Source organism: Salvelinus sp. IW2-2015, linkage group LG3 (genome assembly GCF_002910315.2).
Source record: "Salvelinus sp. IW2-2015 linkage group LG3, ASM291031v2, whole genome shotgun sequence".
NCBI classification, from domain to species: domain Eukaryota; kingdom Metazoa; phylum Chordata; class Actinopteri; order Salmoniformes; family Salmonidae; genus Salvelinus; species Salvelinus sp. IW2-2015.
Window position 1 is genome coordinate 25237086 of NC_036840.1, and position 139159 is coordinate 25376244.

At 42.5% G+C, this 139159-nt stretch overlaps 8 protein-coding genes, 2 long non-coding RNA genes and 1 pseudogene across 15 annotated transcripts in view; 6 read left to right on the forward strand and 5 right to left on the reverse strand.

The window, feature by feature from the left end:
- The window catches only part of LOC111953474 (cornifelin homolog B), a 14839-nt gene extending 7350 nt beyond the window's left edge, over nt 1-7489 (forward strand). The window contains exons 2-4 of the mRNA XM_023972779.2: nt 5036-5152; nt 5823-5977; nt 6709-7489. Of these exons, the coding sequence (XP_023828547.1) occupies nt 5047-5152; nt 5823-5977; nt 6709-6831 (384 nt within the window). The 5' untranslated portion in view covers nt 5036-5046 and the 3' untranslated portion in view covers nt 6832-7489. The remainder of the gene's footprint in view (nt 1-5035; nt 5153-5822; nt 5978-6708) is intronic.
- Nucleotides 7490-28592: 21103 nt separating this feature from the next.
- On the forward strand, nt 28593-31121 carry LOC111953490 (probable G-protein coupled receptor 132). Its single transcript, XM_023972797.2, has 3 exons — nt 28593-28841; nt 29033-29991; nt 30326-31121. Exons 2-3 carry the CDS (start codon nt 29405-29407, stop codon nt 30720-30722), a joined length of 984 nt encoding a protein of 327 aa, XP_023828565.1. The 5' UTR covers nt 28593-28841; nt 29033-29404; the 3' UTR covers nt 30723-31121.
- Nucleotides 31122-31400: 279 nt separating this feature from the next.
- Nucleotides 31401-36332, reverse strand: LOC111953481 (prostaglandin D2 receptor 2). The gene is made up of 2 exons (XM_023972785.2): nt 36160-36332; nt 31401-32979 (listed from the first exon to the last, which is right to left on the reverse strand). Exon 2 carries the CDS (start codon nt 32930-32932, stop codon nt 31874-31876), a length of 1059 nt encoding a protein of 352 aa, XP_023828553.1. The 5' UTR covers nt 32933-32979; nt 36160-36332; the 3' UTR covers nt 31401-31873.
- A 3726-nt stretch (nt 36333-40058) lies between these two features.
- LOC139023165 (uncharacterized) lies at nt 40059-53949 on the forward strand. Its single transcript, XR_011474316.1, has 3 exons — nt 40059-41488; nt 53267-53376; nt 53464-53949. It is a non-coding gene; the product is annotated as an uncharacterized lncRNA (long non-coding RNA).
- On the reverse strand, nt 43964-71564 carry LOC111953496 (FMR1 autosomal homolog 1). Of its 5 annotated transcripts, XM_023972819.1 has the most exons (18): nt 71326-71564; nt 70906-71099; nt 68221-68273; nt 65374-65467; nt 64313-64399; nt 61529-61677; nt 61136-61229; nt 60767-60883; nt 60471-60641; nt 60260-60338; nt 59871-60028; nt 59171-59257; nt 48534-48762; nt 47624-47803; nt 47122-47322; nt 46903-47007; nt 46632-46717; nt 43964-46543 (listed from the first exon to the last, which is right to left on the reverse strand). In XM_023972819.1, exons 2-18 carry the CDS (start codon nt 70954-70956, stop codon nt 46436-46438), a joined length of 2049 nt encoding a protein of 682 aa, XP_023828587.1. In that variant the 5' UTR covers nt 70957-71099; nt 71326-71564; the 3' UTR covers nt 43964-46435. The 5 variants fall into 5 exon arrangements, with proteins under 5 accessions (XP_023828587.1, XP_070291736.1, XP_023828596.1 ...); XM_070435635.1 differs by having other exon boundaries at nt 59919-60028; nt 64328-64399; nt 70906-71564; XM_023972828.1 differs by having other exon boundaries at nt 64328-64399; nt 70906-71564.
- An 8910-nt stretch (nt 71565-80474) lies between these two features.
- Nucleotides 80475-82934, forward strand: ponzr6 (plac8 onzin related protein 6). Its single transcript, XM_024012568.2, has 4 exons — nt 80475-80628; nt 81682-81810; nt 81902-82059; nt 82356-82934. Exons 2-4 carry the CDS (start codon nt 81684-81686, stop codon nt 82569-82571), a joined length of 501 nt encoding a protein of 166 aa, XP_023868336.1. The 5' UTR covers nt 80475-80628; nt 81682-81683; the 3' UTR covers nt 82572-82934.
- A 438-nt stretch (nt 82935-83372) lies between these two features.
- On the forward strand, nt 83373-88663 carry LOC111953508 (RNA-binding protein 4.1). Of its 2 annotated transcripts, XR_011474317.1 has the most exons (6): nt 83373-83482; nt 83983-84410; nt 84521-85176; nt 86705-86801; nt 87566-87971; nt 88517-88663. XR_011474317.1 is itself a non-coding variant. In XM_023972842.2 (4 exons), the coding sequence occupies exons 1-3, from the start codon at nt 83388-83390 to the stop codon at nt 85150-85152; spliced, it is 1155 nt and encodes a 384-aa protein (XP_023828610.1). In that variant the 5' UTR covers nt 83373-83387; the 3' UTR covers nt 85153-85176; nt 85499-86043. The 2 variants fall into 2 exon arrangements, 1 of the variants encoding a protein (XP_023828610.1); XM_023972842.2 differs by lacking the exons at nt 86705-86801; nt 87566-87971; nt 88517-88663 and adding an exon at nt 85499-86043.
- Nucleotides 88664-92586: 3923 nt separating this feature from the next.
- On the reverse strand, nt 92587-96141 carry LOC111953521 (TRAF-interacting protein with FHA domain-containing protein A). The gene is made up of 3 exons (XM_023972865.2): nt 95883-96141; nt 94911-94965; nt 92587-93817 (listed from the first exon to the last, which is right to left on the reverse strand). The coding sequence occupies exon 3, from the start codon at nt 93756-93758 to the stop codon at nt 93162-93164; it is 597 nt and encodes a 198-aa protein (XP_023828633.1). The 5' UTR covers nt 93759-93817; nt 94911-94965; nt 95883-96141; the 3' UTR covers nt 92587-93161.
- A 9833-nt stretch (nt 96142-105974) lies between these two features.
- On the reverse strand, nt 105975-108728 carry LOC111981349 (uncharacterized). Its single transcript, XM_024012579.2, has 5 exons — nt 108656-108728; nt 108127-108471; nt 107620-107805; nt 107400-107434; nt 105975-107285 (listed from the first exon to the last, which is right to left on the reverse strand). The coding sequence occupies exons 1-5, from the start codon at nt 108696-108698 to the stop codon at nt 107151-107153; spliced, it is 744 nt and encodes a 247-aa protein (XP_023868347.1). The 5' UTR covers nt 108699-108728; the 3' UTR covers nt 105975-107150.
- Nucleotides 108729-110029: 1301 nt separating this feature from the next.
- Nucleotides 110030-111430, forward strand: LOC111980604 (uncharacterized; annotated as a pseudogene).
- A 15796-nt stretch (nt 111431-127226) lies between these two features.
- On the reverse strand, nt 127227-128394 carry LOC111980608 (uncharacterized). Its single transcript, XR_011474319.1, has 3 exons — nt 128236-128394; nt 128102-128136; nt 127227-127979 (listed from the first exon to the last, which is right to left on the reverse strand). It is a non-coding gene; the product is annotated as an uncharacterized lncRNA (long non-coding RNA).
- Between the last annotated feature and the right edge of the window lie 10765 nt (nt 128395-139159).

Genomic DNA, 139159 nt, shown 5'->3' on the forward strand with positions numbered 1-139159 from the left:
CCAAAAGGAGAGAGGATTTTAATTTGGGTTTTGCATTGAAGTAGTATTTTGCTTTTGAACTGTACCTTTTGTAAGGCTTTTTTGTTCTGTAAATGATATGTCGTAGTAGACTTCAGGCCAGTGGGCACATTAATACTATACTAAATGTATCAGAAAAAAGAAGTTAAAACGGTCAATCAATACGGAGACCAACTCTTTATGTTCTCAATGGAGCACTCTTAGATGAGATCACACCATGTTCATTTGTATTCTATGAAAATGCACCCACAGTTACAAGTCACGCATTGCTATCTACTGGCCCTTCTTGATATTCTAGTTGGAAGTACGAACCTGCATACATACGGACTGGTAAGGAGCACTGCTATATAATTTTTAGTAGTAGTATCTTATATGATTTAAACATTAACAAGTTGGTTAAACCCTTCAGTTAACACTGTACCTATCAATTCAATTGGCAATTATGTGGGCTCAATATACATTTAACATATTACAACGTTAGCTAATGTGTTACACGCACTACTTTGGGTGGTCCCCCGCTCAGGAATTGCTCTTGAGGAAAATGTAACATGTCCGCCTCAGGTTGAAGTATCAGCATTTTCGCCGCTGGGTACCGGTACCGTTTAGTCAGTGGTGCAGGTCGCACAGGTTAGTTGAGGTAATTTGCACATGTAGGTAGGGGTAAAGTGACTATGCATAGATAATAAACAGCGAGTAGCAGCACAGTACAAAAAAATATAGAGGGGAAGGGGGGGGGGGGGGGGTAATGTAAATAGTCCGGTGGCCATTTTATTAATTGTTCAGGAGTCAGTCTTATGGCTTGGGGGTAGAAGCTGTTAAGGAGCCTTTTGGTCCTAGACCTGGTGTTCCTGTACCGCTTGTCGTGCGGTCGCAGAGGAAACAGTCTATGACTTTGGKGACTGGAGTCTGACAATTTAATGGGCTTTCCTCTGACACCACCTGTTATATAGGTACTGGATGGMAGGAAGCTTGGCCCCAGTGATGTACTGGGTCGTACGCACTACCCTCTGTAACGCCTTACGGTCAGATGCCGAGCAGTTGCCATACCACGCGGTGACGCAACCGGGCAGGATTCTCTCGATGGTGCAGCTGTAGAACTTTGAGGATCTAGGGACCCATGCCAAATCTTTGTCTCCTGAGGGGTAATAGGTTTTGTCGTGTCCTCTTCACGACTCTCTTGGTGTGTTCGGACCATAATAGTTCGTCGGTGATGTGGACACCAAGGCACTTGAAACTCTCAACTCGCTCAACTACAGCACCGTCAATGTTAATGGGGGCCTGTTCGACCCACCATTTCCTGTAGACCACGATCAACTCCTTTGTCTTGCTCACGTTGAGGGAAAAGTTGCCCTGGCGCCACACTGCCAGTTCTCTGACCTCCCTATAGGCTCTCATATCATTGCCAGTGATCCAGTCTTTACTCATAGACTTAAGTGGTTGAACACATTTCAGGTTTTCATTTGTAAACATTTAGAAAAACATAATTCCACTTTGACATTATGGGGTATTATGTATAAGCCAATGAGAAATATAAATTTAATTCAGCCTGTAAAAAAACATTGAAAAAAGTCAAGGGGTATGAATACTTTCTGAAGGCAATGTATAGCAATTGTGAAGATCGTAACAAACATGCAACCTATGCATGCCATCTTGAACATGCACGCTTTTTATGATTACGTAAGACATTTATTGTTAAGGTAAGTTAATGTTACATATGCCTCTTGGAGGGGAAACGCCCTGCTATTTACACCCTGCTACAACTCAACGTGGAGTGAAAAAAGTATGTGGCCGTAGGTGCGGAGGAAGGACGACAGAGGCAGAGAAAATTACCGTTTACAGGGAATTTATTATTCCTAACACGGTATTGTGGGAAAGGAGCTGGACGGACCCAAAGCAAAGAAAGTTAGAGTACCCTCTCCTACCTTACCTGCCTACCCACCTAATCTTTCAGCACCTCCTGGCATGCTAACCAAAATACAGGTGGTGGTCCACCCAGATCTTACCTAGTGTGCGTAGACAGTAAATAATACAGGTTACGTATGCCCGCAGGCCTCTAGCCTAAACACTCCCAATGCAATCCCCTTCACCCCCAGGAACAAATAAAACAGAATAATTACTAACTTAAAGTGAACAATTTCAATAATCAAAAACTCTAAGTCCTATTGGCATACACATACCTCAGAAAGCAGCAACAAAATACTTTTAACAAAACTTTCACAGCCTTACAACCAACACCAAACATCAAATAAGCTCTCTCCTCCTACCAAAGGAACACTGGCTTTTATCCAGCTGGAGATGGAGTTGGTAATTGAAGACAGCTGTTTCTCCTGACTAGAGGGAGGGTTCAGAGCTCTAATCATCGATTGGGCCGACCAATCAGCTCCTTGAGGAATCCAGGATTCCGTTTCCTGAAATGCACACACACATACAAACCCACAACAACACAGAAACTGGGGAACGTAACAGCTAACCTCAAAATGTGGCCATGGATGTGTTACTTTGATGGAACTATCCAAGCAGAAGATCTCCTTAAAATGTTGATATTTGGTTGCATTGACAACCAAACACAATTTAAAAGTGAATCCAACATATTAAAACCTCTTAAGGCTGCAAGCCCGAGGTCGGTACACTTATGACAACATCCAGCTCAAGTGCAGGGCGCGAAATTCAAAATATATATTTTTAAAATATTTAACTTTCACACATTAACAAGTCCAATACAGCATTTGAAAGATAAACATCTTGTGAATCCAGCCAACATGTCCGATTTTTTAAATGTTTTACAGCGAAAACACCACGTATATTTATGTTAGCTCACCACCAAATACAAAAGAGGACAGACATTTTTCACAGCACAGGTAGCATGCAGGTAGCATGCACAAAGCCAACCTAACTAACCTAGAACCAACCAAACTAACCGAGAAACAACTTCCTCAGATGACAGTCCTATAACATGTTACACAATAAATCTATGTTTTGTTCGAAAAATGTGCATRTTTGAGCTATAAATCAGTTTTACATTACTGCTGCCATCATAGCTACAGTCAGAAATAGCACGGGAGTAGCCAGAGTAAATACAGACACCAACGTCAACTACCTAATTACTCATCATAAAACATTTCAGAAAAATATATGGTGTATAGCAAATGAAAGACAAAGATCTTGTGAATACAGCCAATATTTCCGATTTTTTAAGTGTTTTACAGCGAAAACACAATATAGCGTTATATTAGCTTACTGCAATAGCTAACACACAACAGCATTGATTCCAGGTAATCGGTAGCGATAGCACAGTTCGACAGATATATGAAATAGCATCCCAAATTGGGTCCTACCTTTGTTGATCTTCCATCAGAATGTTGTACAAGGGGTCCTTTGTCCAGAACCGTCTTTGTTTGGATCCAGAACGAACTATTTCCCTCTTGAATTAGCAAGCACACTGGCCATGCGGCGCTAACCTCTCCTTCGTGAACAAATTCATACAACGCATCACGCCTAAAGTCCCGAATAAATTTCAATAATATAATAAAACTATATTGAAAAAACATACTTTAGGATGATATTGTGACATGTATCAAATAAAATCTAAGCCGGAGGTTGTATTCGCCCATAACGACGGCTTTCCAGAAGGCAATTCCAGGTCCTACTTCGCGCTTTCGAAAAAAAAAAGAAAATGGCGGACCTCTCATTCCAAGATGATGTATTCAATCTCTGAACAAGATAATCAACTCATTTCTGCTCTCACTTCCGCTTGACACCCAGGGGAAGGTGTATGACGTGTATCTATAGTCCTAAGTGACATGCCCATTTATAGACAAGCTCTTGAACAGAGACCTCGCTTTCGGAAATCTCACTTCCGGATAGGAAATGGGCTGCAGAAGGAGTTCTGTTTCACTTAGAGAAATAATTCAAACGGTTTTAGAAACTAGAGAGTGTTTTCTATCCAATAGTAATAATAATATGCATATTGTACGAGCAAGAATTGAGTACGAGGCCGTTTGAAATGGGCACCTCTTTCCAGGTTACTCAATACTGCCCCTTCAGCCATAAGAAGTTATTAATGATTAACTTGAAGATTACATTTAAAATCAACCCAAGCTTGAAACCCTAGGCCTATATATATTGTAAATTTTTTGTTGAACCCTGGATGGAATAAAAACAATGGCTGTTGATGACTTTGCATATGCWATRTAGGCCTAAATAGTCKCATTGATGATATATGTCTTATAAAGTATGGTTACATTTCATTTGCTCTGTTAAACCTACMTTTTGGAATGATTTTGATAGCAATAGTGAATATAGTTATTAAGAGATCTCTCAACAATCATTCAGCAATCATTCTTGAGATAGCACATAGGTAGTAGTCAGTGACAAATATCAAAGCTAAGCAGAGCTGGGTTGAGTTGAGTTAAAACCCAGGATGGGAGACCCAATAAATATCTGTAGATAGATCACCTCTCCAGTAGGAGGTGCTGCCTAGCCAATTGTCTTTTTCTGATACTGGATATAACGTTGAAGAACTGATGTTGTTTCAAAGGTACAAATTCAACATATTTTATACGCTGAAAATTAATTACAATCATGACATAATCCTGTGGTTGAAATTCCACCATCAAAACAACAGTTTACGTCGATTACTTTTTTCCAATCMAATGTATTTTCCACGTCACAATACGTTGACAAATTACGTTGAAATGTTGACTAAACCAGTTTGTGCCCAGTGGGATATTACGGTATGTAATCGTAATTTACAGTTTACCTCAGACTATGATTGCTGCCATATTCAAAGAAACAGTTATGGAACAAAGATTAGTCTGGGGACAACTATACAGTAAGCACTTAGCACTGGACTTTTGTGTGCAACATACAGCATTATGAAGAATTTCAACTCAGTTTGACTTCACAAACTATCTTGAAAACTATATAGGACCATTATTGTGGAGTGTTAAACATCTCCTTATATTGGTTTGCTGGTGGTGTGACTTCTGTCATAACATATTTTTTTAAATACCCACAGACACCTCCACCATGTCAAATAAGATGGTAATTCAGCAGCCCAATCACTTTGTTCAGGCCGTCACATCAAACCAATGGAGCTCCGAAATCTGTGACTGCACCCAGGATATGTCTTCGTGTAAGTGTGTGTGTGTGTGTGTGTGTCTGTATGTGGACATGTTTAACTATTCTTGTGGGGACCAGAAGTCCCTACAAGAATAGTAAACAAAGTAAAAATTGACCAGCTGGGGACATTTTGTTAGTCCCCACAAGGTCAAATGCTATTTCTAGGGGGTTTAGGGTTAAGGTTAGAATTAGTGTTAGGGTTAGAATTAAGTTAAATATTAAGGAGCTAGGGTAGTTGTAGGGTTAGGGTTAGGAGCTAGGGTTAGGTTTAGGGTTAGGATAAAGTTTAGGTTTTTGGTTAGGGTTAGGGTAAGAGTACGGGTTAGGATTAGGTTTAGGGTTAGGGTTAGGGAAAATAGGATTTTGAATGGGACTGATTGTATGTCCCACAAGGTTAGCTGTACAAGACTGTGTGTGTGTGTGTGTGTGTGTGTGTGTGTGTGTGTGTGTGTGTGTGTGTGTGTGTGTGTGTGTGTGTGTGTGTGTGTGTGTGTGTGTGTGTGTGTGTGTGTGTGTGTGTGTGTGTGTGTGTGTGTGGTTTTGGTGTGTGTGTGTGTGTGTGTGTGTGTGTGTGTGCGTCTGTTACCACTCAATTCCATTCAATCGATAAACTATGCTTGTATCAATCAACAAAGAGAACATCCTGTTCACTGTGATTTCTTGTCCTCTATATCCTTCTATAGGTTGCTTTGCGTTCTGGTGCTTCCCCTGTTTTTCATGTGTAACAGCGAGAGAGGCTGGGGAGTGTCTGTGTCTGCCTCTGCTAGACGGTTTCGGCGCCATCCCCCCAGCCACCATGTCCATGAGGGTGGGCATGCGCCAGCGCTACGGCATCGAGGTAGGGACACACAGAACCTCATGCACTATGCTCATGTCTATGCTCTGAAGCTTAGATGTTTGCTTTAGATTTTTTTTACTGACTCAGCTTGGCATGTCTTATGACTAGGGCCCTGAGTTGTTCCTGATCACATGATCTGACCAGGAAACACTCTGGGCCTTATAGTTATAGGCAATATGTACAGGTATGACTATTGGTGAAGATGTTGTATTATTGAAAAATGTTGTGTCCATAGAAATTAGGTATATTTCCCARTTCTTTTGATACTGTTCGTGTGAACGTGTGTAATGTCTCGTACAACTACAACTATCAGTCCCTCCATCTCTCCAGTAATTCATGATGTTCCCCTCACCTTAGCCACCTTCTAATCTGATCTCAGAACTGTCCTAACCAGTTTTCCGTACCTTCATGCACAGGGAGTGGCCTGGGTACCAGTCTGTCTGCACTAACTTTCCACTCCTTGCCACTCCTAGTCATGCCAAACAAGGAGTTGGAATGATAGCACAAACTGATTGGGGACCAGGCTAGTCGGGGAGTAATACATAATGTTCTGATGATGTCATAGTGCTGAACTCCGATCAGATATTCTACCCCCTCTTTGTAATTGATTGACAAATGTAGCCCGTATTAACAGATCCTAGATCAGGTGTAATGTGGAGTGTCTCTGTCTTTCCACTAATCTTAGATCAGTTATAATGTGTAATGATGTATCTCTGTCTCCTCCCTAACAGGGCACCATGTGTAATGACTGTGTCTATTCCTTCTTCTGCGGGCCCTGCACCTGGTGTCAAATGTCACGAGAGATGAAGAACCGCCTCCAACCCATCACTCTCATCAATGCACACACAAGATAAGGAAAGACCTCGCTCTTTCTCATACTCCTCATCACTGTCGCGTAGAGTAGGCCAGAAGGCAAACTGAAAAACCTCACCTCTATCAAAACAAAGGATGATGGAGCTGCTAAAGTACTTCTGTGCAAGGGTGTTTATTTACATAATGAATATGGAAGAAAAACAACAGTACTGCCATCAAAAGTATAAGACAGCTTAAAAATATATAATTACATTTTAAATTATTTAATTGATAATAAATATATTGGTGCCCCATCAACAGCTCAATCCAATGTGCCCCCCCTTAAACTGAAAGAGAGGCAGCTTTTGTAGGGGAAGCCCCTCACATCAGAACCTACCAAACACGAAGTAATTAAGCAATTACCATCATCAAAGCCTACATTTTCCACTCAGCGAAACATCATGAATTATATACATTGCACATTTGCAATCCGTTTCTCATGATACAATATAACACATTTACAAAATCACATTACTACTGACATGGTGTCTTCCATTCGGAACAGGCACTACGAAGCCAGTCCTATTGCCATAGCTCCGGTCCTTATCCCAGCATACCCGGAAGCTACAGAGACGGAGAGAGAGGAATAGAACCAAACAAAGAGCGCGCTCATTCATAACATTGATAAGTACAATAAACGTTGTTTAACTTAAACATGAACGCGTGTCTGTATATTATTTATACCATAACAAACTGTTATTGACGGGAGGTAAGGATAAAGTGTGTAATAAAGTGTGTAATGTAGGTACTAAGATGGCGAAGTTAACTTGTGTGTCGAACCACATTGCTAACGTTGCTGATAGCGGAGCAGGTGATGAGTGTGTGTGTTCCAAACGCTGCTCGCGGCCAGTGGCATGTATGTGTATATATCAGTGGTGGGCCGTCAGGGCCAGCAAGGCCTTCTCTGCTGGCCTAAACATCATCAGAATATATATATTTTTAAAATATATTTTCCCACAAATATGTATTAAATTATTCCCCAGAGTAAGAGTTATACTCTTCATTTCATAGCTTTCCTCTTGGTTGCACTGCTTCCAGCCCCAGGTTGAGATTTGGAGGGCTGGTCTTTATGTTAGATCTTTTATCCAATCATATTCAGCCATCATGTGTTGCCAGGGGTCTAAAATCTGCCCTCAGGCCTTCAGAATCAACAGTGCGGGCGCTTGTAGCTTAAAGCGAATGGAAATGAAAATTTAGTGTCAACCAATCAGCTTTAGAGTTGGCTATTGTACGCCTGCTGGCTGGCTCCAGTGTTACACAGGAGCCAGCTAGCAGGCGTAGTGCGTGCACGTCTTTTGTATTGGATTACCAATATTGAGAGGCGGGTCATATGGGCAGGTCTATGCAGAACCTCAGAACTAGGAAACTGAATTTGATAAACGAATTAATTACGCATACTACTAAGCTGTTTTTTCAACCCACAATGGCGGATGGAGGAGAATATATCGATTTGGTCGAGGAAATAATTATAACGCCATTCTCAAGACGAACTTTTCAAGAAAAGTTAGACATTGTAAGGAGAGGTCGCCCGACGCCGACGCTACAAAGCCTGTCACAGGCGGGAAAGGGGTTCGTTCGCCAMTTTCAAAGTTCCAACTACGAGCGCTATCAATGGCTCACAGGCTCCGAGAAGCACTGCAAACTGTACTGCTGGGAATGCCTATTATTTGCAAGTGATCGATTCTGGATAAAGTTGTGGCACAGTGTTTTGATGGCGCAGCAGTCATGGCATCTGGACTCAATGGGGKGCAGGCTAAAGTTAAGGAGAGGGCACCGATGGCCTTATTCATTCACTGCTATGCACATCGACTAAATKTAGTACTGACTCAAGGAGCCTCAAAGCTTAAAGAATGCAAGGTCTTCTTTGCCAACCTCAATGGCCTTGCAGCATTTTTMTCACGATCCCCTAAGCGCACGCAACTGCTGGATGACATCTGCAAGCGTCGTCTTCCTAAGGTTGCACCAACGAGGTGGCAATATATATCTAGATTGGTCAATGCAGTCTTTGAAAAGAGAGTTGCCCTAAAGGAGCTGTTTAACCACTTACTGGAACATCATGATGGCCATGACGGGGATACTGTGCTTATGGCTGATGGATTTAATGCACGTTTGGATGATTTTGAGTTTTGTTTTTTGCTTAAAACATTCAATGGAATTTTTTATTATTCGGATGTGCTTTTTGGAATTCTACAGAAACAAACTTTGGATGTACAATTCTGCCTGACAAGGGTGAACGAGTTTTGTGACACAATTGAGCGAGAGAGGCGCAGGTTCAGTCAAATCTACGATGACACAGCGYGCATCTCAAGTTCACCCAGCGCACGCAGAGGCCCAGCACAAGGAGACCCTCGCACATACTACCAACAACTCCACAGCAATATTCTGGCCAAAATTCTTTGCAAATACGAAACAGGTTTCAAGTCCACGAAAAATTCATGTTTCTCTCCCTCCTGGACCCCCAGCACTTTCAGACCTACCAGAAAAAATTCACGCAAACAGCCTTCTCCAGCTTAACAGAGAGTCACGGAACACTGTTCGACCTATCCAAGCAAAAAACAGAACTGACTGTAATATATGCTATGACTGATTTTGAAGGGAAAAGTCCCTCTGATCTCCTTGATTTCCTTAAGCAGAAAAATCTGAATGAGGACATGGGGCAACTTTACACATTGGCATGTGTGACAGTGACTATCCCTGTGTCCACGGCTTCTGTCGAGCGGTCATTCTCGGCCTTAAAGCGAATCAAAACGTATTCCAGAAATGCTACTGGACAGACTCGGCTTTCAGCATTAGCCTCCATGTCGATAGAAAAGGACTTATTGGTGGAACTAAAATGCACAGATAGACTGTACAACAGAGTCATTGAAGTCTTCTTGAGGAAAGAAAGGAGGAAGGATTTTGTGTTCAAATAATCAGTCTTTGGTGAGTAGGCATASAATGCATTTTATTTTTTATTAAATGTGTATGTATGTTTCGCATTTTATTTCGTTAATATTAAATAGCCTATMTATTAACAAAATAAAATGGCAAATAGCCTATGTTGCAAATTATTWGTTTTCTTTCTTTTATTTTCAGTGAATAGTTATGTGTCTTTATCATCACGGTGAAACTGCTTTGGGTGCGACAATGCGCTGTTTAGTGAACACACTGTATTTTTTGGGGGGGGACTTAAAGCTCAAAGTTTGTGGACCAGAAATGGATAGAAGAAGAATATTAATATAACTCTGTTGCACTCGACTATGTTCTTGCCTATTAGTTGAACTGTACTGTATTGTACTCTTCCCCTGCAATTCTCTGAATAAAAATGTCAATTTCAAGGTGACGCAACGCCTGGTTATACTGCGTTTCTGTCTAAATGTATAGTGTCTAGAGCCATGGCATCATAATGATGGTAATAAGAGGTGGATTCATTCGGGTGGGACTGTGTAGGACCTCACTGAAGCCCCAGGCCCACGGCACGGCACGCCACACATACACATACAGTGCCTAAGGAAAGTATTCAGACTCCTTGACTTTTTCCACATTGTGTTACGTTACAGCCTTATTCTAAAAAGTATTAAAAATCTATTTATTTTTTCTATATCAATCTACTCACAATACCCCATAATGACAAAGTTAAAACAGGTTTTTATGTTTGATAGTTTATCAAATTTAAAACAAATACCTTATTTACATAAGTATTCAGACCCTTTGCTATGAGACTCAAAATTGAGCTCAGGTGCATCCTGTTTCCATTGATCATCCTTGAGATATTTCTACAACTTGATTGGAGTCCACCTGTGGTAAATTCGATTGATTGGACATGATTTGGAAAGGCACACACCTGTCTATATAAGGTTCCACAGTTGACAGTTTATGTCAGAGCCAAAACCAAGCAATGAGGTCAAAGGAATTGTCCGTAGAGCGCCGAGACAGGATTGTGTCGAGGCACAGATCTGGGGAAGGGTACCAAAAAATGTCTGCAGCATAAAGGTCCCCAAGAACACAGTGGCCTCCATTATTAAATGGAAGAAGTTTGAGCTGTCCGCCCGGCCAAACTGTGCAACTGGGAGAGAAGGATCATGGTCAGGGAGGTGACCAAGAACCCGATGGTCACTCGATGACAGATCTCTAGAGTTCCTCTATGGAGATGGGAGAACTTTCCAGAAGGACAACCATCTCTGCAGCACTCCACCAATCAGGCCTTTATGGTAGAGTGGCCAGACTGAAGCCACTCCTCAGTAAAAGGCATATGACAGCCCACTCGTAGTTTGCCAAAAGGCACATATARGACTCAGATCCTGAGATACAAGATTCTCTGGTCTGATGAATCCAAGATTGAACTATTTGGCCTGAATGCCAAGCATCATGTTTGGACAAAACCTGCCACCATCCCTATGGTGAAGCATGGTGGTGGCAGCATCATGCTGTGGGGATGTTTTTCAGCGGCAGGGACTGGGAGACTAGTCAGCATYGAGTCAAAGTACAGAGAGATCCTTGATGAAAACCTGCTGCAGAGCGCTTAGGGGGTGAAGGTTCACCWTCCAACAGGACAACGAACCTAAGTACACAGCCATGACAATGCAGGAGTGGCTTCGGGACAAGTCTCTGAATGTCCTTGAGTGGCCCAGCCAGAGCCCGGACTTGAACCCGATCGAACATCTCTGGAGAGACCTGAAAATAGCCGCGCAGCAACCCTCCTCCATCTAACCTGACAGAGCTTGAGWGGATCTGCAGAGAAGAATGGGAGAAACTCCCCAAATACAGGTGTGCCAGGCTTGTAGCGTCTCCCAAGAGTCGATGCTGTAATTGCTGCCAAAGGTGCTTCAACAAAGTACTGAGTTAAGGGTCTGAATACTTATGTAAATGTCATATTCCCATTCCAGGTGATGCTGGTTGAGAGAATGCCAAGAGTGCAAAGCTGTCATCAGGGCAAAAGGTGGCTAGTTTGAGGACTCTCAAATATAAAATAYATTTTGATTTGTTTAACACTTTTTTGGTTACTACATGATTCCATATGTGTTATTTCGTAGTTTTGATGTCTTCACTATTATTCTACAATGTAGAAAACATTAAAAATAAAGAAATATCCTGGAATGAGTAGGTGCATCCAAACGTTTGACTGGTACTGTATATATCTATCATGGCAGCCTAATATTCTGGTAGTAGATAATGTTCATTCTAATGATAGATATCTATCTTATACTTGTTTACAGTATAAATGCATGTGTCTTTAATGGTAAATAAAATATTAAAAGAAGAGTGTCTGTCTGGCCTTTCTCAATGACGTAAATACATTGGATACKGTATATCACAGACCCTCAGGATTTTGAATCCTATACAAACCAAACACATGCAAATAGTCAGTCTCCATAATTGTGTTTGTAATCTGGAGGTAGGGATCACAAACCTGGATACAGCCAGGCAGAGTTGACCATTTCAGGTGAGTGTATTTTTTTTTAAGAGTCAGAATTAAAGAAAATGGGACTTGAATATTACCCACTACTAGAATTATAGGATGCCATGATTTGTGGTTGATGGGTAGATTTATACAATTTAACATCAGGTCAATGGTGAATATCATGATAATGCACAGTATAGCTTATTGTTTAGAAAAATATAGTTCCAAACACTGAGGTTTTGCCGTTTAAAGAGTGCACAGAGTAGCATATTGGCTGCAAAGAGATGACTGAAAGATTTAAGTGTTTGTAAGATGTGAATGAGAAATATTATTCAATAGGGGCCCAATTCTGATTTAGGAAATTATGCCTTTCTTAGACACGCCTTTCCTACACAATTGTGGGTAGTTCGTATTCAGACTTACCTTACCTTAATCGCTGCCAAAGTTGCTTCAACAAATTACTGAGTAAAGGTCTGAATACTTATGTGAATGTGATATTTATATTTTTTCCTTCTAAAAACCTGTTTTTGCTTTGTCATTATGGGGTATTGTGTGTAGATTCATGAGGGAAAAAATACAATACAATACAATTTAATACATTTTAGAATAAGGCTGCAACTTAACAAAATATGGAAAAAGTCAAGGGGTCTGAATACTTTCCGAAGGCACTGTACCAACTGAAGGGAACTAACAGTAAATTGGCAGTTGAATATATGTTGCTATTAGGCCTATTGACGGTTGATACTGCTAGTGGCTAATATTTAACATGACACAAATAGGAAACAGAGAAAGTTGGTATAGCCTATCAAACATTCGAGAGTGCCCACCCCTGCAAGTTAAAAGGCCGTACAATTTAAATTCTGCATAATGGTACAGCATTTCATAAACTTTACTGTGGAAAAGTTGATATGTTGATATGTTATGGGGATTTTATGAATAATGACTAAATGATGTATACATTTAACATAGAATTATAACTAACAGAATTATATCCTGTCTGATGAATCATGTTTGTCCATAAGAAAGAGGCACTGTTGGTAGGCAAGGAACTGTGGCAGACAACTTGTGACCACTGTGAAACTGATAACAGGGATGGAAGTCTCCCCACCCAGGGAGGGGAGAGACCTTAGGCTTGTAGTAGATTGTATAACAGGTGGCGGACAATGTATGAGAAGAAGACTTGTGAACTATGTTGCCATTGTATCTGAGAGGAGGAGGAACGTTTATGACGAAATGTGAGGTATATAAACCAATGTACCGGAAATGATAGGCAGAACGTTCCCGTAAATAAACATTTGACTTTTGTAGACTGGGCCTCTGTCTGTTTTTATTTCTATCAGTATCCTACAAATCCTGATATAGCAGACTGAGTAATTTAATTTAATTGGTTAAAGAATATGAGAACTTAATTCTCCTAACATGATATGCTTCAGTTTGCGTCCATATTACATTTGTCTCCAGCGACTATAAGGTAAAATATATCTAAAACAAATGTCATTTATATTACAATTCCCTTATCCAAACAAATTGCTCATTTACCTAGCTCTTATCAATTACAGTGCATGGAGAATGGTGTTTTTTCCATCTGAAATAATAAAGTAGATGCTTTTCCTACTTCGAACCGGTTGGTTCGGGAGACCCTATTCATGGTTTCCTCGTGCATAAAGGTGGTGGAATTATTAGGAAATTAAGTCAAGGTCAGACACACCTCCGCCACAWCTTCATTTATTCGATCTCCCCCAAAACGAATAGCAGGTGAATAGCACGCTATTCTCATGCTTAAGTTTAATGTCAGAATATGYATAGAGAGAAAAGTGCATAAAAAGGGACTTTTCTTTATGCGCGCTTAAAACTCGGGACCCTAGAACAATAGAAGGAATTGCAGAGCCATTAAAAAGCAAGTTGCAGCCAAGTAAAACGGATTTCATATTTGACACAAGTTGGCATTGAGTTGCAGATAGAGCCAAAAGTTAGGAAAAAGTAACAGTCCATTGTTGTTGCTTGTTGTTCATGTTCTTCCTCCTCAGTCGAGCGGCTGGCCAGTCACCATGGCAACAAACGTGATAATCAACAACAACCAACAGTCTCAGCCTCCTCAGCCCTAGACACCAGCTCTAATAGCCACCCACTCTAACCACTGGCATCTGTGGCTGCTTTGACGACTTACAAGTCTGTGAGTCTGTCGGTCTATTTATTCAGCAAAAAGTAGAATCTGTATTTCAGAATGTCTTAATAAAATATGGCATATTTTGAGACATCAACCTTTTGATACAACCATACTCTTTATATTCCATGCATACAAAATAACTTCAGAAAAACACAGTGCTACACGCTACAGATCACGGTGAGTTAGATACGTCTCCTATCAGTGCTAACAGATCTTTTCTCTGCCCTGTGCTCTCACCCCATCCTCAGGCTGTTTTGCCTACTGGCGCTTCCCCTGTTTTGCCTGCACCACCACCTCAGAATTCGGAGAGTGTTTCTGTCTCCCCCTGCTGGACGTCTTAATGGGATTCACCCAGCTGGTAGGGGTGTCTTCCTGTACCCCTCCTGTGTCCATGTCCATGAGGGTGGCGGTGTGCAACCGATATGCCATTCATGTAGGTTAACAAATTGAGAGCTGTACTATCAGTCTGATCGCCTGAATGAAGATACTGAAGCGAGACTATCAGACTAAGCTTATGGACTTTGTGTAAGCGTGAGGCAGTGCATACACCACAGCACATGAGGGCTTATGTGGGCTTGTGCCTAATAATACAAATAATAATCATTTATTCAACTTATATAGCACTTTTCAAAGAATCTCAAAGCGCTCCAAAGCACAGAAAAAGACAAGTAATTAAAAAAAAAAAACATCATGAGATGGACAGTCATTCGAAAGTTAATGGTTTGACTGGTCATCTGAGGTAGGTGGTCAAGTGGGAGAGAAAGTCCGGAGGCAGGCAGAAAGCATGGTCTCATCAAGGTGTCTCGCTGTCTCTGGCTTTTCCATAGAAGAACTCAGTCACATGAAGTTTGAGCTTAGTTTTAGCAGTCAATGTAATCATGCAGTATTCCAGGTTTGGTACCCTTGCTGATACCTTATTGCAACTGTTTGTGACTAGAAACACTATAGAGTACTTCTAAACATGACGCCTACAAGATCAAACGATAATGACTGTTTGAGATTATAGTATTTAAGTCATATGTCACGTCTCTCTAAAGGGTGACATAATGGCGGACTGTGTGTAYTCCACCTTCTGCAACATCTGCCCCTGGTGCCAGATGCCTCGGGAGATCAAGAGACGCAGACAGACCTTCACAGTCATCACCGCCCAGTCCGCGATGCTGCCCGGTCAGAACACGGTGATGGCCTCCCAGCCTGGGGTCAACACATCTCAGCCCACGGGTCATATCCTCTCAGCCTATGATCAACTCCACCCCTCAGGCAGTCTTGGCCACTAGGTTCATGTAGCCTTTGACTTTTGACCCTGCAAACACACCTCACTGGGTCAGCCACACCCTCTGGTGGTGATGCCGAGGTACCTACTCTTTCAACTCCTTTAAAAATTATGCTCCCAATATACACTGCTCAAAAAAATAAAGGGAACACTTAAACAACACAATGTAACTCCAAGTCAATCACACTTCTGTGAAATCAAACTGTCCACTTAGGAAGCAACACTGATTGACAATAAATTTCACATGCTGTTGTGCAAATGGAATAGACAAAAGGTGGAAATTATAGGCAATTAGCCAGACACCCCCAATAAAGGAGTGATTCTGCAGGTGGTGACCACAGACCACTTCTCATTTCCTATGCTTCCTGGCTGATGTTTTGGTCACTTTTGAATGCTGGCGGTGCTCTCACTCTAGTGGTAGCATCAGACGGAGTCTACAACCCACACAAGTGGCTCAGGTAGTGCAGCTCATCCAGGATGGCACATCAATGCGAGCTGTGGCAAGAAGGTTTGCTGTGTCTGTCAGCGTAGTGTCCAGAGCATGGAGGCGCTACCAGGAGACAGGCCAGTACATCAGGAGACGTGGAGGAGGCCGTAGGAGGGCAACAACCCAGCAGCAGGACCGCTACCTCCGCCTTTGAGCAGGAGGAGCACTGCCAGAGCCCTGCAAAATGACCTCCAGCAGGCCACAAATGTGCATGTGTCAGCATATGGTCTCACAAGGGCTCTGAGGATCTCATCTCGGTACCTAATGGCAGTCAGGCTACCTCTGGCGAGCACATGGAGGGCTGTGCGGCCCCACAAAGAAAAGCATTCAAAAGTGACCAAAACATCAGCCAGGAAGCATAGGCTCCAAAACATCAGCCAGGAAGCATAGGAAAAGAGCCAGGCAGTTGTTCATGTCTGTGGATAAGGCCAGCAGAGCAAGTTAGACTGGGAGGCTGTAGCCCTCTGATACGACTGTGGTAACAGTCACAGTGACTCGTGCTGTGATTGTAATCATCGTTAAAGCTCACGTTTCTTTTCCTTCTGCTGTGTCCTCCCTTCCTCCCTCTCCGTCCCTCCCTCCCCTCCCTCATTTTACATTTTAGTCAGATTTACAATTAGCGCATTCATCTTAACATAGGGAGACAACCACATATCACAGTCGTAGCAAGTACATTATCCGTCAATAAAGTACTGTAGTTATCAGCAAAATCCGTGCTAGTAGGAAAAGGAGGGTGGGTGGCCCTGTGGGATTTATTTCAGAAACTCATTAAAGAGATTGGGTTTTAGACATTTTTGGAAGATGGGTAGGGACTCCGCTGTCCTGACGATAGGGGGAAGTTTGTTCCACCATTGGTGTGTCAGGACTGAGAAGAGTTTTGACTGGGCTGAGCAGGAGCTGACCCCCTGTAGGGGTAGGATGGCCAAGAGACCAGAAGTGGCAGAATGGAGTGCACGGGTTGGGGTATAGGGTTTGAGCATAGTTCCTCTCTCTCTCTCGTGTGCGCTCTGTCTCGCTCGCTCTTAATTCAATTATCTCTCTCTGTCTCTCACCCTCCCTCCCTCTCTCCCTCCTCCCTCTGACATTCTAAAACATTGAAGGACATTGCTGTACATTAGTGAAGGGAGGAGTCCATCTAATGTCAAATGGATTTATTGTCAAATACATTTTTATCAAAACATTATCTATACCAAAGACCATCATGTGTTAATGTGAAAAAGAAAATGTTACTTTGCCTGCAACGTGTATATTTGTTGTTAAACAACTCTAAACTATTATTCTCCTGACTGTTTCTGAAAATTTGACAATACAAAAAAATGTAAGAGAGCCTATAACCAGAGATACTGGAACATAATGTCCTAGCTATCTGGTATAATTTGGCCAACGACGCTATATAACATTCTTGCTGGTTATGTAGGTAGCTATCTTTTGATAAAGTGAGGCAGGCTAGCTAACGTTAACTAGCGAGGGAGGCTAGCTAATGTTTTGGCTACCATTAACGTAGTTAGTTAGATAACTAACTAGCTACCTCATGACAACTTAGTTCGTTGCTCATACAAGTTTGCGTATTGTCTAGATACTGCTGGTTATCATTTGATAACGCTAGCAAGGCAGGCTAGCTAACTAACGTTACCCTACTACAAGTCGGATTTGCAAGTCAGTTTGTAGCTCATACAAGTGTATTCTGTATTGTTTAGGGCAAAATGAAATAATGGATGCAGCTATGATGGTAGCTAACGTATGTCTAAGTCTGACTAATACAGTGAACAAGGAACAACAAACCGTCACCGGCCTGAATCTAATCCAATCTGGAGCTACAGTCAGTCAACATCTGTAAAGCATAGAATTAACTTGACCAGAGTTACTGCCCTGATGACACAGACAGCTTTATCAACAATGTAATGTGTGTTGTGTGAAAAGTTGTAATACCCAGGTTTGATAAACTAGTAGGTTAAGGTTAATTACCCAGCTAAGCAGATACAAGTAGTAAGTCATGTTGGTTGTGAAGTGCATTATCAAAAAGCTTTGTCCTTTCCTTATAATAATTGACCACTTGGCTGTCCCTTGTATTACCGGCGCTCCCAGTCAGCATCACCTCATAAGATGAGGAAGTACATTTTGTTTATGAGAAATGTCCAGTTTGCAGCCGAACATGCAACATAGAGAAGACCAGCAAACGGACCCTCAGCATCATGCAGACATGCCCTCGCTGTGAGCATTCCTGTCAAAGGTCAAAACCGTTTAGAGTTCTGTCCCTATTCACCTTCATAACTTAGCCTGGTGGAACCAGCCTGATCGTTTGATGGGGAGACCATAATTGGGTTGTTTTGATCTGACCTGTTCAAACCTCAATATAGTATCTGTTAGGTTATATCTGAGAAACAATCTTAACTTCCGTTGGTAATATAACAGTGACTGTGTGTATGTGTTCACAGAAACATGTATGGAGCCAGCACATGGAGACTTTCAAGATGAAGTCCAGACTGATAGACAGGCTTGATACTGATGTCTGAATGGAGAGAGACTTGGCATTACAATTTTACTAGACACAAATTTTACATGTATTTTTTTATTATTGAATTTAATGGTGTCAGTCAATATGGGGTGGAACAAACCCTGTGTGTTCTGCCCCAGGATCATGGAAATCCTTTTGTATACGGGACACCACACAGGAAGGTATGACCCCTCTGACATGTTTGCCAAGGTAGCCCCAATTCCACTAGACAAAATGCCGATAATCATATTGGCTGGGAATGACAATGAAAAGTGCACATTGTTATATTAGCAGAACACTGCTTCTATGGTATTATGTAAAGGGCTGTTTATTTTGCTGTTTATTTTACATGGACCTGTTAATTCATTTCAAAGTTATCAAAACATTAGTTTAGAATATCTACATAAATTCAGCAATTGCATTATTCTCATATTACTCTGTAGGCTACTGATCTATTCAAAGGTGGCAGGTAGCCTAGTGGTTAGAGCATTGGACTAGTAACCGAAAGGTTGCAAGATTGAATCCCTGAGCTGACAAGGTACTTATCTGTCATTATGCCCCTGAACAATGCAGTTAACCCACTGTTCCTAGGCCATCATTGAAAATAAGAATTTATTCTGAACTGACTTGCCTAGTTTAAAAAAGCTTCCTCTGCCATCTCACTGTACATCTGCCTGTAGTTATTGAACTCAACCTGCAGGGGGTTTGTTTGTTGTGGGCAAGGTTGTGATGTGACTATCATTAATGTGATGACTGTTATTTATCAAATAATTACCTACTCTGTTTAATGATATCATTAACTCATTAGGAATTATGGGCAGTAGTTCGATGTAAGTCTCTGGTTGTCCACCAGAGGTCACAATGTCCTTAGTTTTAGGCATCTTTGTCTTGGAGTGTTCTTAGAATGAATACCTCCAGGTGTACCACACTGTGGTGAGAGGGATCTGTTCTTCCCTCCCTTCTTTTGTCAATTGTCCTAGACTACTTTACATACCCAGCTGCARACTGTGAATGTTTGGCCTAGTCTTCACCTTCACTCGTCAAGAGTTTCAGCGGGTCTTACCATTTTCTGGTCTTGTAGTTTTAACCATTTCAACATGTCCACACGTTCTTTGGTATAATGTAAATTTAGTTACAAAGGGTTTTATACTCGGATAGAAAGGGGGCGGTCCATCGCACCAACACAATGTCTGTGCTCACTTGGGTGTGACCACTGACTGAGCATAGGTTTGCATGGRAAACAATCTCATTTTAGAAGGCTGGAATCACATTATCCTCACAAAAGTATTCTTATACTTAATCATTTATTTTATACAACATTTAGATGCAAACCTGATAACTAGGATGTGTACACGTTCAGAGTTACCGTTATCTTGTTATACCATCCTTAATGACATCACTATTGTTTGGATCCCCAACAACCATTCCAAACGTTTGGATTTCAAAACCATGTCCAATCTTTTGACGTTAAGAGTTCTCTACACACAGCACATTCCTTTGTTGGATAYTGAGAGGCAGAAAGTTAGAAACCATTTATGACCGGTTGTTAAGTCATAAAACTGGGCCAACTCCCTCAGGAGACGGGGTTCTGGCTATCTTCAAACCTTTGCCTAGCCGGCACCTTTGATCCTCAGCAAGGAGAGAGAGTCATAACAGTTCTGACAGATGGGTGTGTCCTGGTGGTGGCGCTCGAGAAACACCCACATCAAACCACACCCCCCAAGCCAACTAGTGTTTGGCTTCTGTCATGGCTGCCAGCATTTTTTGAGGAGCAAGCCAATGAATGAGTCCAACTCAGCGGGTGCAGTTGCCTTTTAAGGCAATTTAGAAGTCTTACAAGGCATTACATTGTTAGACAATCAAAATCTACGGAGTATTTCATCATCTGGGAAAGAAGTAGCACATGTCCACGTCTCTCACCCCAGCCTGATCTTCCCCCAGAAGCACCTGCAGCACAGCCTGCTGCAGACAGAGACTGAGGCCTAGAAAGAGACCCCGCTGAGGGCCAGGAGCAGCGCCGCCACATCCAGCCTGTGGTAGGAGTACCATGGCAGGCTGTAGACCTCGGTCCACCATTCCTCATCACGTACTCAATTTATTAGTTGCCACTGGTGAGCGGGGATGGGTGTGTCGCGGTGTATACGGCAGAGCTGCATGCTGTGGCGGTAGAAGGGATTCTCCAGCACGTCCCTTAGGGCCTCCAGGAAGTCCTCTGTGGTAAGAGTGGCAGCCTCAAGCACCCGCACTGCCTCGCGCACCTGCAGCCGCAGGACGTTGTCAAACTGGTCGAAGAGGAGCAGCAGGCCCAGCACAGGGACCCCGTGGTAGATGGCCTCATACAGGCCTTTGGTGCCTGCTTGAGCCACGAAGGCGCGGGTCTTCGGGTGGCCCCGGAGGTCGTTCTGGGGGTGCCGCAGCAGGGTTAAGCTAACGTAGGCTAATGTGAGGTTGTAAGTAACATGAACATTTCCCAGGACATAGACATATCTGAGATGGGCAGAAAACTTTTATTATTGTTAATCTAACTGCACTGTCCCATTTACAGTAGCTATTACAGTGAAAGAATACCATGCTATTGTTTGAGGAGAGTGCACAATTATGAACTTGAAAATGTATTAATAAAACTATTAGGCACATTTGGGCAGTCTTGATACAATATTTTGAACAGCTATACAATGGTTCATTGGATCAGTCCAAAACTTTACCCATACACTGCTGCCATCTAGTGGMCAAAATCTAAATTGCACCTGGGCTGGAATAATACATTATGGCCTTTCGCTTGCATTTCAAAGATGATGGTACAAATTATTTGTTTTTAAACTCATGTTTTTCTTCTTTATATTACCTTTTACTAGATCTAATGTGTTATATTCTCCTAGATTAATTTCACATTTCCACAAACTTCAAAGTGTTTCCTTTCAAATGGTATCAAGGTTATGGTATCAAGGGTATGTCATTTTAGGCGAAAACTGAACAAAAGGGGCAGATCCTTAAGAGGGTTTACGTAAAAAAAGAAAAWGAAAATAAAGGTAACAAATAATTAAACAGCAGCATTAAAATAACAATAGCGAGGCTATATACATGGGGTACCGGTACAGAGTCAATGTGTGGGGGCCACCGGTTAGTCGAGGTAATTGAGGTAATATGTACATGTAGGTAGAGTTAAAGTGACCAGTCATAAATAATAAACAGAGTGTAGCAGCAGCGTAAAAGAGGGGTCTGRGTAGCTCTTTGATGAGCTGTTCAGGAGTCTTATGGCTTGGGGGTAGAAGCTGTTAAGAAGCCTTTTGGACCTAGAAGGGCAGTGATTGGTAGATGGGTAACAATAACAAATCAGACATTGAATATCTCTTTAAGCATGGTCAAGAAAATAATTATACTGTGAAGGATGAATTAAACCACCCAGACACATCAAAGATACGGTCATCCGTCTAAACTGAGCTGCAGGACAGGAAGGAAACTGCTTAGGAGTTCAATGGCTGTGATCAACAAAATTGTAACAACTGGGCACAGACCACGTCATTTCAACATGGATAATTGGGTAATATTTGGTTGAGACGTTGATCAATGAGATTTCAACCTATTTTCACCCACTCAAAAAGACAGCCAACAGTTTCCGATGTGTTATCACTATGCCTTCAACCATCTAAAACCGCATCCAAATTCCAATGGAAAAACAATGTCAGATTTTAGGTTTAGTTGTCACTCAAATGTCTATCACAGCGCTTGCAACTTTTTGAAAGCACAGCAAAGGGCTGGGAATACAATGTTACAATGTTAGATATTTTGTTTATTTAATACGTCAAATTAATGTATTATCACTGTGCTTCATCTAATAGCAGAACCATATGACCTGGATTTCAGTTGAAATTACATTAAAAGTACATGGTGCAAGTGATCAAGGCTGTTCAAGATTCTGACAGATTATTATAGCAAATGTGAAGATCTTCACAGACGTGCGACCTTTGCCTGCTATCTTGAACATGCACACTTTATATAATAACATAAGAAGAAATGTATAGTTACAGTAACCTCAAAATGTGTCCTTGGTTGTGTTACTCATTTTGAGGTTGAATGTTACATTTGTTTGTCAGATAGCCTTAACTTTAGGCTATTTACTGTATTTCAAAGGTAATACAGCATTGTGTTTGGTTGGCAACGCAACCAAATATCAACATTTAAAGGAGATGTACAGTGTCTACTGCTTGGATAGTAACATCTAAGTCACTGGCTTAATCCCATTCTTTAACTTTTATTTTTGGTTGAGTTGGAGATGTGAATCCAGTTTCATTGTCAATGCAACCAAATATCAACATTTGAAGGAGATGTATCTTCTGCTTGGATAGTTCCATCTGTGCCTCTGACTAAGTCTGTCTAATAATTAACGTCTCCACCTCAACCAAAAATATAAGTTAAAGAATAAGACTAAATCAAATCAAACTTTAAATGCACTTTCAATAACGTTTTATTGCGTTGACAACCAAACACAATTCAAAATAATTACATTTGAAATCAACCAGAGCTTGTAACCCTAGGCCTATTGTATTGTCCCCCCCCCAAAATATTTTAATTTAAACAACAGCTGTTGACTACAAATGTTATATAGGCCTAAATACTATCATTGATATGAGWGATAAAGTATTGTCGCATTTCATTTGCTCTGTTAAACCTACGCTTTGGAATGACTTCAATAGCAACAGTGAATCTATATCGTTTTTAAATGGAGAACTCTCAACACTCACTCTCACAATTGCACATTGGCAATAGTAGTTACAAATATCAAAGCTGGGCTTAGTTAAAAACCTGTATGAGAGACCAAAGGGTTGCTGTAGATAGATCAACTCTCCTGTAGGAGGTGCTGCCCAGCCTATAGTTATTTTTTCTGATAGTGGATATAACGTTGAAGATCTGACGTTGTTTCTAAGGTACAAATTCTACATATTTTATACAAGGTTTTTTCAATGTTGAAAATTGGTTACCATGATGACATAATCCTGTGGTTGACATTTCACTCTCAAAACAACGGTATGACTTTTTTCAAATCCAATGTATTTACCAYGTAGATTCCACGTCACAATACGTTGACAAATTAAGTTGAAACAACTAGTTTGTCCCCAGTGGGTAGTAACCGATGTTCCCTCTTTGATGTTCCCTCTTTGTTTTCCACACTGAGCAAATTTCAGGTCTTCAACTTCAACTTTGTGAAGATTCTGTGCAACTTCCAGCGCGTGTTTACTGTGAACACTGAGGCTGTCCCCGCTTTAAGTAACAGTTGTAACAGTGGCCAAGTAGGCTTCTGTGGGTATTTGATCATAATGTAGGCCTACCAGAGTGGCCTACGATCAAAAACAATGGAGAAAATGCATCACATGACATGGAAATAGCTGTTCTATGATTCAGCCTACAGTAGCAGCCAATGTGTGGTGTTCAATGTAGGCCTACATTCCATGAGACTTTTAAAGAAAACATGCAGGGCTTGACATTAATAACCTGTTTATCCACTTGTCCTTCAGACAAGGARGTGACTGAAAATGTTGTGTTGTTTGATGGAAGAAACCACTTACTATTATTTCCATACCATTATTACAGAGAATCTGACAAATTATGCTACCCTCTGCCTATTGGCTATTTAGCTTATTCAAACCTCTCAAAATAAAACACTGCCCTTTTAAGGCCAAAAGAAAGCTCTTTACCTGACTCACTTTTCAAAGATGTCTAGAAATGCACACGTTTTATGCTCTTGTAGGAACCAATTACTCCCCTATTGCTGACTACAAATTATCTAGAACTGGGCTAATAACTCACTAACTAGCAAAGGATATGAAGAAAATGTACACCGGTGGCTACATTCAGCTCTTGCTTTAATCTCAAAACAAGTGCATCTACTCATGACCACTGCTGTAAACACAGTCCAGTTCAAAGTAAATGGCACAGATCCATATACGGCAATGGTCTATTTGCATATAGGCCTACTGCAGCTTTGATTGATTATGCCACACCTGTCTGTGTAGAGTATGGGCTGAGCCATGTGCAATAGAATCCTACTCTGATGCATCCTGTCTACAACAACATTTATTTCATAGTTTGTTTTGTTTCGACATGTTGCATTGAAAGTGGCTAATATTGCGTTGATTCGATCACAATTGCCACAGTAAAGGGAAACGTTGATAGTGTTAACTAACAGGGAAAACTCTAGAAGGTTGAGTGAAGTTCAACAGTACTTCTCTCCGTGGGCTACTGCGCGCCGGCACACAGTTTAGAGTGAACATTGGAAGTGACTCCACAATAATTACCTAAATGACAGAGTGACAAGAAGAATACAAATATACAAAATATTCCAAAACATGCGTCTTGTTTGCAACAAGGCACTAAAGTAATACTGCAAGAAAATATGGCAAAGTAATACACTTTTTGGTGGATGGTGCTAAGCACATGCAAATCCTAGAGGAAAACCTGCTTCAGTCTGCTTTACACCGGACACTGGGAGAGGAATTCACCTTTCAGCAGGACAATGTACAACACAAAGCCAAATCTACACTGGAGTTGCTTACCAAGAAGACAGTGCATGTTTCTGAGGAGCCAAGTTACAGTTTTGACTTAAATCTGCTTGAAAACCTATGGCAAGACTTTGGCAACATTTGGCAACATTGCTGTCTAGCCATGATCCCCAACACCCTGATAGAGTTTGAATAATTTTGAAAAGAATAATAGGCAAATATTGCACAATCCAGGTGTGTAAAGCTTTAGAGAATTACCCAAGAAGAATCACAGCTGTAATAGCTGCCAAAGGGGGGGGGGGGGTCAATATCTAATCAAGATACACAGTGCATTCGGAAAGTATTCAGACCCCTTCAGACCCACTGCACAGGTTTTCATAAAGGATCTCTCTGTACTTTACTCCGTTCATCCTTCCCTCGTTACTGACTAGTCTCCCAGTCCCTGCCGCTGATGCCAGGTTTCCTCCAGACGTAATGCTTGGCATTCAAGCCAAAGAGTTCAGTCTTGGTTTCATCAGACCAGGGAATCTTATTTCTCACGGTCTGAGAGTCCTTTAGGTGCCTTTTGGMAAACTCCAAGCGGGCTGTCGTAACTTTTACTGAGGAGTGGCTTCGGTCTGGCCACTCTWCCATAAAGGCCTGATTTGTGGAGTGCTGCAGAGATAGGTGTTCTTCTGGAAGTTTCTCCCATCTCCACTGAGGAAYTCTGGAGCTCTGTCAGAGTGACCATCGGGTTCTTGGTCACCTCCCTGACCAAGGCCCTTCTTCCCAGATTGGTCAGTTTGGCCGGGTGGACAGCTCTAGGAAGAGTCTTTGTGGTTCCTACCTTCTTCCATTCAAGAATGATGGAGGCCACTGTGTTCTTGGGGATCTTCAATGCTACAGAAATGTTTTGGAACCCTTCCCTAATTCCTTAGACCTCATGGCTTGATTTTTTTCTCTGACATGCACCGTCAACTGTGGGACCTTATATAGTCAGGTGTGTGCCTTTCCAAATCATGTCCAATCAAGTGAATTTACCACAGTTGGACTCCAATCAAGTTGTAGAAACATCTCAAGGATGATCAATGGAAACAAAATGTACCTGAGCTCAATTTCTCATAGCAAAAGGTCTGAATACTTATGTAAATAAGGTATTTCTGTTTCTAAAAACCTGTTTTCGCTTTGTAATTATGGGGTATTGTGTGTAGATTGATGATAAAAAATTTTCAATCCATTTTAGAATAAGGCGGTAATGTAACAAAATGTGGAAAAAAGTCAAGGAGTCTGAATACTTTCCAAATATATTGTATTAGTGTTTTATTTTTCATTCATCTTTAAAAAGTTAGCTTATACGAGTATTGAGTATAGATCGTTGACAAAAAAAAAAGAAATTAAGCCAATTGTAATCCCACTTTGTAACACAATAACATTTTAGAAATCCAAGGGGGTTGAATATTAATGATATCCACTGTACATGATTCAATAAAAATTTATGAAAAGCTCTTTCTATTCAAACTGCCCTTAGGGAAATGGTATCTTGGAACTGTCAGCACCTATTGGATTTCAGTCTGGTGACATACAGTATTTGAAGGAAAATACAAGATGAGAAAGATTACATTGATATCATGTGTTAAAAATACAGCCTAGCCACCATTGTCTCACACTCCCATTCTCCTCAAACAATTTCAATTGTGCAGTCGGTGGCTTTTTTCCTGTGCCTAAGCTACAAAGTTAATTTAGGGTGGGGGGGGGTGTCAATGTAAATTGTCCGGTGGCGATTTTTATGAATTGTTCAGCAGTCTAATGGCTTGGGGTAGAAGCTGTTAAGGAGCCTTTTGGTCCTAGACTTGGCGCTCCGGTACCGCTTGCCATGTGGTTGCAGAGAGAATAGTCTATAACTTGGGTGACTGGAGTCTTTGACAATTTTATGGCTTCTCTGACACAGCCTAGTATAGAGGTACTGGATGGCAGGAAGCTTGGCCCCAGTGATGTATTGGGCCGTACGCTCTACCCATCAAAGCAAAGGGTGGCTACTTTAAGAATCTCAAATTATTTTGATTTGTTTGGTTACTACATGTTCCATATGTGTTGTTTTATAGTTTTGATATCTTCACTATTATTCTACATTGTAGAAATTAGTGAAAGTAAAGAAAACCCCTGGAATGAGTAGGTGTGTCCAAACCTTTGACTGGTACTGTATATATATATATTTAAAAGTACATTTTATTTTCCACCTAAAGGCTATAAGAGAATGTTTAGTAAAGATGACTGTCATCTGAAAGGAGTCATTAACTTGTGTTGAACTGTTGAGATTACACTGCCTCTTTGGTCCATAGACTAGCGTTGAATGTTGAGATTACACTGCCTCTTGGTCCATAGACTAGTGTTGAATGTTGAGATTACACTGCCTCTTTGGTCCATAGACTAGTGTTGAATGTTGAGATTACACTGCCTCTTTGGTCCATAGACTAGTTGAATGTTGAGATTACACTGCCTCTTTGTCCATAGACTAGCGTTGAATGTTGAGATTACACTCCTCTTTGGTCCATAGACTAGGTTGATTTGAGATTACACTGCCTCTTTGGTCCATAGACTAGTGTTGAATGTTGAGATTACACTGCCTCTTTGTCCATAGACTAGTGTTGAATGTTGAGATTACACTGCCTCTTTGGTCCATAGACTAGCGTTGAATGTTGAGATTACACTGCCTCTTTTGGTCCATAGACTAGTGTTGAATGTTGAGATTACACTGCCTCTTTGGTCCATAGACTGCGTTGAATGTTGAGATTACACTGCCTCTTTGGTCCATAGACTAGCGTTGAATGTTGAGATTACACTGCCTCTTTGGTCCATAGACTAGTGTTGAATGTTGAGATTACACTGCCTCTTTGGTCCATAGACTAGCGTTGAAATGTTGAGATTACACTGCCTCTTTGGTCCATAGACTAGTGTTGAATGTTGAGATTACCTGCTCTTTGGTCCATAGACTAGTGTTGAATGTTGAGTGTTGAGTGTATATTGGTCTCTTTGTTAAGCTCTTATCTCAGCCTGTCAATCACTTCCACCTCTTCCGATGCAGGGGCTGATCCTCTCATCACAGAGCCTCTGTGGCATGTTATCTCTGACCTGCTTTCTGACACGGAAATACACCTCATGCACGCACACACCTCTGAGGAATGCATTGTTTTAGAGAAGACAAAAGGGAAATATGTTATAGAATCTAAACAAAAGATCTCAGTTGTTTCTCCAACCAACAACAAACTCACAGATTGTTAGAAGAAGAGAATCCATAACAGTTCATCAGATTACTGATTTCAGTTACACCTTTATTATGTAAGGACAAAGGGGGCCTGAGAACTACCCAATGACACATCACCCAAATGACCACCCTTGGTCCCCATAGACCTAATTTCTTAATTTCCTTTCCTACACTCATAACACCCCTCTCCTTCTCACTCACTTTCTCCTCCTCTAACGGTCAGAGAACGAGGGAAGAGGGAGGAGAGGAGTGAGTGTTTTTGTTCAGGAGGAGAAAGGCGTTCTCCTGTGTTCTCAGGATGTTGCTGTTAAAGCCTGGAGAAGTGGGCTTCCTGTCTAGGGAAACGATCAGAGAACAGACAAGGCCCTGGGGTTAAGACGCTGTGTTCCCTCAGAGGACGCAGACACTTTGTGCTGCACAGATCACCAAGCAGATTGAGGGAAGAAGGGGTTCTGTGGAACGGTATGGGAGAGGTGAGTGAAAAGACTCTCAAAATGTTTCCTTGTGCTAAATCTCTTTTTCATGCTTTAGTTGAGTGCGTTTTCCTTTGAATACCATGCACCATTGCACCTGTTGACATGGTTGTATTGTACATGCATGCGTAATGTTCTGATTGAATGTTGTAAAATGATCCTTTTATCATCTTCATCATCATTCTCCTCAGGTTTTCCACAAGGACTAGAGACACCCAATCAATAGATCCTAAGCAGAGCAAGATATTGGTGCTGGACACCTGACTCTGGGAGCTAATAGAAACAATATGGACAGATCACAAGCATATGAATTTATGGATGACTTCGATTAGAGACAACTTCCTCGGTCAAACACATCTATTTTCACCCTTTCTACCATTCTACCATTGCATTTGTGAATKAATTTAATGGATGTAAAATGCAGAGACTCTCACACCACCGTCTCTCTCTGGGAATATAGATCYGTATCAGAGGGTGATATAAGCACCTGTGTACTGTAGCACCTGGTTTCTTGTAGAAGGACTTTGAGGGTTCCGGCCCTCACCCAGAGACTGTCAGAGACCATGTCCAACAACAGTGACAGCTGCAACCTCCCCCTGAACACTGACACACTTGGTCTCACCTACATCTACAGCCTGGCCTTCTCACTGGGTCTCCCTTGCAACCTGCTGTCCCTCTGGGGACTGTACCAACTGGGCCGSTCCGGTGGGGGTGGCTGCCAGCTGGTCTACATCCTCAACCTGCTGCTTTCTGACCTCCTCCAGCTGCTCACCCTCCCCCTATGGATCCTCTACCTCCAGGGGGCTCACCGCTGGCCCTACGGCCGCCCCGCCTGCGAGTTTGTGGGCTACGTCTTCTACGTCAACGTCTACGCTAGCGTGGTGTTCCTCTGTTTGATAGCGTTGGACCGTTGCCTGGCGATAGTACACCCGTTGAGTAGTCGTGGCGTGCGGACGGTGCGGGTGGCGGCAGTGTCTGGAGTGGCGGTCTGGACGCTGACCTTCCTGTTCTGTTTAGGGGGGTTGCTTCCATCAGTGTTCGACGCAGAGAGGCTGCTGTGTCTGGAGCAGTACCCCGTCAGCCTCAGATATGCCCACTTTAAGATTGCTACAGTTATCTTGGGGTTCCTGCTGCCCTGTGGTATACTGGGGTGAGTGGGAAACTGAGTATGAGGAATGATTGGCTGTCTGAATGTATGATTTCATGAGGAAAAGGAGGAATGTTGCCTGTACTCCTCAAAATGTATGTCCCTTTAATGTTTTTCAATAACAATTTGTCTATATTTGTTGATATTAGACACCCAACATTAAGTTGCTTTTATATACATGTAGTAACTATAGATACTAGAAACCACCATAATAACATTTTCTTGCATGGAAAAGTATGTATGGCTATCAGAAGAGTCTTGTCAAATTGTCACATCTAACATATTTATCTGATACGCACATGACCCTTGACCTTTGTATTTTTCTCACTTTCTTCAGTTACACCTCCGCCCGCATTGGGGTGACCCTCCAACAGTCGCCCTCCGTCTCCAACCAGGACCGTCACAAAATCACTGGCATCCTTGTCGTCATCACCGTCATCTTCATTGTCGTCTTCGGACCCTACCATCTGGTTGGGGGGTACCGTTTTGTCTCCCTCCTCCTCATAGACAACCCCTGCGAGTTGGAACGGTCCATTTTCCTGTGCTACCGGCTGTGCTACGGTCTGACCAGCCTCAACACTCTGCTGGACCCTCTGTTCTACATCTTCCTGTGTCACAACGCCCGTCTGGAGCTCCGCAGGTCCCTAACGCCCTGTCTGGGACGGGGGCACACAGCTCCCAAACAGGTCAGACTCAGTCTCAGAGGGAATCCTGRTCCGAGTGACAATGTGTAAAAACACTCGATTGAACAAACTGTTTTTGAATGAAGAAATAACCTGGATAATCTGTATTTTGTTTCTTGTTTCCTGTTCCTTGATGAGTTTGAATTCAGCAGGAGGACACATTGTGTAGCGAGACTGGACATACAGACAGTCTATTACTGTGTTTTGTTGGACTTGCTCAAGGAACTGACTCCACTGGTTTGACTGCTGAGCATTAGTGATGGGAMAAAAAGCAGCAGTTGTGCCACCCAGTGGCAAGAGCATGTATGTTGCTGGCTGAAATTGGAAATAGCGTTCCATCTCCTTCACTTTTCTGCTGTGCCCGTCCTCTCTACCTGTTGATGCACTGCCATAGCTGCCTCAGTTACTACTGTCATATGAATGCACTATAATAATAATGTCTTGACTGTTTGCTTGTCATGATTTTATACTTTCATTTGCTTATCGCAGTAAATGACGTCGATTGAAATACATGATTTATTCATCACAGATATATCTTTAAAAAGTATACCATCCTCAGCTGCTGAAATATATACCAACACACATGTACAGAATCAAACCATTCCTCGCAGCTGTTCTCTCTTAATCAGTACAGTAAAAGGTTGTCCAGCTTCAGAGCAGAGGTTTGAATAACGGGATGCCAGTGCATTCTCAGTTCACTGGTAGAGCTGAAATCAAGTGACCGTCATGCAGTTTTGTGGAAAATTTTAATGTTCATGATTGTCTGTCAAGGCTGAACGACAAGACCATCGKAAATATACCAGATGTATTTAGCCTATTCGGAATGAGTACCGTAAAAAAAATCTACAAGCAAATATAAAACCATACTAGCGTACAGCTGAGCCTATAYGTTACAGTTCACATTGATCTACATATCAGTAGATTAAACACGCTATGAGAAGCGTTGTAAAAACACAAAAAATATGTCCCTCAGTACTTCTGGGTGTATGTTGTACATGATACTGATTCAAAATTCCATGACATATCAATCGATCATTATGTATCCCACAGTTGCAGAACCTGGACCGGAACCAAATTTGACAGACTTCTCAGTCAGCAGGGTGTGGCTTCTCCTACTCCGGCTCCAGCTCCTCCTCCGCCCTGGAGTCTTCTCCTCTCAGGCTGGGGGCGTTGTTGTGGGACCTCATCCCCCTCAGCAGCAGCTATAAAGCACCGATAGAGGAGTGTTGGGTGCTGCGTCGCCGTGAGAACTCCCCTAGGTCTTCCGCCAGCACGCTCTCAAGCACCGCTCCCAGAGACTGTCTGATCTTACCACACAAATCCGGGCAGCTGAACACATAGAGGATGGGGTTTAGCACACTGTTGAGGAAGGCTAGACTGGCGGCGGGGGGCAGGCAGTGGGACACGAGGCCCCGGAGGGAGGGTTGGTAATGGGCTACAGCCTCCAGTACGCTGAAGATGTGGTACGGAGCCCAGCAGACCACAAAACTCACTACCACCGCTACCACTAGCCGCACAAAGCGGAAAGAGCGCCTTCTGAGGCCACGCCGCGTGATACCAATGTTAACCAACACGTAGCTCCCCACAATGACCACCAGGGGGAGTATGAAGGCCAGGAGGAGCTTAGAGAAGGCCAGGGCATCCTGGCGAGCCTCACATAGCTCTCTTAGGTCGAACTCCCTAACAAGGTGGTACTGGACGAAGTTATAGTAACACATGACCCGCCCGTCATGTCGGCGAATAGTATCCCGGAACAGATAGTACGGTAGCGTACAGAGTATTGCCATGGCCCAGATGACCCCACACACTCTTCCGACCAGGCGTACATTCCTCCGGTTCTGGGCCCAGACGGGCTTCAGCACCACCAGACAGCGGTCCAGGGAGATGGCTGCCAGCAGGAAGGCGCTGACGAACATGTTGAGGAAGAAGACGGAGGAGTGGAGCTTGCAGAAGGTGGTACCTAGGGTCCAGGTGCCTCCACGGGCCAGGAAGATGGTGAAGAAGGGGAGGGAGGCTGTGGAAAGGAGGTCCGAGGCAGCCAGGTTGAGGATCCAAACACTGATGACTGTGCGGCGGATGCGGAAGCCCACCACCCCCAGGATGAGGAGGTTCTCCAGGATACCGAAGGAGGAGACCAGGCCGTGGAGACACACCGTAACCAGGCTCAAAGCCCCCACCCTGGCCGAGGAGTTGGATGGCACGCTTACGTTCACCATGGCCTGGATGAGAGGGCAGTAGACAGGGCTGCTGGAAGTGGTCATCTTTCAGATTCTGGTTCTGACACTTTGTCCACTTTGGCTCGGAATTCCTGTGGYCAACATTGCAAAGAAAACACAAAGAGGCATTCAGGATTGTAATGTTGTTAGTAGTCATGATGATCACGAACTTGACAGGTGATACTGTTGTGCAACTGTTGAACACATTATTAGTCATTGTGGTTTCTGTACAAAAAGTTAGCTTGAAAACATTTCCCTGCCATCTCAAACTAATAAGAAAGAGAGATGTGGTTTATCTCTCCATCTCACTCTCTCCACATCCTCTGTTCTCATTGTAAACACTTTTTTAGGCTGGCTTTGCCTGTGAAGGTGAAAGCCATCGCTCAAAATCACATTCTACCTTTCATGTGTTGATGAAAATGTAGTCTATAGTAGACCTTTTCCAAATCTTTAATATCAAATTGAGAGCTTTTGTGTAAGCCTACATTTCAAGTTAAATACACTTAAGATCCAGATCCAAAAATGAGTCTTTATTCTGGAATTCAGCTACACTGAACATAAATATACAGTGGGACAAAAAAGTATTTAGTCASCCACCAATTGTGCAAGTTCTCCCACTTAAAAATATGAGAGAGGCCTGTAATTTTCATCATAGGTACACTTCAACTATTCCAGACAAAATGAGAAAAAAAAATCCAGAAAATCACATTGTAGGATTTTTTATGAATTTATTTGAAAATTATGGTGGAAAATAAGTATTTGGTCACCTACAAATAAGCAAGATTTCTGGCTCTCACAGACCTGTAACTTCTTCTTAAGAGGCTCCTCTGTCCTCCACTCGTTACCTGTATTAATGGCACCTGTTTGAACTTGTTATCAGTATAAAAGACACCTGTCCACAACCTCAAACAGTCACACTCCAAACTCCACTATGGCCAAGACCAAAGAGCTGTCAAAGGACACCAGAAACAAAATTGTAGMCCTGCACCAGGCTGGGAAGACTGAACCTGCAATAGGTAAGCAGCTTGGTTTGAAGAAATCAACTGTGGGAGCAATTATTAGGAAATGGAAGACATACAAGACCACTGATAATCTCCCTCGATCTGGGGCTCCACGCAAGATCTCACCCCATGGGGTCAAAATGATCACAAGAACGGTGAGCAAAAATCCCAGAACCACACGGGGGGACCTAGTGAATGGCCTGCAGAGAGCTGGGACCAAAGTAACAAAGCCTACCATCAGTAACACACTACGCCGCCAGGGACTCAAATCCTGCAGTGCCAGACGTGTCCCCCTGCTTAAGCCAGTACATGTCCAGGCCTGTCTGAAGTTTGCTAGAGAGCATTTGGATGATCCAGAAGAAGATTGGGAGAATGTCATATGGTCAGATGAAACCAAAACTTTTTGGTAAAAACTCAACTCGTCGTGTTTGGAGGACAAAGAATGCTGAGTTGCATCCAAAGAACACCATACCTACTGTGAAGCATGGGGGTGGAAACATCMTGCTTTGGGGCTGTTTTTCTGCAAGGGACCAGGACGACTGATCCGTGTAAAGGAAAGAATGAATGGGGCCATGTATCGTGAGATTTTGAGTGAAAACCTCCTTCCATCAGCAAGGGCATTGAAGATGAAACGTGGCTGGGTCTTTCAGCATGACAATGATCCCAAACACACCACCCGGGCAATGAAGGAGTGGCTTCGTAAGAAGCATTTCAAGGTCCTGGAGTGGCCTAGCCAGTCTCCAGATCTCAACCCCATAGAAAATCTTTGGAGGGAGTTGAAAGTCCGTGTTGCCCAGCAACAGCCCCAAAACATCACTGCTCTAGAGGAGATCTGCATGGAGGAATGGGCCAAAATACCAGCAACAGTATGTGAAAACCTTGTGAAGACTTACAGAAAACGTTTGACCTCTGTCATTGCCAACAAAGGGTATATAACAAAGTATTGAGATAAACTTTTGTTATTGACCAAATACTTATTTTTCACCATAATTTGCAAATAAATTCATTAAAAATCCTACAATGTGATTTTCTGGATTTTTATTTCTCATTTTGTCTGTCATAGTTGAAGTGTACCTGTGATGAAAATTACAGGCCTCTCATCTTGTTAAGTCGGAGAACTTGCACAATTGGTGGCTGACTAAATACTTTTTTGCCCCACTGTAAATGCAACATGTTTTTATAAGATTTTACTGAGTTACAGTTCATATAAGGAAACCAGTCAATTGAAATACATGAATTAGGTCCTAATCTATAGATTTCACATGACTGGGAATAGATATCCATCTGTTGGTCACAGATACCTTTAAAAGGGTAAAAGGGCGAGGTTAGGAAACCAGTCAGTATCTGGTGTGACCATCATTTGCCTCATGCAGCGTGACACATCTACTTCACATAGAGTTGATCAGGCTGTTAATTGTGGCCCGTGGTATGTTGTCCCACACCTCTTCAATGGCTGTGCGAAGTTGATGGATATTGGCGGGAACTGGAACACGCTGTCCTACACGTTGATCCAGAGCATCCCAAACGTACTCAATGGGTGAGTATGCAGGTCATGGAAGAACTTGCGACATGGGGTCGTGCATTATCACGCTGGATGAATGGCCATCTCACAGTATCTCTGTGCATTCAAATTGCCATCGATAAAATGAAATTATGTTTATTGTCTGTAGCTTATGCCTGGCCATACCATAACCCCACCGCCACCATGGGGCACTCTGTTCACAATGTTGACATCAGCAAACCGCTCGCCCACACGATGCCATAAATACTTTCTGCCATCTTCCCGGTACAGTTGAAACCGGGATTCATCCATGAAGATTACACTTCTCCATCATGCCAGTGGCCATCGAAGGCGAGCATTTGCCCACTGAATTTGGTTACGACGTCGAACTGCAGTCAGGTCAAGACCCTGCTAAGGACGATGTGCATGCCAATTGCACGTTCCCTCAAAGCTTGAGACATCTGTGGCATTGTGTTGTGTGACAAAACTGCACATTTTAGAGTGGCCTTTTATTGTCCCCAGTATAAACTTCTTGATATACCACACCTGACAGGTGGATGGATTAACTTGGCAACGGAGAAATGCTCACCATCAGGGATGTAAAACAAATTTGTGCACATTTGAGAGAAATATTTTTGTGCGTATCTAACATTTCTGGGATCTTTTATTTCAGCTCATAAAACACTTTACATGTTGCGTTTAATATTGTTTTCAGTACATTTGAATTAAACATTTAAAATGAATGGATTACAAATAAAAGCACACGTTACCTGAGATTTTTTGTCTCCGCTGTGAGATGCAACAGTGTTTCTTGTGCAGAGTTCACGTTGTGAGACTTGTTGCGCTGGTTGTGATGAGTGTAGTTATGATGGGTGTGTATTCAAACGCACTGACGCACCTACATTCACACCTACTAGTCAGTTGAACAAGGGGAAGATAAGCTTTTGACAGATTGAAAAAAATCTTAATTTCCTCATTCCTCACTGTAACCTTGTCGTTTTGATACGCTCTATGAATCTTTTGATGCATTCAGTCTCTGTTTTTTCTCTCTCTCGCTCGCTCTCTCTCTCTCACACACACACACAAATAGACACTTTCTTGGAAATGTTGATGAAGAGATTGCTGAAGACCACAGCAAGACACTACTGCAATAATCGTGTTTTTCTGCTGGCTTCGTTGGTCGCAATGATTGGTGTGGAAACTTTAAATGCCTTTCAGCAACGCTCCAAACCCAACAATCCAGTAATCAAAATCAGTGTAGCACTAAAAATAACATAAGATAGAACAACAAAAAAAACACAAGATATTAAAATAAGAAGAACACAAGAAAATAAGAAGCTATATACAGGGTCAGTTCCAATACCATATTTACATTGTGCAGGGACACTGGAATGATAGAGGTAGATATCTATAGTGGTAAGGCGAGTAAGCATCAGGATATATGATAAACAGAGTAGCAGCAGCTTATATGATGATTATATGTGCATGTGTGTAGAGTCAGAATAAATGTGTGTGCGTGTTTTGTGTGTGTTGGAGTGTCAGTGTCGSGTGTGCATAAAATACAAAGGTCAGCTGAGATTGTCYGTGTAGCCATTCTGTTAGCTATTTTGTTGTCTTGTGGCCTGGGGATAGAAGCTGTTCTACGCGCCGCGTTCATGCAAGTACAAAAACATGTTGACTCACCCTACTTGTAGAGAAACACCAATGCCGTCTCTTTCATGTTGACGAAACAGTCTATCACTCTGTCATACAGTACACGCTTTTATTTTTAGTTGTTTTTGTTGCTGAGGCACGGCGGCATAAAACATGTAATTTCAAATGACATCTCAAATGACAGTCTTGATCATTGGCTGTGAGAAATATTGATTGATAGGAGCCTGAGTCCAAGCCTCTTTATACTATCATGCCAACTGACTGGCAGTCATTGTCAAGTTTGGCTTGACAATGACAGCAATGGAGCACGCAAGAGCACAAACAGATCTGAGACCAGGCTAATAGGAGCCTAGTAAGAATCCTACTGCATATGGGTGTTGCTAGTGGTTGTAGAACCCTGGTTTCATGCTAAGCTAAACAGAAGTGGTAAAACAGAGGTTAGAGGCATTCTCTAATGTGCGTCACAAATGGCACCCTATTCCCTACATCGTGCACTACTTTTGACTAGACTCCTATGGACCCTGGTTAATGGTAGTGCACTATATAGAGCAGGACTATCCAACCCTGTTCCTGGAGAGCAACCGTCCTGTTGGTTTTCACTCCAACCCTAATCTAGCGCACCTGATTCTAACAATTAGCTGGTTGATAAACAAAACTGGGTTAGTTACAACTGGGGTTGGATTGAAAACCTACAGGAGGGTAGCTCTCCAGGAACAGGGTTGGAGAGCCCTGATATAGAGAATCGGGTGCCATTTGGTATGTAGCCCCACAGTGCACACTGTGATCTGAGGGTTGCACCCATGTTCTTCTTCAAATAATCCTGCCAATCAGACCCAGTGCCACCCATTTGTAGCACAAATATGTGTATACTCTGTTTTGTTATACAATTTATACATGTAAAGGATAATTAAAGGACAACTACTATCAAAAACGGCAAATCCTATCCAAGCAGTCAATGTGTTGTTTTTGGCAATCTTGGACGTATAGGAGTTGCAAAATGTATGTTCTGGCACATATACATAAATAATATGTGTATGAACATAACAAGATTCAACAACTGAGACATAAACTGAACAAGTTCCACAGACATGTGACTAACAGAAATGGAATAATGTGTCCCTGAACAAAGGGGGGAGGGTCAAAATCAGAAGTAACAGTCAGTATCTGGTGTCTCCTTATCTCAGTGGGAAGTGTGCAAAGCTGTCATCAAGGCAAAGGGTGGCTACTTTGAAGAATCTCAAATATAAAATATATTTTGATTTGTTTAACACTTTTTTGGTTTCTATATGATTCCATGTGTTATTTCATACTTTTGATGTCTTCACTATTAATCTACAATGTAGAAAATAGTAAAAATAAAGAAAAACCGTGGAATGAGTAGGCGTGTCCAAACTTTTAACTGGTAATGTGTATATTTTTGTTGTTGTTGCTTGTTTTGCATATTATTTTGGCATTAATATATGTCACATATCAGTTTTCAAACAATGTAAAAAATATCATCATTGAGTTAATAAAGCTGCATACAAACTTGTTCTCTTTTTTGTTTTCTTGAGTAAGGCAGCTCCAAAATGCAGGTGTTTCAGCCTAGCTCAGTGCTTTCTGTGGTGGTGCGTTTGGTAATGTTCTCTAGTTGCACCGTGATTGGCTCAGTGTTCTGTCACTCATAGAGCTTGAAAATTCAAACCCTTGGGTGCTGCCATAGAGGTACATTAGAAGTGCTCATCCAAGGAGCCTCAAGGTCATTGGCCACAGATAAAATTATGTCAAATCACAATATATATCTACAGTAGTTTTGATTGGACTGATCATGTCAACATCATACTTTCAAAATCTTAGCTAGCAAGCTAGCAGTCATCATCATGAATCAAGTCGACAATCTACTGGCAAATCCTTTTCAATACTTGTCATATGAAGAGAAATTATAGATAAAACATATCGGTGTTCATTGGTGCTCATTGGACACATTACACAACAAGTTGCAAATTCAACAATGAGTAGTTTGGAAGGAATCAGTGGCTAACTGCAAGCATTGCAAAGCAATCACTAGCCTGCTATTCAGTGAAGTGGGTGTGTGGTCCAAGTCTGGGTTTAAGGGTCTCTTTTCCAAGCTTAAAAGGATAAACATTCAACATTGGCCATGCTGTCAATCCAGCATGACTTATGCCGAGCTCAGCCTTGCTGAAAACACATGGAAACTCAGAACTGGGAAATCTCAGACATCAGTGAGTTCAAGAAAACTGGGAACTCTGAAAAAAACGAGCTCCGACTGGGAAAATACATTTTTGCAAGTCAGGAACTCAGGCCTCTTTTTAGAGCCCCAACCTGAAGATTACTGACGTCATCATGATTCAACTTAGTTTTTTTTCCCAAGTTCCAAGTTGTCTTGAAACCACCAGAAATCCAGGGAATGCCAGACTTTGATGACAAAATTTGCCAACAAAGGTCCACCGCGCCACCTTCCTGTTCAAGTGAGCACAACAAGGTGAGACCAAAAATGTATTTTGTGCTGCTGCATAAATTGTGTAATATGCCAGGGAGATATGTATACTGTAGCCAAGAAAGTAATACTAAGTGTATGTTGTGTAGTAAGCTGTTAGTAGCCCATGTGCCTCACCCTAATAATTTGGTCAATTTTCCCCTCATAATTTAGCCTACTGTTCTGACTTGGTGGTGCACATGTAGCCTATAGCCTGTTTTAGAGAAATGTAATCATTGAATATTGTAAGAGCATTAATTGTCTGCTTATGGGCTCCCTTTTCTTATCCTACGGTTCTGACTTGGTGTACAGGGAGAATAATGTAAGAACGGGCCATGTTCTGAATTCTATTGCTGTACATTTCAAAAGTGCTGAATAAATAGTTAGATTGACTAGGTCCGTCCTAGCTCGCTCATTAATGTCTTAATCGAAATTACAGATTGCCTCTCCTCTGCTCGTCGTCCCCTTATGCCATATGTTGTACATCTCAATTGTCAGTAGAAACCACATTTGTTTAAGCAAGTTAGCTATATCAGCTATGTTTTTTTTAAAGGCAGTAAATGAAGCTGAATGAACTGTTTCGAAGCCAGACAAGGCTCCGCTGATAGCCAGGTGTAGAAGTGGTAAGGTGTTGGGTCTGCTGTTGGGACTCTGCTGTTGGGACAGCTTTATGTTGGCCCTAACAGTTTGTGGGCACAGTTTATCACCGTTATAKTGCAATTAATGTATTGTTTCGTGTTGTGTTATGTAGTGACGTTTCTGGCATGCATCCCGTAAAAAATGTGGGTTAGTTTGCCCCACCAAGATTTACATGAAAAAAAATCGCTACTGGGCATAAACCATGGCAAAATACATAGAATTGCTGGAAATGAGCTTTAAAATAGTAACATTCTCCAAGTTCCCCTTCTAGGGATTGTGCAAGGAGACAATGAAATTCACATAGCAAATCTCACTCCAAGTTTCTTCAAAAGTTGGCAGCCCTGCTGAATGTATGTACCTTAGAAATTGTTTTCACACACACATTTTATAGGTCCGAACTCAAAAATAGCTCGTTTTTTTCCCGAGATCCCAGTTGTCTAGAACTCACTGAAGTCTGAGATTTCCCAGTTTCCAGTTGTTTTGAATGGGCAGAAGTCATGCTGGATTGACAGCATGGCCAATGTATTTAACCTTTTCTGGCCCATGGTGTTGCATGTGAATGTTTATCCTTCTAAGCTTGGAAAAGAGACCCTTAAACTCAGACTTGGAATAATTTTTTAAAATTGTAGTCATTTATTAGACGTTCTTATCCAGAGCGACTTACAGTAGTGATGCATACATTTTCATACTATTAGTTTGTTTTGTTTTTTTTGTACAGCCCAATCAAAGCTATGGTAGATATAACGTGTTTTGACGTCATTTTATCTATGGCCAATGACCTTGAGCCTTCTTGGATGGGAACTTCTAATGTAAATCTATGCTGCGCCAATCACACCGCATCTAGAGAACATTACCAACCCCTACGCTCTGTATTTTCCGCTGGCTGCCCCACCACAGGAAGCACTGAGCTAGGCTGAAACACCTGCATTTTGGCACTTACTCAAAAAAAGAAGCAAAAAAGAGACCATGTTTGAATGCGGCTTTATTAACTCAATTATTATTTTTTATTGTTTGCAAACTGATATGTGACACGTATTAATGCCAAAATAACATGCAAAACAGGCAAAAAATTATCTAGAGCACCACCTGCCCCGAATGATAGGTCGCCACTGTGTAAGTGTGACTCCCAATTGTTGACAATACATGCTCTAATTGCATATTATGTGCCCCCTGTGACACGCTCGACGCAGCTGCAAGAGGCTACATCCAACACTACCACACAGCCGGGCCAGTGCAGAGCGAGGGACAGCCGGTGACCTGCCATTGACAACCGGACCAGCCCTTGACTAACGACCCCTGCTCGGGAGGAAGAGCCAAACGAACACTGCTCCGTGAGTGTTTATTTGCCCCAGACAGTGCAAATAGTTAGCCTATAGCCGTAAAAGCTGAATTTATAATAAAGAACCTTTGATTGAAATGTTGGCCTCCCTGTGTGGCTGTTTTCCGTGGTATCTTAGAACTCTGTCACATTCATTAGTCGGATTACATTTCAAAACGTCTTTTGCAAAACGTTTTGCAACAGAAACCGTTTACTCCAAACGCTCTTCAACGTGACGCAAAAGCGGTTAGGTTCTTAAATGGAAGTTGTAGTTTCCACACGTTGGCATTCCAATCCGAATAGTCTGCAATGTGTTTGGGACAAGCTCAGCTGCACATCTATACATTATCGATTCTTCCACGCTCTAAAGTGGAGTGAAGTCCACAGGGTTCCTTCCAACTTCTTCCAGCCGTTTTATTTTTTGGAAGACTCAATTGAACTACAATTTCAGTTTAAGAACATTCGTTTCTGTTGCCAAACGTCTTGCAACAGAATCTGACTAATGAATACACCACCGATTCCCTCTTGGGCAGGTGTACACTGCTGCCCCTTGTTGGACTAATTAGGATCTGCCACCTAACTACTGTAGAGGCAGCCTACACAACTTACTTTACTCAAATCTGAGACATGATCAACCTTGGGGAGCGACTATCGCTGGGTTTATTTTTTCCACTACTTGGTATTGACATCAGATCTTTTTCAGAGCTGATCTGATTGGCCAAAAGACCAATTAGTGGAAAAAATATAAATTGGGCTGCCTGTCTAAACGGAGCCTGTACTGGTTTCATAGTCACCTGGCCATTTATAAAGTTCATCCTTCCCATTGCTGGCAGTCTTCCCCAGTCTCCTGGCTACAGCATCACATCCCTCCTGGGTTCCTTCATCCACAGAACAGGCTGCTTAGACAGACTCTGCATCCTTAATGGAACACTTTTCCCTATATAAACACTGAACAAAATATAAATGCGACTTGTAGTGTTTGTTTCATGAGCTGAAATAAAACATCCCAGAAATGTTCAATACGCACAAAGCTTATTTCTCTCATTTTGCACACACATTTGTTTACATCCCTGTTATTGAGCATTTCTCCTTTGCCAAGATAATCCATCCACCTGACAGGTGTGGCATAGCAAGAAGCTGATTAAACAGCATGTTTACACTGGTGCACCTTGTGCTGGGGACAAGGCAACTAAAATGTGCAGTTTTGCACACAACCCAATGTCACAGTTTTGAGGGAGCGTGCACTTGGCATGCTGACTGCAGGAATGTCCACCAGAGTTGTTGCCAGAGAATTTAATGTTAATTATCTATCATAAGCCACCTGCATTGATTTAGAGAATTTGGCAGTATGTCCAACCGGCCTCACAACCACGGCGTTGTGTGGGTGAGCTGTTTGACGTCAAAATTGTTAGGAGTGCCCTGTGGTGGTGGGATTATGGTATGGGCAGGCATAAACTACGAACAAAATTGCATTTTATCGATGGCAATTTGAATGCAGAGGTACCTGACAAGCTCCTGAGGCCCATTGTCGTGCCATTCATCCGCCCCCATCACCTCATGTTTCAGCATGATAATGCACATCCCTATGTCGCAAGGATCTGTACACAATTCCTGGAAGCTGAAAATGTCCCAGTTCCTCCATGGCCTGCATACTCACCAGACACATCCCCCATTGAGCATGTTTGGGATGCTCTGGATCGATGTGTGCTCCAGTTCCCTTCAATATCCAGCAACTTCACACAGCCATTGAGAATTGGAACAAGATTCCAGACCACAAATTAACAGCCTAATCAACTCTGAAGATGTTGCACTGCATGAGGCAAAATGTGGTCACACCAGATACCGACTGGTGTTCTGATCCACGCCCCCTACCTTAAAAAAAAAGTGATCTGATCAACAGATGTATATCTGTATTCCCAGTCAGATGAAATCCATAGATTAGGACTTACATTTATTTCAATTGATATTTCCTTAACTCAGAAATTGTTGCATGCTGCGCTTATTTTTGTTAAGTATATATATATATATATATATATATATATATATATAATGCCATGAGACTAACAAGATCCAGGGTGACGTGCTGCCTCAGCCATAATGGACCAGATCTAAATGCTCAGCGACTGCTTTTTTTTCTTATTAACATAAAGCCCCTTTCTGTATGTAGATATTATCAATGTAAGCTGCTGTACAACAGGGCTTCCTAGGGCCCCCCGGGAGCACATTTTGATTTTTTCTCCTAACACGACACAACTGACTCAAAACCAACTCAAACTTTGAATATTTTCAATCAGCTGTGTAGTGCTAGGGCGAAAACCAACCCAGGACAGAGTTTAGGGGAATTCTGCTGAAGGCTATCAATGTAAAGGTTGGCATTAGACTAACCTATTCAATTGACATGTCATCAGGTGAGTGATAACGGGGATTTCAGTTATCAGTCCAAGGTTTGTGTGTCAAATGTTCTTGATTTAGCCAAAGGGACAAATGCTTATCAAACAATGAAGTCCTTTATTGCCATCAGAACATGTGTGAAGACCAGCCTACCTGACACTGAGGAGTTAACAGTACCTGAACAGTACTACTAGCATACACACACAGAAAGGGTCAACATTCTCTCCACCCAGAAAGACCTGGGGAAAGTGAGCCACAAGCGGCAGATAGTATTAAAGACAACGGAGTGAGGTATACATTTCACACTATAACAAGACAAAATCCATTTTTCTCAATCCTACATGCAAGCATGCACAAATGAACCAAAGATAGAAATAATCAACGCACCGCTGACGCATTAACACGCAGACGGTTGAAACGAAAGGGGTTAATCAATCTGGGTGACTTTAATTCAGTAAACACAATCACTAACTAGCCTCAATACTTGTGTGAACATCTATCATGCTCAATGTTACACTGAGTATTACAATAAGTATTTAATGAGGGTAAGAAACCATTACACTAAGGAGATGGGGGTTTATTTTATTCTTAGTCATCCTTGTAAAAAGGCAGCCATACTGTGGGTGAATTTGAGTGGTGGAAAGGTATTCCGAAACCACAACAGTACTTAAGTGTCTACGGTATGGATTCTAAAACACATTCAAGGTGGACATTAGCAGCAGTTCTAGTAGCGGATAAAATAATGGTGAAACTGAAACGTGAACCCTCTCCCTCGTGCAAAGCTACTGCTGAATGATCATGCAGTTGGTTTGTTGATTGTTTTAGAAAAATAGTGCAAACTCAGACAGAAGAAATCAATCAGTTCATCTCAAAAGATAGTTGATTTCATTTCCATTTTATTTCATATTTCCTATGTGGAAAGAACAAAACGCAGTTGAGAGAGGTAACCAAGACAGTAACATGAGCCACCAAGGGTTTCTGAGTCACTCCCCCCCCCCCCCCCCCCCCCCCCCCCACCTTTAGGAACCGGACAACCATCTCGCTTATAGTTCATCTCAAAACACTGTCATTTCTCCTTTGACCGCAACGCACAGTCGACAACACTGACTGAACCCCTCCGCCCGTGACTGAATTGCAACAGTGTCGTGGTGCGGTCGTGCATCTGTGTAAGCCCGTGTGTATATGGCTCTACTCATCCCTTTTGAAGCTGTGCGCATCACAGTCAGTCTGCCTGTCTCCTCCCCCAGCCACGACCACAGGGAACATTCTAGAAGGGTGAAACAACGTGGCTCGCCTTCAACCGTCTACCTCCCTTCCCTCGTGGCGTGTGCGTTCAGACCGCCATTCTGCAGTTCACCCAGGCATTAGTAAGTGAGGCTGGAAGCTAGAGCGCCGTGCTACCCTACCTCTCTATTCCACACTGCTAGTGGGCCATGAGAAAAAGAGGCACTAAAATCCTCATTTGTTTAAAGTCTAAATCGATCCATATATCATCAAGTCCTTAACCTCTCATTGTCTGTCTGTCAGGATGTATAGGGACAGCCCTGGACACTAGCTTCGAGCATGGGAGACGGGAAGTGATGCAACACTTCCTCCTACCCGCCCGGCCAAAAGAGCGGCCTCGCCTGCCTTTGTGACCTCACCACCGACCCAGGGCTATGTTCCAAGAATCCAGTGTTCTCCCCCCGATTTTAATCCTGTGGTTGCCAGCTCTCTCAACTGTGCACACGTACGTACAAACACAATCTCTCACACACACACACCCACCCACACAGCCCAAACGCTGTCCAGTCCACTCTCACTGAGGACAAGCCCCTTGAATTTTTTGTTTGGCACCAGACTTTCTGGCCAGTCACTCGTTCCCTTGTTTTCTGTCCTACCACAGTTAACACCTCTGCACTCGTTTAACTCCCATTCCCTCACTACTGGTCTGTTCTCTTTGAGCAAAAATAAAATAAAAACCTCTTTCCTGTGACACAAAACTCAACAATGAACTTTTTCAAATTCAAGGCACAATGTCGATCAATAATCACATCCGTCTGTCCGTCATCACCAACCGACATTTAGGCCAGGGTACGTAGAACTCCTGACACTTGTTCTTCACCGCTTGGACTCATCCGCCTATTCCTCCCTTTCTCCAGCTGGCATCTATCCTCCTCAACTTTTAGAGATGCTTCTGTTTGAATGGGAGAGCGACCACAAGTCCAAACCAGTGATAACATTAACAAACAAAAAAAATAATAATAATAATTGTCTCGTCCTGTTTGAGATTCAGTTCTCTTTTAAAATCAAGTCATATCCACCAGCCCTTTTGGCAAGCTAGTTGTTTTTTAAAATAAGCACTAAGTACTGATAGATAGGATAACATACACCGTTACGTGTGTTTAAGTAAGATGCGACTGTCGTTTTTTTGTACTTTTTCTCTCCCCCCTCTCACTCAAAGTATGAATCAGGTATTTTGTTGTYTTTCACTCATCTGTTTTAAGGTTTAAGTAAATGCAAGCAGGGACAGAGTTTGCCATGAAGTCTTGCTCTCGACCTGGGTTTTTAGGGGGCGGAACCTAGTCCTCTACGAGACGCCGTTGACCAGGGTCTCGCTGGGCATGGCCATGCCGTTGCTAGGGGAACGCTTGGAGGGCGCCGTGAGCTCCTCCTTCTTGGTGCTGCTCCCGTTCTCCTGGGGGAACAGCAGAGGGGAAACTGTCAGTTTAACAAGTTGCTATAAGCTGGTATCTTCTACGGTGTGTGTGTGTGTGTGTGTGTACCTTAGGCTCGGAAGCAGCAAGTGTCTCCAGGGGAAGGCTCTGTCGGCTCTGCGACTCGGCGCGGGATATGTAGTCTGCCACGGTCACTACAGACAAGAACCCAGAGAACAGTGATTTAAACAGGATATACTGTTTAATGACAAATCCAGCACAACACAGTGAGGAATGAGACTAAGGAAGGATACGGTAGACTCGATCAGACTACCATTTTCCTCTAAGGTCCAGACTGACAACAGGGAGGGAGGTTTGGGACGTCTGACACACTGCTCACCCTCGGCTGGCTGTCTGTCACGGCTGAGGGATCCTCCCTCGGGGTGGTTGCCGCGGTTACGGCGGCGGCGGCTCCTGTTGCGGCGCTGGGGTCGGCCCTCCTCATCTGATAAAGGTGAGAGAAAAAAGAGGAAGTATGAGAGACGTAACTTTAACTTCAAACTAGTCAGCATAACTAACTGGTACTCGACAAAATGTCCGYCCTCTCCAGACTTCCTACCCAGTCCGTTCTCGTTGGGTCCGGCCTGGCTGTCTGACTCTGTGGCGGCGGCGTCCATCACGCTCGGCTCCTGGTCGTTACGGCGACGGCGGGAGCGTCTCCTGCGGTCTACTCCTCCCACTCCCTCGCTGGTGTCCGTGTCGCCCTGCTCACTCTCACCCTCCAGCAGGGAGAACGGGTTGCTGTCCGGGTCCCTCAGCACTGACCAGGAGAGAGGAGAGAAAGAGAGGCCTAGCATRTCAAACTGTACCACCTTCCAGTCGTAATGAAGGAAAACTTGACCATTAGGTTTGACCTGAAACATCCCAGTATYACCAAGGACCAATTTGATTCATTACAGCACACCGGAACAAAACATTGTTACAGAATACTCAAAAGAGCATTTCTCATTGGACAAGGTCACGAAGTCCCTCCCAATTTCAGTTTGTTTCCTTCTATTTGGTGCACAATGAATAGAACCCTGTACCCCATTTGGACTATTAATTAGCCTGCTGTACTGCACCTGAGCTGATCGAGTTGGTAGTCCTTGAGGCCGGTCCTCCGCGACCCCGTCCGGTGTTGGCTCCACGGCCCCTGCCACCCCGACGGGAACCCCTCTCATCTCCGCCCACGCCTCGGGGCCGCTGGTCGCGCTCGTTAAGGTCCTCTGACTCCGAAGCGTTGGACTGCTCAGAGTTAGTACCTGGAAAACAGAGTAAGGGGCAGCTAGAGACTAAACTTCAACTGACAACAGTATAGATTAGTATAGTAAGTTAGCAGCTGTTTTGTTCTGACAGAGAGATGGAGTGAAATGAACAGATGGCGAGAGGGAAGGTGAAGGCAGGAATGAAGGAATGTGGAGTGTTTTGTACAAAACTGTAGTTTTTAGTCCCAAGTGTGTGTGGTGTACCAGTTGTCTCAGCAGAAAACCCATGAGAGAGAACACCAACTAGTCTGACTATTTGGTATTCACTGCAGCAAAGCACTTTACCAGATCGTCATGTCGACTGACGGAGTGTAGCCTGCAAACACTAAGTTCACACAGAACCAAACTATCCACTTGTAGTCAAAATAATAATTTGCCGTTTTAGATGGATGACTGTTTTATATCTTTACATTCTATTAATATGAATAGATAAGCCTCTCCTGACTGATATGAAGTAGGGTGATATGTATGACGCAGCACGGAGAAATCCTGGGTGATGGAGAACTTCATATTTGTGGAAGGGAGGGGGCGAGAGTTCAGGGTACACGCAGACACTATTAAAATGTATGTACTCAGCTGTACACCTTCGCTGAGTAAACATTTGAAACGTCACTCAGAGTTCAGCCTCTTGTATGATAAATATGTTTGTAGATTGAGATATTGGTCTTATCAGATGATAGAATGCAGTTAGCAGTGAGGGATCATGGGAGTTGTAGTCTAGTCTCACCATATCCAGAGTACTGGCTGTTGGAGGGCCTGCGTCCTCGTCCGCGGCCTCCGTAGGTGCGCGAGGTGTGGAGGTTGGTGGAGTTGCTGCTCTCGTCTGTCAGGTAGCCCTTCTCCCTGTCCCCGGGGCCGGCGCCCCCGACCCGACTAGGGGGGGCACGGTACCCCACCCCGATCTGACGGAGCTGCTCGTCAATCTGCAGCCGCTCCAGACGCAGCTGCTCCACTTCCTGTTAGAGACGGACATGTTAGGGCATATATCATTGGGTAGATTCCTATAGGGCAGAGAGACAGAGGTACATGTTAGGACATAGTGACTATAAAAAGTCTACACCCCCTTAAACTTTTCACATTTTGTTGCGTTATGAAGTGGGATTGAAATARWTTWAAWYTATGTCAGTCGCTAGGCTTCCATCCAATTTGGCAGATTTTCATGCGAATATTCTCAAATTGGCGTAAAACAATGCACATTATCCCACCAKTTTTTGCGGATAAAAGGCTGTGCGTGATGACAGTGCACACAAATAACTTTTGCCATTAAATTCCCATGTACCGAATGAAAAACACAGGTTAAAATGGRTTTCCATCACCTTTTCAACTCTGCCGGTTGCATTGCCAATGTGCCAACTCTGGTCTTGGCACATGAACTCTAGCCAACAGCTTGCAGAAACAGTGCGGGWAGGCTAACTACATTGAGATTGTTATGGCGATATTATTTGCATTTGTCAAACAGCAGCCAAGCATCGATCATCATGTCGCTAGAATAAGACCCTCGATATTTATTGGAAAGGAGGATCAAGCTCATCACCGTGCACATTCACTGCCCTGTGAAGTTCATCACTTATTTCATATGTAGCCCAGTAAACTGCGTGGTTTCACCGAGTCGTAGTGGGAGGACCACACAACAATGCGTTACTCCACGTTTACGTCGATATGGTTATTATATCAATATTTGCACATTAAGTCACTTCTGCCATTTCTCACAATTAATTTTACACATAAAGATCCCACCATGTCAAACAAACTAATTCTGTCTGAATTTATAAAATTGTACTGGCATCTCATGTTTCCATCAGACCGGTCGTGACTTTTTTCATGCGTCAGGTAAATTCAACTGCATGAAATGGTTGGATGGAAATGTGGTTACTGATCTACACAAAATACAAATAAAAAGTAATAACTAAAATAGTCATAGCATAAGTATTCACCCCTTCTTTAGGCAAGCCAGAATTAGTTCAGAAGTAAAATGTGTGAAATAGGGGTTATGAATTTTTATCATGTCCCCCATACAAATAGCTGTACGGTCTGTCAGTAAAGTATGGAATTTCAAGCACAGATTCAACTACAAAGACCAGGGAGCTTTTCTTAAAGCCTCAGAAGGGGAGTGATCAGTAGATGGGTAACAATAACATCCAACATTGAATAGATCTTGAAGCATGGTCAAGTTAATAATTGTGATTTATTAAACCACCCAGGACACATTAAAGACGCAGTCATCCATCTGAACTGAGCTGCAGGACGGGAAGGAAACTGCTTAGGGATGTCACCATGAGGCCATTGGTGATTTTAAAGTAGCTAGAGTTCAATGACTGTGATTGTAGAAAACAGAGGATGGATCAACAACCTTGTAGTGAAGTCACAATAATGACCTAAATGACAGCTTGAGAAAAATAAAAATTATACAGAATATTTCAAAACATCAAATGTTATTTGTCACATGAACCGAATACACACACACACGTTCAAAAGTTTGGGGTCACTTAGATATGTCCTTGTTTTTTTTTAAAGAAAAGCACATTTTTTGTCCATTAAATATCAAATTGATCAGGAATACAGTGTAGACATTGTTAATGTTGTAAATTACTATTGTAGCTGGAAACAGCAGATTTATGGAATATCTACATAGGCGTACAGAGGCCCATTATCAGCAACCATCACTCCTGTGTTCCAATGGCACGTTGTGTTAGCTAATCCAAGTTTATCATTTTAAAAGGCTAATTGATAATGGGCCTTGGTACGCCTATGTAGATATTCCATAAGAAAATCTGCCGTTTCCAGCTACAGTAGTCATTTACAACATTAACACTGTCTACACTGTATTTCGGATCAATTTGATGCTATTTAAAAATGGACAAAAAAAATAATAATTATTTTATTTTAAAAACAAGGACATTTAAGTGACCCCAAACTTCTGAACAGTGTGAGTGAGTGAGATATATCACACACACACAGTGAAATGCTTATGAGCCCATAACCAACAATGCAGTAATTAAGAAATTTGCTAAATATTCTAAAAGGAAAAAGAGTAACAATAACCAGGCTATATACAAGGGGTACAGGTAGAGTCAATATGCAGGGGCACAGGTTAGACACGGTAATTAAGGTAATATGTAGGTAGGGGTAAAGTGGCTATGCATAGACAATAAAGAGGGTAGCAGCAGCGTATGTGAAGAGTCTGAAGGAATGAGAATGTATGAGTGTGTGGCGTCAATATGCGTGTGTTGGAGTGTCAGTGCATTTTGTGCGAGTGTGTGGTTAGAGTTCAGTGAGTGTACATCGAGCCTGTGCMAGAGTGTCAGTGCAAAAAATAAGGGGCTCAAGGCAAATAGTCCAGGTTGCCATTTGATTAACTGTTCAGTAGTCTTATGGCTTGGGGGTTATAAGCTGTTCAGGGGCCTTTTTGTCCCAGACTTGGCRGTCTGGTACCGCTTGCCGTGTGGAAACAGAGCAGTTTGACTTCAGTGGCTGGAGTCTGAMTATTTTTAGGGCCTTCCTCTGACACCGCCTGGTAGAGGTCCTGAATGGCAGGAAACTCTGCCCAAGGRCAGTGTGGAGTGTAGTAGAGATGGCATCATCTGTAGATCTGTTGGGGTGGTATGCAAATTGGAGTAGGTCCAGGATTTCTGGGATGCTGGTGTTGATGTGAGCCATGACCAGCCTTTCAAAGCATTTCATGGCTACAGATGTGAGCGCTACAGGGTGGTAGTCATTTAGGCAGATTACCTTGGCGTTCCTGGGCACAGGGACAATGGTGGTCTGCTTGAAACAAGTAGGCATTACAGATGGTAAGGGAGAGGTGGAAAATGTCAGTTGGTCAGCGCATGCTCTGAGTAAGCATCCTGGTAATCCGTCTGGCCCTACAGCTCTTGTGAATGTTAACCTGTTTAAAAAAGGTCTTAAAGTGGTTGCTCCACTAAAAAAAGTTTTGCGAYTATGCTGCGGTACTTAGAGGTAATTTAGTACAGTACCCTGCGTCACCACTTCATTGCTCCAGACCAGCGCAAGGGGGAGTTAGAGCACTGATTATGCTTTTGGGTCCCAAGCTACTGTGTCTCTGTAGTACTGTAGCCTACTCCTGACCAGTCACTTTGTACAGCGCCTTAGTGGCGCAGCGGTCTAAGACATCGAATYGCAATGCAAGCTGTGTTGCTACAGATGCTGGTTCAATACCTGTGCTGGCCTCGACTGGGAGACCCATGAGATGACTGCAGGTTTTTGGTTTCTCGCCCTCTAAAAGAAACACAATTCTAAATAAAAGCTAGCTTTATTTACAAATTAGTAACAATGTCTCACCCCATGTTCAAGAAATAAACAGTGATTATTATTATTATTCATTTTGAATGATATAAAAGCCCCTTGGATATTCTCACAGATCTATTATTAACCCTGTTATTAGCAGGACAATATATATATATATAAAATATTGGTAATGGCACCCAAGTGGCGCAAAATGGGATTGCTTTGCAGTTCTCCAGCTGTATCCACTGAAATAGCAGTGGGCGCGCGAGGTTCAAGGCACGAGGGCAGGGGATGGGCCGCAGAGCCACGCACAGAAGACAAACCTAGCCCATGGGGAAGGGAGGAGGAAGGTGGAGGGGGGGGTGGACCCCCACTCGGTAGCACAGAGCAACGCTTAAGGGGCATTGCGCTAATAATGGCGCTGACTAGGGAAACGTTCCCGCTGTTCTTAGTGCCAGTCTGCACGTTCAAACTAAAACAATGTAACTAATAATGGCGCGAAAAATGCCCCTTAGATATTAATTCGGAGGGCAGATATGGTTAAATATTAAAAGCATTAGACCTCTCACTAAAGGCATAAAACAAAAGTTTATTTTTATTTTTTAAATGACATGAAATGCACACATTTGTAAATCCCAAAATCTGAAAGTAATTGAAAACGTAGATACAAATGATTTGTGACATTGTGGTTACAATAAAGGCAAACAAAATGTAAACAAGACGCTGTGTTTTATTTACATTAGCGAGGGACAGCTGGTGGCATTTTGAAAACAGGTTTTCAAACACTTGTAGCCAGATTAGCAGGACACTACTCTTTATAGCCCGGCTACTGTAGGTGTGAAAGTCACCTTTCCAGTGCTCTTCACCCCGGCCCAAACTCCACCCATAACACAGTTACCATTCAAAAACGAGCTGTTTACCCCCTCCGCCCCCCAAAAAAGGACATTGCGACCAAAGAGAACAGACATCGTTTTCATTAAGCCAGCTTCTTTCTATGGTGCTACCCGTTCCAGGGTTAGGATTTTCAAGAGGACTTGAAAATGAGCCGGAGCTGAGATGATCACCAAAACTTTTTTAAAGTATTTTGGTTTCAGAGCATTTTCTATAAAAAAAAATGGATATTGCCTATCAATGTGTAGGCATACTGTGTACTAAAATCAATTAAATAAAGGTTAAATAAAATAGTGTACTAAAAACGTGAATGTGTTTTTGCAGAGAATAGAACCATGCCGACAACCATGCTGACAACCATCCGTGGAGATCAGTGGACAAAGAGATGGACAACACGCTGTACCGAGAAAAAACACACGGTTGCCAAGAAAGCGGTTCGTTTTGCTAGATTCTTAAAATGTGTATGCAGCATTAGTGTTGGAGTCAATTCATTCTTAATTGATCTACTGTTTCTATCATAGGCCACTGTAAATCGATGGGGGCTCAGGGGTGGTACCATTCTGCTCATCTGATGAAGGTGCACATGGATCAGATTCAAACTTTGAAGACCGAGATCGAGTCATTGAAGGCAGACCAGCAGAAAGAGAAACATTATCTGAGGGCAGAGATACGGGCGACAGCTGATGCATTGGTCCAGAGCGAGGCAGCATTGGTGGAGAATGACGCGTTGAAGAGGGCGAGGAACGAGATAGTTACAATCCATGCCAGGCACACCTGTGAGCTCTGGAACTCCACCTCCGACAGGCAGAGTCAACATACCTGGCGGGTTCATCAGGTCACCCTGACATTTCCATTCCTCTTCTGACAACAGAACTTGACCAACTGCTCACCGGGCAGAGCAAGGGCCACCCGGACCATTATGCTGTTCTGCTATGATATAAGCCACCTGCATTTGTTTAAATGCTTTATTATCCAAATGTAAAAGCATATACTGTACAATACTGTATTTCTTCATCAGCATCTTTATACTTTCGTTAATAAAATAATGATGAAAATACTCTTTCAAAATGTAGATGTTAATTTAGTTATGAATCCATAAAATTACTGCGGGAATAAATATCACAGAACAGAAATATTGGAACAAAGTTGTCTAATGAAGGTAAACTAATTTTAGCTTACTGGAAAATACTCTTTCAAACACACACACGGTCACGTTGTACAGCGCCATTATGGCTATTAGCAGGTAGCTGGACAATAGACTTGCCTAGGAGGGTAGGGGGAGAATTCTATCTTCAAATGTATTTCGAAGTTAGGTTGGCTGTATTACAACCAGCCGTGATTGGTTTAAACTGAAATTGCAACCACCAGAAAAGATAAAACAAAGTATTATGCATCACATCTGACCGTGATTGGGAGTTCCATAATGCGGTGCACAACTGGCCCAGCGTTTCTCTCCTTCTAAAAACAGAAATAAATGTTTTGGCCTTTATTCAGATTACAATTACTCGCTTTCATTTCCCCCCCCCAAACAAAATAACCTCCAAAGTATTGTTATATATTATCAAGATGATGGCAGTCCTATAGCCCAGCACCTACATAAAGCTGAGTGACTCACTCATTCATGGCTTTGGATCAAAATAAGTACCAACATTCTTTCTGATAGTCTTTAATAAGAAATGTTTTGGTTATCCTGACCTGGACACCATGTACAGTATTATAATAGCCCATTATGGGCTATTAGCAGGACAATATACCTTTACCAACACCTCTCTGTATTTTGATACTTTGTGGATGGGGCCTCTCGAGTGGCGCAGTGCAAAATGCGTTGCTACAGATGCAGGTCCGATACCCGTGCCGGCCGCCACCGGGAGGGAGACCCATGAGGCGGTTTTTAATTTAGAATCCTCACGCAATATTTTCCAATATAAGGTAGGCCTACCGTAGGCGACATGAGTCTCACTAGTGTTGAGTAGTGTGCTGTTAAAAGTGGTGTAGGTCTTGTTTATTTAAAGAGCATATTGAAGTTAGAAGCAATAGGATTTGAAGCAATAGCCTACAACTATTTTAGCACCGTTTCACACTGCTCTGAGAGAAGCATGGGCACTGGTCTTGATAAATCAATGAGATATTTATTTTCACTGAATCTCCGTTTGGGTATTGGTTAGACCAATTATGGTGTAGAAATATTATGCTCTTAGTGTAACCTTTATTTAACTAGGCAAGTCAGTTAAGAACAAATTCTTATTTACAAGGACAGCCTAGTTGGGGAATTGAACCGCGGTCTCCCGCACGACACAGAATTCTTTAGCTAAATAGCCCAGTACTGTAGCCTACTCCCTACGCTGCAACTTTTAAAAGAACGAACCACTGTACATCAGCTACGGAGAGTGTGATCACACAGTCGTCCTGGACAGCTGGTGCTCTGATGCAAGGTTCAGTGTTGCTTGCCTTGGTTATTGTCATGAGAGCATAGAAAGAATTAAGCCTGTCTGGTTGGCTCACATCACTGGACAGCTCGCAGCTGGGTTTCCCTTTGTAATCCACCGTAATCCGTTGAAGTTTGCAAGCCCTGCACATACGATGAACGTCTCAGCCGGTGTAGTAGGATTCAACATTAGTCCCGTATTGACGCTTTGCCTGTGATGGTTCGTCTGAGACGTTTTACATTTTTTTGTAATTTAGCAGACGCTCTTATCCAGAGCGACTTATAGTAGTGAGTGCATACATCTTTGTACTTTCACGTATTGGTCCCCCATGGAAATCGAACCCACAACCCTGGTGTTGCAAATGCAATGCTCTACCAACTGAGCCACATGCGAGACAGGCATATGTATTTAACAACGCATTATTGTTGTCTGCGAAACACGGCAAAGGCCTACACCTTTTGGCCTAAATGCAAAGTCTTATGTTTGGGGCAAATCCAACACGTCACTGAGTAAATGCTTCCTTATTTTCCAGCACGGTGGTGGCTGCATCATGGTATGGGTATGCCTGACATCAGCAAAGACGGAATAGTTTCTCAGGAAGAAAATAAGCGGGATGAAGCTAAGAACAGGCAAGATTCTAGAGGAAAACCTGCTTCAGTCTGCTTTACACCAGACACTGGGAGAGGAATTCACCTTTCAGCAGGACAATAACCTACAACAAAGCCAAATCTACACTGCAATTGCTTACCAAGACAATGAATGTTCCTGAGTGGTCAAGTTACAGTTTTGAACTAAATCAGACTGTAAATCTATTTCAAGACTTAAATGTCTTTCTAGCCATGATCCAACAACTTCACAGAGCTTGAAGAATTTCACAAAAAAATCAACAAAAAAAATGCAATACAGGTGTGCAAAACTCAGACTTACCCCAAAAAACTCACGTCAAATCGCTGCCAACTGTGTTAACACATGCATTGACTCCGGGGTGAATATTTATCTAATAAAGGTGTATTAGTTTTATTTTTCATTAATCCTTTAACACATTTGGAATTGTATTCCACTTGACATTAAAGAGTATTGTGAAGATCGTTGACAAAATTACAATGAAATCCATTTCAATCCCACTTTGTAACAATAAAATGTGAATAAATCCAGGGGGTGGGAGGTGTAGACTTTCTATAGGCATTGTATGTAAGATTCCTATAGGGCAGAGACCGAGGTACATGTTAAGTCAAGAAGCATATGTGTAGCTAGAATTGGAGTCGGAAGTTTACATACACTGAGGTTGGAATCATTAAAAAACAATTTTTTTCAACCACTACACAAATTTCTTGTTAACAAACTATAGTTTTGGCAAGTCGGTTAGGACATCTACTTTGTGCATGACACAAGTTATTTTTCCAACAATTGTTTACAGACAGATTGAAAGAAATAAACGTAATGCCTCTTTGCTTGACATCATGGGAAAATCAAAAGAAATCAGCCAAGACCTCAGAAAAACAATTGTAGACCTCAAAAAGTCAAATTCATCCTTGGGAGCAATTTCAAAACGCCTGAAGGTACCACGTTCATCTGTACAAACAATAGTACGCAAGTATAAACACCATGGGACCACGCAGCCGTCATACCGCTCGGGAAAGAGACGAGTTCTGTCTCAGAGATGAACGTACTTTGGAGCGAAAAGTGCAAATCAATCCCAGAACAGCAAAGGACCTTGTGAAGATGCTGGGGGAAACAGGTACAAAAGTATCTATATCCACAGTAAAACGAGTCCTACATCGACAACCTGAAAGGCCGCTCAGCAAGGAAGAAGCCACTGCTCCAAAACCTCCATAAAAAAAGCCAGACTACAGTTTGGAACTGCACATGGGGACAAAGATTGTACTTTTTGGAGAAATGTCCTCTGGTCTGATGAAACAAAAACAGAACCGTTTGGCCATAATGACCATCGTTATGTTTGGAGGAAAAAGGGGGAGGCTTGCAAGCCGAAGAACACCATCCCAACCGTGAAGCACGGGTGTGGAAGCATCATGTTGTGGGGGTGCTTTGCTGCAGGAGGGACTGGTGCACTTCACAAAATAGATGGCATCATTAGGGAGGGAAATTGTGGATATATTGAAGCAACATCAAGACATCAGTCAGAAAATTAAAGCTTGGTCGCAAATGGGTCTTCCAAATGGACAATGACCCCAAGCATACTTCCAAAGTTGTGGCAAAATGGCTTAAGGACAACAAAGTCAAGGTATTGGAGTGACCATCACAAAGCCCTGACCTCAGCCTATAGAAAATCTGTGGGCAGAACTGAAAAAGCATGTGCGAGGAAGGAGGCCTACAAATCTGACTCAGTTACACCAGCTCTGTCAGGAGGAATGGGCCAAAATTCACCCAACTTATTGTGGGAAGCTTGTGGAAGGCTACTCGAAACATTTGACCCAAGTTAAACAATTTAAAGGCAATGCTTCCAAATACTAATTGAGTGTATGTAAACTTCTGACCCACTGTGAATGTGATGAAAGAAATAAAAGCTGAAATAAATCACTCCATTATTCTGACATTTCACATTCTTAAAAATTAAGTGGTGATCCTAACTGACCTAAAACAGGGAATTTTCACTAGGATTAATTGTCCGGAATTGTGAAAAACTGAGTTTAAATGTATTTGGCTAAGGTGTATGTAAACTTGTGACTTCGACTGTATGTGGACTGGCAAACATTTATATGATTTGATTATTTATTTATTTAGCAACATACAGGGACCCACCCATACTTATGGGCCCTGCTCAAAAGTAGTACACTACAAAAGGGAATAGGGTGCCATTTGGGATGCACATTTAGTAGGGAAAACCCCATCACTGCAGAGTTGACACAGCCTTATGTCATGTGACTTTACCATGTACAGCAGTTTGATGTGATTTCCCAGTGGTTTTGTGAAATAAGCCATGCAAGAGCCAAACTCTAAATTCTGCAGTGTATACAAGGGGGTGGTCAGTTTAGGTGTTTTAGGGATTAGGCGTCTAAGGGATTGGGCTCAAGTGCAGACAGCAGTTTACTGGGAACTTTTGGTTAGGTGAGGTGGAAGGGTTGGAGGGTGTCACTTCAGAATGCGACAGCTGCTGCCACTGAGCCTTGTGTGAGGTGGCTGACGATGGGTGAGGGGGTGCAAGGATGAGTAGAGGGTGCGTTATTTTTGGAGGCTAGGGTCCAGATATCCTGTAATCTACACCCCTACCCCTCGTCCCAACGCTGAGTAGGGGGCTATTTTTAAAAGCACAGGGTAAGGGCAAAATGGAGTCGCTCTCAGCAGCTTTCACATGAGGTAGGTAGAGGAGGGTGGGACAGGTGACCGATCTGGAATGATCCGACACCTCCACCTTCTACAGACTGCATCTACTCCCCTCTCCCCATACAGAAGTGGTGGTGTGTGGAGTACACAGAAGAACACCAACCAGTGTAAGACAACGTCTTCCATGAGTGTCCACACAAGAGTAGGTAGACTAGAACTTGCCCCGGATTCAGGGTCAGATATTTTTTCCATTCCCTTTAACGGTTAAGATTAGGGGGGGTTGGGTAATCTGATCCTAAATCTGTGGGTAATGGGAACTCCTACCATACGTGTATATTCTGGCCATTGGCCCAAAGTATGTATGTATGTATGTATAAAGAATACACCAGGCATATAGGGTCAATATACATCTTAACGTGTCGTAACAGAGAGGGGTCCGGTGTTTAATTGACATGAGCAGAGGTCAGGCCTGAGAGCGGCGGTGATCTCTCCCCTCTGTGTGTGCGCGCGTGCGTCTCACCTGTAGGTAGGCCACGTGGTACTCCAGTAGGGCCTGGGCGTTGCTGATGTTCTCTTTAGTTCCCACAAAGACGAAGGGGACCATGCCCTGGAGAGAAGGATAGTGTAAGAGAGTGGACTGGTAGACTGTTGCGCTTCATTTTACATTTGGAGGTGGGCGAGTCCTGATGTTTAGTCATGGAGATTTGGAAACATTTGTGCATTTCCATAAGGGGCAAAGAACTGGTGTCTTTAAATTGATGTAGAAATACATAGAGGTTTCTCTTTGAAGGGACTTTTTTTTTTTTTTTAATAAAGTGGGTAAAAGCACACAGAACAACAGTGATATACACCAAACGATGGAGCGGGCCCAGGCAATCCCCCCTAGAATAGGTAATGTACAGTACAGACATGCAGAAAAAAACTGAAATGGGACAACTGACAGCGTCGACAGACCGAGCCTATCGATTGCAAAATTCTGGTTACTTTCCCAAAATTCCATAAATCCCGGGTTGAAGGATTCCTAGATTTCCTGTTTATTCTTTCCGGAATCCGTGAATATTCCTACTTGGAAGTCTGGAAAACCTGGGACTTTTAGGAACGTTACCGGTATTGTGCAACCTTGCAACAGACAGAGTTGGAAACAGAAGCGGTAGCTAGCACCCTGGTAAGGTTACAGTTGTTTGGTACGGTTGTTTGGGCGGCCGCAGCAATCCATTCACCTCTTGTTTAGGGGCAGTGTCTTCTCTGCCAGCCCCCTGCCTGCCTACCTCCTCACGGGGAAGCTTTTTGTCATTGTCCCCCTCGATCCGGACCCGCACCACCCCCGACTTGTCCACAATCTCCTGGATGACTTTGCCGTTCTTGCCGATCACTTTTCCTGGGAGAGAAGAGTGAGAGAGGAAGAAGAGGGAGCATTTGGAGACCAAGGATTAGCTGGATGAATCCGTAAACATGGGCACCCTCATAGATATCATCCTGACCGACTTGCCCTCTAGTTTATATCAAATTATAAAAGATGCCACAATTCAGACAATCATTGTTTCTCAGGACATGTGTGTGAAGGAACTTTCCTGATTGACTAAATCATGGGGGTGAGGCGTCAACTCACCTACGAGGTTCCTGGGCACCTGGAAGTAGTCTTCTTTGAACTCCAGGAAAACCCTGGCCAGCTTCACCGCTTCTGGGTTCTGCAACGCAAACACAAAATCAATTCAACATGCCATTAAACACATACAGAGAGAGATAGAGGCTGACAGCCTACCACACACACACGCTGACACACACCAAGACCCCGCTCTCACCCCAACATACCCACCCACCTCTCCGTAGATCCTGAAGGTGCAGCTCTCCTCCTCCAGTTCGATGGCGGTGACACCAGGCACCTTCCTGGCCTGCTGGATGTTGGCACCGTGGGAGCCAATGGCCAGACCCATCAGGTCTTCCCTTACCTTCACCTCCTCCTGGTACGCGGATGCCAGCTGCTTACTTGTCTGGGGGACAAGGACAATAGTGTGTCAACATGTTGATGGCCAGTCTCCAAGTTACATTCTCAAGCGTGTTTGATTCTAACTGAATGAACATGAGGGGAGAAGTGTGTGTGTGTGTGTGTGTATACCTCAAGGTGTTTAGTGGCTTCTTCGTTGCGGGACATGAGCATGAGCTTGGTACGGATGCTGCGGAAGTGCATGTCGCTTAGGAGAGCAGCACGCTTCACTGTTGTCTCATTTGTTGACTAGAGAAAGCGGAAGTGTTAGTCTGAGAAAGCTGGTTAAAGAAGGGGAAAAAAGGGACATTACTAAAAAGGCTAGCCTTGTAGCACAGCTCTCAGAGTAGGAGAGCTGATCTAGGATCAGGTCCCCCCAGTCCATATAATTTACTAATAATGAACTAAAAAAAAAAGGCAAACTGATCCTAGACCACTAAGCTTCTCAGAGTAGGAGTGCTGAATACAGGCCCTGAAAGCAGTAGTGGCTGTGATACTGACCAGCACGATGAGCTCGTGTGAGGCTGCACTGTARAAGATGCAGTTGGCTCCAATGGCTTTCCTGAAGTCTTTATGGATGTTGTCGTTCGCACAGCTGTTGGTTAAAAAAAGAAAGAAAAAGAACTTGGGTCAAACCACAGTTATTCACAACAACAGCGCACTATGTAGCTACTGTGAGAGGCTGATGGCCTGCACAAAAGACAGCTCAAAGACAAAGCTCCGATGACAACATTTCAATAAATAGGGAGCCATTTCCGGTGCAGCCAATGTACTCCAATGACTAGTGGAGTAACATGTTGCCTCTGGTCGTTCATTCTGAGTACAGTGCTACAGCGCCGCCCCAGTGGTGAGGCTGGTGTAGTGCACTGCCGGGGTAAGAGGTCAAACACTCACATGTTCCGTAGGTCTTCTGGGATGGCGATGGGGACCTTGTGGAAGGAGTTTCGGGAGGAAGGGCTGTTGGGGTTGACGGGCCGGATGCGTTCGTGCGTGACGATCTCGTTGTATGTGGCGTCGCACGCTGCGTACTCGATAACGTAGAACTAAAGGGTTCAAATAGAGAGACAAAAGGTTCTCAGAGATGGCGAAATTGCAAGAGAAAGAAAATAATTAATGAATAGAAATAGACCCAGATTAATAAAAATATGGGTTAAATAAAAATTAAATTTTTTTTTTTTTTTTAATTAAAAAAATACCAAAAAATGACAGAGCGAGGGCAAGAGAGAGATAGATGGAACTCCACACACCATGCTCGAAGGCCAGTATAAGAAAACAGCACTCAACAAAGCTGACATTCCAAACCTTTATCACTGATCAAAATAGTGGTCAAATCCAGCATCAAGCCTCACTAAAGGCGTCCGCATGCTCCCCATCCGAAACAGTTKGTGCATATATTATGACRACAATGTGACGTTTCTGTTCGTTTTGGCCTTCGGCAAGGTTTTTTGGGGGAACTGCTAATAATACTAGGTACATTTCATATTCACAAATGCAAATAGTCTAATTCAAAACCAAACTTTTTTCACTTTATAAATGAACTTAAACAATATGGCACTACTTTAACTAAAATGAAAAACAAAAAAGGCAATTAAAACTTGTATTATTAATGAATATGATTTGTTTGTTTACGATTCCTGGCAATGTAAATAGTTTGTATGTATGCTTGTTTGCATGTGACTATTCCTCTTTTGTTTGTTGATATTTGTTAATAATAAAAAAATTAAAAATAACGTTTTGGGGGGGGGGGCCGTTCACACACAATTTTTCTCGAGCCAAGCAGAAGTTCAGAGCCGAAGTCCACGCTCCGTTGGTCATTGGTAGGGATTCTTCAATTAAGTGTTTGTTGTCATTCAACGATACTCTTTTTCATGCACATTGAGAAATAGGCTACAGCACCAAACATCTTACACGGAACCCGAACCGGCTGCGCACGTGCGCCATCGTGCGCTAGCGTGCATCATTTATTTTGCCCCCCACACYAAACGCGATCACGACACGCAGRTTAAAATATCAAAACAAACTCTGAACCAATGACATTAATTTGGGGACAGGTCGAAAAGCATTAAACATGTATGGCAATTTAGCTAGTTATCTTGCACTTGCTAGCTAACGTTAATTTGTCCTATTTAGCTAGCTTGCTGTTGCTAGCTAATTTGTCCTGGGATATAAACATTGAGTTGTTATTTTACCTGAAATGCACAAGGACCTCTACTCCGACAATTAATCCACACATAAAAGGGCCAACCGAATCGTTTCTAGTCATCTCTCCTCCTTCCAGGCTTTTTCATCATTTAACTTATATGGTGATCGCATCTAAACTTTCATAGTATTACCACGACAACCRCAACAAAGTTCGTCTTTCAATCACCCACGTGGGTATAACCATTGAGGATGGCACGTGGGTACCTGCTTCTATAAACCAATGAGGAGATGGGAGAGGCAGGACTTGCAGCGCGATCTGCGTCAGAAATAGGAATGAGGTCTAATTTAGCCCTTGGCGTCGCAGACGCTCGTTGGCACGCGCGAGCAGTGTGGGTGCAATCATTTAATAACATGGATTTCTAAATGTATTTTGCGATGCTCGCGCACACGATGTGTTCGGTCTGGTCAGCATGTTAGACATAAAATTGCACGACTTAGATCTCCTCTGCAAAATCATAAAAATGTACAGATGATTTCTTAAATCTTAGATTAATTCTGACTACTTTGAGGAAGCATAGACTGGCTTCTTAAGATGAACAAACAGTTCCATTGCCGCTTTCTCTTTTTCCAAGAAAAGTTTTTTTTTTTTTTTTTTAAGTATGCGAATACACTCGTTCTGTTGGTACAGCGCCAGCCAAACTGAAGCATGCGGAAGGAAGCCTTAACACCTCCTCAGTCACATTCTACTGACCCAGGGTCAGTCTGCCTGTCTGGAAGACAAAGTGGTTGCGTCCCAATAGTGCACTACTTTTGAGAAAAGCCCATAGGGCTCTGGTTAACTGTGACTATTAAATAAATAAAAAATAAAACATTTGGGASTCAGTGTGTCAGACAGGGAAGTGTTTAATGTTAGTCGCTAAATTCCAGAATCAAACCTCGGCCCCTACTCAACAGCCAATCCAGAGGATCTGAGAGGATTGGATAGGTATATATAAAAAATATTTTTTTTAAAAGGTAGTTGCTTCAGCTTTCCTTCTCAAAGACTAGGTGGGATCTACAGAAGTGCTAGGGGTCAATATGGAATGTAGAATCTGTGTGTAGTCTAAGTGACTCTACAGTATGTGCCTGCCTGCTTTAAACAAGCCATGTGCTTCCTGCTGCATTAGTTATCCCAATTAGCCTACATTAGACTGCTGTGTGTGGGTCTAAACAAGGGATGACTGAGGGGTATCCCCCATAGTGGACGGAGCGGGTGTGTAAAACGCTGATGCATCACACAACATGCACATGACATTGCACAAATGACTACTTGGACTGACCAAGAACATTAAAAAGGGGACTATTTAGCAACAATACACCAAAGTCTTGGTTGAGATACAGGGATGTTCATCACCTCTTCACACAAGAGTGAGACCCGACCATGTTGCATGCAAGCACACAGAATAAACATTTTTTTTTTTTTTTAATCACACACACACAGTCCCCCCCTCTACCGACCCCATGCCGGCCCCAGCGTGCACCCRACCCCTAACTCACCAGTCCCTGACTCACCTCTCCCTTCATCATTCTCACCCGGGCCAGCCACCAGCCACATGGCTCCTGCTCGTTGGCCCTCGAGTACACCTGTTGAAGGGGTAGACAGGAGAAGATTATACCTGGACATACAGGTGTTTATACCTGCTCGGGTTGCAACATTCCAGTAACTCAGAGGTTTTACAGAAATTCTGGATTTCCTGATTATTTCATCCTGCTTAGGGATGCAGACAGGAAGGATGATGCCAGAGMAATGATACCAGAACAATTACAAGAAGAGGGAAAACTTTCTGAAATCTACCATGTAACATTAACCAAAAAGGTCAGGCAAAATATTTAGTAAAGTGATTATGTAATGATTATGTAATGATATGATAAACAGTGAGATGGAGTGTCTCTCCATGGCGATGATGATTAGAGTGCTGCTGTGCTGAAGAATGGAATCCTAGCTGGCTAATCATGTCTAAATTGGACTGTGGTTAATCCGTCTCCACATTGCTCTGCCGTAGTGAACAGGACTCTGGGTAATCTCTCGACTGGCTGAGACCCGGGCTCATGGGTAGTAATCTCCAGCTATGAATGGAATCACAACGGAGGAAGCAAACTAAACCACTGATAGTGATATGGATTAATGTGTGGTATGGTATGCTTTATGACATCACATGTGGGTGTGTGGGTAGGGTCAGTGCTATCCGGGATCCTTGAGACATCCCTACCCTTACCTAAACTTAACCATTTTAAGAATGTCAACTTTAATGGGGGTAGGGACTCCCAAGTATCCGAATAGCACGGACCATGTGGGCAGTGGACTAAACAGGAGGTAGAAACCAACCAAGGAAGGAGTTTCTACTGTCTTCCTGGTCAGGTCACACAGTGAGGAAAAACTCCTGGYCCTCAGAAAATAATGAGGGGAATTAGGTTGCAAAATTCCAGAAACATTCCCAAAATTCCCAGGTTTTCCCAGAAGGAAGACTGCTGAAATGTTTCTGGAATCTGTTTTGCAACCCTAGCGGGAGATAGCGGGATCTGGAGAATTTGGGGACATAACGATCGGGCAGAAGTACCTCCACCTCCTCTCCCTCGCCGATGTCCTTGTGGTAGTCGGCTGGGGGCGGCAGCCGAACGTCACTGAAGGGCAGCTGTCTCTCTGGTTGCCAGCTTTTTGGGGGGGGACAGAGAGAGAGAGGGGGAGATTGCAGCGAGGTGGAGAAGGCGAGAGAGACAGATGGGGAGAGGGGAAACAAACACCTTTCAGTCACAACAGTAGGAGAAACATCAGCTTCCTGTCATGTGATTTATGAAAGTTCACCTCCTGTCCAACACTTTATATTATATTACATTGACAGACATCGCCACACCAGTTAGGTCCAGAATAAAGTCTGGGTGGGTGGTAAAGCAGGCTGATGGAGGAGCTATAGGAGGACGTGCTCATCGTAATGGCTGGAATGATACCAAACAAACACATGGAAACAATGCGTTTGTTMCATTGATTCCATTCCAGCCATTACAATGAGCAAGTCCTCCTATAGCTCCTTCCACCAGCCGCCTCTGGTGTGTAGCAGAAACTTGTGTAGCAGAAACTTCCGGAACACAGACCCTAAAGAAAGTACGAGAAAGGAACAGGAGCGAGATCCAAAAGCATGTCAAACCCTAACATAACTAAAGCTTAAGTGTCATTCTGCCTGAAGCAGTGTTCTCTAGCTGAAAGACAAATCACTTGGTGACAGTTAGTCAGTGGGGGCCAGGAAGTGAGACTAATGCGCGTTTACAAGAAGGGGAAAGCCATAAACCTAATAGAGTTACTGAATTACATATGGTAATGATCCTAAGACACCTATAATGTACATTAGATCATTTATCTACAGGAAGACTGTGTGGATGAGAATCAAGAATCATATAAAACTAGGATATCCGGTAGGTAGTAGCGTGTCCTTTTACATAAAACACTCGAAACGAGAGCTCAGTCTAAAAACAGCCCACTGGACTGCGGCTGAGTTCAACCTACTGGCTTCAAATTCACAGAAAGACATTTATGTAAAATGTGAGGGGGGTTCATCATAGTTGTATTCAGGGATGAAACGGTTACCATTTTCACGATAAAACTCCTGACGGTTAGTATTACTGTTTCAAATTTTAATAATTAAAACCATGTTTGATTACTGAGGTTTGAGAAACTCGCGGTAAATACTGTCCAGCATCAACCAAAATCAGCAACAGTCTGACGCAGGCGCAGCATGCAAGGTGGGTTTTGTTTTGTGTGGAAACATGGCGGAAGGCAGTGACAGGACAAAATCTGAAGTGTGGTCGTATTGTGGGTTTTACTAGAGTGCTGAGAGAGCTGAGGGAAACTTAATTGAAGACGGTTCCCTGTCTGCAGAACATGCGAAAAATAATAATTAAAATMAAATAAAATAGCTGCGAAAGGGGGCAACACTTCAAATCTCTTGAGTCATTTTCATGACCACCACCCACTACTTTACAGCGAATGCAAGGTAATTTAACTTTTAGCTCAATGCATGATGTGGGGACTTTGGAAAGGGGGAAAATGTCATGGTTTATCTAACTTGCTAATAGCTTGTCAATAATGTCAATAATGTAATTTATCAGTGTTACCTACTCTTGTAAAAACACTACACGTTGTTCTGCTGTATGCGTCGTGTGTATGCAGACTATTTGCCAATTGTAACATATTTTGTTCATTTCAAAATCGGCAGTCGACGACTTTTCTCCAACAGGAGAAACACTATAGACTCCTATACAAGACTCCTGTATCTATGTCAATTGTTGGGCTCATTGCAATTTGTGTTGTTATTTTAAAATGTCAACACCTGCACATTGGATTTGTTTACATACCTATTGTTCTTACATGCACATTGCTTTACTTGTGTTGTTTTTATATGCACATTTGATTTGCTTACTTTTAAAATGTTATTTTACTAGGTAAGAACAAATTCTTATTTTCAATGGCGGAACAGTGGGTTAACTGCCTTGTTCAGGGGCAGAACGACATTTGTACCATGTCAGCTCGGGGATTCGATCTTGCAACCTTCCGGTTACTAGTCCAACGCTCTAACCACTAGGCTACGCTGCCACCCCAACTTAAGGTTGTGTTCATTAAAACCTAGGGAAACTTAACTCTCATGGCCACATGGTGCCATCTTTAATGTTATTATTTTAATGTTTATGCACACACAAAGTGCATAGTGATGCTAATTGATTTTTGGTGACTATAATCGTGATATGAAATTTAAACACYGTTTCATCTCTAGTTGTATTATAGTCTAGCTAGCCGATATAGTGTAAAGGTCAACCCTATTTTGAAGTCAGTGGTTCAAATATGAACGAGAATGGTGTCAAGGAGCAGTAGCCAGCATTCTCATAGAAAGCATGGCTTGTCATTCATTCACGTAGTATCTCACAACCAGCTACTCCTACACTTCCACAAGGCAAGAGGACAGGAGGGAGGGAGGTTGTTGGAACGGCAGAGCCATCCCAAGAATGGCAGGGGCCACTGTCCAGCCCCCCTGCCTGCATACCATAGGGAACTATATTTAGCAGGGGACTATATTTATTTACAGAGTCAACTAGAGAAAGAGGAACAGGGGGTAGGAGGAGGGTGGCTAGCAAGATGGGATGGAACAGGACAGGGGGATATGAGTTCCAGAAAGAAGGGGGGGGGGGGACGACTATAAAGGTTTTGTGGACAGCTGTGTCCGGGACCACAGGTGGTTCTGAAACGGGGATTTCAGGACAGTAAAACTAGGCCAAAGGACTGGGGGAGAGTGACGCCTTGAGTAGCGTGGCTAGACTGGTGATAGTGCGCAACTCGGACAGATCTTCTATGAGTCAGTAACCACACAAGCAGAGGGTCAACTCTACACGTTATGTCACGAGAGAGAATGAAAACTTACTTGTTTTCGAATACTATTGTGAGTGAGTCTTCGTGGACATCTTTGATGAACCCCTGAAAAAGAAGAGAAAAACCCCAAACGTTATTAGGCAAAAGTCTACGCCACTGACTGATGGGAGGGCAGAGGGACTAATGGGTAGACTCATAACCCATGAAAGGACTATGACTGTTACTGAAAAGACAGTGTAGCCATCTTGGGGACAGAGAAATATAACTGTGCTGGACATCCACATTTATTACAATAAAATGAGAGCTTTGTGTGTCGTCAGAGGGTAAAAACAGGTCTGACTACATGGGTATCAAAAGCACACACGACCGTCCCCACTGGAGAAAGTAATGCGATACCGTATCCTTGATCAACAGCCATTACGAGACCCCCTCCTCCAAATCTGTTCCTCATCCATCACAGTCAGCCATCCACAGATCTATCACAGTGCCATAAACTCTCCATCAGGGGGGGAGTAGAGCGGAGACATGGGGGGGGGGGGGGGGTTGCCACGGTGCTCAGTGTTACACTGCCTTATATGGGGCCGATGTCGCTGGCAGTGGCACTAGGGCCTGAGAGGGAGTGTCAGAGCCGAGGTGAGGGAGTTTCACCTGCTGGAAATGAAAGGGCCGGCACTTCCCAGGAAAACCTGCTTAGATTTCAGGAGGCAGTCTGAACGAGCATTAGGCTATGTATGAAAGCCCTTAGCATTAGATTCCCTCATATTACACAATCTCACAGTAACTTTACAGCTCTGCTGCCACTTTCTCAGGCCCCAGAGAGAGATGGCCGAAGAGCCAGATGGAAGCCAGATTGAACTGCAATGTCACAACACAAACAGCCACCTTTTGTGTCGCTGTCACTCAAAACTGCAAGCATGGGCACAGAGACTGGATAGGTAGTAKCTACCACAGGGGGGAAAACACTGTCCTGATAGCTGCTGTGATGGAAGAAAGGAGGTAGGCCTAATAGCTATATTCCATTACAGGGCCTACTGAATTAGCCACATGTGTTGTGTGATGTAATGAACAGTGTTCCATTCTACTACCAGGTCAAGGGTCAGGCAAGCCATTTGGCATGGCAGTCATGGTCACATGACCCCAGGAGAGCACAGAGGTTAGAGTGGTCATTCACGGCAGTACAGTGATGTCACTCCTTCTCCGGCCATGTGCTGTTCCAGGAGGACTAGAACTCCCCACATGCCCAAAGAGGGTCTCCTCTGGGAGTGCCAGGTCTACATAGAGTGGGGGTGCCAGGTCTACACCCCTGACATTACTGGTATAGCAGGATATTCCTTTTGGCATCTGTGTATGGGTTACTGTAACTGTGCAGAAAGGGCAGCGCTGAAGAGGATTGTAGTTTGTGTGTTACGCATGTGCAAGACATGAGGCATGTTGTCTTCACCTAAATTATCCAACCAATCTGGTTCCTCTGGAAATCATAATCACACATTTAGAATACACAGGGAGAACTTGTTCTCAACTAGCTTACCTGGTTAAATAAAGGTGAAATATAAATAAATAAATAAAATCTGAACAAGAGTGAGGAGAGAAATAAGCGTGAATGGATCATGTACCTTCAGGCCAGAGTGCTAAACTGTCAGCCAGTAAACAGAACAGGTGAGAGGGAGAGGAGTGTAAAAATAGTCTAAACCACGAGTCAATGAGAGGGGAGAGTGGAGCTAGAGAAGAAAGGAAAGAGTGAGGAAACAAATCAGACAGGGGGCTAAACGAAAGAGGTAGAGAATGACAGAATGGAAAGATGAGGAAAAGAGGGATAGGAAGAGAGCATGGAAAGGGGGAGGACTATGGTGTTGACTGACTGGCGGAGTGTTGAGATTAGGATAATCTGTTCTACCAACACCTGATTCAGTCCCTCAGTCATGGTCAGCCCTGGGCCATTCAACCCATAGCAAATCACTAGGGCCTATTCAACTGTCTGCCAGTACACACACTCTTACACTACAGCAACCATTTGGCACAGACATTGAATGAAGTCATTTGAATCAATTTAAGTAACTAAATAAAATGACTGAAATCGTTGACTTCCCCTTGTTGTGTCACGTATGGTTATTAAGCCATTGTGGTGTGATGATTTTTTGGAAACAGTCATGTGACTGACTGACTGACAAAGTAAGTCATTTGATTCACTGAAATAATGAAGGCTGACTCAGCCCGCTCCTTGGAAAGACAATGGGGGGGGTATTGCTCGGGATAAACCGGGAGAGTAAACAAACAGATCGATATTTCATTAGGTATCACCATTTCAGATGTGGCATCCTTCTACAACCCCTATTCTCGAAAATTTGAGAGGTTAACTAGCAACTCCAACCTAAGAAAGGAGTGCCCGGGAAGATGTTAGGTGATGCCAGACTAGGTAGCTAACTGGCTAACGTTAGCTAACTGAACAGCCCAAACATAAAACATAGTTAAGACACTTGGAATTTAGCTAACAAAAACAGGCCACGACAAGCGTTCACCACAATGGCAAACCCTGACGAAGTAGAAATCTATGAATAGCGACCTTATCATTTGATGTTGGGCCTACTCAATGAATGAGAATCGGCCAGCTAACAACGACGATATACTCACTACCTAGCTAGCTACTGTAGTTAAAACAAAACAATGTCGACTGTTTCATATTTGTAGTTGTTTAACGTTAACGCATGACTAACTTAGTTACACCGGTCATTTCCTTTACCTTGTAGAAGGCCCCGTTCGAGCCGCGAACCTCCACCGCCAGCCCGTCCATAGTAGTCGGTAGGTCCCCACGACTGGTCTTTTCTGAAGCCGCTACGACTCCGTGCGGTTCCGGTACCACCCCCAGCTTCCCTGCCGCTGGCCCGTCGCCGCTCTCCAACCGCTTGTGGATTTCCAGTGTTTCGGGTGAAGGGGCTGGGGAGTTGGGTGTTGATGGGATCAACAGATACCGTTAGGTAGATACCGTCTCCAGCGGTCAACTTGACGTTTGCTCACACTAGTTAGCAAACTATCGATAGCTTTGTTAGCTGGCGTGCAACCGCACAATTAAGGTGCTGTCCTGCGTTGAGACGGGGACCGCGGCGGTCAAATTGCAATGTGCTTCAAAGCTAGTAAACTAATGTTAGCTATCGCTAATTACCTAAGTTAGCTATCACCAACACCCTGATTCCGTCACTTGCGGGGATGTTAAAACAGGCGTATAAATGCAGCAGTCGATGTAAAGTTTTTATAGAAAGTCGTCACAGGGATTCCTTTATTTTATCTTGAAGTACAATTTTGCTAGGAAGACTCCTCCCGATAAAAACGTATGTGGTGCACTATCGCCCGGCAACTCCTTTTACTCCAACCGCCCGTCTCCTCAAACGCACGCCGAGGTACGGAATGACCTCGAAAATCCCACCCCTCACTCTTGAAAGATCCACCCAAAATGACATCCTGAATGATCATTGGTCAAAAATAATCGTCAATCAACTCTAGATTTGTTTTATTGGTTCAATAGTTAGAGGTTGGTCAGTGTATTATCCAATAAATGAACCAAATATACATTTTAGTAATATCTATTGGAGATGATTCCTATCAACTATGTTGGCCAAATTAACATGCTCTTATGCTGGTTCGTAACCAAGTGGGAATTTACCACATGAACTGAGAACTCCACTTGAACTGCCCTCCAACTCATAACTCCCAGTAGGAAACTAATTTATCATCCTGAGTTCCCACTTCTCCAACATTCTGTCCTCTGACGTCACCTACTAAGGAAATGACCACGATAACAGAATTTTCGGCAGTTAAATGCAACAACAAAACATTATTTATAAAAAGCAATCTATTAATATGTTTTTTGAACACTATAATTTGTTTCCTAGCATGATAGCTGTACTTTTAGTGAATGGTTGACACAGTTTATTTGCTATTAGCCAATCAGTGTTTCTCAATGAGTTCAAAGCACGTAAATGCAACTAACTGGGGGCGCAGGTAGCCTAGTGGTTAGAGCGTTGGGCCAGTAACCGAAAGGTTGCTGGATTGAATCCACAAACGGACAAGGTAAAAATCTGTCCTTCTGCCCCTGAACAAGGCCGTTAACCCACTGTTCCCCAGTAGGTTGTCATTGTAAATACAAATTTGTTCTTAACTGATTTTCCTAGTTAAATAAAGGTAAAAAAAACAAAAAACAGTTTTACTACTTCACAACTGGAAATTACCACCTACCCACTTGGTTATGAACATAGCATTATGGCTAGCCAATTTTGTGGACCACTACATGCCACCATTAGTCTATGGGTGGTCTGCAGTTTCTCAGTGAAATGTTATTCAATGAAGTATGCAATAAATCGGTGTGACACTTCTTACTGCTCTAAAGTCTATTTGGAAGAGAAACAACATTTGGACTGATTTTACTTTTCTATGCATTATTAGAATGTCAGGCATAATTCAGTTAGGAAATGCAGGTATTTATATACATTTTGCAACATGTAAAATGACTTCAATTTCTAGTCCTAGTTGAAGAGATAAAAACAAACGCTTGTAACCACAGATTCCCCCCTATTCTACCCTGGTTGGTCGTTATGAAAGGACCAACCTTACAAAAACCCTATCTGCGGGACCATGGATGTCCATGACAAGAATACGAGTTTCTTAATAAGCACAATGTTATGGTTTCAGCACAATGGTCTGTCTGTGATAAAGTGCTGCTTTGCTTTCTTGACATCATAATAGGCCAAACAAGTCCTACAGGCCCTAGTTTTATCATACCTGGACTAGTGCCCAGTTATATGGTCAAGTGCTGCAAAGAGGGACATAGGCAAATTACAGTTGGCCCAGAACAAAGCAGCAACATCTGGCCCTTATATGTCCTCGGAGTGCTAATATCAATAACATGCATATCAATCTCTCCTGGCTCAAAGTAGAGGAAAGATTGACTGCATCACCACTGGTCTTTGTGAGAGGTATTGACGTGTTAAAAGTACATAACTGTCTGTTCAATCGGCTAACACACCTCAGACACTCATACATACCACACAAGACTTTGAAGAGACACACACTCTAAAACGCACTCTACACACGCGCACTATTCTTAGTAATGAAATGTAGTATTGTAATATTGTAATGTAACAATGGAGCAATGTCAATTTGTATAATGCAAAATGTTTTGTATGATCTAATGTTGTATCTCTGTTTGGACCCCAGGAAGAGTACCTGATGCCTTGGCAACAGCTAATGGAGATACTAAAAAAATACTAAATACTAATTATGGACCAGGGCCTATATTCAAAAAGCATCTCAGTGTAGTAGTGCTGATTTAGGATCAGGTCCCCCTCCGTCCATATTATATTATTCATTATAATCTCAAAGATCAGCACTCCTAGTCTGAGTTACTTAACATGACATTAAGGGATATGAAGTACCAGGGGGAAGGCTCGTCTGGCCTGAGGGGTAAGCTGTGGTAACCAGACATGAGGGGTCAGAGGTCAAAAAGAGTGACAGCTATAACAACATTGTCACATGTGTCTGACAGACCTATGATTAAATACATCCTTTGGTTGAAAAAGAGCAAGTATGGAGATGTCGTTGCGTTTTCTTTGCTCCATGCAGGAGGAAGACAGGTCCCAATGGGCACACCACGTCATTTCACCATGTAAATGTGGGTAATATTTGGTTGAGGCGAGAGATTTCAACCTTTATTCACCCACTCAAAAAGACAGTCTGAAGTTTTTTGAATTCCCTATGTGTTATTACTATGAAAAAACAATGTGTGATTTTTGGTTAAGTTGCCATCTAAATGTGTTATCGCTGTGCTTTCAACCATTTAAAAGCTTAAAAGCACAACAAAGTTCAAATGGAAATACCATGTCAGATATTTTATATTTATACAACAACTTAATGTATTATCACTGTGCTTCATCTAATAGCACAACTAAATGACCTGGATTATAGTTGAGATCACATTAAAAGTACATAGCGCAAGTGATCAGTGCTGTTCAAGATTCTGATAGATTATTATAGCAATTGTGAACATCTCCACAGACCTGCGACCTTTGCCTGCTATCTTGAACATGCACGCTTTCTATAATTACATAAGAAGACATTTATAGTTACAGTAAACAAACCTCAAAATATGGCCATGGATGTGTTACTAATTTTAAGGTTGAATAAATACAGTTACATTCGTTTGTAAGGTAGCCTTAACTTTAGGCTATTTACTGTTTTACAAAAGTATTAATGAATTGTGCTTGGTTGACAACGCAGACAAACATCAACATTTGAAGGATATCTAATACTTGAATAGTTTCATCTGAGCCACTGGTTTAATTCTATTCTTGAACTTTTATTTTTGGTTTAGATGGAGAAGTGAAGCCAACATATAATTTGTTAACTTGTCAACAAGTTAGTAGGCTATTTACTGTAAAAGTGTAATTTAATTGTGTTTGGTTTTCCACGTTTGAAGGAGATGTATATTTTGTGCCACTGATTTAGTCTGGCTTTAATTTCCAGTTTGTCTACAATTTAATAATTGATATTTTGGATTCATGTCTCCATCTCAACCAAGAATCAAAGTTAAAGAACACGACTAAATACAACTAAACTTTTTTTAAAGTGCATTTAAAGTTTGATTTGATTTAATTTATTTTTAATTTAGATTTTTGGTTCAGATGGAGACATGTATCCAACATATAAATTATTAATTTGTAGACACACTAAAGCCAGACTAAGTCAGTGGCACAGATGGAACTATCCAAGCAGAAGATCTCCTTTAAATGTTGACATTTGGTTGCATTGACAACCAAACACAATTCAAAATCCAGTTTGTCTCTAAATTAATCATTGATATGTTGGATTCATGTCTCCATTTCATCCAAAAATAAACATTTTATTAAAGGTTTGTCTACGTTGAAAATGTGTTACAATGATCAAATCAAATCAAATCGTATTTGTCACACATGCCGAATACAACAGGTGTAGGTAGACCTTACAGTGAAATGCTTACTTACAAGCCCTTAACCAACAATGCAGTTTTAAGAAAATTCAACAAAAAAAGAATAACAAATAATTAAAGAGCAGCAGTAAATAACAATAGCGGTTGAAATGTCACCCTCAAAAAAAAGAAATACCCTCAGAATAAAACATCAGTTGATAACTTTTTCAAATCCAATGTATTTTCTACATAGATTCCTCATCACAACATTGATTCAACCATTTTGTGTCCAGTGGGGTACTGCATGTCCAGTTCAGCCATTTCAGACATCAGCTCAGTCAACTAAAGAGGTCTGCTCTCAGATTTCCTCAATGCTTCTCTATGGTTGGTTGAGCAAGCTCAACAAGTATCCATTGCATCCAATGATAGATTTGGGCCCATTTTACTCTTACAGTATGTAAGAGTATATTCCCATAGTATGATCGATAATTTAGTCATTCACACATAGGCTTATAGAGAGCTTTTCTTAAACCCAAACACTTTATATAGCATTGGGCAAACTCCCCCTTCCCCCACCAATAGTTTCCATCCACAACCACATAATAAGGCATAATACCATATTGCTGATATTTGCTCAATCTCAGGGCGTAGGCTTGCGGCCATGGCTTTCAGAGTCAGTAAATATTAGCAAATACATTAGTAAAGGGTGACATACACAGACAATAGTAAATGTGCTGCCCTTAACAGTAACGTAGTATGTAACAAGGCACTTTTGATCCCTCGCAATCACCTCTTAACACCTGACAGCCCCCAAGTCAAGACCAGCACTGACCTCTCAATAGGTGGGTCATTTTTCCTTGTTAACTCTCTGATGTTGTTACGTGGACTGTTATTGCCACATACATACGACAGCAAAGACATTACTGTGTTACACAGAATGGACACCTATCCGTGTGCTAGAAATCAAGATTGATTAACGATTCAGTGTTTGGTTTATGCCAAGGTGCCATTTCAGTTCATATAAATCTAGCACTTTGTGGCATCTGCTGATATAAAAAGGGCCTTATAAATACATTTGATTTAATTTGATTGATGTACAATAGTGTTTTGGCTGTTACAAGTTAATGTACTGTGTACAACAATGTGATGACTATGGTATGGAAACCATGTGTTTGATGGACAGCATTTGATACCATTCCACTAATTCCGCTCCAGCCTTTACCACAAGCCGTCCTCCCCAATTAAGGTGCCACCAACCTCCTGTGATCACAACATCAAATCTAATAGCCTGCATAAAACTCAAAAAGTGGTATTTTCCTTCTAGACATTTTGTGGTCTTAGCAGACATTGGAGCAGTGGTCTCTTTGCCTGCTGCGAAGACATGGGCATCTGTAAGAGCACAAACCTGTCTGTTTGCCTGTCTGTCTGTCTGTCTGTCTGTCTGTCTGTCTGTCTGTCTGTCTGTCTACCATCTGTCTCTCTGAGGGACAGTCCTACCTCAATTCCATATTGAAATTAACTCAAATTATGATCATGTAAGAAGCCTTCATCAGCGCTCTTTAATCTGTTGAACTATAACCTCATAAACACCCAATCCCTCCCACAGGATGCTGTGGCTCCTGTTGTCTGTGGTGTCTCACGGCTAGTGAGCTTGGCCAGTGTGCGTGTCTCCCCCTGCTGGACGTGTTCTACTGTGCCCCTGTCCCATTTGTTGCTCTGTCTATGAGTAGCTCTATGAGGGAGAGTTACCACATCCAGGTAAATACAACAGGTGTCATGACAACTACAGCTAGTAGTTTTTCCTGACCAAGTAACCATACCGGGAAAACCTCTAGTTAGCGCTAGTTCTAGTTTTAAATTCTCTCTCTGTATGACCGGCAGACAATTTCTTAAATTGGCCTACCCCGGCCAAACCCTAACCCGGACGACGCTGGGCCAATTGTGCGCTGCCCTATTGGGTGGGTAGTGGGCTGAATGTCATCACAACTGTCCATTACAGACAGGTCCCTGACCTGTTCCTGAATTTCTCTCTCTCTTCCCTATAGGGGTCAATGTGTGATAACTGCCTAGTGGTCACATTCTGCAGGCTTTGTGCCTCGTGTCAGATGTCTCGGGAGCTGAAGACACGTCGGATTTTCACAAAGTCAAATTAATTTGTGTTATATGGTTCATGGTGCTTGTATTTAAACCAAAGTAGATTGTTTTGTACATCAGTTGGGGTCTCTATAAGTTACAATATCAGGTCCTAAACCTAGCATGAAAGTGCATCCTTGTAGCGGTGTTGGCTAATAGAGTCAAAATGTTTGCCTTGGGTTAAATTGAGCCAATGGCCGCCATTCCCAAAACAAATTATGATTACATTTTGTCCGTTTTATGCATAATATGCATAGTGTTTTTGCAGTGTCGTGCGTATAAACTCAAGATAGTGCATTTTTATTATTTCAGAGCAGACATCGTCATGCATCTTCCGTGTATACAAACACAAAACAAGAAGGGGTCTAGCCCCTCTTGAGGTTCTTGAGAGAGCAACCAAGGTAGTGAGAGAAGGGAAGAAGTCCATTCTAGCAGCAGCAAGGGATAAAAAATAGACAATGACACTGAAGAGGTACATTGACAACAACCAAAAAATGTACCGGTGCGAAAGATAGGCTATGATAGAGTAGCAGAGGCACTCAAGGTCTTATCTGATGACATTGGGTCTGAGCTCGCAAAATATATCAAGAATCTCACAGACCAGTTTCATGGTACTTTTTTCAATCTTTAAAGTGTGTCTGTGCATACGGATGACTCAGCAATATACACGTCAGCTACTACAGCAACTGAAATGACTGCAACACTCAACAAAGAGCTGCAGTTAGTTTCAGAATGGGTGGCAAGGAATAAGTGAGTCCTAAATATTTCAAAACTAAAAGCATTGTATTTGGGACAAATCATTCACTAAACCCTAAACTTCAACTAAACCTTGTAATGAATAATGTGGAAATTGAGCAAGTTGAGGTGACTAAACTGCTTGGAGTAACCCTGGATTGTAAACGGTCATGGTCAAGACCTATTGATACAACAGTAGCTAAGATGGGGATCTCTCCTGGCTCGAAGTATAGGAGAGATTGACTTCATCACTACTTGTATTTGTGACATGTTGAATGCACCGAGCTGTCTGTTTGAACTACTGGCACACAGCTCGGACACTCATACCTACCCCACAAGACATGCAACAAGTGTCACGCTGTATAATGATAGGAGACAAGCGCAGGAATACGTAATAGGGGTTTTTATTTTCTCCACCCAAACAAAATAGTGAGGTGTAAACCTCTAAATAATACACAGGACGAGACCCATAAAACAAGTGCACAATAACACGTAGCATGGAAGCCGATACAACAGCACAGGTGCTCACAAGACCAACGGACATGGTAACAATAACCGACAAGGACAATGGGGAACAGAGGGCACATATATCCACATACTAATCAGGGGGAATGGGAACCAGGTGTGCAAATTGAGACAAGACAGTTCGGGGTTGGTGGTAATGAATCCAGTAGAAGGCCGGTGACGTAGACCTCCGGAGCTGGTGAATAGAATGAGCAGCAGTACCAGGGGGATCCGTGACAACAAGAGGTTTCTTCACAGTCCCCAAGTCCAGAACAGACTATGGGAGGCGCACAGTACTACATAGAGCTATGACTACATGGAACTCTATTCCACATCAAGTAACTCAAGCAAGCAGTAAAATTTGATTAAAAAGCAGATAAAAATACACCTTATGAAACAGCGGGGAATGTGAAGAGACCTCTGGTGGCATGTCTTGTGGGATATGCATGGGTGTCCGAACTGTGTGCCGGTAGTTCAAACAGACAGCTCGGTGCACTAAATGTGTTGTGAAATCAGTTGTGAATGTATTGTAATGTTTTCACAATTTTATAAATGCCTTAATTTTGCTGGACCCCAGGAAGAGTAGCTGCTGCCTTGGCAGGAACTAATGGGGATCCATAATAAATACAAAAATACAAAATACCAATGGGCTTAGTAGCCTCAAATGTTGAGAATTTGCCTATGAATTGGCATATCAAACAACATCCCTGTCCCAAACAACTGGTCAAGAAATGGAAGGGTAAGTGATATTGAACAGGGGGGTCTACACTGAGTATATTTGGAACACACATTAATTTGGAACACGTTCCTAATATTTTGTCCTCGGAACAGCCTCAATTTGTATGGGTATGGACTGACTCTACGAGGTGTCGAAAGCATTCCACAGGGATGCTGGCCCATGTTGACTCCAATGCTTCCCACAGTTTTGTCAAATTGGCCAGATGTTCTTTTGGTGGTGGACCATTCTTGATACACATGGGAAAATGTTGGGCGTGAAAATTCCAGCAACGTTGCAGTTCTTGACACAAACCAATGCGCCTGGCACATACTATCATACCCCGTTCAAAGGCACTTAAATCTTTTGTCTTGCCCATTCACCCTCTGAATGGCCCACATACACAATGCTTGTCTCAATTGTCTCAAGGCTTAAAAATCCTTCTTTAACCTGTCTCCTCCTCTTCATCTACACTGATTGAAATGGATTTAACAAGTGACATTGATAAGGGATCATAGCTTTCACCTTGATTCATCTGGTCAGTCTATGTCATCGAAAGAGCAGGTGTCCTTAATGTTTTGTGCCAAGAGATCACTTGGAAACACCTCATGTTTCAGCATGATAATGCATGGCCCCATGTTGCAAGAATCTATACACAATTCCTGGAAGCTGAAAACGTCCCAGTTCTTCCATGACCTACAAACTCAAGAGGCATGTCACCCATTGAGCGTGTCTAGGATGCTTCGGATTGATGTGTACGACAGCGTGTTCCAGTTCTCGCCAATATCCAGCAACTTTGCACAGCCATTGAAGAGGATTGGGAAAAGATTCTACAGACCCCAATCAACTGCCTGATCAACTCTAAGTGAAGGAGATGTGTTGCGCTGCATGAGGCAAATGATGGTCACACCAGATACTGACTGGTTTTCGGATCCACGCTCCTACCTTTTTTTTAAAGGTACAGATGCATATCTGTTTTCCCAGTCATTCATGTGCAATCCTTAGATTATGACCATTTTTTTTTATTTTAATTGATTGATTTCCATATATGAACTATAACTCAGTAAAATCTTTGAAATTGTTGCATGTTGCGTTTAKATTTTTGTTCAATGTAGATATCTTTGTTTGAAAGAATACTGTATTTCCCTTGATGTAGCGATTCTAAATGTAAAGTATGAACTCTTACCCCACTCTCCCCTATGACAATGCACGAGTGATAGTGACACACACACACACAGGWTCCACCCACCACACCGATACATTTGGTTGCCAGAGAGAACCTCAGGTATACACTAACTTGTGCTCACCTGAGATATCATTAGCTGTGTGTCGACCCATCCGTCCATGTGAATTGAATTCTGTGTATCCAGCCTTGTTTTCTGCATCTCCACCCCTCCGAGACACACCGTAGACCTGACCATCACCATCACCTCCAGAAGCAGGTAGGCTGAGATGTATTTTGTGGTTCTTCGATGATAAGTAAAATTGTATTTTTATGTCATAACTGAAAACAGACAATATTAATGTTGATGTGCAATGTGAGGTATCTTTCAAATAATTTGGAAAGAAAAATTGTTTACAAAAATATAGTGGGTTAAAATATCATTAGCAATATCATTACCATTAATGTGGTTATATGATAATCAGGATAGTATATCTGGTAATTTGTATGTGAAATAAATGATGGATGGTGTTTTTGAAATAATAACTTTATATTCAGCTGTAGAGGTGTTGATAAGTGATTAATAAGAGACTGAACACTGTCATTGCATATAGTAATACGTCAAAGTAAATGCTAAAGTTATCATAGCAGAAAATCTGTGACATTTACAATAGATCAGAACATTAACCGCACACAAAATTGACCCATTCTGTGAGTACCTAAACCAGTTTATAACCACACCACAATTGAACCACAACTTAAATTGTTTTGAGTGCTCTGAGAGACCAGTTCCGTAGTCTCTAAAATCCCAGACCTAGAGCAACACATAGGCAACAGCACTAGTGAATGCTGGAACATTGTTAAAGTGGGAGGCAACCCATCTGACTAGCAAGACTACCAGTTCCCTAGAGATGAATTGAAGGGGAGGAGACGTGCCTCTGTTCTTCTGTTTACTGTGAAAAGACCAGACCCGCCCCTTTGAGCCGAGTTAACACATACTTCCTGACAACCAGCCTGCTACTAGAGTTTTAGCTCGTCATACCAACCAATAAACACTATTGTATTAGCTACTGACCTGCTTCCTTTGGCAATAGTGAAAGGAGATGTATTCTTTGTGACCTCAGAAGTTTAAATTCCAGGAGTATCTTAGCTGAATAGCAGAATAACCTGATAACAAAAATACAATTTAATAATTGTGTATTGAATCAGCAAAACTCATGTGGATATATATTCATGCATATTATTTTCAGTTCCTCATATAACTCAACTCCATATTACCTGGGCAGATCTCTGGCAGTGCTTTTGATTTGCATTGTCCTCTGTATATCCATAGTGATGGCAGTCCAGCCCCAGCCGATGCCTGTAGTGAACATACAGCCAGGCATGTTTCGGGCCCCTGCTGACATAAAGACTGGGGTGTGGAGCAGCAGCATCTGTGACTGTTGTGACGACATGAAGATCTGTGAGTGTTTTTAATGAGTCTGTGTGTGTGTGTGTGTGTCCGTGTGTGTGCATGCGTGTGTGAGTAACTTTGTCTGTCTGTCTCCTGTCAGGTTGCTTTGGGTTCTGGTGCCCATGCTGCCTGAGATGTCAGATGAGTACAGACTTTGGGGAGTGTTTCTGTCTCCCACTGCTGGACATTTTCCTCCACTGTATCCCAGCTACTTCTCTGGCCCTCCGGAGCACCATGAGGGAGAGATACCGCATCCAGGTAGAGTGAAACACCCCTGACATTACTCTTTGCTGATATCGTAACATCTCCTATTATACAATTAACTAGTGCCTCATACACACAGAGCTGTCAGGTGATGCTAGACAAGATCAATAAATACATAATCAAAATGACTGCAATAATAGGGCCAATGGCGTATATTATATAATTGAATAGGGTCAGTGGAAGAGATGTGATCATGGGAATGAAAGCCATTGTATTCACATGATCTGACAACCCATCTGTCTAATTAATATCTGTCTCATATCCTCCCCACCTACCACCACCGCCTGTAGGGGACCATATGCAACGACTGCCTCTTGGTCGCCTTCTGCACCCCCTGTGCCTGGTGCCAGATGGCCCGAGAGCTGAAGTTACGTCAGCGCACTCTCCTCCTCTGCAATGTCCCATCCCCTGTCCAGATCAACATGTATCCCCCTCAAGCCCTTTCTCACCCCTCTATGTATCTACAGCCTATGCCTGTAGGACACTACACCTCTGAGCCACAATAGAATATAGCCAGCATAAGCAAGAGATAAATTAGGGGGTTGTGGATGAGTGCCATTCTAGAATGTGAAACAGGCAGCACAGTCAGCCAACAGTGCATCACATAGATATCTGTTTTAAAAAATTATAGGAAAGCAAACACTTTTAGAGAAATCGTAACATTATCAGGAAATCATAACACTATCAGAATGACATTGATTGCAATGAATTAATTAAAATATAAACGTCCTTAGTGTTTTATATAGCTTGTTAGATGCAAAAATTACACGATTAACACAACCATGCAACTACGGTATCTGATTCATGTACCATACCAATTTTGTACTTTAGAGAATATTCATTTAATTAATAAAATATTCGAACTTCAATTGTCTGAAAATGAATTATTTGGGTGTAGGTATACTGACACGTGTGAGCATCTATTTACATTGGTTAGCACTGAGCAGCACATGGGTTGAAAAAAGAAGACCAAAATTGAGTCGATTTACCGGAAGATTMATTTGAAAATCACCTTGTTGTACTTAGGCCAATTCGTTTTGCATGGGTCGGTTCCCAGGTTTAAGTGGAGATTGCACTTAAGGGCCAATGGAATGGTCTAAAATATGCATACTCTACCTACCCGGGGCACCGGGCCTTGCAAAACGAGCTCATCCCTTTTTTCTCCTCCTTAAATTCAAATTTTTTATGCCAGTTTGTCCAATCAAGCTGCGTATTTGACGGCGAATATTTTACTGGCAAGGCCATTCACCAATTAAACTTGTTAGTGGGCGGGACTTGTTGCATTGTTAAAAAAAACGGACGTGAGGTGTTATATCGGCTTCATGCACCTCAAACGTTTGTTTGTGGACCGCCATTATACGCATAGAAGAAGGGTTGGTGTAACGTTAACGTGTGTCGTCGTCCTAGTAGCAGCGAGGTGAGTTTGTGGAGTCTTACTACGGCAATGTATTCTTTATTTCTATATTTTTATGCAAAATGAACTGCCTGAACCTGCTTTACGATAATTGTATTGCAAGAATTTGACATTTTTATTTTGGTCGTTATATTGAGCTAGCTAGTTAACTATCATAGCTAACGTCCTTAGCTAGCTAGCTAACATTAGCTAAGTTGGCTTGCTAACGTTGTTAGCCACCCAGTCGACGCTGTGATGGAGGAAGTCTTGCCTACTTTCGATATTCTATAGCTAACTCCGCTTTCCAACTTTGCTTGCCAGACTTTAGAAATGTGAACTTAGACATTGAACAAAGTTTGTCTAACTAGTATTCAGTAATTGTTCGGCCAGTTTGAATTAAATTGCACTAGTTAGCTAACATAACGTTAACCATTGCACTTCCTGTCCATGCCGCCCACTCACTTGACATCACGACTTTATTTGCAGCCTAACTGGTATATTGACATGCCTCTCCTTTTTCACAGGCTCTGCGTTAACATAAATATGGTGAAGATCTTTATTGGAAACCTCCCTAACGAGGTCGAAAAGGATGAGATTGAGGCCCTGTTTACTGAACATGGCACAGTGACAGAATGTGCAAAGTTCAAAAATTACGCCTTTGTCCACATGGATGACCGCAAGTCTGCAACGAAAGCCATCCGCAGCCTGCACCTCTTCAAGCTTCATGGCAGGCCAATCAATGTGGAGCCGAGCAGGGGGAAGAACCAGGGTCCAGTGAAACTTCATGTGGCCAATGTGGAGAAAGGCAACGGCGATGAGCTCCGCACTCTGTTCGAGGAGTATGGAACAGTGACAGAATGTGCCATCATAAAAAATTTCGCATTCATTCACATGTCCAACTCAGATGAGGCCAAGGATGCCATAAAGGGATTAGACAACACTGACTTCCAAGGTAAGAAAATTACCCTCATTAAGACTTACGATTGAACTGTTGGAAAGTCCTGAAGTTAAATATGGACTTGCATGTCACTGTCTGACYGTTAATCATGGTTTTCCTCTTAGGCAAACGGATTCACGTTCAGATGTCAAAAAGCCGTCCCAGAGGGGAGGAAGAGGATTACGGCCCCCCACCAGATAGGGGTGGATACTGGCCACCACCCCGTGGCTACCCTGGGGACAGGGGTATGCGTGAGCCCCCGCATTACAGAGGTCGCATGTCAGGGGGTTACCCTGGACCCCCTCCACCACCACCTCCCCCTAGACGAGCCCCTTACCTCCCAGAGCGTGCTTATGAGCGTGAGAGGGAAAGCTACGGGGTGGTCGATTACTATGAGAAGTACAGAGCGCGCCCTGCCCCTTACGGTGGCCTTTCAGGCTATGGAGATGAAAGGCGTGTTGGCGCCATACCCCCTCCACCACCACCCCCTTCTGCCATGGTTAGGGAGCGCCTTGGGGCCTCCTCCCTCAACCCGTACGAGCGTCGCCCCCTCCCTCCTCCGTCCTCCTACTATGCCCGTGATCGCAGTCCCATCAGAAGACCCCCTCCCCCCATGCCCCCCGCAGGTAACGGCTACTCCTATGAGCGCTCTCGGCTCTCTCCTCTGTCCAGGCCAGCGATGTACAGCGTACCACGTACCAGAGACCCCTATGCTGAGAGGGTGCCTCTGCCCCCTCCTGCCCGCTACTCGTATTGAACGCACACTGGTGCTTGACTCAAGGTGAGATATCAGAAACAGGATAGTACACTATGCAATTACACTTCATATCTAGCTCACTTAAAACAATGGGGAGTGGAAGGTTTGAATTAGGGGGGACTCCTCGCATTGACTTTCAGTGTCTCGCTTAAAATACCAGACTAGAAAAGCTCCAAATGCATTGTTTCACCATATCCTTAGCTTTTTACAAACTCCAAATCTGCTTCAACTGAACAATGTAAAATCGTAATATGCCTTTTAAAGAATGCTGGAAGTTTTACTGAACCTCAGCGCGTTCCTCCATGAGTAAAATGCGCTTGACTTGTGTGGTTTGCTCTCTTTCCAGGGTTAAATTATCCGACAAGATCGTCGTCTCCTGATGCACGTGGCACTATACCCCCCCCTTCGTCTGTGGCGTTGCGTTCACCTGCGACTTACTGGAAGATACTCTATTGCTTGCGGGCACCCATACAAAAAAATACGCTTTTGTCTACGGTTTCGTCCTCTTTCTTGAACTGTTTTACATTTGTTCTGCTTGATTTTATTGTTCGAGGTTCATAAGATGTTTTGGGGCAAAGGATAAAGGCAGAGGGGGTTACTGTATTTTTGAGGTGTTATTCTATTTTGAAATGACGCAGTACTCCTAAGGGCTCTATGTTGGCCTAAGACCTAACATAAAATTTCTTCCTTCATAAAATCATTTTCATGGATACAAACCCTCTAAACTGTGATATTCATGAAGGGACTATTTGAATGTTAATTAAATAGCAATCCATGTAATTTTGGTAAACATGAATGTTACGAAGATTCTGCAGATGTCTTTTTCAGAGCTGTATCTAGCTTCAGTTTGATTAATAAACCACACACTCATTTGCATAATCAGTCCAACAACGTGTTAGTGTAATATCGCTTTAACTGGTGTGATCTTGGTTTTGGGTGGTACTTACCAGTATTCAAGACGTTTTGCGACGCAACTGTTAGCGTAGTGATTTAACTACCTATGCAAATTTGATTTGTTAGACATTTTGTGTTCAATTATATGCCGATTTACATACCTAGATACCCCAAAGCTGCGTTTTATGTATGGTTTTCTTTTCTTTACAGATGCCATTTTTGATTTCAAAGCTTTTTAATAAACAGATTTGAACTATCGTCACTTTGAACTTCCCCATCTTTCCTCGTTATTATAGGCGCTTCATGACAATGCTCATTGCAGTCAGTGAAAGCCAATATGCAGCAGCACTAACTTAATCTATGGCATTTCGGTCCATTCTGAAAAATACGCTTTTAAATTTATATTCAAAGTAGTGGGGAAATTACCCTCTTACCATCTTTTTCTTTGCGGTGGCAAATGTATAATCTCTTGCGATATCTGAAGATGCTTAATTTTACAATGTCAGTTTCCATCTTTCAACCACTGCATGCTCCATGTTCTTCAGCATCATTCTCTTAAATAAATGTATTGTTTTGGCTTAGTGATCTAACTAATGCCCTCTCCCATGATACATAGGACAATAAGCCCTGGTTTTCTTAGCACTTCTGCTTTTTGTAGGTTGTTAGAACCATGATCTGTGGATAGGTGTTGTGGACACAATGTAGGAGACGGTCGTGCTGTCTTTTGCTGTATCCTACAATATGGACATGTGGAGGTAATGTTCAATTAAGGTCATTTATACAGAACTGTGATTTATTGTACTTTAAAGGTGCTACACAGATTTGATAAAAAAAAAGATGCTTTGTAATTTCAGGATTTCCATAATAYCTGCGGTAATAGTGGAATGATAGTGTTTCACAGTATTACATACCCGCCAGTGTTGTGGTTTGCTGTGCTATTCGCCTATTGGTTTCCCCGCTGAAGCGGCACTTGTCAAAATGGGAAAGCTGTTCTGACTTTGGCTGTTTACCTAGTGGAAATCGCTCTGTCATTAACTGGTTGGTAAAATTCTACACTTGTTCGCTCAATTTCAGTTTKTGAGAAAATAAGCACTGTATAGTGAAGTGAATCATTGTACAATCCAAATTGCTGTGAATGGTCTTTTCAGTGAAACAAAAGTTATTTTTTGAAGCTGGTGAATAGTCTACCAGCTTCAAACAGCTGTAAAAACTATTTTTGTTTTTGAAAAGATATTTTGCAGCGATTTAGATGGTACAAGTCAAACAGCTTTCCCAAATGATAGGCGAATATCACAGCCAACACTAGCGGCGGGTAAGTAATACTTTGAAACACTCATTCCACTATTAGCGGCAGATATATTATGGACATTTTCTGAAATTACAATGCAACAAAAATACAAATCCTATGTTTAGTACCTTTTTAAGTCCCATTTGATGACATACTTTGCCCATGCTTAGTGTCTTTGTCCTTTTCTATCCAACTGATCCCCATCTTATTGCTCCTATCCCCCACATCTAGGCCTCTTGTTCTTTCCTTGCACAAGAGGTTGGTACGGAAGTGGAATTCTGCTAGGGAAGGTATTGTGAAATTAATTTAGCAGAATAGTGTAACCATGTAGGTATCAGTAATGAAATGTTGGAATAAGTGTCATGTTGGACATACTAAATATATTTATTTTTGTAATTGTATGGATGAACAGACTTCCCCAATGCTTAGTATGTCCTTTTTAATGATACTTGCCTTCCATCCTATTTCTCCCATCTCTTCCCCTCTAGGCCATGGTCTTCTTTCCAGAGGTTGGTACAGAAGTGGACTTCAGCTCCTCTTGATATTCTGACACTGCTCTTCAGGGTTATGTATGCTGTGAATGGGTGCCACCGCTACCAGATCGGTCCTCATGCAGGAAGTGCAATGGCCCATCATGGTCAGACATCTCTCTGTGCCATTTTGTATCTTAGGTTTAATGTGGGGAAAAGTGAAGTAAAAAGAAATCTCTTCAGGCCTCCAGAGTGGCGCAGCGGTCTAAGGCATCGCAGTGTTGTGGCGTCACTACAGCCTGGGATCGAACCCCGGGCTGTGTCACAACCGGCCGTGACTGGAAGTCCCATATGACGGCGCACAATTGGCCCAGCGTCGTCCGGGTTAGTGGAGGGTTTGGGGGGCGGCTTTACTTGGCTCATCGTGCTCTAGCAACTCCTTGTGGGGGGCCGGTCGCCTGCAAGCTGACTTCGGTCGTCAGTTGAACGGTGTTTCCTCCGTCACATTGGTGCAGCTGGCTTCCGGGTTAAGTGAGCAGGTGTTGAGAAGTGTGGCTTGGCAGGTCATGTTTTGGAGGACTCTACTTTTGGCTCCCAAGCCCKTTGGGGAGTTGCAGCAATGAGACAAGATCGCAATTGGATATCATGAAATTGGGGAGAAAAAGGGGGTAAAATTACACCTTTTAAAAATAATAATCTTGTCTTTCTTTAGGAGGGACTTGGGGAGGACCAGTTTGAAGAAGGAATACTGTCTGACTGCTGCATAATCATTTCCTGACCAGATGACTCCTTGAGTTGAAGTGACATCAGGAAAATGTCGTCCTCGATGCTCACCATTTCTATGTATTGTCACAAATTATTATTATTTTTTTTTAAAGTCGTTGCCATCAGTGTTGCCATGTTGCCATCAGTGTTGATTTTGCTTACATGCTCAACTGCAAAAATATTACTTCAAAGCACTGATTTTCAAATGTATTTAATTTACCAATCTAACTACCAAAAATGAATAAATTATTTTTATGTATAATTGATTACTTTATTTCTTGCTCGAGTATGGACAAATTATCCTGTCTTCTTGAGGCACCGTTCACAAGATGATCACAGCTGTTTGATGAGATCGCGGAATGGTAAAGGACTTCCAAATAGAACACTGGGGAAGTACAGAGGCATTGAAATGCAACACTCAATGGCAAAGAACTGCATATGATGCCTGAGTAGGTGCTTTCCAGACATAAAAATACTCTAGGCTAGTCCTGGAGGACAATGGATTTTGTTACTGTGAGCTTATTGGTCATGCTCCTGTCTGGGGTGTGGCTTACTGTTTTGCTGAAGCCCCATTGGTTGAGTGTGGCACTGGCAAGACCTGCACTGTGGCTCTACTCAGCCTCAACCCTGCCACTGGTTTGCCCTGGTTCCTCACTACACACTTTGAGACCTGGGTTCATGACTCTGGAGTCTTATCTATTCCTGTCAGTCGGGTGATGTAAGAGAGGGTTGAGTGAGTCGGTGTGTAGTTGCATAAATGCTGGTAAGAAAGATAATAATACATATACCACTTTGTTTTGATTTTGCTACTCCCTGTGACAGAAAGAGTTGTAGTGTCATGTCACACCTTCTGAGAAGTGCTATTTCCTAGTTTCCTCTATCCTTTACCTAGGCTGTGCTATACACACTATGTGAGCACAGGAGAGGGGAAGCCCGGAGAAGCTCTTCCATGTGGGATGGTTCAGAGACGTGTAGAGAGGTTGCAAGTTTTCTCAATTGTCCGGGAGGACTGCCCGACCTCTCGTCGGCATGATGACCATGACGTTCCCACTCTAAAACGGATGCCCCATCTGTCACTCATGAAGCCTGTTGACATCACCGCCCCCTTGGACATTGCTCACGTGTCCCTCTGTCTCTGTGTACAGGTAAGCTGATGGTCCTTTCCACTTCAGGGGCTCTTTAGTAAGGTCATATTAAGGGAGACACCTATTTTTATTTAACCTTTAACTAGGCAAGTTAAGAACAAATTCTTATTTTCAATGACGGCCTAGGAACAGTGGGTTAACTGCCTTGTTCAGGGGCAGAACGACATATTTGTACCTTGTCAGCTTGGGGATTCGAACTTGCAACCTTTCGGTTACTAGCCCAACGCTCTAACCACTAGGCTACCCTGCCACCCCTATAATGGCTTATTCGTGAACATAATGTATAACTGGATATTTCCGAGCCCACTAGCCACTTGTTATAACTCACTCTTTTTATTTCTGTCCACAGCCCTGTATACGGGGAACGAGATGCATAGCCTCTAACCCAGTTGGACCTTCTCCAAAATAACAGAACCCACTCCCTAGATCACTCACATGGGGGAAACGGATACCTCATCCACTGGTCCTCTCCGTCCGACTCTGGGGTTTATCGCTGTTTCCAGGAGGGGCGGCTGACGGGGTTACCTCCTGCGGATGGATGAGCACAAGAGAACTGACAGGACCAAACCCAAGTCCAGATGAGCCATAACTTCCTCAGAGCTAGTGGCCCTTTGCCTGGCTACCCAGRCGCCTTCCTCAGGCCAAACGGCATGCTACTTCTCCACAAATGTCTGGATCTACAGTGCATTCGGAAAGTATTCAGACCCCTTGACTTTTTCCAAATGTTAAGTTACAGCCGTATTCTAAAATGGATTAAATAGTTTTTTCCTCTTATCAATCTACATCTACATACCTCTCTGCAGATCCTTTCAAGCACTGTCAGGTTGGATGKGGAGCGTTGCTACACAGTTACTTTCAGGTCTCTCCCGAGATGTTCGATTGGGTTCAAGTCCGGGCTCTGGCTGGGTCACTCAAGGACATTCAGAGACTTGTCCCGAAGCCACTCCTGCGTTGTCTTGGCTGTGTGCTTAGGTTCATTGTCCTGTTGGAAGGTGAACCTTCGCTCCAGTCTGAGGTCCTGAGCTCTATGGAGCAGGTTTTCATCAAGGATCTCTCTGTACTTTGCTCTGTTCATCTTTGCCTCGATCCTGACTAGTCTCCCAGTCCCTGCCGCTGAAAAATATCCCCACAGGATGATGCTGCCACCACCAAGCTTCACTGTAGGGATGGTGCCAGGTTTCCTCCAGACGTGACTCTTGGCATTCAGGCCAAAGAGTTCAAGCGGACTGTCATGTGCCTTTTACTGAGAAGTGGCTTCTGTCTGGCCACCCTACCATAAAGGCCTCGTTGGTGGAGTCCTGCAGAGATGGTTGTCCTTCTGGAAGGTTCTCCCATCTCCAAAGAGGAACTCTAGAGCTCTGTCAGAGTGACCATCAGGTTCTTCATCACCTCCCTGACCAAGGCCCTTCTCCCCCGATTGCTGTTTGGCCGGACTCTAGTAAGAGTCTTGGTGGGTCCAAACTTCTTCCATTTAAGAATGATGGAGGCCACTGTGTTCTTTGGGACCTTCAATGCTGCAGACATTTTGTGGTACTATTCCCCAGATCTGTGCCTCGACACAATCTTGTCTCGGAGCTCTACGGACAATTCCTTCGAACTCATGGCTTGGTTTTTGCTCTGACATGCACTGTCAACTGTGGGACCCTATACAGACAAGTGTGTGCCTTTCCAAATCATGTCCAATCAATTGAATTTACCACAGGTGGACTCCATTCAAGTTGTAGAAACATCTCAAGGATGATAAATGGAAACAGGATGCACCTGAGCGCAATTTCAAGTCTCATAGCAATGGGTCTGAATACTTATGTAAATAAGGTATCTCTTTATTATTTGTAATAGTGAGCAAAACAAAAATGGCTGTTTTTGCTTTGTCATTATGGGGTATTGTGTGTAGATTGCTGAGAATTGTTATTTATTTAATCAATTTTAGAATAAGGCTGTAACCTAACAAAATGTGGGAAAAGTCAAGGGGTCTGAATACAATCCCGAAGCCACTCTATGTACCTCCCTGACCCTTCACCAAATGCAAACACATTCAGGGCCGTCTGATTGGTCCAGAAAACTTGGTGCCTTGCAAAATAAAAGTTGAATTACTTGTTAAAGGCTTTGGCAAGTATACGACGTGTAACACAATAATCAAATAAAAACATATTTATTATTATAGTCAACATTTACAAAACAGTTACAAAACCATATGATCCTTCCCCATCTTTCATTGAATACTGATACTTGAACTACATGAAAAAGGGCAATATTCAGAAGCTTTAGTTTCACATTTTATATAATAACGTAACAGTCTTAGTAACACTTGCGGAGTGATATGAAAAACTACACTTGAGGTCCCAATGGCTTGGCGCTACATACAGTCAACAGTATGATTAAGTTTACAGAATGTTTAATTTCGGTTACCCAGAAGTAAAATTATTGTGAAAGTTTGTCACTTCCTGTCCACGAGAGATTATACAATGTTTAACATCAATATTGTGGGATAGGGGGCAGTATTTTCACATCCGGATGAAAAGCTAGGATATGCATATAATATATTTGGATAGAAAACACTCTAAAGTTTCTAAAACGGTTAAAATAATGTCTGTGAGTATAACAGAACTGATTTGGCAGGCGAAACCCCGAGGACAAACCATCCAGGGTGGAAAAAAATTGAGGTCATAGTATTTCCCAATGGTTTTCTATTATTTAATAGGAACCTGGTTGCAGTTCATATGGCTTCCACTAGATGTCAACAGTCTTTAGAAATTGGTTGTTGTTTTTCTTTTGAGAAATTAAGAAGTAGGGCTGTAAGGGTCACTCCAAGTGGACTCTATTGTTTGGTGAGCGTGAACTGGAACGCGCTTCACATTGTTTTTATCCGGTATTGGAAACAGTTTATCCCGTCTTTAATTTGATCAATTATTTACGTTTTAGGATACCAGAGGTTGGATTAGGAACGTTGTTTGAAATGTTTGGACCAAGTTTACAGGTAACTTATTAGATACTTTGTAGTCATGTTGGGCGAGTTGGAACCGGAATTTATCGAACAAAAACAACAATTTGTGATGTTTCTGGGACATTTTCGAGTGCCAACAGAAGAAGATCTTCAAAGGTAAGGCATGAATTATATCGCTATTTCTGACTTTTGTGTCTCCACCTGCCTGGTTGAAAATTATTTTCATGTGTTTGTATGCGGGGCGCTGTCCTCAGATAATCACATGGTCTGCTTTCGCCGTAAAGCCTTTTCAAAATCTGATTAACAAGAAGTTAAGCTTTATTTTGATGTATTACACGTATATTTTCATGAATTTTGAATCTTGACATTTCTGTAGTTTGAATTTGACGCTCTGCAATTTCACTGGATGTTGTCAAATCGATCCCGCTAAAGKGATTGGCGCGCGAAGGGATCACTAACAGGTTTTAAAGACAACTGCTACTAGGTAAAGAGAAAATCATTGTCTATGAGAGAAACATACTGCAYGATTGGTACATGATTGTCTCATCCATCTCTATCGGCCCATGGCTCATGAGTGGTGGGATGCCATTGGTTGAATGGTCTGAGCCTGTATCCATGACGGGAACCATACTTGGCATGCCCACCTCTCTGGAAGGGGGCACTGCCAGCACCCCAAACTCCACCTCGAAGCTCCCCTTTGCCTCTCCATTCTCACGACGTATCAGCACCTCATACTCCCCGAACCGGACCAGGGCCTTATTCGGCAGCTCTGCCCTCTCCAGGTACCCCAACTCCGACCCGTTGACCGTCACGTGTCCCTTCTGGCTCAGGTTCTGCACAGAGAACAGCATGTCGGGGCTGTTGGCGGTGAGGTAGGCCTGCAAGGCCAGCTGCTTGCGGGAGACCCGTGGGTCGGCCAGGGCAAAGGTGCAGCCGTGGGCGTCCCGGCCCAGCCTCAGAGGGTCCTCGGCTGGGTGCTTGTGCCTGGCGTCCAGGGGCAGCAGGCGGTAAAGAGCCTTAGAGGCCTGCTGGGGGTGGTAGAGCTGGATCTGGAGGCAGGTCATCAGCTCCTCTGTTTCCATGGTGTGAGACAGCTCCATGACGGGTGTTATGATCGCTTATGCAATTGAAAGGATGCTGACTTTCAGTTTCAATTGGTCTGAAAGAAAAACAGAATTATTAAATTGACAACTTTTTGTTATTYTGGCACTAAATAAGTCTTATTAYTAGAAATAGAATAACAGCTCAGACAGAGGGTACTGAAATGAAAAACATTTCATTCTATTGCACAATTCCATAGGGAGAAATGTCAGGGTATTTCCATAAAGCAGTAGAAAATCTCTTGTTTTGTCAACACTTTTAGTTCTCATTTTAAGGAAGACTTGTCAGAATTGCATCATCATTCCACACACCCAGCCTCAGTCAGCATTTCCTMTAAAACTTTCACTGGATTAAAGTAATTTCACTGTGCTATGAATGTAGCCTATGCCCTTTAAGTAGAAATTGTGCACCAATGTTGAATTTTTAAAGCATGTTATATTAAATGAAGTGCTYTTTACTATAGACCACATGGAAAACACAATACGTCAAAAACAAATGTTTGAATAAAGACTTGCTAAARTGCCAATATTCAGCATTTTGACATGTTCCACTGCATTCTCAACTCTTAGAAAAAAAGGTGCTATATAGAACCTAAAAGGGTTATTTGGCTGTCCCCACAGGAGAACCCTTTGTAGACCCCTTTTTGGWTCCAGGTAGAAMCCATTTGAGTTCCAGGTAGAACCCTTTACACAGAGAGTTCTACATGGAACCCAAAATAGTTATACCTGGAACCAAAAAGGCTTCATCCAGGAACCAAAATKAGTTATTCTATGGTGACAGCCGAAGAACCCTTTTGGAACCCACTTAACCACAACATGTATCCATGTTAGAACCATCATTGGCTAGGTTTCCATCCAATTGGCGACATATTTTAATGCAAATATTATAAAATCTGCATAAAGAAAATATTGTTTGTGAATTTTCCCACTAAAAATACTTATTGCAAATAAAAATCTGTGCTTGATGACAGTGTCACAATGTTGCTTACGTCCCTCTCCGGTTACAATAGCACACACAAAATTTACTTTTTAGCTTTTTTTTTCTCTCCATGTACCGAATAAAAATCTAAAGTTCAATGTGGTTCCATCACATTTTCAACTCTATCGATAGTTTTGTCACAGAAACTGTTATGTTAAATGAAATATGCTTACTCTCGTCTTGGCATGTATGCTCTAGCCAACAGCTCGCAGATACAGTGCAGGTTGCCTGTGCGGGTAAAATACATGATGAGATTATTATGGAMAAGAGCGAGAATATTAGTATTTGTCATACAGCAGTCAAGCATTGATCATCATGTCACCAGAATAAGACCCTCGATATTTATTGGAAATGGAAAGGAGCAACAAGCTCATCACCGTGCACATTCACCACCCTGTGAAATGCATCCTAATTTATTTAATCTGTAGTTCAATAAACTGGATGGTTTCCCGAATTGTAATGGGAGGACCACACAACATATCATCGCGTGACTCCCAAATTTACGTCGATATGATGGTTATTATATCAATATTTGCTCATAAAGGCGTTTCCACTGTAATTTCTCGAATAATAATTGTTACTGTCACAAAAAGTTCCCACATGGGGATTTATGGATGATTTAAAATGAAGTCGTCAACTTTATTTGGCACTTAATAGGCACTCAGAACGCGACATCCATGGTTGTCGAAATATGGGCGATATCAGGTCCGTCGTGGCCATTATTTCTCCCCAAAAATAGTCGTCCGAAATTGGGCAAATTGGTCCGTCCATTTCAGCCGAAGTTCAGTCCACCATATTATAGTCATTTGAACAATATGACAATACAATTCGTTGAAATAAAACGTTTTTTCTATATATATATATATATATATTGAAGTTACACTACTCAAAAGACACCTAATTGGTGGAACAACCCATACTCCGCCAGTTTAGGAAACAGTTTTTCACAAAAGCCAGTCTACTATATTGTCAGAAGTGAAGAACATGTTCGATCTGCAACATTCTTGTACACATGTTTTTCTAAAGCTCTAATAACATGACTAGACTAGTCTAAGATTTTACTGATATTGAAATGTCACGACATTCAATCAAACAACAAAACCATTCTGAATGTTCACTTCCAAACTTGCTAGGCTATATCTTACCTGTAAAATGAGGTAGTTGTAGCAATTGTACACGCAGCGTCTGCAAAGATCAGGCTACATACAGTAAGTATGCGGTCTCTGACTGTTGACTTGCTTACTTGAACGGGTACAACAACTATTGCCTGCCTACTGGCGCACCAACCTTTGTGCGAACTATAATGGGTGTCGGAGGATAGTAACAAAGATATGTTCTACCTATGATAGTAAAACAGAGTTTCTAAACCATACTGTACTGTATTAGTACTGCCGAGAGCAAAACAACAGGAAGGGGATGACCGTTGCGTCAGCAAGCACGCGCTCAACCATTCATAGTTTTTGACTAGATGGGATACAGTTTTTGTCAGATTTGACTTTTTGTAACAGGTTAGGATAATTTGAAGGTTAGGAGAATTTATGCAACATTTTATGAGAATTAACGTAGCAGGTTAGAATAATTAGATTAAGGTTTGGAAAAGGGTTAGTGTTAGCTAAAATGAACAAAAGGTCAACATTTGACGTTAATTTGACAAAAGCTGTATACCTTCTAGCCATGACCATATTACATCGCACCACCGTTAACAGTGAATTGCTGCTTGCCTTGGGAAATTCCAGAATTCCCCAATAGCGCTATCTCTTCAGGGAACGTCTGTTTATGCTTTCAGTTTTGCAGGCTCCATGCAACTTCCTTACGMCTTTCAGTAACCCCATACGGAAAAGTAATATATGGCCTTATATATCAGCAAGGGAAGATTCTGAAAATGACAACTCTCAATGGGAAGAAAATCACAGGTCATGTCCCTGGAGCTTTGGCTAGGCTGAGGATGGTCGTTTCTGGGGTTCCACCATAGATGATATAAAATAAAATGTAGAGGGGGACATAGTGGTTGAAGCCAAAAGGCTGTTCAGTAAGGAAGAGAGGCAGAGAAGTGAAAGCCTGTCAGTGTTATTCATGTTTGAGAAGGTTGAACCAAAGAAAGAACAGATGGGCTTCCTGGCTTTCACTGTTAAAGAGTTTGTCCCACCTCCATTAAGGTGTTTTAAATGCCAAAGAATGGGACATGTAGCGGCTCTGTGAAAATATGTGCCAAGTGTGTAGGGGAACATGATTATGTTGAATGTGGAAACAATGTCAAGGTTAAATGTTGTAAATGTGTAAGTGTGTGTGTGGTGGTGGTGGTGGTGGGGAGGGGGGGGGGGTGACGACGACACAGTATAGCAGTTGGTGGATGCCAGGTACAGAAATAGGCTAGAGAGGTCCAAAGATATAAAATCACTTATGTCTCTTATGCAGAGGCTTCAAGGTAGATTGGTTTAACTATTAGGCAGAATGATGGAGATAATAGGGCTACTCCTGGAATAAGTGGACCTACTGTAAGAAATGTTACTTATGTTGGTCCAGACACGGATAGGATACCTGTTCAGAAATCTTGCGCTCACAAATATGTGTTGTTTCWAAGGACACCTTAATAGTTAATCAGATTGACTTTTTTAGCCTTCATTGGAAAGGTTATCAACCTGCCCGYGTTTGTGGAAAGAAGAACTGCCAAGTTGAAGATTGTGGAAGCAGCTACAGAGGTTTTAGGAGTAACAGATWTTACTGTCGCCATGATTGTTGATCTGTTGACTCCTAATAATACTAATGATGGAATGTCTCAGTATGATTTATAATTAGCGTTATGGTTTTTGTTATCCGTCAGTGTAATGCAAGAAGCCTTATTTCTAACGGTCAGGAGTTTAACAAATATGTAATAGATTTAGAGATCAAACCTGAAGTGATATGTGTTCTAGAAACATGGCTTTTACATCTTGATTTTATTATTCCTGGTTATTGCTCAATCAGATCTGATAGATCAACTGGACAGGGTGGTGGGTGTGTTAAGTTCATAAGAGAAGGTCTTGCATATCGTAATTTAACTGTGCCATCTGAATATGAATGTGCGATGGTGGAAATCTACATTGCAGGTAGTAATATTAAGTGACACAATTTTTACAACCCTTGTCGTCAACTATCTGTAGCGATGTTTCATGAAATATCAGGAAAATTGGGCACTAGAGAGATATGGTTCGCCGACTTTAATGCACATAGTAGTTTATTGGGAAGCACACATACAGATGCTAATGGTACTATTGTGGAAGATATGAGCATTAGTATGTCTTAGCAGTGGATGTGGTACAAGAGTTGATGTTGTTAGAGGGGTTACATCCTGCATGGACCTCACAGTGGCTTCTAACTCTWTTGCATTTATGTATGAATGGAATATAATGAATGTGTCACGCCCTGATCTGTTTCACCTGTCCTTGTGCTTGTCTCTATCCCCCTCCAGGTGTGGCCCATCTTCCCCATTATCCCCTGGGTACTTATACCTGGGTTCTCTGTTTGTCTGTTGCCAGTTCGTCTTGTTTGTTCAAGTCAACCAGCGTTTTGTCTCAGCTCCTGCTTTTCCCCAGTCTCTCTTTTTCTCGCCCTCCTGGTTTTGACCCTTGCCTGTCCTGACTGAGCCTGCCTGCTGTCCTGTGCCTTTGCCCCTACTCTGGATTACCGACCTCTGCCTGACCTGACCCTGRGCCTGCCTGCCGCCCTGTACCTCGGGCCCCACTACTCTGGATTATCGATCCCTGCCTGCCTTGACCTGTCGTTTGCCTGCCCCTGTTTTAGCAATAAACATTGTTACTTCAACACAGTCTGCACTTGGGTCTTACCTGAAACCTGATAGAATGATTCTACTGTTGGAAGTGATCATTTCCCGATTTCATACACCATGAACTTTGATGTTTCTATTCCAGATAGGGTAACATTCAGAAGATGGTGCTTTCAAAAAGCAGACTGGGAAAAGTTTGGTGATCATTGCTTAAAGTCTGTTGGACAGTTGATGTATGTGCTGCCTCTGTGACCTCTCTGATTTTGAGTGCTGCAAATTTATATGTGCCAGTGAGTGAAGTGGGTGAGAAAAGGAAGGTGACTCCTTGGTGGACTGAAGAGGGCACTGCAGCTATTTAAATGTCCTCTGGTCTGATGAAACAACAAGAGAACTGTTTGGCCATAATGACCATTGTTATGTTTAGAGAAAAAAGGGGGAGGCTTGCAAGCCGAAGAACTCCATCCCAACCGTGAAGCATGGGGGTGGCAGCATCATGTTGTGGGGGTGCTTTGCTGCAGGAGGGACTGGTACACTTCACAAATAGATGGCATCATGAGGAAGGGAAGTTATGTGGATATATTGAAGCAACCTCTCAAGACATCAGTCAGGAAGTTAAAGCTTGGTCGCAAATGGGTCTTCCAAATGGACAATGACCCCAAGCATGCTTCCAAAGTTGTGGCAAAATNCTTCCAAAGTTGTGGCAAAATGGCTTAAGGACAACAAAGTCAAGGTATTGGAGTGGCCATCACAAAGCCCTTACCTCAACCCTACAGAAAATTTGTGGGCAGAACTGAAAAAGCGTGTGCGAGCAAGGAGGCCTACATTCTTGACTCAGTTACACCAGCCCTGTCAGGAGGAATGGGCCAAAATTCACCCAACTTACCGTGGGAAGCTTGTGGAAGGCTACCTGAAACATTTGACTCAAGTTAAACAATTTAAAGGCAATGCTACCAAATATTAATTGAGTGTGTGTAAACTTCTGACCCACTGGGAAAGTGATGAAAGACATAAGCTGAAATAAATCACTCTCTACTATTATTCGGAAAATAAAGTGGTGATACTAACTGAACTAAAACAGGGAATTTTTACTAGGATTAAATGTCAGGAATTGTTTAAAACTGAGATTAAATGTATTTGGCTAAAGTGTATGTAAACTTCCGACTTCAACTGTATACTGCAGCCTATACTGTAAATAGTTGTAGTGGTTTTTACAGCTGTACTACTTAAATACTTGGATTTAAAAGTGTATAGTCCTAAAAAACTTTTYCCCTGATATGTCATGCACTCATAATAAAATAATTAAAACCATAATCTTGTTTCTTCACTCTGGTTTGATAGTGTCCTTTCCAAACAACGGTACTGTACATAATGTTGGAAGGCTAGCCAGGCCAAACTACAGATAATCTATCCTTTTCTATAAACAAACATATAGCCATCATCATATGACTGGTGATGAAAAAGTATGAACATGTAATGCACTCACTACTGTAAATCGCTCTGGATAAGAGTATGCTAAATGACAACAAAAAAAAGTGAACGATGACATCCTTTCTTTGCCTGTAGTCTGTTCCCTTTGTGGAAGCTTACTGCCCTCTGCTGGATAGGTGGTGTACACACAGATCAAGGAAGTCAAGACATCGCCGTAGAGCAGGGTTTCCCAAACTCGGTCCTGGCCAGCCCAGATTCCCAATCACCGAACCTCATAACTAGCTACCAAGAAGCCATTTCAGGCTATCAATCATGTTAGAGTAGCTAGCTTGTCTAACGATCTTAGCTGGCATGCCTGCTGACAAGGTTGGTAGACTTTAGAAAAGCAAGCAATAACTAAATGTACTGAATAAGACTCACATTCCTTTCAAGTTTGGGGTTTGGGGTTTAAAGGAAGTTGCTGATATTCTTTCTTAGAAACACAGGTATACATGTCAAATTTTGTAAGCTTCGTCTTCGACCCTTTTACAATTCAGAGTTGCATCAGCAAATTTATTTTAGAGTTTGATTTGTCTTGAATTATGACAGATCATAGAATTAAGCAAAAACATAGAATTAAGCATAATGATTATGGCTCTAGATTGCAGGAAAAACTGTTTAATGTGTTTGAAAAATTCAATAATGTATGAACGGGGGCCTAGCCCCCCTACGGACCACCCCCCAGACATTCTCACGTACTTTATGCGCCCTCAGATTTTTTGGGTGCATGACGCCCCTGGTCACATGTGAATGACCACACAAAATGGCAGGAGCCATTTAAGTAGAAACACGAATCACCAGTAAAAGAGTCTTACCCTTTAATGATATAGAACATTTCTTCCTTCTCATTCAGATGTGGAGGACAACGATGGCGATCAAACTCAAGATGTTGGACACAATTAAAGCTAGGAGTTTGGGGTTTAAAGGAAGTTGTTGATATTCTTTCTTAGAAACACAGGTATACATGTCTTATTTTGTAAGCTTCGTCTTCGACCCTTTTACAATTCAGAGTTGCAACAGCAAATTTATTTTAGAGTTTGATTTGTCTTGAATTATGACAGATCAGAGATGAATTATTAAATAATAAAATCTAAATTTAGAGGTTCAAAGCAAAATACCTTCAATGTCCAGCTTTGACCAGTTTCCAAACAGGATCTCCCCACAAAGCCACAGGACAGTAGTAAGTCCCAGCATCAGAGAGGCTGAGGTTCCTCTTGGGGAGGTTGTAGACACATTGATCACTCCTATTTTCATGTGTGTAAATTATTCTGGATGGGATTCTCCTGGGTTCTCCTGAACAGGTCTCAGTGTGTATTATACAGTTCAGAGTCTCCTGGCTGGACTGACTAAGACATAGACTGCTGAGTAAGATGCTGGTTCCTGGAATCTGCACCTTTTATAACACAGTAAAACCAAGGTTCTCATAATTATTTTAATATAACCACTTAAAAGAGCTTGATAGTCASATGATAATACATATATTTGTTACTTACCCTAATGCAAAAGAAACACACCCTTTCTGAAGATCATGGCATCAATCTCGTGTGGCACAGTAACACATCCCCATATCTGATGGTCTGGCGTCTTCAATAGTCAGCACAAAACTAGCTCCACTTTCCTTGCTACAAACCAGGTGCTGTTGTTAAACTCCCCATAGAATGTTGGAGTGAATGTAAAGCGATAGTATGCAGACTGGAGCTTGTCCCACTGTCATCTTGAGCCATTTGAAGTAACTTCCTTCGGTTTCTGAAATGAAACATTCCAAATCAACTGTGTATCCAGAGATGAATGCATTTAGGACATTAGACTGTCTGATGGTAGTAGACCACCCTTTAGAAAGGATAAAAACAAAGATTTACATGACTTGAATATCTTCACATGTTTTTTAGTCTCTTCTCATCCCTCTATTCTGTCAGCATTTTCTAATGCAGTTAGTTTTCATACATATGGATTCCTTAAACCTACCTGTACTAAAGGTCAGCAAAAAAAAAAAGAAACATAGTTGGGTCATTGTATAATTCCACCTCCGATGACGGCATCTTCTCATGCGTAGACTAGTCGTCCTGTGTTACAGATGGGAGTGAGAGTCAAGAGGTTAAAATGTTTTTACTTAAATACTTTACACAACTGCTCATAAAAGGTATTAGTAGCATTAACATTATCATAAACATTATTCATTGATATCGCAACTGCTTTCTCCAGCAGTTTAATTCAAGAATCTTGGACATTGTGGCAAATAATTTTACATCAGACAGAATACTATTGGTGCACTTAATTTTATATATATATGTATRTATATTAGACTGTTGAATGTGTACACTAAAGACTGCTTTGACGTTTACATATTTCTGATGGATCTCAAAATTACCAATATAGGCCCTGACCAGCAGGGGGAAGCTTGCTCTGTACTTCCTCATACCTACTTTCACTACATCTCTATAGTGCTCACACAAAGAGATTGTATCTATACAATTTGTATATCCTCTCAATACTTTCTCAAGTTATCAAAAGCATTCTGATAGATATCAGGCATCAAATGTGATAAAGTATTTTGTTTCCTTTGTCAGATGAATATCGTAACAACRTCAGGTTCTGGTCTGCATATAAACATGTGGTATGAGTGTGGTTCGGAAAGAAGTTTTGGTGTGATGGTTGGGGCTGAGACCTTGGTTGCGTCCAAAATGGCACCATATTCCCTATATAGTGCACTGCCTTTGGCCAGAGGCACTTCTTTTGAGCAGGGCCCACAGGGTGCCATTTCAGAAGCACACTTGTCATTTGGTTGATGCTGTAGGTAGTGTGACAAACCTCTTCAAGGTTAGGAGAGTTTGTCACAAATCTAGCAGGAGACCGTCACCAAAATCACCCCAGAATGAGAGTTCTTTCGAATAGGACAGTACCTGTATGTTGGTTTCTATGTCCTAGTCCATCCAGGCCTCAGGCGTGATAGGAGGCGCACAATTATAAGCGTCATTGTAAATAAGAATTTGTACTGACTTGCCTAGTTAAATAAAGGTTAATTAAAAAAAACAAAAAAATGATTGGTACACAACCTTCACCACAGTGTTCTCCACTCAATATAAAATATGTTTATAGATGTGCTGTTGTTTATTTGATGTATTGCTATAATAAATGTTCAATATAATAAGTAATAAACTTGAGTTCTTACTGATTTTCCTAGTGGTAAAGACTGACTTCAAAGAGACCTCATTCAAGTCCTCCATCCCCCACTCAGTCTAACTGCTGCTCTCTCTGGCTCCACAACAAACCCCCGCCTGCCATCTAGAGGTGTGAATACCCAGCCAGCCTACAAGTAGAGGCTGGTAAGTGCTTTACAGCTGAAAGGGACTTGGGACCAGCAGCACACTCTTATGTAGAGGGCGTGTTTTAGGTACAGTTATTGTAAATAACGTGTACATTTATTCATTTATTCATATATTTTTAAACTTTGTGTTTGTAGTGTCTTCACTTATGACATTAGATCAGTGTTGGCTGCCCTTATCTTAAATATTTCACTTCTGTGTTTAGAGACATTGTATCAGCATTTTTGTCTGGTCTCCTGTTAGTACATTTTATGTAGGGAAGCTAATGATCCATAATGTTTGACATTCCTGGGAGTGTGTAAACTTGTATTTTTTATTAGCATAGAATTTTTGTATGTTTTCTATATAGTTATGTTCTTGAAAATGTATCAATTTACCAATTTGGCCACTTGGTTACATTTGGGCAAATTGTGAAGGACACCTGGGTGACTTTTTTTCTTTGTATTTTCTTCTACCAGAGCTATTGTGTTATATTCTCCTACATTCATTTCACATTTCCACAAACTTCAAAGTGTTTCCTTTCAAATGGTACCAAGAATATGCATATCCTTGCTTCAGGGCCTAAGCTACAGGCAGTTAGATTTGGGTATGCCATTTTAGGCGAAAATTGAAAAAATGATGCTGATCCCTAAGAAGTTTTAAAACAGTTACAGAATTGAATGCCTGTCATAGGAGAAAACTGAGAATGGATCAACAACACTGTAGTTACTCCACAATACTAACCTAATTGACAGAGTGAAAAGAGGAAGCCTGTACAGAATAAAATATTACATAACATGCATCCTGTTTGCAGCAAGGCACTAAAGTAATACCGCAAAAAATGTGGCAAAGCAATTCACTTTTTGTCCTGAATACAAAGTGTAAATGGAATGGAGCTAAGCACAGGTAAAATCATAGAGGAAAACCTGGTTCAGTCTGCTTTCCATCAGACACTGGTAGATTAATTCACCTTTCAGCAGGACAATAACCTAAAACACAAGGTCAAATCTACACTGGAGTTGTTTAACAAGAAGAGTGAATGTTCCTGTTTTGACTTAAATCGKCTTGAATATCTATGGCAAGACCTGAAAATGGGTGTCTAGCAATGATCAACAACCAATTTGACAGAGTTTGAAGGATTTCGAAAAGAATAATGGGCAAATCTTGCACAATCCAGGTGTGGAAAGCTCTTAGAGACTTACCCCGAAAGACTCACAGCTGTAATTGCTGCCAAAGGTGATTCTAACATGTTTTGATTCAGGGGTTGAATACTTATCTCATCAAGTTATGTGTTTCGTTTTAATGAATGTTTTACACGTTACAATGTGTCTTCCACTTTGACATTAAAATAGTATCTTGTGTTGATCGTTGACAAACAAATGACAATTAAATCAATTTGAATCCCAATTTGTAACACAACAAAATGTTTAAAAAGTCAAGGGGTGTGAATACTTTCTGAAGGCACTGTATAAGGAATAGGGTGCCATTTCGGATGCAGACCTTGTTTGATTGATGTTATAGGTAGATAACGGGTATGTCAGGTAAGTGTTAACAAGGCGTTGATTAGTGGCAATATGAAACTATGGACAGAAAGTGTTGAAGGTCAAATAAGGTCAAAATTATTGGTTGTTGGTTATCAGAATCACTGTGTCCAGAAAAAATACAGATATCCTAAAAGTGCATGTTGACCAAAGTTACCACACGGCTTATCACAGGCCCTAGGAGCACAATTAGCAACATCATTATCTAGTATGCAAATCAAACTGCCTTGGTAACAAACCATAAGAAATATAACCCAATGTCTCAGAAAAGATGAGGTGTGATCTCAAAAGCACCTAAGAAAAAATGCCAGATGTTGATGCCACATTTGTGATGGCTTGATGTCTRATTGTTTTGTTGTTCAGTRGAAACTTCTGACCACAAAGATGTATGTGTTTTTTCTTCCATCTCGGTTCACACCAGCAAGGTGACACTGACCACAGTTCGAGGATGTTAGGTCTGCAGCGAATGCATGAGATGAGTCTGCTGAGAGTATTGACATCTGCCTTGGCACATTCAACATTAGAGCAGTAGGCCTATTGGTAATAGATCCATTCCCTACGCATGCAAACACGTCATGGATGCACTATGGTTGAAGTAGGCCTACAAGTGTTAAAGATGTGGAATAAAACCCATTAAATGTGTGGTTATTTTACTAAACAGCAGATGGCGGTGTACAGGTGTCCCAAACCCCAGGTGTCCACCATACCTACCATTGTACATCATGCGTTCAAATAAATCAAACCATAAAAATTGTGATAACAGCAGATAATGTTTTGAAATGTCATAGTGTTTGTCTTTGTCTGTCTGTCTGTCTGTCTGTCTGTCTGTCTGTCTGTCTGTCTGTCTGTCTGTCTGTCTGTCTGTCTGTCTNCTGTCTGTCTGTCTGTCTGTCTGTCTGTCTGTCTGTCTGTCTGTCTGTCTGTCTGTCTGTCTGTCTGTCTGTCTGTCTGTCTGTCTGTCTGTCTGTGTCTGTCTTTCAGCGGTTCAGGTTGCTTGTCTTCAGCAGAGAAAGCGTGTTTACCACAGTGTATATTAACTTGGCCTGTCAGTGTCACCATTATACACACAACATAAAATTAAATAATTTTATACAAACAATATGTATTTTATTGTTTATTTCAACTTCAAGATACATTACAAGTATTATGTGTTTGGTCAAAGGGGACCCAGTTTTGTTGCAGTTTGCATCCTAAATCGTATTTATACAGAATTAGAGATATTCACCCATGTCTATGTCATCTTTAATTTCAGAAAATGGTAAAAGTTTAGGAATCAATTCTAAATAACAGTTTTTAAGATGGATTGCTATCTTTCTGTCAAGACTATAAGAGACCCAGTGATGTTCACCTCAGCAGGTCTCACTCTACACTGAGCTGCTCCTTCCTGTCACTCACACCACAGGAAGTGATGCTCCCCTCCTCTATTTAAAAGAAAAAATAATATATATATATTAAACTTTATTTAACTAGGCAAGTCAGTTAAGAACAAATTCTTATTTACAATGACGGCCTACCAAGAGGCAAAAGGCCTCCTGCGGGGACGAGGGCTGGGATTAAAAATGAATGTAGGACAAAACACACATCATGACAAGAGAKCCACCACAACACTACATAAAGATAGACTTAAGACAACAACACAGCGTGGTAGCAACACAACATGACGACAACACGGTAGCGATACCCAACATGGCAGCACCCCAACACGGTAGCAGCACCACTAGCCCCAACCATAGCTGCTGTCTCAAGAGGATTTTTGAGTACTTGGAATAGAGAGCAATATTAATGGCGTCTTTTTTGTAGTCACTAACGGAGGCTAACTCCACCGTGGATCGTTGGTCAAAGTTTATGGGGAAATTAATGGGGTTTGGTAAGTTTTTTGGGATAAACGCTGCAAATAAGGTCTGTGGTTAACACAGGTTTAGGAAATCTTATAYGTTTTGTTCTGTGAGATCATCTTCATTAGYTTACGTCACTTTAAGAATTTTGAAGCATTTATGTAACCAAAAAAGCACATAAAGGCTTCATAATTCATAAAGGTCATGTTAACTGACTGAACAAAACATATAAGATCTCCTAAGCCTGTGTTAACCTCAGACCTTATTGTCGTTGTTTATCCAAAAACTCTCCAAAACCCCCATTCATTTCCCCATAGGCTTTGACCAACGAGCCATGGCTAACTCATTTCTGTTTTTTAGGACTWAAAGCTGGCGAGCTCTATTGGGGTACAGAGCACCACAACAACAATCAGTAAATTCTATATTACAAGGGAAAAAAGTATTCTAAAGATTATATTCGTTCTTCATCAGTGCTACACTGATATCAACATTAAAACATTTGACATTATCTTGTGGCAGCATAAACAACATTCGACTCCATCTCCATCATTTGACCTTTAGGTGTCTTCTTATTTCTGGACCTCTTCTGACGGAAACTCAGTGCTGCGTAGTTCAGAGAGTCTGGGTCCTGATCCGGATCCTGTAGAAAACATATAATAAGACTACACACATCAAGCAAATCTCAACAAAACACACAMTTCTAATCAAGTACTGTTAATGTACGAAAACAAGTAAATATAACAGTTTCTATTACCTGGCTATTTTGTGGCTGCAGTTGAGCCCCGATATCTGAATAAGAACATAATTATTTGGGTCAGGACACAAACAGTTATTTAAACATAAATTTTACTCTGTGTTACCGTACAGACATTTGGTCAGAGAGAAATATCCTGTGCATGTGGTTTTCTCACAATTTATCATCTAAAATCTGACACATGCGCCTTGCTGAAAACATTTATGGTCCTCCATTGTACCTGTGTTGTGTGTTTTTGAGTCTCGTCTGATCTTGAGGACCAGGATGATGATGATTATCAGTAGAACAGCAGTCACAACACCCAGGATCACAACCAGGGGAAGGAGGTACATGGTTCCATCATCATCCTCTCCTAGGTATATGTCATCACCCTCTCCTACTGGATTGATTGTTCCATTACACTCTCCTAATACATGAAATGGAATCAAATCAGTCTGTGACAGAGCAAAACATGTTTGCGCTTTTGATTTAAAAAAAAAACATGGCTTTGAATCTGCATGAGAAAGATAGAGAAACACATTATATTTAGATGACTCTGGTGTTTCCTCACCTCCGCTGTGCCCTGTAACATTGAGGTTAGTAAGAATAGGGAAGTATTTTGTTTTCAAAATTATAATGCTAAAAAATATGTCCATCAATGGTTTGCCTTTGTTTCATGATAACTCCTGATTAGGTTGATGAACATTTTCAAATGTATCAAAAGCCAGATAAATAGTTGAAAACGTACCTTTAATTTTTAGAACTGTTGCATTGACAAAGAACATGTGGCTWTGTGGATRSAATCCACAGAAATACAGGCCACAGTCAGCTATTTCCACTTTTGTGATTTTCAGAAAGATAGTGGTGTGGTTGCTGAACATTTCAAAATGGCTCCTTTGAAAACCATTGTGGAGATCGGGTGTTGAATTAAAGCCGTACATAGACGAGATACACACAGGCTCTGATCCGTTGACTTGCTTGAACCAGGCTGTATGTCCCACAACCGTTGTAACATTGGAGCACTGCAAGGTGATGGTATCCCCAGTACGGACCATCATAGTCTGAGACTGAGAAACCAACACAGAGACCAAAGCTGAAATACAAAGAACAAAGTCCTACGTTAATGACTATAATCGGTGATATCACATTTACATGTTTGAAAAAAGTGGTGCACTAAACGTTATCATGCAATGCACTCTGATCTGCTCATCTTTGGTTCTAGAAAGGATGATACAATCAATTTTAGTCTCGATGTTTATTAACAGTAGCTTACTTACTCAATCCATAGAGCAGTAGAGCTTGTAGGAAGGTTCTGGCCATTCTGTTTGTAGATCTATTCTGCTCTGTCTGGCTGAGAATCAGAAAACACCTCTTAATTCACCCTGAGATCACAGTGAGGTCAAAATGTAGTTCATTGGTAGGGGGCGTAGTAGTTGGCATTGGACTACAATGTCTATTTACAGGAAGCAGAAGTGACACTTACATAAAGTGCATTAACAAAGTATTAAGACCCTTTCCCTTTTCSCACATTTTATTACATTACAGCCTTATTCTAAAATGGATTATTCATTCTTTCCCCTCATCAATCTACACACAATACCCCATAATGACAAAGCAAAAACTGTTTTTTGGACATTTTTGCAAATGTATTACAAATCTAAAACAGAAATACTTCACTTACATAAGTATTCAGACCCCTCGCTATGAGACTTGAAATTGAGCTCAGGTGCATCCTGTTTCCACTGATCATCCTTGAGATGTTTCTACAACTTGATTGGAGTCCACCTTCAAATCAAATCAATCAAATTCTATTGGTCCCATACACATGGTTAGCAGATGTTAATGCGAGTGTAGCGAAATGCTTGTGCTTCTAGTTCTGACAGTGCAGTAATATCTAACAAGTAATCTAACAATTCCCCAACAACAACCTAATACACACAAATCTAAAGGGGTGAATGAGAATATGTACATATAAATATATGGATGAGCGATRGCCGAGCGGCATAGGCAAGGTGCAATAGATGGTGTAAAATACAGTATATACATGTGATATGAGTAATGTAAGATATGTAAACATTATTAAAGTGCCATTATTTAAAGTGGCATTGTTTAAAGTGACTAGTGATCCATGTATTAAAGTGTCCAGTGATTGGGTCTCAATGTAGGCAGCAGCCTCTCTGAGTTAGTGATTGCTGTTTAGCAGTCTGATGGCTGTTTTTCAATCTCTCAGTCCCAGCTTTGATGCACCTGTACTGACCTCGCCTTCTGGATGATAGCGGTGTGAACAGGCAGTGGCTTGGGTGGTTGCCTTCCTGTGACATCGGGTGCTGTAGGTGTCATGGAGGGCAGGTAGTTTGACCCTGGTGATGCGTTGTGCAGACCGCACCACCCTCTGGAGAGCCTTGCGGTTGAGAGCGGTGCAGTTGCAGTACCAGGCTAAGATACAGCCCGACAAGGATGCTCTCGATTGTGCATTTGTAAAAGTTTGTAAGGGTTTTGGGTGACAAGCCAAATTTCTTCAGCCCCCTGAGGTTGAAGAGGCGCTGTTGCGCCTTCTTCATCACACTTCTTCATCACACAACGAGTTCACTTACAAATCAGAGCTTGACCACTATAAATAGGCCACAAGTAAACATTTGGTTTAGACAACAATGGTGGCCAATGTTGGACAGAGAGGAAGAGGGGTGAGAACTAGAGGAGGACGAGGAGGAGGAAGAGGAGGATGATGAGGAGGAGGAGAAGGAAGAGGTGAAGTAGAACGGGGAGAAGGAGAGGATGGGGAAACTGCTATGCCCTGCATTCGGAAAAAGCAAAAGTGTTTTTCATTTATACTATCAGTGCGTAGTTGGTGCTTCGTGTGCTTATTGAAATGATGGTTTGTGTGTACTGTACTGACGCAAAACATTTTTTTTTTTTAAGAGTTTGAAGAGTTTTGCATGAATTGTTTGCTTTTGCAAGAGATGTATAATGTTTTGCCGGTTTGGTGTAAGGTTTTGCTGTTAAGTGTGTAGAGTTTTGCAAAAATAGCCTATAGTTTCAAAGATAGTGCCTAAGCAATCAGAAAAAACTGTAATGCAGGCCGCCATTGTAAATAAGAATTTGTTCTTAACTGACTTGTCCAGTTAAATAAAGGTTAAATAAAAAATACAAATATAATGTTTGTTTTTTTAAAGCATTATCTCTTGCTGCTGTCATTCAGTCTGATGTTTGGAAAACCTTCATCCCGGGAAAAACAGTTAAGTTAGAACGCTTGATTTCTGGAGGGCTTACCACAGTCTACTGCTACTAACTGTGTAAGCTCACAGTTGAACAAGCTCCAATGTTAATGCTAAGTCTTTATGCTTCCTCCAACACAATTACATTCTATTGGGAGTTCAATAACCTCGGTTTGCTGCGGGGAGGAGCGGGAACCTTTTTGTGAGGACCATTTCAGATGCCATGGTGTCAGACGTGGGGATATATTACTGTAGTGAGCGCGATTATGACACCACGACTTTCGGGAATGGCATATTTCTGATTCATGAGGGTAAGTATTTCAGAAGTTCAATTACGTGGCCTTGTCAGAATCTTTGTTTATGATAATCTTATAATGAATATTTAATTCGATTTTTTTATTCAGTAGAACCTTTCTGTTTTTATGTGCATTGAACGGTGCAGATATCAGGACCCAGCATGTTGTTCAGCAGGCTGTGTCTGAGACAGTCCAGCCAGGAGACTCTGTGACTCTGAACTGTACAATACACACTGAGACCTGTGYAGGAGAACACAGTGTCTATTGGTTCAGACATGGCTCAGGAGAATCCCATCCAGGAATTATTTACCACCATGGAGACAGGAGTGATCAGTGTGAGAAGAGCCCTGAGGCTGGGTCTCCTACACAGAGTTGTGTCTACAACCTCCCCAAGAGGAACCTCAGCCTCTCTGATGCTGGGACTTACTACTAGGCAGTGACATCATGCGGGGAGATACTGTTTGGGAACGGGACCACGTTTACTTTGAGGGTGGTGACTTTGCTGCCCAGATGGGAATCCTGGTCCTTCTCTCCATCATAAGAAATGGAGTTCTCCTCTTCTGTCTCATCATTTGCATCCTCCTCTACAACACAAATACATAGATAAAGCAAAGGGCAAAGTCAATAGAGGGGAATATGTTTTCCTAGCATATATTACCTAGCATATTGCTTGTAAGTTTTTTTTAATATGCTTTTGCCAAATCCCTGTGTATGCACGAATAAGCATGAATAAATAGCATTGTAAACTGCAATTGTAAAGCTGCCGCGGTCATCCCCCTCTTCAAAGGGGGAGACACTCTAGACCCAAACTGCTACAGACCTATATCTATTCTACCCTGCCTTTCTAAGGTATTTGAAAGCCAAGTTAACAAACAGATTACCGACCATTTCGAATCTCACCGTACCTTCTCCGCTATGCAATCTGGTTTCAGAGCTGGTCATGGGTGCACCTCAGCCACACTCAAGGTCCTAAACGATATCATAATCGCCATCAATAAGAGACATTACTGTGCAACCGTATTCATCGACCTGGCTAAGGCTTTCGACTCTGTCAATCACAACATTCTTATTGGCAGACTCGACATCCTGGTTTCTCAACTTGCATATGGCTCGCACAATTGGTTCACCAACTACTTCTCAGACAGAGTTCAAGTCGTGTCAAAATTGGAGGTCCTGTTCGTCCGGACCTCTGGCAGTCTCTTATGGGCGGTGCCCAGGGTGTCAAGCTCTCGGGCCAACTTCTTCTCTGTATACATCAATGATTCGCTCTCATGCTGCTGGTGATTTCTTTTGATCCACTCTACGCAGCCGACCAAAATTACTGGGTATACACCTCTGGCCCTTCGTTGGACACTGTGGTTAAAACTACTAACCTTCCCAGATGGAGGGCTTCAATGACATACAACTCTCCTTTGCCGTAGGCTCCAACTGCTCTAATGCAGTAAAACTAAATACTATGCTCTTGCAACCGATCGCTGCCTAGCACTGCCCGACCCTGTTCCAGACAATCACTACTCTGGACGGTTCTGAGTTAAATATGTGACCAACTACAAATACCTAGTTCTGGGCTTAGATCTGCAAACTCTCCTTGCCAGACTCACAATAATACAATCTCCAAATCAAAATTAAATCTAGAATCGCTGGCTTCCTGATTTCACACAAAAGCAATCACTTCAACTCATGCTGGCCAAACAATACCATCCGTAAAACTGACCATCGCCTACCGATCCTCGACTCTCGCGGTATGATCATTTTACAAATCAGCCTCCAACACTCTTACTCACAAAATTGGATGCCAGTCTATCACAGTGCCCGATCGTTTGTCACCAAGCCCCTAACTACCCACCACGCTGCGACTCTGTATGCTCTAGTTGTCTGCCCTTGCCTATACTCGAATTGCGCGCCCAACACACGGCTCCAGGATCATCTTACAAGTCTCTGCTAGGTAAAGCCTCTTGCCTTAATCTCAGCTCACTGGTACAATAGCAGCACCCACCCGTAGCACGTGCTCCAGCAGGTTATATCTCACTGGTCACAGCCCAATAAGCCAATTCTTCCTTTGCCGCCTCTCCATTCCAGTTCTCCTGCTGCCAAACTAGCAAAAAATCTCTGAAGCTGGAGACTCTTACCTCCCTCACTAGCTTTAAGCACCAGCTGTCAGAACAGCTCACATATCACTGCAACTGTACATAGCTCATCTGTAAATAGCCCATCCAATCTACCTCATCCACATACTGTATTTATTTATTTATCTTGCTCCTTTGCACCCCAGTATCTCAACTTGCACATTCATCCTCTGCACATCCTACCATTCCAGTGTTTAATTGCTATATTGTAATTACTTTGCCACCATGGCCTATTCATTGCCTTACCTCTCTTATCCTACCTCATTTGCACATGCTGTATATAGATTTTCCTACTGTATTATTGATTGTATGTTTGTTAATTCTATGTGTAACTCTGTGTTGTTGTATGTGTCGAACTGCTTTGCTTTATCTTGGCCAGGTCACAGTTGCAAACGAGAACTTGTTCTCAACTAGCCTACCTGGTTAAATAAAGGTAAGATAAAATAAAAAGGTGTGCTTTGTACACTTGTTGAATGCTTGAGAATGAAAATGGCCTTGTTTGTTTTCTTTACACACTAATCTTATTGAGCTGCGGGGTCTGGTGTTTCGACCAGATGAACAGATGAAGAGAGGTGTGGAAAGCAAATGTGTGGTTTTGATGCACTGAGTGGTGTGGTGAGAGCTGAATGCCAGACATCCTGTGGCCCAGGTTGCTCATTTTCAATAGGGAGATAATGATGCACAGTGGAAAGTTACTGTTGGTGTTCCTCAGCCCCAACCCCCCAAGTGCTTCACCATCCATAGCATCTGTTGGCAGGCACATTACGACTCTGGTGAAACGTACTATTACTGGGACAAGACTAATCATTACTGAAAAAGAGAAAACAATAAGTAAATTGATAGTAAATATAAATGCATAGGTGCTAAGCATTCATTTATTTTATGGCATTTCAATAAGAGAGAGACTCTCCTTCAGAGTGTAACATACAAAGGCCATTTCATCCCCCAGTGATAGTCTACGAGAGCCATGTCATTTTCACCTCAGCAGGTCTCACTCAACACTGAGCCGCTCCTTCCTGTCACAACAGGAAGTGATGTGTTTCTTACTGGCCACTCCTCTACACAAGGCCCCAATATGTTTGAAATTACACGGCATCTCAGAATAGGTGCCTAAGGTCAGACCATATTAACAACAACAGGAAAGAGAACATTAGATTTATTGTGTAAATTAAAAAAAATATTCATTACAGTGATTATTTTATTAGTGATAAATCCTCTACTGACATTGGCCTTAGCTTGATCTATTTCCTATTTCCTACTAGATGGCCAAGCTGCAAAGTCAAAATGGTCTATGTCATAAACATTTATGAAAACAAAACTGAGCCTTTTGGTCTTAATTTAAAGTTTTAAAATTGGACTTTAATTAGATAAATTGGAGAACTAGGCAGTGCTATTGTAACGGCAGCCTTCCTCCTCTTCACGAGAAGAGAGGGTGTAACAGGGATCGGACCAACACGCAGCGTAGCCAGTGCTCAACATGTTTAATAAAACGAAACTGTGAACACAACGATACAAAATAACAAAATGTGGCAAACCGATACAGTCCTATCTGGTGCAGAGAAAACACAAAGACAGGAAACAACCACCCACAAACCCCAACACAAAACATCCCACCTATATATGATTCCCAATCAGAGACAACACAAAACACCTGCCTCTGATTGAGAACCATATTAGGCCAAACATAGAAACAGACAAACTAGACACACAACATAGAATGCCCACCCAGCKCACGTCCTGACCAACACTAAAACAAGCAAAACACACAAGAACTATGGTCAGAACGTGACAGCTATTGACTTTGCAACTTGGCCAGATAGTGACTACCCTATTTCCTGGTGGTGTAGATGGTCAGACAGCAGAGGAGAACTGCAATTATGATGATGGAGAGAAGGACCAAGATTCTGATCTGTGAAGAAAAGTCACCACCACCTTCTCCATGTGCATCAAGTGACCTTCTGTTCACCATACTCAACAGAATTTGGACATACATTATGTCCCCCTTTTYTCTCACAGTAACTTTCCATACACAAAGTTCCTCCTCCCCATTAATTGACACATAACAAATACATTCATTATGCAGATAACAAATCAATGAGATCTAATAGAACCCATAGTTCAATAGTTTTCTATTAAGCAATTCATGAAAAGGAAAGAAGCTCCCCCTTTCCAGACAACTCTGACATTTTATTGACCTTGTTGTGTCCTTTAGGTCAAATCCTTTGTGTTTTTCTCTCACAGCTTGGCCTGACTTTTTATTGCTTTAAATGTGTGAAACAATTTTCTGCTACAGTTTCAGATTTTACACAAAAAGTTTAGCATCTTTATGAAAAAGAAAGACAAACTCACTTTCTTTAGATGACTCTGGTATTTCCTCAACTCCGTTGCACCCTGTAACATCAACATTTACTAATGTAAAATAAGAATATTGCTAATACCTGAGAGGAAAAAATTAAGGTCAATTGTCTGCTGTTTTTTTTTTCATCTTCTGACAAACATTTCAAATGTATTCCATCAAAAGCAAGATAAATAGTTAAAAACCTTATCTTGGTGCCTCCCGGGTGGCGCAGTGGTCTAGGGCACTGCATCGCAGTGYTAGCTGCGCCACCAGAGTGTCTGGGTTCGCGCCCAGGCAATTTTTTGGGTCTTCCTTTGACACCACCTAGTGTAGATGTCCTGGATGGCAGGAAGCTTGGCCCCAGTGATGTACTTTTTATTGATGCCAAATCTTTTCAGTCTCCTGAGGGGGAATAGGCTTTGTCGTGCCCTCTTCACGACTGTCTTGGTGTGTTTGGACCTTGATAGTTTGTTGGTGATGTGGACACCAAGGAACTTGAAGCTCTCAACCTGCTCCACTACAGCCCCATCGATGAGAATGGGGACATGCTCGGTCCTCCATTTGCTGTAGTCCACAGTCATCTCCTTTGTCTTGATCACGTTGAGGGAGATGTTGTTGTCCTTGCACCACACGACCAGGTCTCTGACCTCCTCCCAATAGGCTGTCTCATCATTGTCGGTGATCAGGCCTACCACTGTTTGTGTCATCGGCAAAATTAATGATGGTGTTGGAGTCGTGYCTGGCYGTGCAGTCATGAGTGAACAAGGAGTACAGGAGGGGGCTGTGCACGCACCCATGAGGTGCCCCTGTGTTGAGAATCAGCGTGGTGAACGTGTTGTTACCTACCCTTACCACCCGGGGGCGGCCATCAGGAAGTCCAGGATCCAGTTGCAAAGGGAGGTGTTTAGTCCCAGAGTCCTTAGCTTAGTGATGAGCTTTGAGAGCACTATGGTGTTGAATGCTGAGCTGTAGTCAATAAATAGCATTCTCACATAGGTGTTCCCAATGTCAAGGTGGGAAAGGGTAGTGTGGAGTGTAATAGAACTTGCAACATCTGTGGATCTGTTTGGGCGGTATGGAAATTGTAGTGGGTCTAGGGTTTCTGGGATAATTGTGTTGATGTGAGCCATGACCAGCCTTTGAAAGCACTTCATGGCTACAGACGTGAGTGCTACGGGTCGGTAGTCATTTAGGCAGGTTACCTTAGTGTTCTTGGCACAGGGACTATGGTGGTCTGCTTGAAACATGTTGGTATTACAGACTCATTCAGAGACAGGTTGAACATGTCAGTGAAGACACTTGCCAGTTGGTCAGCGCATGCTTCGAGTACACGTCCTGGTAATCTGTCTGGCCCTGCAGTCTTGTGAATGTTGACTTGTTTAAAGGTCTTACTCACATCGGCTACGGAGAGCGTGATCACACAGTTGTCTGGAACAGCTGATGCTCTCATGCATGTTTCAGTGTTACTTGCCTTGAAGCGAGCATATAAGTAATTTAGCTTGTCTGGTAGGCCCGTGTCACTGGGCAGCTCACGGCTGTTCTTCCCTTTTGTAGTCTGTAATAGTTTGCAAGCACTGCCACATCCGATGAGCGTCAGAGCTGGTGTAGTATGAYTAAATCTTAGTCCTGTTTAGACGCTTTGCCTTTTTGATGGTTCATCGGAGGGCATAGTGGTATTTCTTATAAGCTTCCGGGTTAGAGTTCCGCTCCTTGAAAGCGGCAGTTCTAGTCTTTAGCTCAATGCGGATGTTGCCTGTAATCCATGGCTTCTGGTTGGGGTATGTACGTACAGTCACTGTGGGGACGACGTCATCGACGCACTTTTTGATGAAGGCAGTGACTGATGTGGTGTACTCCTCAATGACATCGGAAGAATCCTGGAACATATTCCAGTCTGTGCTCTCAAAACAGTCCTGTAGCTTAGCATCTCCTTCATCTGACAACTTTTTTATTTACCGAGTCACTGGTGCTTTCTGCTTTAGTTTTTGCTTGTATGCTGGAATCAGGAGGATAGAGTTATGGTCAGATTTGCCAAATGGAGTGCGAGGGAGAGTTTTGTACACTTCTCTGTGTGTGGAGTAAAGGTGGTCTACATTTTTTTCCCTCTGGTTGCACATTTAACGTGCTAGTAGAAATTAGGTATAACGGATTTCAGTTTCCCTGCATTAAAGTCCCCGACCACTAGGAGCACCACCTTTGGATGAGCATCTTCCTGTTTCCTAATRGACGTATACAGCTCATTGAGTGCGGTCTTAGTGCCAGCATCGGTTTGTGGTGGTAATTAKACAGCTACGATGAATGTAGATGAAAACTCTCCTGGTAAATAGTGTGGTATTCAGCTTATCATTAGATACTATACGACAGGCGAGCAAAACCTTGAGACTTCCTTAGATTTCGTGCACCAGCTGTTGTTTACAAATATACATAGACCGCAACTGTAAGTAAAGTCCATGATTGAGTCTTTGAATGAAGAGATTGAGATAAAACTGACCAGTTTGAGTGTTTTTTTGCAACTCGTTCCAGTCGCTAGCTGCAGCGAACTGAAAAGACAAGCGACCCAGGGATGTGTGTGGTTTGGGGACCTTTAACAGAATGTGACTGGTAGAACRGTTGTTGTATGTGGAGGATAAGGGCTGCAGTAAGTATCTCAGATTGGGGGGAGTGAGGCCTAAGAGGGTTTTATAAATAAGCAGTGGGTCTTGTGACGGTTATACAGAGATGACCAGCTTACAGAGGAGTATGGAGTTCAGTGATGTCTCCTATAAGGAGCACTGGTGTCAAATCTGATGGCCGAATGTTAAAGAACATCTCACCCTTACCTGATGATCTATAAACTACATCTCCATAATATAGCATGGGTAGTATGGTCATCTGAATCAGGGTTAGTTTGGCAGCTGGTGAAAGAGGAGCGATTACGATAGGAAACCAAGTCTAGATTCAACCTTAGCCTGTAGCTTTGATATGTGCTGAGAGAAGGACAGTGTATCGTCTAGCCATACTCCCAAGTACTTGTATGAGCTGACTACCTCAATTTCTAAACCCTCNCGGCGCTGGGCAGGCAGGCAGCTCAGACGGCGCTGGGCAGGCAGGCAGCTCAGACCTGCTGAGGCGCACAGTAGGCCTGGTGCGTGTTGCCGGAACTGGTGGTACCGGTTTGTAGACACGCACCTCAAGGCTAGTGCGGGGAGCAGGAACAGGGCACACTGGACTCTCGAGGCGGACTATACACCTGGTGCGTGGTACCGGCACTGGTGGTACCGGGCTGAGGGCACGCACCTCAGGGCGAGTGCGGAGAGAAGGAACAGTGCGTACAGGGCTCTGGATACGCACAGTAAGCTTGGTGTGTGGTGTAGGCACTGGTGTTACTGGGCTGGGGCGAGGAGGTGGCGCCGGATATACCGGACCGTGAAGGCGTACAGGAGCTCTTAAGCACCGAGCCTGCCCAACCTTACCTGGTTTACCTGCCCAACCTTACCTAATGCTCCCCGTAGCCAGGCCAGTGCGGCGAGGTGGAATAGCCCGCACTGGGCTGTGCTGGCGAACCGGGGACACCATGCGTAAGGCTGGTGCCATGTACACCGGCCCGAGGAGACGTACTGGAGACCAGATATGTTGAGCCGGCTTCATGGCACCTGGCTCGATGCCCACTCTAGCCCGGCCGATACGTGGAGCTGGGATGTACCGCACCGGGCTATACATACGTACAGGAGACACCTTGCGCCTTTCCGCACAACACGGTGTCTGCCCGTACTCTCGCTCTCCACGGCAAGCCCGGGAAGTTGGCGCAGGTCTCCTACCTGACTTCGCCACACCCCCCTTTAGCCCCCATCCAAGACATTTTTGGGGTTTCTTTTCGGGCTTCCTGGCCAGCCGTGTTCCCTCATAACACCGGTTCCCCTTCGCAGCTGCTTCCGCTCTCCTAGCTGCCTCCACCTGTTCCCATGGAAGGCGATCCTTACCAGCCAGGATCTCCTCCCATGTGTAGCAACCTTTTCCGTCCAATACATCCTCCCAAGTCCATTCCTCCTGACATCGCTGTTTCTGCTGCTGTCGCTGCTGCCCGTTACTACGCTGCTTGGTCCGGTTTTGGTGGGTGGTTCTGTAACAGCAGCCTTCCTCCTCTTCACGAGAAGAGAGGGTGTAACAGGGATCGGACCAACACGCAGCGTAGCCAGTGCTCAACATGTTTAATAAAATGAAACTGTGAAAACTTACAACGATACAAAATAACAAAATGTGGCAAACCGATACAGCCCTATCTGGTGCAGAGAAAACACAAAGACAGGAAACAACCACCCACAAACCCCAACACAAAACAAGCCACCTATATATGATTCCCAATCAGAGACAACACAAAACACCTGCCTCTGATTGAGAACCATATTAGGCCAAACATAGAAACAGACAAACTAGACACACAACATAGAATGCCCACCCAGCTCACGTCCTGACCAACACTAAAACAAGCAAAACACACAAGAACTATGGTCAGAACGTGACAGCTATTGACTTTGCAACTTGGCCAGATAGTGACTACCCTATTTCCTGGTGGTGTAGATGGTCAGACAGCAGAGGAGAACTGCAATTATGATGATGGAGAGAAGGACCAAGATTCTGATCTGTGAAGAAAAGTCACCACCACCTTCTCCATGTGCATCAAGTGACCTTCTGTTCACCATACTCAACAGAATTTGGACATACATTATGTCCCCCTTTTYTCTCACAGTAACTTTCCATACACAAAGTTCCTCCTCCCCATTAATTGACACATAACAAATACATTCATTATGCAGATAACAAATCAATGAGATCTAATAGAACCCATAGTTCAATAGTTTTCTATTAAGCAATTCATGAAAAGGAAAGAAGCTCCCCCTTTCCAGACAACTCTGACATTTTATTGACCTTGTTGTGTCCTTTAGGTCAAATCCTTTGTGTTTTTCTCTCACAGCTTGGCCTGACTTTTTATTGCTTTAAATGTGTGAAACAATTTTCTGCTACAGTTTCAGATTTTACACAAAAAGTTTAGCATCTTTATGAAAAAGAAAGACAAACTCACTTTCTTTAGATGACTCTGGTATTTCCTCAACTCCGTTGCACCCTGTAACATCAACATTTACTAATGTAAAATAAGAATATTGCTAATACCTGAGAGGAAAAAATTAAGGTCAATTGTCTGCTGTTTTTTTTTTCATCTTCTGACAAACATTTCAAATGTATTCCATCAAAAGCAAGATAAATAGTTAAAAACCTTATCTTGGTGCCTCCCGGGTGGCGCAGTGGTCTAGGGCACTGCATCGCAGTGYTAGCTGCGCCACCAGAGTGTCTGGGTTCGCGCCCAGGCAATTTTTTGGGTCTTCCTTTGACACCACCTAGTGTAGATGTCCTGGATGGCAGGAAGCTTGGCCCCAGTGATGTACTTTTTATTGATGCCAAATCTTTTCAGTCTCCTGAGGGGGAATAGGCTTTGTCGTGCCCTCTTCACGACTGTCTTGGTGTGTTTGGACCTTGATAGTTTGTTGGTGATGTGGACACCAAGGAACTTGAAGCTCTCAACCTGCTCCACTACAGCCCCATCGATGAGAATGGGGACATGCTCGGTCCTCCATTTGCTGTAGTCCACAGTCATCTCCTTTGTCTTGATCACGTTGAGGGAGATGTTGTTGTCCTTGCACCACACGACCAGGTCTCTGACCTCCTCCCAATAGGCTGTCTCATCATTGTCGGTGATCAGGCCTACCACTGTTTGTGTCATCGGCAAAATTAATGATGGTGTTGGAGTCGTGYCTGGCYGTGCAGTCATGAGTGAACAAGGAGTACAGGAGGGGGCTGTGCACGCACCCATGAGGTGCCCCTGTGTTGAGAATCAGCGTGGTGAACGTGTTGTTACCTACCCTTACCACCCGGGGGCGGCCATCAGGAAGTCCAGGATCCAGTTGCAAAGGGAGGTGTTTAGTCCCAGAGTCCTTAGCTTAGTGATGAGCTTTGAGAGCACTATGGTGTTGAATGCTGAGCTGTAGTCAATAAATAGCATTCTCACATAGGTGTTCCCAATGTCAAGGTGGGAAAGGGTAGTGTGGAGTGTAATAGAACTTGCAACATCTGTGGATCTGTTTGGGCGGTATGGAAATTGTAGTGGGTCTAGGGTTTCTGGGATAATTGTGTTGATGTGAGCCATGACCAGCCTTTGAAAGCACTTCATGGCTACAGACGTGAGTGCTACGGGTCGGTAGTCATTTAGGCAGGTTACCTTAGTGTTCTTGGCACAGGGACTATGGTGGTCTGCTTGAAACATGTTGGTATTACAGACTCATTCAGAGACAGGTTGAACATGTCAGTGAAGACACTTGCCAGTTGGTCAGCGCATGCTTCGAGTACACGTCCTGGTAATCTGTCTGGCCCTGCAGTCTTGTGAATGTTGACTTGTTTAAAGGTCTTACTCACATCGGCTACGGAGAGCGTGATCACACAGTTGTCTGGAACAGCTGATGCTCTCATGCATGTTTCAGTGTTACTTGCCTTGAAGCGAGCATATAAGTAATTTAGCTTGTCTGGTAGGCCCGTGTCACTGGGCAGCTCACGGCTGTTCTTCCCTTTTGTAGTCTGTAATAGTTTGCAAGCACTGCCACATCCGATGAGCGTCAGAGCTGGTGTAGTATGAYTAAATCTTAGTCCTGTTTAGACGCTTTGCCTTTTTGATGGTTCATCGGAGGGCATAGTGGTATTTCTTATAAGCTTCCGGGTTAGAGTTCCGCTCCTTGAAAGCGGCAGTTCTAGTCTTTAGCTCAATGCGGATGTTGCCTGTAATCCATGGCTTCTGGTTGGGGTATGTACGTACAGTCACTGTGGGGACGACGTCATCGACGCACTTTTTGATGAAGGCAGTGACTGATGTGGTGTACTCCTCAATGACATCGGAAGAATCCTGGAACATATTCCAGTCTGTGCTCTCAAAACAGTCCTGTAGCTTAGCATCTCCTTCATCTGACAACTTTTTTATTTACCGAGTCACTGGTGCTTTCTGCTTTAGTTTTTGCTTGTATGCTGGAATCAGGAGGATAGAGTTATGGTCAGATTTGCCAAATGGAGTGCGAGGGAGAGTTTTGTACACTTCTCTGTGTGTGGAGTAAAGGTGGTCTACATTTTTTTCCCTCTGGTTGCACATTTAACGTGCTAGTAGAAATTAGGTATAACGGATTTCAGTTTCCCTGCATTAAAGTCCCCGACCACTAGGAGCACCACCTTTGGATGAGCATCTTCCTGTTTCCTAATRGACGTATACAGCTCATTGAGTGCGGTCTTAGTGCCAGCATCGGTTTGTGGTGGTAATTAKACAGCTACGATGAATGTAGATGAAAACTCTCCTGGTAAATAGTGTGGTATTCAGCTTATCATTAGATACTATACGACAGGCGAGCAAAACCTTGAGACTTCCTTAGATTTCGTGCACCAGCTGTTGTTTACAAATATACATAGACCGCAACTGTAAGTAAAGTCCATGATTGAGTCTTTGAATGAAGAGATTGAGATAAAACTGACCAGTTTGAGTGTTTTTTTGCAACTCGTTCCAGTCGCTAGCTGCAGCGAACTGAAAAGACAAGCGACCCAGGGATGTGTGTGGTTTGGGGACCTTTAACAGAATGTGACTGGTAGAACRGTTGTTGTATGTGGAGGATAAGGGCTGCAGTAAGTATCTCAGATTGGGGGGAGTGAGGCCTAAGAGGGTTTTATAAATAAGCAGTGGGTCTTGTGACGGTTATACAGAGATGACCAGCTTACAGAGGAGTATGGAGTTCAGTGATGTCTCCTATAAGGAGCACTGGTGTCAAATCTGATGGCCGAATGTTAAAGAACATCTCACCCTTACCTGATGATCTATAAACTACATCTCCATAATATAGCATGGGTAGTATGGTCATCTGAATCAGGGTTAGTTTGGCAGCTGGTGAAAGAGGAGCGATTACGATAGGAAACCAAGTCTAGATTCAACCTTAGCCTGTAGCTTTGATATGTGCTGAGAGAAGGACAGTGTATCGTCTAGCCATACTCCCAAGTACTTGTATGAGCTGACTACCTCAATTTCTAAACCCTCMGAGTCAATAAAAAGTCAATAAAAATAGTAGCACAACTTTGCTTAGAATCAAGGGCAATGGTAACAAAATTGAGGACCTTTAAAGTTGCAGTGACACATCCATAACCTGAGCGGAAACCAGATTGCCTACCAGAGAGAATACTATAGACATCAAGAAAGCCAGTCAGTTGATTTTTGACAAGATTTTCCAACACTTTTGATAAACAGGGCAAAATGTTAGGATCATCTTGATCTCCCCCTTTAAATAAAGGACGGACCGTGGCTGCCATGAAACCGAGAAAGGATCTAAACCTCACCCAGATGTTGTTTTGGTGTCAAGTTTAAGGACCTCCTTTAGCACCTCAGACTCAGTGACTGCCTGCAGGGAGAAACCTTGTAGCGGGGCAGGGGAAAAAGAGGGAGGATCATCAGGGCTAGTCGCGTTAGAAGGGATGGGAGATTTAAATGTGCATCACATGGCAGCAAGATCATATTGTATAGCAATTTCATCAGGTAACATGAATACAAAGCCTGTGAGAGGTGGTTAGAATAGGATGGGAGGCCAAGAGTCCGTGTAACCAATAGAGAGTCAGAGTCCCGAGTGTGGGAACAAACATAGTCTGTCCCACGGTTGGGTAAACAGGCAAGTTCATAGTCAATAAAGCATGCAGGAGTCATGAGGCAAATAGCATAAAGCACAAGAAAAAATATATAATGACTTRGGGCTAGACATTGTAAGTTCAAAGAGTCACTCGCTCCAACAAGATAACTTGAGAGAGTAGCTCTCTGTTTATTTAACCTTTATTTAACTAGGCAAGTCAGTTAAGAACAAATTCTTATCTTCAATGATGGCCTAGGAACAGTGGGTTAACTGCCTTGTTCAGGGGTAGAACAACAGATTTTTACCTTGTCAGCTCAGGGAGTTWGATCTTGCAACCTTTCGGTTACAAGTCCACCGCTCTAACCACTAGGCTACCTGCCGACTCTATGAGTCCAGTAGGCTATAAAAGTATGAGATAAAATAAATAAATAGTAGGCCTATACTGGCCATTCTGTGTGTAGATCTATTCTGATCTGTCTGGTTGTGAATCAGAGAACACCTCTTCATTCAATCTGAGATCATAGTGAGGGATTTCATTGGTTGGGGGCGTGGTACTTGGTATTGGACAGCAATGTCAATTTACAGAAAGCTGAACTRACACTTTTAAAGGCGATTTATGTGGAATGTCTAAAGAGAAATGTTTAAATTTATGTGCACGTCAAAGTAAGTGACCTACAGTTAAACACACCACAAGGTTGAACATGTTTGCGGAAGCGTTTGGGTTCGGTTGAGTTCATAGGTGACCACAAGACTTCAGCCTATCAGAGTTAGTGCTGGTTATGCATTATTTGGATAGTCCCCTACAGATGGTTTTAGATGTTCAACTAACTATCCACTTACCCTAAAGCGATTCCATAACCCCTAACCCCAGCCCTAACCCAAGACCTAACCTAACCATAACCCTAACCCTTGCCTGGCTGTAGCTACAGCCACAAAAGTAGACAGATCTTTTCAGAAACAGGCCTTCTGGCTCATGATCAGAGCCTTCAGATAAGTCTGGGTGTCAGAGCTACTAACCAATAATATCAGGCCATCACTGGCTCCAGCCTTCACGTTCCTGTCACCTCACTCTGTGGTTGAGGCACTGTAAACTTTTATATTGTCAATTAGACCACGAAGAACAAACTGCAGGATATGGGCGTTAGCTGACACTTATAGAGGACCCCAATCAGGCCTGTGGATCATCACTCCATTCATGTAAGACCGCTAACCCCCTGACTCTCACTCTCATCTGACATACATAACGACCAGTATACGCATGATGGGGCTCTATCTACAGAGGAGGGCAATGACAAAACTCTGCCTGGTCAACTCTCAGTTATTTGCAGCAGGTAGAGCCAGCTGTATTAACGCAAACTTACTATTGAAACAAAAGGGAGGATCATGCCTATGTATTTAAGATTTAAATRTATTCTTTCTGACAATACACTTTGTATCTACTGTATTTTACAGTATAGTACCTGAACTAGATTGAGATCGAGGTCTTCGATGAACATTTTATTGCTCTGGAAAAGGTGCAGATTCCAGGACCCAGCATCTTATTCAACAGCCTGTGACTGAGTAAGTCCAGGCAGTGGAGTGATACAGTATATTTTATTATTTTAAAAGGTGACTTTGATGGGAATCCTTATCCTTCTCTCCAWCATAATAACTGGAGTTCTCCTCTGCTGTCTGACCATCTTCATCATCATCATCATCCTCATCTACACCACCAGGAAATAGAACGTCAGTAGATTATATGTAATATGTTACTTGCTTTTGCCATATCCCTGTGTATGCAGCTATTGTATGCGAACATGAATACATATCACTGTGCACATTGATACTGATTGAAGTTGCTACAGTATGTATTGAGCGCATTGGTCAGAGGTGCCAGAGGTTATCATGAAGGAAAATGTTTTATTATTTCACGTAAAGTGACAGAGAATCTGGACGTTGTAGTCTTGTTGAATGCTTCGGGGATGGGAAATCCTTTTAGCTTGTTTATATTCTTCACATTCTTTTCACATCTAACCGAGGGGCATTGGTCTGGTGTTKATCGTCCAGATGGACAGATGAAGAGAGGTGTAGTGCTGGGTGCTCGTCTTAAGCAGAGAACGAGAATGATGCATTAGGCCTAACGCAGTGGAAAGTTACAAGTTACAGCGGATCAGTGTCTCTGTCTCACATCACCGGTATTGTCGAATGCCTCTCAAACCACCCACACATTTACACTTGGTGGAAAAGTGACCAGGGTCCGGTTTCCCTAAAGCATCTTAAGGCTAAATTCATCATTAGAAACACAGGATCTTATGGTTCTAACTATTAACTTTGCCTTAAGATGCCTTTGGGAACCCGTACACTGGTTCTTTTGGATCTGGGTTGAGCAGGCAGAGTAAAGTAGAGGCAGACAACAGTTTCAACAAACAACACTTGTTAATAGGGAATAGCGGTGGTCACACCTTCCCTTTTCATTGTTGTTTTCTAAAGTTCCAAATCACAAACAAATAACAAAAATGAAGAAAAAAAACGAAAAACAGAAAGGGACACAGGAAGTGGTGAAGCCCAGAAAACATATYCTCTCTTTAGTACCATTGCTTCAACTGAAAGTCCTCTGTATGATCTCAACCAACAGCATGCRCTCTCAGCCAACAAAAGGGATCCACCATGCCCCTGGACTGCCTCAATTCCTGTGGGCGGCCGTACCTCAAACAAACAGAAACAGGGGTTAAAAGGGATATTTAGTGAGGCAATCAGTCACACCTGTGACACACACCTAAATATTTTGCCAATTTTTTAAAAAGAGATTCAAAGATTAGATGCTTCACCAACCACACTCGGTTGGCAGGTGGACAGTAAATCTGGCAAAACATACTCAGAGAGAGAGAGAGAGCGACAGAGAAAGAGACACAATAGCCATCTCATCGCTCAGTCTATGAGAGGCCCAGTGATGTTCACCTCAGCAGGTTTCACTCTACACTGAGCTACTTCTTCCTCTCACTCAAACCACAGGAAGTGATGTGTTCCTCCCTTGCCCCTCCTCTAACTCAGACCCCAATCATATTCTCCTTAAAAGGTGCTTCTCGAAATAGGGGGCTGTGATCAGTRCAAAGCCAAGAGAGGAAATACTAATTGACGAATAACATCATGACAAAGGCTATTTTGGTTTAACTCTTTATTTGTCTTYAKAAGTGATCAGTATAATACAGTTGTCTACYGCTGGGTACTTTGRCCCTCAGGGTCACCCTATAAAAAAATWACCAAATCACTAACACACACAACAGAGATCTAAGTTAAGAGAGGCCAAAAGAGGCAACTACTCTGYGGCTCTTAAACAGTTGTGTTTTTACTTCTAACKCCTCCTCTCTAWCCACACTCTATACCACTGACCTAACTGAGTTGGAGAGGGCTACAGTCGCCCTGAGGTACAATTCACAATTAGAAACTGGGTGGTTCGAGCCCTGAATGCTGATTGGCTGACAGCCGTGGCATATCAGACAGTATACCCCGGGTATGACAAAACATAAATTTTTACTGCTCTAATTACATTGTTAACCAGTTTTATAACAGCAAAAAGACACCTCTGGGGTTTGTGGTATATGGCCAATTTACCACGGCTAAGGGCTGTATCCAGGCACTCCGCGTTGCGTTGTGCTCAAGAACAGCCCTGAGCTGAGGTATATTGGCCATATCACACGCGCCCTCAGGCCGTATAGCTTAATCATACACTGCAGAGATTGATTTACATTTCCATACATTTAATTTAACTACACAGATACAATATAGCAAGATTTTAACTTATATTCAAAGATATGGCCAACCAATTGTCCTCCTCCTCCATCCTCCTCCACTTTATCATCTTGTAGCAGCATACACTACATGGGGGTCCAGCTCCTTCTCTCTCCTCCTCTCCATYTTCCTMTTCTTGGAGGTGAAATTCAGGGCGGCATAATTCAATGTATCTGGATCTTGTATCTGTAGATTTATAAATATCATCACATACAATTATAATTTACAGTGTTTCTGAATAGTATTTCTGAATTATATTTCAAAAATAATATGGCTGAACATACAGTATTTAATCATACAGTATTTACCTGATCATTTTGTGTTTTTTGTTGAGAATCAGGTCCTGAATAGGATATGAAAGAGAGATGGGATGAGAGAAGAGGTGAACAGATTGTTTCATTCTAGTTCACAGGCCCCATATTATCATGAAATGGGCTTCTACCTGTGTCGTGTCTTTTTGTGTCTCGTCTGATCTTGAGGACCAGGATGAGGAAGACWATAGGTAGTGCCGCGGTTACAACACCCAGGATCACAACCAATGGAATGAGGTACATTCCTACAAAACCSATTTCAATCAGAATCAGAACTATTTAAAACATGACCCTGTTTGCTACCAAGATTCTCAGTCTGGATTGCTTTAAGATGCCGTTACTTTAATTCTATTCTACTGTACTTTAATGGTAGATAATATTAATTCATTTACGAAAGATTCTCACTTAACATAACAGAATAAACATACCTTTTTCACAGTGCTCTCTACGGTCCTTTTCTGAAATGTTGTGACCTTTTGGACGATTAGGAGAGTTAAACATTCCTGCAGTTATTTACACTGTAGTACGATAGCGTTATATCTCCAACATTTTCTCAATAATATCTCTGATTCTTCAGATACATGTTAGTGCATTTGGAGTCATAGCAGACAGGTTGTTGAAAGATTACCTTGGACCTTCAGGACAGTCGCATTGGTGAAGATGATGAATTTATCAAACATTCCACAGAAGTACAGACCAGAATCAGCTACATCCACCTCTGTGATTTTGAGGAAGATTATTTTATGTCTGATGAACATTTCCATATGGCTGGGCTGAAAACCATTGTGATGCGTGACATACGGCTCAGAGCTGTACATAGACGCGATGCATAGGGGCTCTGAGCCGTTGACTTGCTTGAACCAGCCAACGTGTCCTGGAGCTCCAGTGACATCCGTGCACTGAAAAGTGACATTATCTCCCGGTTGGGCTACTACTGAGGGAGGAGGAGAGACAGACACAACAGGGGTCAGACCTGAAAGAGAGAAGACAAAGGTTTAGAAACAATTCCAAACATAGAACTTTCTGTTCCCTCATGCACTACTATACCTAAACCTAGTCTCAACTATAAATCACATAATCGTAATGACTTAGATAACTCACACAAGCCGTAGATGACAAGAGCTGATAAATATATGTGTACCATTCTGGGTTTAGATCTACACTGCCAGTCCATGAAGGAAGAACTACATCTTTAGATGAAAGTCATTTGTGATTAGGGGCGGGACATGGTGTGAGAGCCACAGCTGCATAAAATGACCAAAGATACATTTTTTCTTACCACCAACCACTGATTTTCCACTCTTACATTTAGTTTGAGAGAGAGAATGATAAGATATTAGTCGTAGGCTGTAGTTTATCATCATAGAAGTTACCAGAATTKACCATTTTAAGTTGGTTAAACATAGGGTATATTGTCAGTTATAAAGTAATAACGTTTAAACAAAGGGTCTGTGTTACAGTAAACATAAAAAATATGTTYTCACAGTGATGACACCAATTAAGGTTGCGTCGAATCATTATTTTGGGCATTCTTTCCACCCCCTGGGGTAGATAACTATTGGCTAGAATTGGTGGTTGTTAACCAATAGGGGGCGCTCCTCTGACTGCACCAAGTAGATCACTRAACTGAAGAACTCATGCAGTTAGCAGGAGCCTTGGCTTTTAGTCCACCTATACCTTAAACGTATTCTGAGTTTCGCTGCATTACATTTGATCATAGAAGATWAACATGGTAGTGTCWGCCCAACAGGACGCTCAGCTCTGTCTATCCGGCCTCTTGTAATCTGGGTTGTAAATTCTGCTTGTGAATATGTTAGTTGCAACCAAGATGATGATGATGATAACAACCAAAACAAATGTTGTGTAGTTCAGCAATCCGGTATGATTCTCTTGAGAAGGAGAATAATAAATAYGTATGTTTCAAATGAAGGAATTGGTAAGGTTTCTGACCAAAACAAACGGTGTCGTTAATAATACTTGTACTTATAKTTGGTGCCCCGTGTGAGGAGAAAATGATATTATCCCATTTTCTTGCATTTTATGAAGCCTTTTATTTAGAGATCAGGTCTCTGATCGCTAAAATATTATAACGTATCTAATAATATTAGTAGTCTAATAATTTCTATGGGGGAGATTATATGCTAAAGGTTACCTGATGGACTGGTAATTTGGTTGGTTGGTAATCTCTCAGTTCAGATAAAAAAATAGGAAGTAAAAAATGACATTAAGTACAGTATACAAGCAATCTTATTGAAGCAGTATATTTTCCTCTTACATGAACATTACTGTGAAACATACATAACAGTAAGTCGATTAGTAGCTGGGTCCCGTGTGGCTCAGTTGGTAGAGCATGGCGCTTGCAACACCAGGGTTGTGGGTTCATTCCCCACGGGGGGACTTGGATGAATATGTATGAACTTTCCAATTTGTAAGTCGCTCTGGATAAGAGCGTCTGCTAAATGACTTAAATGTAAATGTAAGTAGCTATTAATATGCACATTAGATGCAAATGATGAGTCTTTCTATACCTTTAGGTCCTTTGTTCCTTTCCTTGCATATCCCCCATGACAGTAGAATGATCACAATCACAATGACAGTGTTTGATGCGGCCAGACAASAGCGGTAAGAGTCAGGGAAAATCATACTCTGAAACCAAAGGATTTTATTATTTRAATCTGCTCATTTTCAATAAATGTTTTATTGGAGGAATATCAGGTAATATTACATTTTATCTTACAATACAGGTTACAAATATGCCTGCTATAAAACTCTGTAAATGGTAAATTGGTGAAATAAGTGAAAGAAATGACCTTGACTCTCCTGGCTGGACTGACTCTGACGCAAGCTGCCAAATGAGATGCTGGATCCTGGAATCTGCACCTTTTGTAATAAAACCAAGGCGCCATATGAATCCATATGAAAGGTATAATTTCCACATACAAAAGCCAGACAGTTACGTATTATTAAACTTCTGTGTTACTTACTATCATCAATCAAAAACACACCATACCACRCCATTCCCACAATTTCACAATCCTGTGCAGCAAAGTGATGCATCCCTATATCTGACTGCCTTGCATCTCTGAAATGGTCAGCATATAAGATGGTCCTATGGGGAGTCAACAACCAACTATATACACCTGAAGAAAACAAAAAAGACAATTCATTCACTGCCCGCTCTTTAGCGAGCCCAAACAACCCTGTCAGTGCAGCTTCAAAATACGTTATACCTCATTCTCTCCTTCAGGGAACAGCTACTTATATTCATAACTGTATGTTCCCTTTCAGCCGGTCACTCGATATAACATACTATGGGGACACACAATCATGCCCCAAGCCAACTCAGARGGCACCAAACTTGGAGGCCCACGGCAGCCCAAGCACACAGAGGTTCYGCAWACGCGCTCTGCATAGCATTGACCAGAGTCRATGAACCACGGTAGCTAAATGCTCAAACCCACAGGGAASTGTKGTAACCCTGATAAAAATGGTGTCTAACTTCAACTATGATGAAGTCCATAGACCCGAACGGTTCCAAAAAGGCTCACACATGTACCTGAGGAGTCTGGAATGCCTGAAATTACACTAGGAACTGCCAGTCCAAAAAAACAGGGCACCTGCTGTGACTTGATAATGTGCATTCGCACTCCTCCTCATCAACGAACCATGGCAGCCCAAGGCTCAATCCTACAGGGGAACTGTGGTAACCCGGATAAATGTGCAATCGGTGCACTGCCGGACACCAAGGCAGCCAAAGGCTCAATCCCACAAGGGAACTGTGGTAACCCGGATAAATGCACAACCGGTGCGCTGCCTAACACCCGCTCCTGGACTCAGCCATAAGAACACTATGAGCCAGACTGGGAGCAGTTACGTCCAAGTGATAAAACCTCACAAAGGCATGTGGGAACCTATCACCAATTGTCACGCTCCTGAACAATGCCCTAGAAGCTGCCACACCCCTAGTGGAGTAAGCATGCACACCGCTATGCAAACCTTGCCCTTTGCTGGCATACGCCAAGGAGAAAGATGCTGTTTAGAAAGTGCCTTACCCCGAGATGGATTAGCAAAACAGACAAAAAGCTGGTCCAAAACGGGGATATCCTTGGGCCGATCAATATATGTGCACAGAGCAAGCAATGGTCACAGGCCACTCAACTTTCGTTGCTCACTAGAAAGAAACGGAGGACATGAAAAGGGGAACAGTTCAAAAGCTGGAGAGCTGTAAGATATAGGCATGACCTTAGAAGCAAAAGCTGCATTAGGACGTTACATCACCTTGGAGTTGCAAGTCGCAAACTTCAAAGAGGGAGGGTGTACTGATAGCGTGTGGAGATGTCCACAACTGCCATGAGCAGGGCAGTCTTGTAGGAAAGGACCTCCAGGTCCACAGACTCCAATGGTTCAAAATGAGGCTAATACAGAGTGGCCAGGACCAAAGCCATATCCCAGGTCAGTGCCATAGGCTTAGACACTGGTCTGAACCGATGCTCGCCTTTCAGGAGAAAAATACCAAAGAACGCGGTCTCATTCACGCACTCTCATTCACGCCCTTGGAAACACTATAGCCAAAATGGGAGCCACCTAGAAAAATTACAATTTCCTGCTCATTTTTCCAAAAAACAGCCTGAAACTCTTTCTAAAGGCTGGTGACATCTAGTGGATGCCCTAGGAACTGCAATCGGGCACGATTTCGCCCTGTTATAAAAGTGCCAGCCATTGAAATCAGTGGTAGGATGNAAATGTGCAATCGGTGCACTGCCGGACACCAAGGCAGCCAAAGGCTCAATCCCACAAGGGAACTGTGGTAACCCGGATAAATGCACAACCGGTGCATTTAGTGCGTAAAACCCTCTACCAGGATCAAATTCGACAACATTCGGTGAAATCGGAGCGAGTCAAATTCAAAATACAAAATCGTAATATTAAACATTCATAAAAATACAAGTGTCCTACATAATTTAAAAGCTTAACTTCTTGTTAATCCAGACGCTTTGTCAGATTTCAAAAAGGCTTTACGGCGAAAGTATACCATGCGATTATCTGAGGACAGCGCCCCGCATACAAAAGCATTACAAACATTTTCCAAACAAGCAGAGGCTTCACGAAAGTCAGAAATAGCAATAAAATAAATCACTTAGCTTTGAAGGTCTTCCTCTGTTTGCAATCCCAAGGATTGGGAAAAATCCAGACAGTTACATAACAAAGGGTCCTTTTGTTCGATAAAGTCCTTCTTTTATATCCCCAAAAAAGTCAGTTTAGTTGGCACGCTTCATTCATTCATTCACATAAAAGTAGTCATTTTTACTTTTGCGGATCAATACATTTTTTTGACATTTCTGACCCGGACAAAATTCCCCAAACACTTGACAATTGTTTGTGCAGTTCAAGTCTGCAGACATTTGCTCATCTGCCGTCCTGCATACACGTATCCATATTTTCCGTCTGTTGCCTTCATCACAATCAAAGTTGTTTTCGTTACCAATAATAACTTTGGAAATGTGTGCGTTTCTATCAAAGTAAGTGCCTTATTACGTTATAATAGTTTCTGCATGTCGTGTTATGTCATTACTACAGTAGCATAATGTTTTTGTGTATATTCCTTATAACCGCGGACATGCAATGTAACGTTACTCATTTCATAACATTTATGGTGTTATACTCAATGCTACATTCTTCTATTAGCTCTGGAAAACAATGCTAATTGCGTCAGGGAAGTATTAGCATGTGTTGTATTTTGAAGCTACCCTGGCCTTAAGACTCCCAAGTGGCACAGCGTCTCAGTGCTAGAGGCGTCACTACAGACACCCATCTTCAAATCCAGACTGCGTTTCTATCAAAGTAAGTGCCTTATTACGTTATAATAGTTTCTGTATGTCGTGTTATACCGTTTCTACTGTAGCTAACTGTGTGTATGGAGCATAATATATTTGTGTATATTCCTTATAACCGCGGACACGCGAGGTAACCTTACTCATGTTACTCACCTTTTATGGTGTTATATGCAATCGTGCTTATGTAGCTAGTTACATTCTTCTATTAGCTCTGTAAAACAACGCTAAATGCGTCAGAAGTATTGGCATGTTGTATTTTGAAGCTACCCTGGAAAAATAGAAAAATATCTTATACCACTTGGTCATTTTCTGAGTGCATTCCACAAAGCTGTTTAGCATGTCAGCCTTATCCACTGCCCCCATTTTGAGGTTATAGTCAAGCACCAGTCTGGTTTGATGTTTCTGTCTGGTTTGTTTCTCTCTCCCGTGAGGTGGTCCACCTTCCCTGTGGTCGACGTGGTTGCTGTATGGACAGTGGAGAGGACATGGACGTCTCGTTTGTCATGGGACTTTACTGCCAGCTGTTAACATTTCTTATTTTGTATAACGGGTCATTTAGGAAGGCAGTAGCGTTGTTGATGAAATGCAGTCATACAGCAGAACTAGAAAGCAGTCCTGGGAAAAGAGGGTGGCAAAGAAGGGAGTTGCAAACATAGGATCTGTGCTCCAGTATTCTCTTAGGGAGTTCTTCTTTACTGTCACCAGGAGGGGTGAAATGGCTGGCAGCTTTCCAGCTACCACAGAACTCCTGTACTTTATCCACTATCGGTCTGCCTCCATCACCACCAGCATCTTCAAAGGGACCTGGGACTTTGTCAGTGGACAAGGGGTCCTCTGTCACTGTCAGAATCTGATTCCTGACTTTCAGACTCATTGTCAGATTTTTTTTAATCCCCCAGAATTTCCGCATTTCTAAGTTGTTTCCTATTGAAAGACATTGCTAATGCTACAGCTTAGCTCATTCGCTACATACATAACAACACTGAATGGCTCAGAGTGGGAGTGAGTGGTTACGTCTTGTCTTGGAATGGCCTAGTCAAAGCCCAGACCTCAATCCAATTGAGAATCTGTGGTTTGACTTAAAGATTGCTGTACACCGGTGGAACCCATCCAACTTGAAGGAGCTGGAGCAGTATTGCCTTGAAGAATGGACAAAAATCCCAGTGGCTAGATGTGCCAAGCTTATAGAGACATACTCCAAGAGACTTGCAGCTGTAATTGCTGCAGAAGGTGGCTCTACAAAGTATTGACTTTGGGGGGGAATTGTTATGCACCCTCAAGTTTTCCGTTTTTTTGGTCTTATTTCTTGTTTGTTTCACAATAAAATATATTTTGCATCTTCAAAGTGGTAGGCATGTTGTGTATATCAAATGATACAAACCTCCCAGAAATCAATTTTAATTCCAGGTTGTAAGGCAACAAAATAGGAAAATTGCCAAGGGGGGTGAATACTTTCGCAAGCCACTGTACATACGTGTAAAATGATGGAAGTCTTAAGGATGCTGACCAGAAACCCCCACATATAGTTTATAATAACTGTACCTACAATTGGTTCCCCGTGTGAGGAGAAGACATGATTATCAGAATATGTAAAATTATATGCATAGCTTTTTTTTATCAGCTCTTAGAAGGTCTTACCCTCAATTTCCAGCTTAGTTGAGTTATTCATTGGCTAAAGAGAACCACACAACATTTAGACATTCTGATGGAAGAAACTCTTAGTTTGCTACTAAACGTCCTGTTTCTTCACGTAACTTGACTCATGAGATATGCACCATCTCCAAAATAGTATTCATTATACCAGAATATTTAACATTGGTACGATCAAATATCAGCATGGGCAACATTCCATAGGGTCAAATTAAAGCTAACATCATCCATTTGCAGCTCAAAATGAGATGTATTTGCGAAATCTTTCTGGAATTGCACTTTTTCATAGTAGGTTGTTAAAATGGGTACAAGTGTTTCAGCCATATCCAGGATAACACTGAGTTTACTGTGGAGAAGCACTCCAGAGTCACAGATCCCCCTAAAGGGTCACCGATTCTGTCCGCACAGACTGAGATAAAATGGGATGCATGGTACCATCTGGAACACACAGGACAGAGAACATAGTTGGAGAGGGAAATATTTGCTCATGGTGTAAAAGGCTCATGTTTGGCTAATTGATGTAGATGTAAAATTAATAAATGCACATCTAAATTTGCATAAGAGTTCAAGTAAAGCCAAGTCAATAAGTTGAGACAAGGTAGAGGACAATGTCAGTTATCTTAGAGTAAATACCTACTGAAACACAGGTGAAAGGACAAGGCAGTTTAGATATGTGACCCGTTTCAGGAAACTAGGCGTATGTCGCGGGTCACTACTTCACAGGAGCCATTTGAACTTACATTTTTTATCCACATGTTTTTTTGGGGGCAGAAATGCCTTCTCGAACATGTGAACTTTCATGTACCTTAAAACTTCTTGCGGATTAGTGGGACGCTACCGTCCCATTTTGACAATTTCCGATGAAATTGCAGAGCGCCAAATTCAAATTAAATTACTATAAATATGAAACTTTCATGAAATCACAAGTACAATACATCAAAATAAAGCTTAACTTGTTGTTAATCCAGCCGCCGTGTCAGATTTCAAAAAGAATTTACCGCGAAAGCAATCCATGCGATTATCTGAGGACAGCGCCCAGCACACAAATGCATAACAAATAATTTTCAACCAGGGAGTTGCGACACGAAAGTCAGAAATATATATGCCTTACCTTTGAAGATCTTCTACTGTTGGCACTCCAAAAGGTCCCAGATACATCACAAACTGTCCTTTTGTTCGATAATGTCCTTCTTTATATCCATAAAAACTCAGTTTAGCTGGGAAGCTTCAGTCAATAATACACTTGGTTTCCCTCCTTCAAAATGCATACAAAATGAATCCCAAACGTTACCAATAAACTTATCCAAACAAGTCAATCAACGTTAATAATCAAACAATAGGTACTCTAATACGCAAATAAACGATAACATTTAAGAAGGAGAATCGTTATTGTCTTTACCGGAGAAAAATACCAAAGAACGCGCTCTCATTCACGCACTCTCATTCACGCACTCTCATTCACGCGCTTGGAAACACTACAGCCAAAATGGGAGCCACCTAGAAAAACAAAAATTTCTGGCTCATTTTTCCAAAAACCAGCCTGAAACTCTTTCTAAAGACTGTTGACATCTAGTGGATGCCCTAGGAACTGCAATCAGGCACGATTTCACCCTATTATAAAAGTGCCAGCCATTGAAATCAGTGGTAGGATGTCCTCTGGGTTTTGCCTGGCATTTCAGTTCTGTTATACTCACAAACATTATTTTAACCCTTACAATACAGGTTACAAATATGCCTGCCATAAACTCTGTAAATGGTAAATTGGTGAAATAAGTGAAAGAAAATGACCTTGACTCTCCTGCTGGACTGACTCTGACGCAAGCTGCCAAATGAGATGCTGGATCCTGGAATGCACCTTTTGTAATAAACAAGGCCCATATGAACATATGAAAGGTATAATTTCCACATACAAAAGCCAGACAGTTACGTATTATTAACTTCTGTGTTACTTACTCATCAATCAAAAACACACTAACACGCCATTCCCACAATTTCACAATCTGTGCAGCAAAGTAATCATCCCTATATCTGACTGCTTGCATCTCTGAATGGTCAGCATATAAATGGTCTATGGGGAGTCAACAACCAACTATATACACTGAAGAAAACAAAAAGACAATTCATTCACTGCCCGCTCTTTAGCGCGAGCCCAAACAACCCTGGCGGTGCAGCTCAGGAACAGCTACTTATATTCATAACTGTATGTTCCCTTTCAGCCGGTCACTCGATATAACATACTATGGGGACACAAATCATGCCCAAGCCAATTCAGAGGGACCAACTTGGAGGCCCACGGCAGCCCAAGCACACAGAGGTTCTGCAAACGCGCTCTGCATAGCATTGACCAGAGTCGATGAACCACGGTAGCTAAATGCTCAAACCCACGGGAAGTGTTGTAACCCTGATAAAATGGTGTCTAACTTCAACTATGATGAAGTCCATAGACCCGAACGGTTCCAAAAAGGCTCACACATGTACTGAGGAGTCTGGAATGCCTGAATTACACTAGAACTGCAGTCCAAAAAAACAGGGCACTTGCTGTGACTTGATAATGTGCATTCGCATGCCTCCTCATCAACGAACCATGGCACCCAAGGCCAATCCTACAGGGGACTGTGGTAACCGGATAAATGTGCAATCGGTGCACTGCGGACACCAAGGCAGCCAAAGGCTCAATCCACAAGGAACTGTGGTAACCCGGATAATGCACAACGCGTGCGCTGCCTAACACCGTCCTGGACCAGCCATAAGAACACTATGAGCCGACTGGGACAGTTACGTCAAGTGATAAAACCTCACAAAGGCATGTGGAACCTATCACCAATTGTCACGCTCCTGAAAATGCCTAGAAGCGCCACACCCCTAGTGGAGTAAGCATGCACACCGCTATGCAAACTTGCCCTTTGCTGGCATACGCCAAGGAGAAAGATGCTGTTAGAAAGTGCCTTACCCGAGATGGATTAGCAAAAGACAAAAAGCTGGTCCAAAAGGGATATCCTTGGGCCGATCAATATAGTGCACAGAGCAAGCAATGGTCACAGGCCACTCAACTTTCGTTGCTCACTAGAAAGAAACGGAGGACATGAAAAGGGAAAGTTCAAAAGCTGGAGAGCTGTAAGATATAGGCATACTTAGAAGAAAGCTGCATTAGGACGTATCACTTGGAGTTGCAAGTCGCAAACTTCAAAGAGGGAGGTGTACTGATAGCGTGTGGAGATGTCCACAACTGCCTAGAGCAGGGCAGTCTTGTAGGAAAGGACCTCCAGGTCCACAGACTCCAATGGTTAAAATGAGCTAATACAGAGTGGCCAGGACAAAGCCATATCCAGGTCAGCCATAGCTTAGACACTGGTCTGAACCGATGCTCGCCTTTCAGAGAAAAATACAAAGAACGCGGTTCATTCACGCACTCTCATTCACGCCTTGGAACACTATAGCCAAAATGGGAGCCACCTAGAAAAAACTAAAATTTCTGGCTCATTTTTCAAAAACCAGCCTGAAACTTTTTCTAAAACTGTTGACATCTAGTGGATGCCCTAGGAACTGCAATCGGGCACGATTTGCTGTTAAC

Bases quoted from the DNA above. Each gene is read 5' to 3' on its own strand.
- ponzr6 (XM_024012568.2), top strand. From the start codon at position 81,684: ATGGCAGTCCAGCCCCAGCCGATGCCTGTAGTGAACATACAGCCAGGC. The intron at 81,811-81,901 runs GTGAGTGTTTTT...GTCTCCTGTCAG, and splicing joins TTGTGACGACATGAAGATCT to GTTGCTTTGGGTTCTGGTGC. The intron at 82,060-82,355 runs GTAGAGTGAAAC...CACCGCCTGTAG, and splicing joins GGGAGAGATACCGCATCCAG to GGGACCATATGCAACGACTG.
- LOC111953481 (XM_023972785.2), bottom strand. From the start codon at position 32,932: ATGACCACTTCCAGCAGCCCTGTCTACTGCCCTCTCATCCAGGCCATG.
- LOC111953508 (XM_023972842.2), top strand. From the start codon at position 83,388: ATGCACCTCAAACGTTTGTTTGTGGACCGCCATTATACGCATAGAAGA. The intron at 83,483-83,982 runs GTGAGTTTGTGG...CCTTTTTCACAG, and splicing joins GTCGTCCTAGTAGCAGCGAG to GCTCTGCGTTAACATAAATA. The intron at 84,411-84,520 runs GTAAGAAAATTA...TTTTCCTCTTAG, and splicing joins AGACAACACTGACTTCCAAG to GCAAACGGATTCACGTTCAG.